At 44.1% G+C, this 126,827-nt stretch overlaps 4 protein-coding genes, 5 non-coding genes and 1 pseudogene across 18 annotated transcripts; 9 read left to right on the top strand and 1 right to left on the bottom strand.

Moving 5' to 3' along the window:
• Nucleotides 1-3,311: 3,311 nt before the first annotated feature.
• On the bottom strand, nucleotides 3,312-8,083 carry LOC146567720 (uncharacterized; annotated as a pseudogene).
• A 13,881-nt stretch (nucleotides 8,084-21,964) lies between these two features.
• Nucleotides 21,965-89,013, top strand: tnikb (TRAF2 and NCK interacting kinase b). Of its 10 annotated transcripts, XM_085287708.1 has the most exons (34): nucleotides 21,969-22,482; nucleotides 26,718-26,783; nucleotides 51,446-51,502; nucleotides 51,605-51,730; nucleotides 51,910-52,020; nucleotides 52,456-52,546; nucleotides 52,710-52,840; nucleotides 54,418-54,472; nucleotides 54,963-55,041; nucleotides 55,204-55,379; nucleotides 55,480-55,546; nucleotides 56,248-56,446; nucleotides 56,722-56,838; nucleotides 58,801-58,887; nucleotides 62,901-63,095; nucleotides 64,244-64,543; nucleotides 67,721-67,837; nucleotides 69,686-69,925; nucleotides 70,640-70,746; nucleotides 70,841-70,956; nucleotides 71,978-72,054; nucleotides 72,240-72,263; nucleotides 75,129-75,310; nucleotides 76,449-76,563; nucleotides 77,167-77,307; nucleotides 78,155-78,263; nucleotides 78,713-78,889; nucleotides 78,984-79,127; nucleotides 79,278-79,412; nucleotides 79,558-79,658; nucleotides 79,841-79,990; nucleotides 81,512-81,671; nucleotides 85,218-85,357; nucleotides 85,442-89,013. In XM_085287708.1, exons 1-34 carry the CDS (start codon nucleotides 22,375-22,377, stop codon nucleotides 85,523-85,525), a joined length of 4,284 nt encoding a protein of 1,427 aa, XP_085143834.1. In that variant the 5' UTR covers nucleotides 21,969-22,374; the 3' UTR covers nucleotides 85,526-89,013. The 10 variants fall into 10 exon arrangements, with proteins under 10 accessions (XP_085143840.1, XP_085143834.1, XP_085143836.1 ...); XM_085287714.1 differs by lacking the exon at nucleotides 81,512-81,671 and having other exon boundaries at nucleotides 21,965-22,482; XM_085287710.1 differs by lacking the exon at nucleotides 58,801-58,887 and having other exon boundaries at nucleotides 21,970-22,482.
• A 2,952-nt stretch (nucleotides 89,014-91,965) lies between these two features.
• eif5a (eukaryotic translation initiation factor 5A) lies at nucleotides 91,966-99,752 on the top strand. Its single transcript, XM_085287719.1, has 5 exons — nucleotides 91,966-91,985; nucleotides 93,963-94,150; nucleotides 96,098-96,202; nucleotides 97,966-98,097; nucleotides 98,567-99,752. The coding sequence occupies exons 2-5, from the start codon at nucleotides 93,983-93,985 to the stop codon at nucleotides 98,630-98,632; spliced, it is 471 nt and encodes a 156-aa protein (XP_085143845.1). The 5' UTR covers nucleotides 91,966-91,985; nucleotides 93,963-93,982; the 3' UTR covers nucleotides 98,633-99,752.
• Nucleotides 99,753-107,529: 7,777 nt separating this feature from the next.
• rpl22l1 (ribosomal protein L22-like 1) lies at nucleotides 107,530-109,574 on the top strand. Its single transcript, XM_085287707.1, has 4 exons — nucleotides 107,530-107,666; nucleotides 108,865-108,975; nucleotides 109,179-109,300; nucleotides 109,374-109,574. The coding sequence occupies exons 1-4, from the start codon at nucleotides 107,658-107,660 to the stop codon at nucleotides 109,516-109,518; spliced, it is 387 nt and encodes a 128-aa protein (XP_085143833.1). The 5' UTR covers nucleotides 107,530-107,657; the 3' UTR covers nucleotides 109,519-109,574.
• A 3,478-nt stretch (nucleotides 109,575-113,052) lies between these two features.
• On the top strand, nucleotides 113,053-113,124 carry trnaa-ugc (transfer RNA alanine (anticodon UGC)). Its single transcript has one exon. It is a non-coding gene; the product is annotated as a tRNA-Ala (tRNA).
• Nucleotides 113,125-116,376: 3,252 nt separating this feature from the next.
• trnaa-cgc (transfer RNA alanine (anticodon CGC)) lies at nucleotides 116,377-116,448 on the top strand. The gene has a single exon. It is a non-coding gene; the product is annotated as a tRNA-Ala (tRNA).
• Nucleotides 116,449-117,932: 1,484 nt separating this feature from the next.
• On the top strand, nucleotides 117,933-126,586 carry LOC146567711 (putative cationic amino acid transporter). Its single transcript, XM_085287704.1, has 7 exons — nucleotides 117,933-118,233; nucleotides 118,317-118,553; nucleotides 118,735-118,952; nucleotides 119,741-119,887; nucleotides 123,307-123,515; nucleotides 123,591-124,354; nucleotides 124,865-126,586. Exons 1-7 carry the CDS (start codon nucleotides 117,933-117,935, stop codon nucleotides 125,254-125,256), a joined length of 2,268 nt encoding a protein of 755 aa, XP_085143830.1. The 3' UTR covers nucleotides 125,257-126,586.
• Nucleotides 120,051-120,122, top strand: trnaa-cgc (transfer RNA alanine (anticodon CGC)). The gene has a single exon. It is a non-coding gene; the product is annotated as a tRNA-Ala (tRNA).
• On the top strand, nucleotides 120,370-120,441 carry trnaa-ugc (transfer RNA alanine (anticodon UGC)). The gene has a single exon. It is a non-coding gene; the product is annotated as a tRNA-Ala (tRNA).
• On the top strand, nucleotides 121,325-121,396 carry trnaa-ugc (transfer RNA alanine (anticodon UGC)). Its single transcript has one exon. It is a non-coding gene; the product is annotated as a tRNA-Ala (tRNA).
• Nucleotides 126,587-126,827: the final 241 nt, after the last annotated feature.

Raw genomic sequence — 126,827 nt, 5'->3', positions numbered from 1 at the left:
ATCACAGACGTTACATCCTCTGTAAAGCAATTTCAGAGAGAAAGAGCAACAACGACTCATTAAGATCAGCCAGAAATCTGCCCCTCTCTGGCAGCTGTGGCAACTCACAATAAGAAAGCTTGCATTCTTTGAACAATGCTGGGTCATGTATGATTTGTCCGAGACCATGTGTCATGAAAATGTCATGAAATTAAGATATTACATTTTGGATTTTCTGCACCTTCACTCTCAGTGAAGTGTTTTAAACTTTGATGAAATATGGCAACTTTGTGTTGTGCTGCAAGATAAACCCGCTGTCCTCATGAGCACAACTTTTTAAAAACACTCTCTGTTCAAAGGTAATTTTAGTTTTTATACTTATAGGGTCCAACTAACAGGAGAAAAAAAAAATGCAAACAACAAACCAGTTTATAATTGGTTAATGATGTATACTTTATTTATCCCCGTAGGGAAATTACTCGTAGGAAGGAGTGGCTGCCCACTGCTTCACTGTAGCCAAGCAGGGGGCAGCCAATCCAGTGCCCAAGCAGTGTGTAGGGACAGTACCTCAGGGTAGCCGTTCAGTGGATTCGACCCCCTGACCTTCCAGTCACTCATCCAAGTGATTTCTTCAGTCTCAGCTGACTGCAGGTTCTTTTACTACCGCGCTGGGTAGGAAACAGGAATTCTGTTGTACATGTACTGTTGGGTCACAAATTTTAGAGCCAATATGATAACCTTGGATACACACCATTGGTGGATAACCTCCACCAAGTACACCAGAGCCTATACATCGGTAAGTTGGCTGCCTTCTAGCACATTGATCTGGCCTCTGTGGCAGGTATATAAACATCTAATGTTCTTAACACTTTAATGTTAGCATTTGATGGCCACTAAAGCATGTCATGTTTTATAACATTTTCTTCTTAATCATTGGATCTGTATTTTATAGGTCACCTTCAATATCCCAAACATCTGATGTGCAAGTATATAATACTCTTTTGTATAACAATGTTGCATATTTAATTGTTCAGTTTCATTTGCATGCCATTACATTTGCAGTTGATATGGTATTGTGTTGTGTTTGTGTTTATGCTGAAGGTTCAGTGTGGTACAGAATCTCAAATGGCATCCACATCAGGAGAACATACTACAAGTTAGTCTTAAGTTATAAAATTACATGATTTCCCCCTAGGGATCAATGAAGTATTATGATTCTGATTCTAAAATTTAAAAAATATAAAATGATATACTTGAAAATAATTCTAAAGTAATAAGCTCAGTGAAACCGTTTTTTTCTTTTTGGGTTTTTTTTTTTTTTGGTAAATTATTGAGGCTCTCTATCTAATCCATAACTTGAGCAATTTCAGCCACGGTGAAGTACTTCAGACCCAACCCAGCCAAATGTAGAGCCAGAATTACTACTGCATAAAATGCATTTTAATCTTCTGTTTATACTCTTATTTCACAGTATGTGTAGTGGCAATTCCTTTACTTTTGAAAGATCAAACGTCCCACAACTTAAAGTCCACAAGCCACTGCTGCACTGAGGTAATATTTCGTACGCAGGCAAAAGAAGTCCATTGTCCAAACATTTTAGTTGAGAGTTTTGGTTTATTTATCCATCTTGGCAAGCAATAACAAGATCCTTCCTGCTGCTTCTCCTGCTCTGGTTAAAAAAAAACAAAAAAAAAAAAAAAAAAAAAAAAAAAAAAACACCATAGGCCCACCCCAATGCATGCTGGTCCTAAACCAGTCTCTTTATTTATAGAAAAAATGGCCCTACAGCTCTTACTAATTTAACAAAATAACAACAAACAAACAAATCATTTAAAACAAAATATTAACCGACAAATAAACCCCAAAATATAAGTAAACTAACAACAAACTTTAACTAATTTCAAAAATAAGAACAAAAACAAAAATAAAGAACAAATAGCTCCAACACTCCGGCCCCTAATTGTGCATACAATCACAATTACTTTAAAGTCCCAAAAGGAGGAGCTATTCCCTTAAACAAATCCTTAATTTTCATTGAGGATTTTCTTCACGATGAGGCTTCCAGTAGCAAAATAAGTTTTGTCACTGGCCTTTCCAAAACACTGGTCCTTGTTTGTAGTCTCACAGAACGCACCAAGCCTTTTGCATCCTGGTTTACATTTAAGACTTTCGCCATCATCCATGATCCTCTTGGAGCTGTAGCGTCTGCAATTAAAACAACATCTCCAGGTATAAGACATCTTTTAGTCCTCATCCATTTTTGTCTTTCTTGCATCAAAGGTAGGTACTCAGAAAGCCATCTCTTCCAGAACAACTCTGCCATGTACTGTACCTGTTTCCACCTTTTCCTGACATGCAAATCACTTGGATGAAACAGTCCTGGTGGAAAAACTGGTTTATTTTTCAGCAACAACAAGTGATTGGGTGTCAGTGCTTCAAGATCATTTGAGTCATCTGAAACTTTAGTAATGGGTCTGTCGTTCATTATAGCTTCAACCTCACAGAAAACTGTTTGGAGTCCTTCATCATCCAGAACTTGCTCCTTAAGAACTGAGGCTAAAATATTCTTTACTGAATGAATGAGACGCTCCCACACACCGCCTTGGTGAGAAGCTGCTGGGATGTTGAAGTTCCATTTCATGCCATCCTGAACAAAAGCCTTTTGAATTTTGGCATGGTCCAGCTCAGTCAAACTTTCTTTCAACTCTCGATTCGCCCCAACAAAATTTGTAGCATTATCAGATCTGATGGTCGAAACTGGGCCTCGTCTACAGATGAACCTCCTCACAGCATTTATACAAGAGTCTGTATCAAGTGTACATGCAATCTCCAGATGTACTGCACGACTGGTGAAACAAGTAAAAAGAACTCCATACCTTTTAAGGAGACTTCGTCCTCTTTAAACACTTATAGGTCCAAAATAGTCCACTCCAACATTTGTGAATGGAGCTATGTCTGGCAGGACTCTCTCTTCAGGCAGATCCGCCATCTTTTGTTCAACAAACTTTCCTCTGTTGTGTCTACACGTGACACAACGAGAGATGATTTTCCTGGCAGCAGAATTTGCATTTAGTATCCAGTAATTTTGTCTTAGTTTTGACAGCATGTGTGCTCTTCCTGCATGTCCCAACCTTTGATGGATATGGCGTAAAATCAGTGTTGACACATGCATATCTTTTGTCAAAATTACAGGATGCTTTAATTCCATAGGCATGGCTGCTTTATTCAATCGGCCACCCACTCTGAGGATTCCTGCATCCAACACTGGATCAAGTTTGTAGAGATAATTTCCCTTAGAAACTCCTTTGAGGCCATTGCGGATTAAAGCCATTTCAGTCGTAAATTTCTGTTGTTGTGCATATTGAAGAATAGCTTGTTCTGCCTTTATCAAGTCTTCTGGAGTCAGATTTCCTTTCTTCAAAGTGGTCTTAAATCTTTCCATTCTTATCTCCACTTCTTTCTGACCTTCCGGATCATTCTTATTCAAACCTGCAGCAAGCAACTCTTTCCTCTTCTGTGCCAACAACACCAAGACCTCTTTCATCTTTAAAAGCCAGGCTACAGAGATTTTAAGTTTTGCCCAAGACGAGAAGTAGAGGAAAAAATAGCTGGTAGGATTTTGTAATTCCCTCACAATGGCATTCATTGTCAGGTCCCTTTTGACCTCTGGGTCATCTGCAGAAATTACACCGTACTCCACATCCAGTTTAGGCCATTCCTTTTCTGACTTATAGAGAAATTCTGGCCCTTTTATCCATCTCCTACATTTGAGGAAATCCCCAGCTCTCATGCCTCTGGATGCATCATTTGCAGGATTCTCCTTGGAAGAAACGTATCTCCACTGCTTCACATCTGTTGCTTCTCGAATGAGAGCAATTCTGTTTGCAACAAAAGTATTGAATCTTCTGGTTTCATTGGAGATGTATTTCAGTACTGTTGTGCTATCAGTCCAAAAAACTGATTTTTCCAACCTGACCTGCAGCTCCTTTTGCAGAAGCCTATCCACCCGAACTGCAAGAACTGCAGCCGTCAATTCCAACCTGGGAATTGTAGTTTGCTTGAGAGGAGCAACTCTAGCCTTTCCCAGGATAAAAGCAACATGCGTGACGTTATTCTTTTCAAACTTTAAATATGACACCGTTCCATACCCATCTTGACTTGCATCAGAAAAATGATGAAGTTGTGCCCTATCTGGTCTTCCAAAGCAATTTGGTTTAATGCAACATTCCACTTTGAACTTTGAAATCAGCTGGAGATCCTCCAGCCAATCACGCCACCGCTGGGAAAGAGAGTGGGGAATAACTTCATCCCACTTCAAATTTTGTCAGCAAAGCTCTTGTAGCAACAGTTTAGCTGGCATACTGAAGGGAGACAAGATTCCCAAAGGATCATACAGTGAGCTGACCACAGACAAAATTCCCCTTCTGGTTGTTGGACGGTCCTGCAGGGAGGTTCTGAACTGGAACTTGTCTGTTGCTATGCACCACTGTAAACCCAGTGCTCTCTCAACTAGAAGTTGATCTGTGTCCAAATCCAGATCCTTAATTTCCTTTGCTCTTCTTTCCTCTGGGATTGACATGAGCACTGTGCGACTGTTGCTGATCCATTTTGAAAGCTTAAATCCTCCTTTAGCGCAGATATCTGTCAGCCTCTTCACCATGTGCACTGCCTCCTCTTCTGAAGCAACAGATTTCAAACAATCATCCACATAAAAGTTTCTTTCGACTGTATCAACCACTTCAGCTGGAAACTGTTGTGCATTATCATCTGCAGTTCTCTGTAGAGCATAATTTGCACAGCTTGGCGAAGATACAGCTCCAAACAAATGCACTTTCATCCTGCATTCCTGTGCAGACCTTGAAGTGTTGCCATGTTGCCACCACAGGAAACGGAGAAAGTTGACATGTTTTTCTGAGACGTGCACTTGGTGAAACATGGAATCAATGTCCGCCATTAATGCAACAGGCTCTTGTCTAAATCTGATCAGAACCCCAACCAGCGAGTTTGTGAGATCAGGTCCCTGTAGAAGCTGACTGTTCAATGATGCTCTTTTATAAGTTGTTCCACAGTCAAATACAACTCTTAATTTGCCCTTTGTGGGATGATACACTCCATGATGAGGGATGTACCACACCTTTCCATCATCTTTGTGCAACTCATCTACAGGCACAAACTCGGCATATCCTTGTTCAAGCATGTTGTTTACACATTCAGTGTATTCATCCTTATAATGAGCATCCTTTTCAAATCTCCGTCTGAGACTCTGGAGACGCTGCTCCGCGACACAGAGGTTATTTGGCAAACTGGAACCTTCTCTCCTGAAAGGCAAATCAATGTGATAATGATTTCCAATAAGCTTTATTGAACTACTAACAATATCCATGAAACACAGATCCTCTCTGGACTTCAGTCTGCTCCGCTGATGATCTTTCATTAAAATCATGATTGTACTGTTTAATCAACATGTCTTCAAGACGCTCAACAGAAATCCTATTGGCTGTTACAGCAGTGCAGTTGGTTTTATTTCCACTGTTACTTCCAGTGCGCAGGGGACCATTTATGACCCAGCCAACTTTTGTTTTTACAGCATAAGGTCCACCTCCCACACTGTTTATCACCTTCCATGGCTCCAAAACACTGGAAGCATCAGTGCCTATCAGTAGCTCCACCTCTGCATTAACGTTGTGAAGTTTAACAGGTTTAAGATGAGGCCACTGATCGATGTCGCTTTGCTGGGGAATATTAACTGTAGAAACTGGCATAGTCTTTTGAGTCAAAACATCTGGCAATGGCATGAAATCATTTGCTTCCAAACCAGACACTTCCAAACCAGACAGAACTTGTGTACTAACAATCCTATCTTGACTCATTGTTCTCAAAAAGATATTGGTCTTTTTACCTTTTACATTCAGCCTTTTTGCCAGAGTTTCTGTACAGAATGTACCTGAACTTCCAGGATCCAAAAACGCATAGGTTTGCACAATTTTATTGCTCTTTTGGCTCTTAACTTGAACTGGAACTATAGAAAAAATTGCATCAACTTCATGACCAGCCCCAATATACCCACATGTCTGAGTAGTTGCAGTTGAAAAGTTGACATTAGAGTTTGTCCTCTGTTGAGTTTGTTCCGAAGACGCACCTGGATCCTTTCGCTCTATATGAAGAACCCCTGGGTGCCTTTGGTGACACATGTCGCAATCCAAACGACTCCTACAGTCTTTGCTTGTGTGACCAACTTTTAAACAACCAAAACAAATTCCCCTTTCCTTGATAAAAGTCAACTTATCCTGATGCGTTTTAGCTTTAAACTGCTTACAATTCTCTAGTAAATGGTTGCTGTGTGAACAAAACAAACAACTATGCAGAACGGCGGAAGTTGTTCTGCTTCCAGTTGATTGAGCTTTGATTCCTGGCACTGTACTGACATTAGTGTCAAAACTACTTCCCTTTTTTCTTTGCTTGGTAGAACTTGAAGCTTTAAAGCTGCTTCCAGATTGTGAGTCTTGTATGTTGCCAAACACTGGATCTGATGCTACTTTTACCTGTTTTATTATAAAGGCAACCAGATCAGTGAACACTGCTCTGTAACCATTTTGTTCCTGCAGTTCATAGGCAACAACTCTCCATCTTTCCCTCAATTTGTATGGAAGCTTCATAACAACCATTCTCATATTTGAGGGCAAATCCAACTCCTTCATATAAACAACTTGCTGCATTAGATTCGAACATCCTTGAAGAAAAAGAGAGAATGACTGAAGACCTTTCACATCCTCACTTTTAATAGGTACCCAACTCACAATCCTCTCCATATATGCAGAGGCAATTTTATTTTCGTTCCCAAAATGTTCTTCAAGAAGATCTTTGGCTGTGGAATAGCCCTGCTCAGGAGGTAAGTGCTGACAACTATGCACCAAATCCCTAGGCTGCCCCCTAGTGAACTGCTCTAAAAAATGCAAACAGTCGCTCCAGTTATCAGTTTTAGCTTCCACTCCATTTTCAAAGGCATTCATAAATGATCTGTACTGTAAAGGGTCTCCATCAAACACAGGGATGTTTCTGGCGGGGAGGACAGAAGATAAGTTTTGTTTTACAAGCAAAGTAGTGATGTCATTTTGTTTTTGCATAATATTTACAATCTCCTTCGTGCAGTTCCCAGTCAAAGTAGGAGACTGAGGCTGTGTTTGCTGCGTCACTTGAGCTGAATCATCAACCTGATGTTGGGTTTGACTTTGTCTAGGTACGATTACTTGTGATTCAGATGCAGAATTTATACCAGAGTAATCTCTTGATGTTGGAACAAATGTATCGGCACAAGGAGTTAAACTAGGCGCTTCTTGTACGTGCCCTCTTTCAAAATAAGAGTTCATTCCATCAGAATGCTCAGAGCTACAAACTGAATTTATTTTTAAGACACGAAGCTTTGCATTAGTGGCTGCCAGCTCTGTTTCCAAGGATAATTTCTCCTTTTCTTTTCTCAGTTTTTCCTCTTGCGCTTCAATAGAATGTTTTTCTTTAATGCAGCGAGTCGCTCCATGAGCACTGCCTTGTCAGCCGCAGCTTTAATGCATGCGGAAGATGTTGATGAAATTCGACTTTGCTGTGACAAGGTTTTTGAAGGTGGTTTTACACTTGAGATATTAGAGACACTGTCTTCAGGTTTTATTTCATCCAAACTTTCAACAACTTTATCATTACGAACAGTATTGCTTTGTTCAGTGTACGGCTCGCCCGCCTCCTGCAACCAAACCTTTACTTTGTCCATAAAAACAGAGAATGCTGTCATCTTCGACTGAAAATGTGCAACTTGCCTTTTCACTTCATCTTCTGGCAGTGGCAAACTTAAAAAGGATTCTTGCAAAGCGTTTGCATCTTGATAGCATTTAATAAACTTCCCAAATTCAGAAGACACTTCCTTAACGTTCTCATATGAGGTCATTAAAGCGGAAGTTTTCCCCATGTACTTAGATGCTTGCTTACACATTGAACTGCACTTTTCTTGGCATGTCTTTATATACAAATCCAAACCTTTTGGCGTAAATTTAACGCTTCTTTTCTCTGCTTGCATCTCAGTGTCATCCTCTCGTTTACTCTTAATATCCGACATTTTTATTGTCCTCTTGGATTATTTCAAACTTTATAAAGATGCACAGCACACTGAGAATCCATAGCCTAAAGTACAAACATGACATCCATTTACCTGCCTTTTGCAGCGGACAAACATTTCCACAGAGGGCGTTGGCATGTTTCAATTAGCGATCCAATTTTGCACCAATTTAGTACGTCAAAACTCAGTTCATCAGTCTTTGTAGTGAAATTATGTCTTTAAACTCCAATAGCTTCACCGTTTTCCTTTACGGCTTAAACAATATTATCACTCACCAGCTTTGACGAACGAGTGACATGTTGATCCAGGCCTCAACATCAAATCCGTCTGGATTACTCACCAGACGATCCAATAACTTTTATTCGAGTTCGACGGTGATCCTTGAAATCCTTATATCCAATAATGAAGGATTATTCCTTTGTCCACGGGAAGGTTTTTTACTTTATGTAGTGGCAATTCCTTTACTTTTGAATGATCAAACGTCCCACAACTTAAAGTCCACAAGCCACTGCTGCATTGAGGTAATATTTCGTACGCAGGCAAAAGAAGTCCATTGTCCAAACATTTTAGTTGAGAGTTTTGGATTATTTATCCATCTTGGCAAGCAATAACAAGATCCTTCCTGCTGCTTCTCCTGCTCTGGTAAAAAACCATAGGCCCACCCCAATGCATGCTGGTCCTAAACCAGTCTCTTTATTTATAGAAAAAATGGCCCTACAGCTCTTACTAACTAATTTAACAAAATAACAACAAACAAACAAATCATTTAAAACAAAATATTAACCGACAAATAAACCCCAGAATATAAGTAAACTAACAACAAACTTTAACTAATTTCAAAAATAAGAACAAAAACAAAAATAAAGAACAAATAGCTCCAACAGTATGTATAACAATATCTATGCACCTGTCGTTATTGACAGCAGTTCTTCAGATGCAATACAACAAACCCATAGTGTGTGACTTGCAGTTAACTTATTTATCAAATATTTGTTTACTAAAAATAGTGCTGGGTACTGCTGCTATTTTTGATCCTAACCTTTTACAGGAGCAAACATAGCTGAACTGTTCCTGTGAAGTTATTCTGCTGATGTTTGTATTCAGAAAAAAAAAGATTCTTAAAATTATTTGGTTGCTGATGATTGTTCTTCAGATCACTATTTTGCTTTTTAAAATGAATTAACAGAAAAAGGCCAGTTGATAAAGCAAGAAAAAATAACTTACAAGATATTAAACAAAAAAAATTACATAAAGTGTAAATAGTGTAAATATTTAGTTGCTTTTCACTGACTGGTTCTACAGTGATGAACCTGATGGATTGACAGCTGCAGATGTCATCTCAAATCCGCCTCTGAAGATCAACAAAACCTCCTGTAGCAGATTCAACATTAACCGGGCCAATGTCTGGGATCGTGCCTACCGAGGCTTCAGAAGGTCTTCATAAAGTCCCAACTCTGGCATGATGGTGAAATTCTCTGATGACGTGGGGCTGGCTGAAGAGGCAATAGACACAGGTGGGCCTACTCAAGAATATCTCACCCTTTTGATGGAAGCCATAAGGACGAGAAGAATATTCGAAGGAAAAGACTATGCCAAATATCTCACATTTCATAGTAAAGGTGTTTATTTTTTTCACATTTTTTGCCATGGTCAAAATGACTTTATTATAATGTAATGTCTTTATCTTTAGCTGCAGGTGAAAATGAATATTTCTACATTGGAAGAATGATTGCAGTTTCCATTGTCCATGGTGGTTCAGGGCCATGTTGTTTATCTCCAAACTTCTTTATGTACCTTGTTGGAAAAGACAAGACATTTGAGGCTCCAATTGATAATGAAGAAATCAAGAAGGCTCTACTAGAGGTAAATATGTGATGTTATGATTATGACAAACACCAATAAATAAAAATCTACATTTAATATTAGTTATTTACTTAACATAATCTTGGCAACTAACTGATGCCTGAAATGATTACTGATTGTGTAATTCAAGACTGTGTTAAATTGCACATTAACAGACAGCATGCCAAGGATGTCACTTGACATGCAAATTGTGTATGGGCAGAAATCTGTGCCATCAGAAACTGAATTTGAATAAGTTAAATTTCAATTTGAATTGCTCGGATTGAATCTGAATTGTAACTTGAATAAATGCTTTTAAAAACTGAATAGCCTTATTTAAAATTCAATTTACTGGTTTGAAAATGATCATCACTTGTGTACACTCAAAACTTCTCTTTCTGACCAGTAGTGTTTTACTCGCTGCAGCTGGTTCCTGTCCGGCCAGCCCTCTGCACAGAACTTCATGACTTGGGAACAGACGCTGTCAGACTGTAGCTGCTCACGGAGATCTGCAAGGTATTTGCTGCTAGTAGGAAAGCCCTCCAGCACTGTGTCAACGTAAATATCAGTGTCCTCCATAAGATCATTGTCTCTGGGCATCACACTGTCTATCAGCGGTAACCGTGAGAACGTGTCAGCTGTGGTGAGGCTTTTGCCTGGAATGTGCCTTATAGTGTAAGAGTACCTCATTAGGCGCATGCTGAATCTCTGTATCCGCGGTGGAAGCAAATCCAAGGCTTGCCCTCCGAGTAGGCTCACGAGTGGCTTATGGTCGGTCTCAAGCTCAGTTCTTGTGTTAAACTGCCCCCAGTACCACATGTTTTTAGTTGAAAGCAAGTCTCTCAGTGGTTTGTCTTTTTCGGAGAGTTTTGGGGTGAATTTTGCCAGCTGATTCGCCATTCCTAAGAAGCTCCTAAGCTCACTCACGGTGCTTGGCTCTTTCATATTCTGTGCCGCACTGGTTTTGTCAGGGTCAGGACTCACACCTTCTGATGACACAATGAATCCTAAGAATTTCACTGGAAATTCCAAACTCACATTTTGACATCTTCAGGGTGACGTCTCTGCACGGTCGAGGACAGCGTGGAGTCTCATGTCGTGCTCCTCTCGTGGATCCCCAGACCAGGATGTCGTCCATGTGGCACACGACTCCCGCGAGGCCGGCTGTCACTTCCGTCACCATCATGTTTTGGAAATGCTCTGGTGCACTGGAAATACCAAATGGCAAACGATTGAAATGGTACCTACCAACTGACGTAATAAATGTGGTGAGGAGAGCAGATTCTTTGGACAGCGGTATTTGCCAAAAGCCCATGTTAACATCAAGCTTGGAGAAATACTGCGCACCTGTGAGCATGCCTAGTGTTTGGTCTACAGAGGGGAGGATATATCTTTCACGACACACTGACTCATTTAATAGTGTCATGTCCACACAGATGCGGACTTGCTCTTTGTCCTTTTTGGGGGCTACGACCATGCCGCAACACCAGTCTGTCTCCAGCTCTGTTTTGACTTTGCCCAGTAGTGGCAGTGGAACATGCCTGGGCACTTTCAGTGAATAAGGTTCAGCGTCAGGCTTCAGCTTAATCGTGTATGGTTTTTGAACAAGCCCGAGCCCATCACATAGTTTCGGGTACACTTTTCTTTACTGTCTCAAGGTCAATATTGTCCATTCGGGCAATTAGTTTCAGTCTCACGAAAGCGGTCATGCTTAAGAGAGCTACACAAAGATTTCTGACTACATAGATTGTCTCTGTAGTGCTCCTGTCACTGTAGGAAATGTCCTCCTTTGAATGTCTCTTCTGAGATAGCTGTGACATCTGCCCCCGAGTCTAATTTAAATGTCATGCTTTTGCCTCTCACCCAGATGTTAGCAAGCCATGGGTCTTCCCCTGAATCCAGTTCACCTAGGAAGAGTCCATCTGCGCTGTCTGCCACCTCATGCACAGTTGTAGACCTGCAAACTCTCCCGTAGTGTCCACGTTTCCAACAGTTGTAGCATTCTGCATTTTTAGCTCCACCCAGTGGAGTTGGAGTCTGCTGAGCCACAACAGCTACTGGTATAAAAAGAAGCAGATCTCCTCCTAAACCGAAGGCTCAATGTGACAGACTCTCGGCTTTGTTTGTCTGTTAAAATGCTTTTTAAAATTCCTGCTCGAATCAATGTCGTTACAGCTGCAGTCAAAGCAAGATGGAAATAATCAAGAAGGAAAGTTAAAATCCACCCAAACTAAATGCCTTAAGTGTGTCAGCCTCCAGTTAACATGTAGATATAGAATCATGTTTTCACAGGAGAACCCGAAGTGCTCATTAGCAACTTATCTTCATTTTGTCTGGCTGCTCATTCAACACAGTCCTTTTATGAAGCCCACAATAACATTATAAAGCATTACTGTTTGCACTGACTTGTCACAGGAATCTGGCAGGAATGCAGTTTAACACAGTTCACCCTCTGATGAGGGGGACCTCAGTCAGACACGAGTGGACCCTCGCACAGCTTGAACCTACAACTCTAGTGATAAACTGCACTTCTACAGCAACTGCATTTTGGTGCTCCATTTAAAATCACAAGATTTTATGCACAAACTGAAAGAAGCATCTCTGGTCTCTGATGAGCATCAGTGACAGATACAGACTCTCACCAGGGGGAACTGTATTGCATTGAATCATATCTGTTATTAATCTCTGTCTCTCTTCCACAGCATCTCTTTATCCTGTCTTCCTTCTCTCACCCCAACCGGTCGCAGCAGATGGCCCCGCCCCTCCCTGAGCCTGGTTCTGCCGGAGGTTTCTTCCTGTTAAAAGGGAGTTTTTCCTTCCCACTGTCACCAAAGTGCTGCTCATAGGGGGTCATATGATTGTTGGGTTTTTCTCTGTATCTATGAAGCGCCTTGAGGCGACTTATGTTGTGATTTGGCGCTATATAAATAAAATTGAATTGAATTGAATTGAATTGCTGGCAGTGAGTGACCTCAGGATTCACAAAAACAGAGCAGTAAAGACTTTTCTGCTCCAACTTTTTGTGAGCAAACACTCGACATCTTCCAACAAGCTCCAAATCAAGAAATAAAACATTCACATTTTCCTAAACTGGTCAAAATCAGTCATCACTAAAGGACGCTTTACGGAGAGCAATTTATCAAACTGAACAGGCAAAGCTGTTGAACTTATATTAAGAGATTTTTGTTTTGTTTCACAGAGCCCACAGTTTTAGAGTAAAGTGTTTATATGAATCGCACAAACATGTGAATTGCTTTGGAAAAATGCTGGAAAAAAACATGGTTAACATTGCATCTGATGTGGCTGCAAGCTGTGCTGTTAAGAGTTCATTTTTTCTGAATGAGAGGGTGAGGTGTTATCAGAGGAAGTGGTCATAGGCGCTGGTGGATGGCTCAAAGCTGTCACCACAGCATCGAAACCTTGGCCACGTCCTTGCAATCTTTACTGAGTCGTCAACCTGTTTGACTAAAGCCTGACATAATCCTGCTCGTAAGGAGGCACATTTTATTGTTCCATTATCGTGCTGATTTATCTCACTTAGTTAAAGGAGTGAAAAGAACAAACTAGGACGCGTCCAAAGGAGCAGAGCTGGAGATGAAGCTGCGCACACAGCTGGCTGATGTATGAGCACGTAGATTTAGCGACAATTAATCCCTCCACCCTGCACGTTCCCACGAACCTTCACGGTCGCACACTCCGATACTTTAGGGCGCACCTGTGCTGCTTACCTATGGATGAGCGAGGGCCTCGGTAAAGCTGGAACTTCTTCTTTCTTCTTTTTCTTTTATTGGCAGTTGGCAGACAACTGAATGGTGCATTACAGCCACCAACTGTTATGGAGTGTGGACTGAAACATTCATGTCTGTTTCTTTTAACAGGGATTCAGGGGTTAGTGAAGATTTGTGGGATGAAGCAAGACCCAGAAATTTTTTTTAAAGGAATCAAGGCAAGGAATCAAAAATCAAGGAAATGGTAAATGGATTGGTAGTTATATAACAACTTTCTACTCAAACAACAACAGCTGCATCTCTCATTCATTCAGTCCCACACACACTCATACAGCACTTGTATTTATGGTCAGTTGCTTTCTAACATTCCCACTCACACGGATGGATCCATCAGGGGTTCAGTGTCTTGCCAAAGGATCCTTCAGCACGAAGACAGGAGGAGTCTGGGATCAATTCACCGACCTTCCAATTGGTAAACAACCCACTCTACCACCTGAGAGTGTAAAGTAAACAGACTATGTGACAAAGGGAGACTGCACAGATGGCTAGCTAGGACTGAGTGAAGACACTTTGGACCTGGGAATGCAAAACTACAATGAGCTGCTGACATGTGATTATGTGAAAAACTATTTGTGTTCTTGAGCAGCTGAACAGGTGTACCTAATGAAATGACCAGTGAGTGTATATTAAATTGCAATATATAATTAGAACATTGTGGCTAAATGCCTCGATGCTCTCATCAGCTGGTGGTAGTTATCTGTAGTAGAGCTGAGAAGGAAACCAGAGGAGGAAGCAGAAAGATGCCAGAATATAGAGAAAACGCTCAGTGAGGATTAAAGCTGAGCTTCAGCTGTTTATTCAAAATCACTATATCAGCTTTCTCTTTCAGCTTTCAGCTGCTGCTGATGGGAGAACAGCTAAAAGATGCAGCTGAAGGTAAATGAAGTAATAATAGTAATAATAGTAATAGTAACAAAGGCGTTACTGAGAAATAAAAACGCACAGACCCGTGTTTCTATAGCGGAGCTTCTGAGACCTTATCACTGCTCTCTTATCCGCAAACCAGGGTCTCCTCTGACCCTCCCTCTGGTTTTAAAACCAGAGGCGATCATGTTTTTGAAGTCCTCAGGTCAGCTGTTTTAAGTGACACCTGAAAACTCGGTTTTGCAGGTTAGCTTTCCCCTGATTTTCCCCTTTTATTTTGGACCATGGAAGTGTGCATGTTGGAATGAATGTGTGACCACATGGTTGCTCAAACATGTATACATAACCTTAATATGTGGCTTTGATTCAACCTGTGATGCTGTACTATATAAATACATTTATTATTAATAATAATGTTATTAATTTTATTAATGGATAAAGAGGTTTTGCTTTAGTCAAAAAAGCATTCACATCTTTTAAAAATGAATTTCTGGGCTCGTTTTGAACTTTAAGTCCAAATAAACTGAACAATCTTTATATGGGAACCATTCTACCTCACTTTAGCCTTGCAGGTAGTTTCTTCTAAAGAAGCAACTCAACTGCACATGAGTGTGATAAAGAGAGCGCACAGAGACAAAAGATCTTCACGGGCCACACTAATGTAGTGTATTTGGAGCTCTGCAGCCATTAGAGAAGACTGAAATTAAACCAAACTGCATTTCTGTGTTTTACAAAGGCTTTGGATCCAGAATAGGGTAAAAGCCACCACATCTCATAACATCTGCCAGATGTGGCCGAGTAATGAAGCAGTGAACAGTCTCACTGTGTGTGCCTTCATCACACGTGAGCGCTCGGTTTTTATCAGGGCTATTTATTAGCATTACCTCAGAAAACCTTCCACTGTACCCAGATCTCTCTGCTTGTAGGTCTCACTTCTTCCACTTGATGGCGCCACACACCCATGCTTTTCATGCGGTGATGCCAAAGGTATGCTGTGTTTGACCCTTTTCATGTTTCAGCTCAACAAACAAATGTTTGTCCAAGTTTATGAGAAAAATCAGGATTTGAATCCCGACTTTAACTCTGGAGTAAAAACCTGCAGCAGGTTCAACTCTGGTTTTGTTGCCTGATCTCAGTTTTTGATTTGGTTCATTCAAGCATATTTACACTCTCAGGGAAGGCTGGGTGTATCAGTACAGCTCTGTGTAACGGTACTTATCTAGACTTTTTCTAGTTTTACTGAAAGCACGTGTTTTTTTTAAACATCAATCAATCTTTATTTATAAAGCACTTTTTATACAGCAATGTAGCACAAAGTGCTTTACATGGTTAAAAGCAGCCCACCCCACCCTCCAACTCACTCCCAACACTCTCATTAACATAAACAATCATGGATACATAAATTGGGCTGGACACACATGAGCCCGGTGAGGAAACACTATAACAGGGAGCCGTCTGCACCGGGAGCCGCTCACAGACCGCAGCCTCCAGGCTGGGCACACAGCAGGAGGGAGGCAAAGAAGCCCCCCAGCCAGGCTGAGAGGACCCCCAGAGACCCAGCAGCCACGGTCGATCACAGCCCCGGTGCAGAGAGCGCCCTCCGAGGAAACACTGGAGATATGACACAATAGGATATATACAGGATAAAAAGATATAATAAATAAGAACAGGATACAATATAAATATAAATATAAATAGAGTAAGAAGATTAAAAATGAATAAGAATAAAATCAATAAATATTAGGTAAAGCCTAAATTAATAATATCAATAGAATAACCGGATAGAATAAATAAGCATAAAATAAATAAACATTAAATAAAAGCTAAATTAAAAAGGTGGTCTTGAGCCTGTTCTTAAAAACATGTACGTTCTCTGCGGCCCTGAGCTCCTCCGGCAGGCTGTTCCACAGACGAGGACCATACCACTGAAACGCTGCCTCTCCGTGAGTATGTGTCCTGACTTTAGGAACAATCAAAAGGCCAGTACCAGAGGACCTCAGGGTCCGCGAGGGTTCGTATGGTAAAAGCAGATCTGAGAGATAAGAAGGCCCGAGACCATTAAGACATTTAAAAACCAGTAAAAGAACTTTACAATCGATCCTGAAACACACGGGGAGCCAGTGCAGCGATTCTAAAACCGGTGTAATGTGGGCCCGCCCTCTGGTCTTCGTCAGCACACATGTGGAGCATGTTATCTGCCTCTCACCTGTGATCAGCATGCATGTTTCTCCTGTTCTGTGGGAATACCCAGAGGGAACGCACACTAAAGACCAGCCCTTTGAGGGCAGGGCTCATACCAGGAACCTTTTGGCTGATAGGTGACCATGGTAACCACAGCACTGCAACCTGCCACCCATGTGAACCTCAGTAAAGCCAAATCCAGTCCATGAAAAATAAACACGACCACCATGAAACTTCAGAGCGTTGCCAGACAACGCGCTTTTGTGTGTATGGGAGTGTGCGGGAAATACCTGCCTTGATTGACATCACTGAATGAGGCGTGTCCTGGGAACATCAGCCCACTTACTTTATTACTAGTATTACTACAGTTATTATTTTTATTTTGTTCTCAATAATTGGTTGTCGATTTGTGACCATAAGCAGGCACGCTGCAGTGTTCCTGAGTCTGAGAGCAAGCCGGGGCAGATCTGTAAGTGTGAGAGGAAAGCTTAGTCCCATTAAGTCCAACTTAACGAGTTTAATATTTAAATATTCTTCAATAAAGAAAATGCTTTCTTACAAAATCACAAACATATTGTATCTTTTGGAAAGTATCTCACAAATCAGCAGCTGTCTCTGCGAAACAAACATCACAATGTGTAAAAGCTACAATTTTCAAAATAAAAGCTTTAAAACTGGTCGTTGTTTGTTCAGTTGACCTTTCTTAATATTATGCTCTTATCTGTTTTCCATTTAACTGGACTGCCAGGATGATCCTGCCCCAACTTGTCTCACCAGCGTAGTTCAGGTGCTGAATCTAGAACCGGTTCCACACATTTTCCCACAAAAACCGCTGGCATAGCACCACAAAACCTGCTATTCCCAAAGTTTGAATCACAACTGTCAGTGGCTATATGAGGGGGGAATGCAAAAAACTCACTAATCCAAACCTGCCTAGTAAAAAACTCCAACTTCTGTGAACTTTGGTTCTCAAAATTGTCACATTGTCACAGATGCAGTGGTGGAAATGAGGAAAAACTGGAGAAGAGACCTGTTGCAGGGTTTGGGAGGGAAATTAACATTTACTGTTGAAAAATCAGACGTATCAGAAAAATGAGACGCAAACCAACCACAACGAGACACAGACATCGTAAAAGAAAGACGAAAAATGACTACAGACAAAATGAAGAGCAGTATGGGAAGCAACCAAAAAGAGACAGAAAACAATTATAAAAGGCGCAAAATGGCAGAAGAGACACCAAAAAGAAAAAGAAACTGTGCAAAAAGAAGTGCCACGATGACTCAGACAAAGCAGCCACAAAGAGACACAAACTGTCTGCAAAGAACAACCACAGAAAGATCAGTCACAAGTTCCAATACTGAAGAAATCTGAACAGGTGGCAAAGTTTGCTAAATATGAGCAAAGACGCCAGACACAAAACAACAACAGAAATATTGCAACACAACCACAAAGCAAGACGATAGCAAGACTGCCACAAACTAAACATAAAGTAACAATGTCCACGGAGACACAAACTGACTGCAGAGAGCAGTTGCAAGAAGATGAGAGGCAATAAACATACAACAAGACCAAAAAGAAATGTGGAAAGATCATGAGACAAAAACCCCCCACAAAGAAACTGAAACACAAAGCAACCACAAAGAGAAAAAAGAACACAATCACAAAAAGCTCTAAAAAGTCAACCATGAAGAAACTGAAAGGACACTAACAACTAAAGGTGGCTCACAATGGCAACGAGCTTCAAAAAGGAAAATGACATGAAAGACACAACTGCAAAAACACACAGAAGCAGAGACAACAAACAAATTCCAACAGCCAATTGCCAAAAGTCCAACAAAAAGACTCAAATTGATCAAAAAGAAATGTTAAAGGACAACGAAGTCCACCAATCCAAGCAGATGACAAAGCCACAGCAAAAAAGTGGAAAACGGTAAAGAAAAGATGCTCAAAATGTCCAATAAATAAGTAAACTGGGAATAAAAACCCCTAAAACATGAAGTTGACGGTGCTGTGTAGAACAAAACTATAACAAAGAGACACAAAAACACATAAAATTAAAGGAAGGAAACATGAAGAGAACCAAAATGACTCCAGAGTGATGTCGAACAACACAAAGAGACTCTTCTTTACAGGAGGGGAAAGTGGCCCGTTACACACCCCCCCTTTTTGTTACCAATCCAAAACTCAAGCACTGCTCTCATGGACAGTTTAAAATGTTCTTAGACCAGGATATCTGTCTGTGGGTAACAGAATCACTGCTTTAGACTCCAGACAGGAAAAAGGGAGGAAATGCAACAAGAAGACAAAAGAGAAGTTGCACTAACAGAAAATGTTTGAGCAATAAACTCGCACATGATGAAGATTTTTTATCATGCATAGGAACATAAATTTGGTGCAAACTATTAAAGGACACAGCAGAAAACCTTGCAGTAGAGTGTTTCACTGCTTGCACAACAGCTCACTCATGGTTCAGAGGGCGTGTCCTGCAGAACTCTACCTGACAATCTGTCAGTGGCTGCAGAGAGTAGTGACAGCAGGGCATGTGAAATCACGGCTGAGCTTTTCAGGCATGCGTTTAAGCATTCGACCTGGAGACAGCTTCGGGGATGGGAGGGTGGGGTCACTGCAGCCTGGGGTTGGAGTGGGTGGGTGGAGTGGGTGGAGCTACACAGGCTGAAACACGAAAGATTCCCCGGAACCCGACAGGTCAAAGAACACCAGGAGTGAAAACGCAAGGAGGAGATTTGTGTTGTTGTTAGGAAAAGTCTCCGAGCCAGGCTTCAATAAAGTAAATACAACAACATCCTCAAAAAATTGTGGGTTTTAAAAATAGTTTAAAATCTTCCAAAATGAACTAAAACTATCAACAGAATGTGAAGAAGCAGCTGTTAAAGTGGAGTAAACCAGGGCGGGGCTGGTATAATACCAAGATGTCCCAAAAGATGGAGCAGTGGAATCTTTATTTAATCAGTTAAGTCGTTAAACAAATGTTTTTATTTGCAACTGTGGCAAAGGTGAAGGAAGTCGGGGTAAACAGAAACATCATGACACACCTGGGGGTGAAAACTGCTACTAAATTAGTTACAAAAATCTCCTTTGAAGTGACCTTCAGCTGGCGGCTGAATGAGATACCAGCAGCAGCCAAGATGGTGCTGGTGGAGTCAGTTCAGACATTTGGGTGAATGATTCAGACGCTGAGTGTTAGGTGTGGCTGTGTGCAGGCAGGAATAGGACCCAAGGTGCAGACTCCGGAGACAGACGTGAACTCAAAAAAAGGCTTTAATTTAATACTCAAAATATAACAAAACTAAAAAAACTCAAAACAAACTTAAACTAGAGAAATGACAGAACACACAGCTAAGAAACCAGTAGATCTCGACACAGAGAAACACAGGGCTTAAATACACAGAGGGAGCAATCAGGGAATGAGTAACAGGAGGGAAACACAGCTGGGGCAAATCAGAACTGACGAGGCCAAAGAAGCGTAACCTGAACACACTGAGAAAAGACAGAGACCTTCAAAGTAAAACAGGAAACACATAACACAGACTGAACAAAGACACAGCCTCACATGCAGGTACTACAGAGGGAACAGAGACGTGGGACCAGGGCAGACACAAACACTGACTGGACACGGGGATATAGGAACTAAGGATACACAGAGACGCGAACTAGACAAGGGGATGCAGGTGATAGGGGAGACAGAGCAACTAAAGAAGACAGAGACATAAACTATAAGACAGAACTCAAAGAAACCAAAAACTAGAAAATATAAATAATATCATAAACTCAAAAACCCTGGGTCATCCTAACACTGAGTGATACCGAGGACACGGTTAGAGAGTCAGCTGTGAGGAAACATGAGAGACAAGCGCTGGGGTTAGCCAGCAGGCAGTGAGTGCACTGAGTGAGGAGACAGTGACGGATGATTCTCTCCAAAATGAAGCAACAAAAATTCAGAAACGCTAAAATCTTAAATCACCTGAGCATCGGGCCAAAGCAAAACTATGGGAAGGAAACTGCAGCGAGGTGCGTCTGTGCAATGACCAGCTAGCTTAGCAGCTGATTATTTAGCACTCCAGTCTCTGGTGTGGAGATTTCTGGTGTCATCACTAACACTATTCAGGATCTGTGTGGGCACACAGGCACAGACTAAGATTCAGGACCCTTAGCATCAACATGTTCAGTTCCAGATGCACAGTAATCATATAATGTCATAGATTGTGTGTTTTGTGTGTGGTGTGTACTGAATGAGGCCAGTAAAGTCTACTCTGCTCTTTTTCTAGCCCCAGGCGATGGGGGCAGCCACAAAACGGGAATGGAGCTTCAAAATGGTTGATTATGAGCACCAGGGTGGCTCCATGTGCATCTTTTATATACAGTCTGTGGGAGTTATTGACGAGGCAGACGATTCTGCCACTCGAGGTAGCAAAAAGTAAAACGAAGGCAGACAGTTACCACACACCCTTTGTTTCTTCTACTGTTTTTGATAAATACACGCAGAACTGCTCCTTACTATTTCTTTCTGTATTCATTCCTTCAGTCTTTGTTTTTATGCTGAAAAATAAATAAAAAGTATTGAAGTTTTAACAATTTTTAAAACTGTTTTTAAAAATATAGATCAAGCGACACAACACGAAGCGTGATTTATGGAGTTTGTTGCGCGTGTTGTGCATTTTTCTACAAAATAAAGCAGTTTTATGCAAAAAAGAAATACTTTTCACCCAGATGGTTAGAGAGTCTTCAGGATATACCCTGAGAAGCTTCTGTTTGACATCTTCTGAACGATCTGAAGCTTTCCTCTGCTGCTGGTCCGGAGGCACAAACTGGGAGCAGCCTAAGCAGAGAGGCCGCTAATGTCCCCACTTAAGTGTCCCTTTGATGTGACATTAGGGCAGAAGTCCCATGTGGGCTCTATGAAAGCCGCTCTGGCAGCGGACACACAAAAGGGCAGGGCCCCTCCTGTGTGTGCTGACATTTAACGCTTGAGGGTTTTTCTTGTGTCTGAGCTGATTAGCGCTAAAATAATACAGGAACAGTCAGCTGTGTCAATGTGTCTTCTTTTCACCTTTGCACTGAAGGTGTGTGTGTGTGTGTGTGTGTGTGTGTGTGTGTGTGTGTGTGTGTGTGTGTGTGTGTGTGTGTGTGTGTGTGTGTGTGTGTCATTGTGGGCGTCTCTGTGAGTAGCGCAGCCTTCTCTCGTCAGGCCACTCCCGGGAAGCGCACTGCTGCTCCGCCTCGCACACGGACGCACGGACGCTGTCCTCGCGCGCCTCGGCTGCTGTGCGCTCTTCTCCGTCCGCGCGCGTCTTCTCCTCTTTCTACTGTCCGGATCTAGGGGGGGCGGGGGTGTCGAGGTGGAGGCATGTAGCAGAGGATCCACGGCGCAGAGCGAGCAGCATGTAGCAGCACCTGGAGCTCCGCGAACATCGCCCGCCTCCCTCCTCCTCCGGCTCCTCTGCCCTGCCGGAGCGCTCGTTGCTCCTCTCGGGCTGAAGCATCGCCTGCACCGGGATCTTTCCGAGGATTTTTTTTCTGTAGGGGTGGGTGGGGGGTTTGTTTACTGCACGGGAGTGTGAGCGTGTTCCTCCCCGCCGCTCTGCACCTCTCGGTCGATGGTCGTTGGGGAAGCTTCCATCTTGAGTCCCGTGTCTACCGAGAGAACCATGGCGAGCGACTCCCCGGCACGGAGTCTGGACGAGATAGACCTGTCTGCACTACGGGTAAATGTGTCCCTGCGTGTGTGATGAGCTGTCTGTGCCTGTGCGCGTGCGTGTGAGTTTGCCGAACACCTGTCCCCCCTCCTCCTTTTCTCCTTCTTCTCCTCTCCATCCTCACCGGTGATGGATGCGTCTCTGTGCCTTCCTCTCCTTTCTTGCTTCTGCCGTGCTTGCGCGTGCACACGAGTTACACTGTGCTGTATGCGGGGGGCTGTGCTGCTCGTGATTGAGGAAATCACATCGGATATCAGAGTGTGGGCTCAGGCAGCCTCCTGTTGTTGTTTGTTCCTTTTTTATTTATTCTAAACAATTGGGACGCGATGTAACGACGCTCCGAGCTGTGCGCGTGCACCAACCCCGTACGCACACACACCTGCGCGTGCGCACGGCAGCAAGTAGAGGCTGCTGTGTCTGTGGTATGTGGGGCAGATGTTAAGCTGCCTGCTCATTGACACTTTCACAGCACACACAGATACGGAGGCTTGTGGTGCACGCGCTCACTTGCCTCACTCGTGCACGCGCGTTTTGCTCTAGGTTTCTCACTCTAACACACACACACACACTCACACACACACCGTGAATAATAGCGACGATAACCGCAACAGGAGCGAGTTCCGCCATTTCGCGATGTTGTGGCGACAGCAGCAGCAGCAGCGTGCACTGTGTGCAAGGGGTTATGTGCGTGCACGTGCGCGCGCCCCCGCCAGGATGTGAGATGTGCAGAAGGAGACAGTGCAGGAATGTGAGAGTGTGTGTGTGAGAGGAAAACTAATGATAGAATCACATTTGTATAAACTTTCTTATTTTTTAATTCAGTGTGTGTGTGTGTGTGTGTGTGTGTGTGTGCGTGTGTGTGTGTGAGGCACAGCTCCCCTTTCTTTGACGCTTATGCAACACAGATGTACCTGCAGAGTAACGATCAAGTCTGGACATGATCGACCGGGTGGGACTGCAAGCCTGTGTGTCTTTGTATCTCTAAAAGGCGCACGCACAGACACACACAGACACACACATCGCTGGGATAAATAAAGACAGAGGAGTCTGTGTGTGTTTTCTTGTAAAAATCCTTTGCAGCCTCCATGAGTAGCTGAAATTAGGTCACCCAGGACGCAGCAGATAGAGCTGTGGGGGGGGGGGGGTTGCGTGACGCAAAGCCTGTCGCAAGCACACTCACACTAGCACACTTCCTGTTTCTGCAGAGTCCCAAATGATCTTGTGTGATCCCCTCCTCCTATAGGCAAACCTGCTTCCTCCTCCTGGATGCTCAGGCTGGGGTTAAGCTCCTCTGATAGCTCCGGTCAGATGTTGTATTAATAGCTGTTTGAGGCTCACATGGGGACGTAACCTTGGCGTCTGTCACATTCCATTATTTTACAGTCGCCTGCCTGAAATGGGGCTGAGTCAGGAGGGTGAGGTGGAGGGTGGCTTTGTAGATTTGACGCCGGCTGGCGGAAACAGGACAGGTGAGACGGTCGGGGACATTTGAATGAAAGGGGATCGTGTCAACCGAAAGGAGCGCGGTCAAAATCACAGCTGTGCATCGGCTGCAGGCAGCATCGTGGTGTTCATGAAACAGTGCAGTCGTGGATGTTTCAGAGACCACAGCCCCTGAGATCAGGCAGCAAAGGTCCAAAAATCATCCTGCAGATGGAAGGAGACACAAAACGCACAGCGCTGCTTTTTATCTCCATCGTCTCTGTGGGTCTCTGTGGCTATTTTGTGTTTCTTTGTGATCATTTTGAGTCTCCTCGTGGTTATTTTAAATTTCTTGGTGTTTTTTTTTATTCTTCTTGGTATTCTTGAGAAGCTTTGTGGTCGTTTTGTGTCTCTCTTTGGTTGTTTTTGTCTGTTTATGATCCCTTTGAGTCTCTTCCTGGTTGTTTTGTGTTTCTTTGTTGTACTGAGTGTGTTTGACATTTTGCAGCTGAAGCCCACAGGCCTCCTGACCCCTTGAGTCTTGAGCCCAGTTGAATCATTTAGTAATCCACTCATTCTTTATAAGACAGTCAGTGCCGTCTCCTCTGGTGTCTCAGCAGTATCCGCTTAGCCGCTCAGCTTTTGAGAAGAAGTCCCAAAGTTCAGTGGTTATGCCCAAAAGTAGACGTGGAACACTGACGCTGTTTAATCCAGTAGTTTGGATTAACCTGAGATCCCTAGAAATGTTCGTCAAAATGACTCGATTTATGCAGAAAAACCTGTAGCTTGAGGCTGAACCGGTTTGTCTTAGCTAGAGGTTTGTTTACACCCAGCGTGAGCGTCTATATGTTCCAAAGATGTTTTTCTCAGCCAATGAGTGAGCAGAGTGATGTCTTACAAAGGAATGAGAACAATGACAGCTTATTCACGTTGTTCTTTTGGGTTTCCACTGTGGTTTTGCTGCACTGTTGAATTTGCAGAAGTGGAGATGATACCTGTGGCAGACAATGGTCTCGGCCCTGCTGCATCGTTTTGCGTTCACAGAGCTGCAGCGGCACTCAGCTCGTGTACGCAGTGCTCCAGTGTAACAGGCTACAGTTTAAAGAAGGGGTTAGCGAAGGAAAACCTCGAATCCTGAGAGGATTAATTAGAGGTAAAAGGAATATTTCTGGTGCACAGCTCATGAGTTTCCTCAAATATGTGCAGGAGGTGTAGCGATGACTCTGTTGTGGAAAATGCTGGTCCCCAGCTGCAGACTGCTTGTGGATGCAAACTTGTGTTTTACATGTCAGTGTGAAATCTCATTAGCCGCCCCTCAGGTTAAATGCAGACCTTTGTTTCTGTAGCTTTTCCCCTCATTTGCCATCCAAATTTCTTCTTCACGTCAGGTGTTTGTCATACATGTGTGGTCTCACGGCTGGTAAAAGCTGTGCACAGGTGTGTGTGGATGCACGCTAGGCTCGTTCCTCCAGGATTAGATGTGCTTCTGTTTGACCTTGACTGAAAAGGAACACTGCTTTTTAAGCTAATCCCCTTCAGGAGGCTCTGCTGTAACAGTCCCAACGCTCTCCTGTGGCCTACTGTACACCAACACACACAGACACGCATGCACGCACACGCAGGTGTGCTAATACCAAACACGCACCACTCAGGTATGCTTAAAGATCGACGTGTGTGTTTTGGGAGGTTTGCTGAATTTGAATAAACCTGAATATAAGATTATCTTGTGTGTGTGTTTATATGTGGGTGGGATTTGACCTGTGTGGGTTGTACCTGTATGTGTACCATGTGTTAGTAGTTAGCGTTATAATAAGAAATAAACACATTTTTTTACATTTCAAGGGAAGATTTAAAACCAAATGCACGGTTTTCTCTGGGCTGATTTGACCCGTCTGCATTGATTTGGTGTGCCCAGTTTTGGAGACGCTCTCTGTCTCCTGACTGCAGTGGAAACGGCTCCTGTGGCACCCAAAGAATCTCTTTTTTCAAAATGTCCGCAGGAACTACTTTTTCTTCAGAACTCCACCTGACAGTCGGATCACTGTGCAGAAGGAAGTGGTGAGAGGTTTGTCTTGCCTTTGCCTGAACCATGGTGTTAGTCAGCTGTGTGCTTCTTTTAGTTCCATAGAAAGGAAATAGTTTTGAGTGAACAGCTCAGCTGGGGGTGCTCCCCTTAATGTTTCCATCACGAAGCTCTTTCAAACTATTACACTTCTAGGAGCAAGTCCTTCCACTTGGCTGCCATCTTGGTCAGGTATTTTGAAGTTCTTTATCAACGTACGTTTCCCATTAATGGTAGATTTAACCATCAGTGTGGTGTACTGAATGAATTGATTAAGGTGTTCAGTGGCAATGTTAGGTTTCCAGTATTCAGGAAGCAGTAAAACGTGACATTAACAGGAATAGATCTGAATAATGTGTGCTTTTTCCACACAGTCCACCCGAAACTATAATCTAACTTTTCTGTGGCAAGTTGAGAGATCGCAAAGTGAGATTCTGGTGAATAAGAGGCATATCTGGCTCTGCCGAATGAATCGAGTCTGTAAGAGTAATGCAGAGGTTATCTACTGAAGGACTAATAACAGTGTGGTGACAGTGGGAGGCTTTTTACAGGGTAATACCACAGGTATGCATTGCTCAGTCACCCTTTTAATGAGTGCATGCATGAAGGTCAGATTCCACTTTGAATGGCTTCATCCTTCTTCTGTCCTGCTCAGCTGTGAACCACAGTTAAGTTCTCCTGAATAACGTTGTGCTTTTTGTTCCTTCTCTTCCCTCTTTAACCTCTACCTCCCACTCTCTTGTCTCTCTTTCACACCCAGGACCCAGCTGGTATCTTTGAGCTGGTCGAACTGGTTGGGAATGGCACCTATGGGCAGGTCTACAAGGTAAGGCAGTGTGCAAAAACAGGCTTTTTCCTTTTCCTTGATTGTGTGGAATTAAATCCATGATGAGAGGCAGTAGCAATGGCATTTTTCATCAGTCACAGCTCTAAAAAGAAACCCTTAGTCTCAACTTGTACGGGCCCTTTGTGTTGCCCCTCAAGTCATCTCTAAAACTGAAAAGACTTTTTAGCTCCTTTCTTTTTAAGCAACCCCCGGGGAGGTTTTCTTCTGATTGGCCAGCTTCTGGAAACCTCCAGAGGGGCAGCACCCAGTGATTTCTGATCTGCTACCCTGCTCACGTTGACTACTATTGAAAAAGGAACTTAAAATCTTGAAGCTTTAGATTTGTTTACCCGTATATCTGAAATTACATCATCATGTATGCAATAAGGAAACAGATAATTGTTCGCTTTTAATGTAAATACCAATAGCAAGAATCGTTTTCCTGATATTAACAATTCTGCGGCTGTTTTGTATTCACAAGTCGACGAGGGCGGAAGGAGGGGTCAGTAAAAATTTGACTTTAAAAGCAGGAAGCTGCTGCTGTTTCCTACCAGTTTGTTTCCTCGTAATGGTCAACCACTAACCTCAGAGTGTTTCACAGAATATAATAAAATGTTTTCATGTGTCAGTGATTTGTTCTGCTGAACGTGGTGTTAGATTAATTACATTTTGTCCCGTAACTCTGAGAACCACTGAAGGCAAAAAGCTGCGCTACTTTTTTACTGTTGCTGCTGCTCGCCTTGTTTGTAAATGTTGTCTTTTTTTATTGTGATGTGAGCTTTGAGAGACTGAGTAAGAAGTCACGCCATTAGCTCCTCCGTTGTCTCTAAAACAAGCTCTCACAAATGTCATCCCGTCTCATTTTTGACTAAAACTGAAGTTACTACTGACTTTCTCTTAAGACGCCCACGCTGGCTGTAAAAGCAGAGAGGCTGTGTGTGTGCGTGTGTGTGTGTCTGCGTGCGTGTAGTCTCACTTTGAAAGCAATTAACACACTCAGACGACACGTCTGAGTGTGTTAATTGCACACAGAGCTGCAACAAACTCGTTCCGTCTGCTGGATGTTCTGTATTGATCGTTTCAACGAGGTGACGCCTCCTGTGTGGAAATGATTGATAGAACGAAATTAACCTGTGCTCGTTCTCAAGGCATCGTGGGTAAATTAAGACCTTGTGTAAAGCAGGAGACACCCTGCTTGTTTCAGCAGCGGCACAGAGCAGAGGTTACACTAAAAAAACATCTGAGCAAACTTTAATAATGGTTCAAAGATGAAGTTTTATGTTCTTATTACCCTTCATATATTTTAACTGGAGAAACCACACAACTGGAACACCAGTAGCAGCAAGGAGTCCAATGCATGCCATCCTACTGTTATAACAGCGTCTATTGCACATGCTGCACAGCTGTAGCATTCCTATTTGAAAACTTATAAAAGGTAATGAAGATCAGCCAAACGTGTGCAGGCAGCACGGTGCACAGCGGGGATTGGGAGCAGTGTTGCTCAGGTTTAAAAAGTAATTACTTACTACTTACTGATTACTTCTCCAAAAAAGTAATCCTGTTCCTTTACTGATTACGTATTTTAAAAAGTAATTAGTTACTTAGTTACTTTTGAAAAACAAAATGAATACGTAATAAAGCAATAGGCCTTTCAGCCCAATTCTATTTTTTCTGCATAATCCATCATATAAAATCTAAAAATCATTTTATTAGTTTTAATCTATTAAAATAGTACACATCGCATTAAGCAAAAATGAAATTATATGCAACAGTCTCTGACTTGAAGAAATTGTTTAGCATTTAAACGTATGTTCTGCATATTCCAGTATATAAAATTAATGCTTTGTGTTTACTCTCACTCTTTCAAATAGATGCAAGTAAAACACAGAGAAAAAAATAAAATTAAAAAAAGAAGCAAAGTCATGTGGTTGGAGTCATTTATTTGTGATGCGTTCAATGGCAGGAAATTAGTGCAGGAAATTACTCTGGGTTACAGTTAGCTACGTCATATGTGTTGGTGAGTGTGCGCTTGGTGTTCAGTAAAGGAACATCTGGGCTTTGGCGTCATATCTCTGTCATGCTGGAGTCATGCAAGCGAGGCTGCACTTCCTCCTCAATCCCACAGCCAAGTTTCTGTTGGAAAACCTTCAGACGTCTAATCACTGAGTCATAACTTTGCAGACGAACAGTGACAACAATGCTGAAGATGATGACAAATGCATATTTAAACATTCCCACCAGAAATAATGAAAGGAAAACTACTAGAAACTGTTTATACAAATACAGACAGGTAGGAATGACTACTTTAACAAGTGTTACGAGCTAAATAATCTGGGTAATTCATTGATGTATTGCACGCTGAATTTGATCACAGCCCAATGTCCTGTATTTGCCAATAAAACAAAAAAAAAAGCCTTTTCATATAAAAGAATAAGCCAAAAAATAAAATCAAAGACTCAGCAGCACTGACTCCGGTCGTTCTTAATTCTTTTTTCACCTGTTTAGCAGGAGTGGGGCGGGTGGAGGTTTGCCCGGTGCCACAGCGGTCATGTCCGTGGGGGGAGCCGGTGGTTTCTCTGTGAATGTCACATTCCCGTGGCAGCGTGCTCGGTGCTTGCTCAGATTTGAAGTTTAGGTGGAGTTTATTTTCGTTGTGCTTTTTACAGTCAGTTACAATAACTCGTACTGCGTGCTAGCTAGCATGACGGAGTTTCTATACAGCTGGGTGGTGCTATGATGTTACTGATAGTGAGCTTTATTTTATTAATAAGGTTCGTTAGTAGAGTTGCCAACGGCTCCTTAAAAAATGGAATGGTCCCTCATTCAGAGAAAATATTACACGTTTCGTTTTGAGCTGAAAAGGAAAACAGTTTGGAAAAAGACTGTACAAAAGGGTTAGGTTTGTGTATGGGATTTCCTATGCCCCCTGAATGCACCATCGGGGTGCATGTCCGCAACTTTAGTTCAGAGACAAACGGCAGCTGAACAACGGACAGTGTGTGCGTTCATAAGACCGTAAGTTAATGTTTTACTTCACTCAGTTATGTTGGTGTTCAGCCATGAGTGTATTTGATGACTTACCACCATCTCTCACATGATGATCAGGGCAAGCATTCTACTCATCCTGAAATTCTCCAATATATTCATCATATGAAAGAGGAACACAATCAACTCCGACTAGGTGTGCCACGCCTGACAGAATTGATCTCTAGCTCACCTGTACTAGCTCCACAGCATGCCACATCACGGTCTGAGGATGGGACGTCAACCACACCTGCCCACACTAGTAAGCTGGTGCCAATCAAAGGTCAGAAGAGCCCACATCAGCCTGAAAGTGCTCCACAGGTGCCATTTGGGGATGAGTCTCAACATCCAAAGGACAGCCAGCATGGCCTGATTGAGGAGCTCACCCACAGTCTAAATGACGCAGATCTTGACAGGGAGCGCAGCGCACAGTCACCATCACCTTCAGTCGACTCATGCCCTGAATCTCAAGATTTTCTTTCACCAATGACACCAGATGAGAGGCCCTCTCCACTTCAAGCGTCAGCAGCAAGGGGACGGTCACCGTATCATGCAGGCCAAAGAAGGGTTGACGAGGTGTATGCTCGTCGCCACAGGAACTGCAGTCAGCCTGCCACTCCTCCTAGATTGCCAAGGCTAGGGGCCTGCTATGAAGATGATCCATACTACAGACAAGATGACAGGCATCCTACCCCTGGTCACCCAAGCTGCCCTGACAGTCACTATCGTTCTCCTTATGGATATGGGTATCAGGATTCGAGTTATCCGTACAGGCGCTGTGGTAACTATCCAGATGACCGCCGACAGTGTCCAACCGATCGCCTGCAACCAGGTGGGTGCCCTCAGACACCACTCTCTCTCAGCAGAGCCCAACCGATAGAGACTTATCGTGGACCTCAACCAACGATCCCCGACCTTGTGCACGAGGACCCACGTGAGTTTGCAAGATTAAAGCTAGCTCTAGATAACATACTTCCACTTGATGCTCCTGAACACTTCAAGTTCCAAATCTTGACAGATCACCTTAAGTGTGAAGATGCACTACTTGTAGCTGACTCATACAGTAACAGTCCATTCCCATTTGCTGACACCATGAGAGCACTTACAGAAATGTATGGGCAACCTCAACATCTGGCCTTAAAAAGGATTACCAAACTGATGGATGGACCCAACATTAGGAGTGGTGACATCAGAGCCTTCAAGTCTTTTGCACTACGAGTCCGTGCGCTAGTCGGTATGTTACACCAGTTGGGAGAACAAGGTCGGACAGAGTTGAGGTGTGGCTCACACGTATCTCGCCTCTTAGCTAAGCTACCTTATGACCTAAGAGCAAATTTCCAGAGATTTGTCAATCCCATCAACACTCCTATACCAACACTGCTTCATCTTGCTGAATGGCTTGAGTATGAGGTGCGTGTCCAGGTAATTGGAGACCAATATTGTGGCCACTCTGACAGGGAGAGGCAAGTTTCACGAAAGGAAAGACGTCCTGAGCATAAGTTTCAGAAGGTTGCCACCATTCTCCATGGTAGTGAGCCCAGGAGAAAGATGGAAGGTGACATGTCAGCGGCACAAGAAAGGCCCAAGAAGTACTGTCCATTCTGTAATACAGTGCAGCATTACCTGAATCAGTGCAGTAACTTCAAACTCTTGTCGAAGGAGCAGAAGACAGAGTGGATCAAGGTGAATAAGAGGTGCTGGCGATGCGCCCGTGATCATCAAGCAGCTAAGTGTAACCTCAAAGCCAAGTGTAAACCATGTGGGCGCCGACATCTTGAAGTTCTTCATGATGTCAATACCAGCCCAGATGCTACAGCCTCTGATTCAACCAGTGCACCAGAGGAAAGCACATGCTTAGTAAGTTCCACCTCTGAGACACTGTACGTAGACCGGCAAACCAATAGCAGTCAGGTGTTACTCAAGCTAAGTCGTGTCATCATTAGGAGCAGTACAAAGATGGTTGAAACCTATGCTATACTGGATGATGGATCAGAGCGTACCATACTTCTGCACGAAGCGGCTGATTGCTTGGGGCTGCACGGGGAAGCTGAGGACCTAGCACTCCGCACTGTCCGTCAAGATAGCTGTACCATCCATGGTGCTGCTGTGTCATTCTCCATTTCTCCTGCCTCACAGCCGAACAAGTCCTTCCAGATCCACCGAGCCTTCACAGCAAAGGAACTTGGCCTAGCACGCCATAGTTACCCGATAAGAGAATTACAGGAGCGGTACCGTCACCTTAAGCACCTGCCACTGCCAGACATAAAGGAAGTACAGCCCCTTCTGCTTATTGGGTCAGATAATCCACATCTTCTCACTCCTGTGGAGCCAGTACGTCTAGGTCCTCCAGGTGGACCTGCAGCTGTGCACACCCGACTTGGATGGACTTTACAGGGTCCATCGAGATTCCTACGTCAGCGGCTAACCCCACAGCAGTGTCTCTTCACCTCTGGGGCCTCACCAGAAGCTGAGCTCTTCAGCCATGTGGAGAGACTCTGGAAGATGGATACCTTGCCATACCGGAGTGAGCGGCTCATTACTAGGTCCCGACAAGACGCTGAGGCCATTCAGAGACTTGAGGAAAGGACAATTCGAGTAACAATTGATGGAGTAAATCGCTACGCCACTCCACTACTGTGGAAGAAGAATCTTCCCCCTCTTCGTGCTACACCAGAGGCAGTTTTGGCCCAGCTTCGTGGTACAGAGAAACGACTTGCCAGAGAACCACAGAAGGCAGCTGCCTACTCTCGGGAAATCCAAAAACTGCTGCAGGCTGGCTTCGTCACAGCTGTTGCACCGGAAGAGGCCGCAGTGAGTAACTGTTCGTGGTTTATCCCCCATCACATGGTGCACCACAACGGGAAGGACAGGATAGTGTTCAACTGTTCCTTCACCTACAAGGGTCAGAGCCTGAACGACTGCCTTCTTCCAGGGCCTACACTGGGAGCTAGCCTGTTGGGAGTCCTTCTCAGGTTCAGGGAACACCCAGTCGCCTTCAGCAGTGACATAAAAGGGATGTTCCATCAGGTCCGTCTGCTAGATGAGGACAAACCCTTTCTCTGTTTCCTGTGGCGAGACATGAAGGTAGATGAAAAACCCACCATCTACCAATGGCAGGTGCTTCCCTTTGGGACTACATGCAGTCCGTGCTGCGCTACCTTTGCACTTCAAGATCATGTCCAGAAACACACTGAGCCAGGAGAGGAAGCTCGTCTGTCCATAGAACGTAATTTCTATGTTGACAACTGTTTGCAGAGCCTCCCATCAGAAGGCCAAGCCAAGGAGTTGGTGGATCGCCTGCAGTCTCTCCTCTTGGAGGGTGGATTTGAACTACGACAATGGGCTAGCAATGTCCACACGGTCATCAGCCACCTACCAGTTGAATCCCAGTCAGAGGGTAGCGTTCTCTGGCTCTCCCAGGAGTCAGCTGATCCGCAAGAGCGCACTCTAGGACTCGTATGGCACTGTAAGACTGATGCACTCCGGTACAAGCATCAGCAGAGCGTCAGTTCAGAGCCAACAATGCGCAACATTTATCGGCTGCTCGCCCAGCAGTATGATCCTCTCGGGTTTCTTATTCCATATACAACCAGGGCAAAGGTCATCGTGCAACACCTCTGGGACAAGAAAAGAGGATGGGATGATCCTCACTTACCTGAGAATCTGCTCCACGCCTGAGGTTTGTGGGAAAGTGAACTCAGCCAGCTCTCACAGATAACGCTGCCGAGATGCTACACTGACTCACGCTCGGATTGTAGTCACAGCCATCGAAGCCTTCATGTGTTCTGTGATGCCTCTGAGCGTGCCTATGGGTCTGTGGCATATCTACGGACCGACCAAGGAGAAGGAAAGGTCCAGGTGGCTTTCTTGGCTGCGAGGTCGAGAGTTGCACCCAAGAAGCAACTCTCAATTCCAAGGCTAGAGTTGTGTGGAGCCCTTACAGGAGCACAGCTGGCTTCTGTTCTGAAGAAAGAACTGACCCTTGACATCCAAGATGTGGTGTTCTGGACAGACTCGACCACAGTGCTTAACTGGCTCCATTCAGATTCATGCAGATATAAAGTCTTTGTGGGAACCAGAGTTGCAGAGGTACAAGAACTCTCTGCTGCAGCATCTTGGCGGTACGTGGACTCAGGAACCAATCCAGCAGACGATATCACAAGAGGGAAAACTGTGGCTCAGCTTGCTGGTGCGAATCGCTGGAGCCGGGGGCCACCATTTCTTCAGCTGCCACCCAGCCTTTGGCCACAAGCACCGGTGGGAGAAGCTAAGGAGGAAGTGGAGGAGCTGAAGAAGCCAGTGTTCTGTGGTCTGCTTACTGGATCCGCTAGTCCAGCGATACCTGACATCAAACAGTTCAGCACATATGAGGAACTCCTGAAAGCCACTGCTCGATTGATGCACGGGGCGGCTAATGACACCAGTCACCCTGATGCTGATGACTTTAAAAGGGCAGAGCTGGCCCTGCTTAGACATTCTCAGATGGAGAGCTTCCCGAGAGAATTCACATTACTTAAATCAGAGAAGCTGATTCCATCCAGTAGCAGGCTAATTACCCTCGCTCCTGAGTATGACAAGGCTTCTGACTTGATTAGAGTTGGAGGTCGACTCCGCAGATGCGAAGGCCTGAGCCCTGAGGTACTACACCCTGTACTTCTAGAGCCTTCTCACCCAGTTACGAAGCTTCTAATCCAGCGATGTGACAATAAGCTCAACCACCCGGGAGCTGAACGTGTTTTCGCTGAGTTGCGCTGGAAATACTGGATCTTAAGGGGGAGAGAAGCAGTCAGAAGACATCAGCATTACTGTCCCGAATGCAAGAAGTGGAGAGGTCAACCAGAGGTCCCGAAAATGGCAGATTTGCCACCCTCAAGTTTGAGGCTCTTCCGACCTGCTTTCTATTCGACTGGAATGGACTGCTTCGGCCCTATGCTCATTAAAGTGGGTCGGCGCACAGAAAAGAGGTGGGGCATCCTTTTCAAGTGTCTTACTACTCGAGCAGTTCACCTGGATCTGCTGGTAAACATGGATGTTGACTCCTTCTTGATGTCACTCAGACGGTTCATAGCCCGTAGAGGGAAGCCGTTTGAACTCCGTTCGGACCAGGGTACTAACTTTCGAGGTGCAAGTAAGGAACTACAAGAAGCATTCATCGCCCTAACGCCAGATCTTAGACAGCAACTGACAGCAGAACAGATCCGATTCTGTTTCAATCCCCCTAGTGCTCCACACTTTGGAGGGTCTTGCGAGAGAGAGGTGCGATCTGTGAAAACCGCTCTGCGCACCACGTTGGGAGCGCAGATAGTGTCAGAGGAAGTGCTGAGGACTGTCCTGCTTGAGGTGGAGAGTATACTCAACTCCAGGCCTTTGGGTTATGTTTCTTCAGACATCGCAGACCCAGATTCCATCACGCCCTACTCTTTGTTGATGGGGCGGCCAGATTGCTCTCTACCCCAAGTGTTCTATCCAGAATCCGAGCTGCTCAGTCGTAAGAGATGGAGACACACTCAAGTCCTGGCTGACCAATTCTGGAAGCACTTCATACGGCATTTTATTCCCACCTTGCAACCACGGCAGAAATGGCACAAGGACACAGACAACATTGCAGTTGGATCTGTGGTTCTCATTGTTGATCAGCAGACCCCACGAGCGCTCTGGCAAGTAGGAACCGTGAAAACTATCTTACCGGGGGCCGATGATCGTGTCAGAGCTGCAGTCGTTCAAGTAAAGGACCTAACTTACACTCGCCCGGTGGCACGGCTCATCAGGTTGCCTGTTCTACCCCAGGATTCTGCTTAGGTGCAGAGGACATTCCATCGAGGTCAAATTTGTACACCAAATTTGGGGGCGGCTGTACAAAAGGGTTAGGTTTGTGTATGGGATTTCCTATGCCCCCTGAATGCACCATCGGGGTGCATGTCCGCAACTTTAGTTCAGAGACAAACGGCAGCTGAACCACGGACAGTGTGTGCGTTCATAAGACTGTAAGTTAATGTTTTACTTCACTCAGTTATGTTGGTGTTCAGCCATGAGTGTATTTGATGACTTACCAGCAGTTTCTGCTTCTGTTTAAGTGACGTTATGTACAAGTGGCAGTTCGCTAGCATAACAGATTTGTTTGCTAATTAGCTTCTAGCAGAGAGATTCGTTGTTATCGTGTTGTTGATTCTGTGCTCTGTGTAACAGATGATAAACCGATGTAAAGTTGCCTTCAGTGCATAGTTGTATGCGGTGTGTTGATGCATAATGTCTGACTGTTACCATCATTGTCATGAGACACTCTCACAAACAAACTCATGACGGTTTAGTAACGCAGTAACGCAGCGTGCTTACGAGAAAGTAGCAGTAATCTAATTACTTTTTTGCAATAGTAATCCCTTACAGCGGTCCCCAACCTTTTTTGTGCCAAGGAGCTGTTTATGTCCGACAATGTTTTCAGGGGCCGGCCTTTAAGATGTCACAGATAAATACAACAAAATAAAACCAGTACCCAAAAAAAAAACCACACAGGAAAAGACCAGGGCTGGGTATCATCACCGATTTCTAGAATTGATTCGATCCACGATTCAATTTGAATCGGGGAAATTTTGCCTCAGACAGTCAGAAATATTATAATTCAGATCATGCATCAGTACATTTCCATATTTTTATAGATATAAAAAGAAAGCTGACACCTGCGAGACTTTATCAAAGCTGTGACCATCACAGCAGAGGCCTTTGTGTCAAAGTAGCTGAAGATAAAACAGAAAAACATGAAGGTTTTCCTGTTCTGGGATTTTATAAAAATATTCTGCAGTACATCAAAAACAAAAGAAAACCATTAATGAACACATGAACATTACCTGATGCTGCTGACGTGAAGCAGAGCAAAGTTACAGAGGTTTGATTACAGACACAGCTGAGCATTTTGCAATTTTGCATAATTTTAAAAAGTTTAAATTTGTTCAGAAGCCTGTTGAATGGCAGAAAAGATTTTTTTTTCCTTTTACTTACTTTTCGGAAGTAAGTAAAAGCATTATTCGCAAGCGAATAATGCAGCAAGCGAATAATGCAGAAAACAGATTTTTAGACTGGAAACTGTTCTTGAAGTACACAGAGAGAGAGCTGTGCATGAAGTGTGATTTTATTGTGGTGGAAACAAAACAGCAAAAGTCAGAGTGAATTCATGACGATGTTTATGTGAAGCGTAGTTTGGATCTTCTTTTGCTGCTGGTTCGCTCAATATTGTTTGGAGAGAGATAAAACCTGCTGAATCAGCGCAAAAAGGGCGTGAACACAAAGCGCGGACCCGCCGACGGATCAGAGTCGGCTTTCAGCCCCGACCGTGTCCGTGCCGTCGGGTGAGAAAGGCGACATCTCACTGATTCTGATCCGCGGGTCCGCGCTGTGTATAACGTTTTGGGCAAAATAAATTTATATTTAAAAATCGATTCAGGATTTTAATGAATCGATATCACGTTATCAAAGCCAGAATTGATTTTAATCGATAAATCGATAATCCAAACCCGCCCCTAGAACAGACCCAGCGAAACCGAGTTAATGATAAAAAATGATACAAAAATAAACATTTCACACACAAGCCTCAGCTCTCGTGGCCCGGCACCAAACGACTCACGGACCGGTACCGGTCGGTGGCCCAGGGGACCACTGCCTTACATTACTCGTTACTTGAAAAAAAGTAATAGGATTACAGTAACGTGTTACTTGTAATGAACCACCTTTAACGATACAGCACAGATGCCTCACATTCGACTCAAGGATACTTTGGTGTACAGAGGAGTTCACGGTCGACTCACCCCTGTCCTGACAGATGGGATGAGGTGTTTGTGCTGTTATGAACTTCAACATTTGACATATTAACGGAGGCCCACCGAGTCTGAGATGAAGCTCCTGGGTTTTTGCAGTTCCTCTGAGCATTGCACAGTCTGACCTTTGGGTGAATTTGCGGGGACGTCCCCTCTGGAAGGACTGGCAGCTGTCAGGAATGTTTTCCACTTGGGAATAATCTTTCTCTGTGCAGAATGATGGACTTCAAATGTTTTTGCTTCTCTAAGATTGTTGCTGATGTCTTCAACACACACCTGAATACTTCACAGTAGCAAACTGTCTGACGTTTGCTTTCATAGAGGTGCTCACATAAGGCTGTTCGCTACAACGATATGTATCACATGGCGACGTCTGTCGTTTCCTATCACGCTATCGTTTGTTTCGCAAACTGTTTACGGCAATATTTTTTCATGGTTTTGATGGTCACTGTAGTGGCTTTATTAATTCCTTAAAGTTCTCTCTTTCTCTTATATTTAAAATATCTACACTATGGACAGACAAGCGCCGACAACAACGACAGTAAACCTAGCATGTGGCTCCACCGTCCACTTGTTTATTTTCCACATTAATCTTTCGCAGTAAAGCTGAAGATCCTGAGATTTTTTCAAAATTAACTGAAATGGTGACAAACAGAAGGACGAGTCAAAACAAATCGAGGACCTTATTCCTAAACAAGGGGCCTCTGTACTCTCTATCTATACATGTAGCATGAACATGGTTTGGTTATTAAAAAGTCTGACACGGACCAGAAAACTGTACTAATGCAAATTATGCAGGAAACCTTTCCCCACCACAGACTAAACACGGCAAGCCTCTTGTACCGCCTACCCAAGAGTCATGTGAAAGAGTACGGAGAGAGTTTATGGATGAGGAGCAAAAGCAAGCCGTCAGGTGCTCAAAATAAACCTCAGACTCAAACGTTAGGACAGGCTTTACCCCGCAGTACGCCGTGTAATAAATACTCTCAAAGAAAATGGCGGCCATTACAACTCGTGCCTAAAAATGTATAGCTTCATGCATTTATCGTCCTGACATGCGTTGTCGGGGAGATGTCTTATATCGGGATTTGGTCACATCGCGCAGGCCTACGCTCACACATGCTGATGATCAGGTAATAAGAAGGGTTTGATCAGCAATACCGGACTGCTTCTTTCTGTGGAAGTAGTGAGGGTATACTTACTTACTTACTTATAAGATGGTATTGCGTGGTAGAGCTCTTTCTTTTCACATGACTGTAGGCTAAACGACTGCAGCCCTGACGTGATAGCTGTCACTTTGCAAAGTAAGATTTTATTTTTATACCGGAAGCAAATTGCTCAGTAGACTCTCTAGGCTATGCTGGAAATTAATTCAGATTAATTAATGTGACGCGTCTCAATTTCCACTATAATTAGCACCAAATTATCCTCTAAACTTCATAAGAAATTGCAATTACGTGGCTGATGCTTTGAAGGAAATTACAGTGAGGCATCAAACGTTAGATATGAGTGAAAACATTTGAAAGGGGAAGTCGAATGCTGTAATGAAAACACTTAGTTCCTGTCCAGTTTTGTGGCATTTATTGAACTAAAGCAGAATCCTTTTTTTCATTCATCCTCCTTGCCAACATTTTCAAGCAGCTTTCAAATCTTTTTTCCACCCTCAGGGCTGCTGACGCCTCCCCTCCCGGCTCCCGGTTTTTAGCAATCTTTCACAGTTACAGGCTGTGAGCGAGCAATGAAGGAGAAATATCTGAATGATGCTGAAAGGCTGCTCGTGGAGGGCGTTAAAGCATGAAAGATACGCTTTAAGTTTACATTTCACTGCGGGCGTTTCGCTGACATCGCCGAGACTGTTCAGCAGATTTGGTGTGTTGCTGACCTTTTGATTGCGCTTGTTGGGAGTTTTCAAAGCTCACACTGGAGGGTTTGACCACTGAGGAGGCCGCTTTGGTTTTTACTGGATTTGATTAATCAGTGAATGAGCTCTCGCAGAGTGGAGTTTATTCAATCTGTTGTATCGATTAAAGCACAGAGAGGCTCCTCCAGCCTTCAAGCTTTCTCTCTCTCGGAATATCTCCCTCTCATTTCGTCTCACTGTGCAGGCCTCACTGATAATAGAGTAGAGTCTTTATTCGCTTAGCAGGTTAAATAAGGAATCTCGCGCAGCCACATAGCTGAGATGCAGGAAACGTGCATGCTTTTCATGCACAGATATGCAACAATAACACACGTGTCTACAGAAGTGCAAAAGTAAAAGACTGGCTCTGGTGCTGGATCCGGTTTATAATATCTCCAGCAAAGCCTTCACACTCATTCATCTCCATCAGATTCCTGACAGCTGGAAAGCTTTATTCAGCTGCAGAGACGCGGCATAAATGGAAGTGTTTGATTTTAGCTCAGAAAGTGAAGTCGCTGTTCTATAAAAGGAGGTCTGAAGACAGGAGCTGCCTGTCGGAGGTGCTGATGTCACCGGCTTTTGTTTGCCATGTATTTTGGTTTCTTCCTCTGAATGCAGCATTCAGAAACACTTTATACAGCAGTCTGCAATTTACAGGAGATTTCATTGTATGAGGAAAGAACCAATAACAACACTGGCTGGCTCCTGCTGCGACTTAAATGAAGGCACAGCAGAAGAAAACAAGACTGTAGGGAACAAATGGGCATTTTGGAGGAAATAGAAGATTAATGAAAGCATATGCATACAAGAATAATTGTAACAGGTTGGCCTACGGTGTGGCTTCCTGTGGGTGTTGTTGCTACAGTGTCATAGTAATGTTGCTCTAGGACCATCAGTGCAACTTATTTTGTGAAGTCACAGCTTCTTAACTGTCTGAATCTGCAATAAATAAAATAAAATATTGGCCAAACGTCATAAAGTTTCTGCGGGACGCTGTTCAGACGCGTGCAAACCAAATGCATAGAAACCAAGATCTCTACAGACGCTCAGTCATGCTCAGAAGCTGCCCCACCATTAAGTAGCCTGGTTGGCAACAGAACTGCTCCCCCTACAGGTGGCGAGTTTTACTGGACAAAAACAGGATACGGCTTTACTTAACTGTTAAGCATACATTGAACGAGAATAGCAGTAAATGGTAGAAATAAGGTTAAAAGTTGCTTCTAATATCAAATATCAAATTTTTATTGTTTCTATTCTGGCACTTCTTTAATGTGTGACCGTCTTCAAAATGTGGAGCAAACAAAGTACTTGGTAAAGTAACGGTGACTCTTTATATTTTGTATACTGTCTGTAATCCCTTCTGTAGTGTAGAGGACTAAAGTCCACATAAAGATTAGACTATGTTGCCTTAAAAAGGATCAGACACAAGAGGTTTATGTTACATGTGGAGTTACTTGTTCATGTTAGTAAGGCTGCAGTAAAAACAATAGGATTAAATAGTATTTATTTGTTCATGTTTCTGCTAGCATAAACTGCTGGCAGAAAGCCTCGAAGGCAAACTTTTTCTGTTGCACACGTTGCAGCATTATGACATCACGTTAGTCACTTCATGTGACAGCCTGGGGAAACATACCAGCCTGCGTGGTTACCTTCCTCTTTTGTTGTTTCTTTTCTTTCTGCAAAGCGAAACTTGTTCAATGTTTGTCTGGTTTGCTGATGAGTGCCTGCATGCTTGTTGAGTAAGTTGGAGTTTCTGCATCTGACACTTCTTTGTAACTTCCTGAAACGGATTCGGAAACTCTTGTGCCCACTTCGCACAGCAGTTGGCCTCATGTGGAGCTGAGAAAGTAGCCACTCTGAACAAATGCAACACTGTGAGTGTCTTCCAGGAGTCTCTGTCTAAAAATGTGCTCTGTTGAGTCACATCTCTGTGTGACGGCAGGATTTTCAGCCTGACCTTGAGTCTGGCCGCTCTCTGCAGCTGGACACACTTTGGCCTTCAGACACCTTTTACACAGCAGTTTATTTCGAGCTCATCCGGACGTTAGCTGTCTAAGCTGCAAAGCGGCATTTTAGCATGAAAACTGCTGCATGTGCTTCAGCAGTCTTCAGTTTGCAGCAGGTTCCAGGTTATTCTGCATTTAGCTGGAAAGAAGAGCTCGTTCCATGAAGAGAGTTCCTGGGAACACTGGCATCTCACTTCCTGGCATCAAACCCCAGAGATTAGTGCAGACACTGGTACATGATTCATGCAGTGAAATAACAGTGTGCAGTACATCACAGGCTGCATTGTACGTGTAAGTGTTACTAATCGTTCCTTTTTTAGAAATGATCAGCAGAGATTAATCAGAAAATGACCTTTGTTATGGCAGATAAGTCATTTCAGTAGGAAACCAGAAGGTGAGTCATGACAGAAAAGCTGATATGTGTTGCCATAAATAATTGGCTTGGATTTGAAAGCAGACCTCCAAGAAAAGAATCATAAACGGACAATCTTTGTTTCAGCCGTGTCTCCAGGTTTACAAGCACACATACGTTTGAATTTCTGGGATAGTTCATCTGGAAAAGTGGAAGCAAAAGTCAGCTTTCCACAGGGTAGCCTCGGTCATGCCCTGTTTATCAGCTATTTTGCCCTAAATGGAACTGTAATTTACAAAATAAAGATTGTTGTGTTGTGTGAAATAAAACTTTTTTGGTGATTAAGACCATAAAGATTTAAGGTCAGTTTTTGTTGGCGTCGTAAAGTGAGAAGTCAGGTCATTTCCTCATAGACTTCCATATAGGAAGATATTCCAATCCTAGTTATATAATGGACATGGGTGTAATCTGTAGACTCTCAGCTTTCATTTGAGGGTATCCACATTCACACTGGATGAAGAGTTTCAGCCCCTTAACATGTGCCACATAGCAAGGTGCAAGCCGCTCGTAAGCCTCAACAATATTAAGGCTAGATTGGACTAAAACATCTCAAAATCCAGCACAAAATGGAAAAACATTCTTTGGACAGATGAAAGATCAACCTCTACCAGAATACTAGTGTTTACTGATGATGTGACACAGGACAGAAGAAGCTGAATGAATGCTGATGTGTTCAGAGACAGACTGTCTGCTCAAATCCAGCTAAATGCAGTCAAACCGATTGGGCGGCGTTCCATAATACAGATGGACAATGACCCAAAACATACAGCCAAAGCAATGTGTTGCAAAAATGTTGACTAAAATCACGACTCCTGCACTTTTCTCCTCCACAGGAGATCTGATTGAGGTAGTGCTAGCTCTTCGGGTCTACTGCTATCACTCGTCTTATAGCCACAGTCGTCCTGAGAACCCAAGCTAGTAGCATTAGCATCCAGGACTGTAACGCTGGCACAGCTGTCAACAGCCTTTCTCCCGCAGATTGTTTTGCTTCCTCCTGGCTGACTGACCTGACCCGTAGCGTACATCCTGCTAATTTGAAAGGCAAAAAGGTAAAACTCCAAGTGATCCACCCGGGCAAACCTGTTGGCTGTTAGAGAGAATGCAGGTTTAAGGCATTACCCCACTTCACTTGTGGGGTCTGCAATTATTTTTTATATACAGTCAGATAGCAAAGCTCAGATATGTTTCTGTACCAACCTCTCATTCTTTATTTTTAACACACAAGAGACTGTGAGAGCACAAGGTGAGGAGAGGGAGCTCCCACTGGCACAGAGAAGAAACCGGAGCTGAGATGTGCAAGCAGGGAGCCGGTAGAAATTAATGTAGTGTTTCAGGACTGGAAATAGGACAGTAATGACAGCAGTGCAGTTTGGGTGATGAATGTCAAACAGGAGTCTGCAATTGACTTGCTGCCTTCGTTAGTCGGCAACAGAAATACCCATTTAAATTAAACATTCATATTTCAGCCACGTTTGCAGTCAACTATGGGGTAACACTGTCTTATTTTGCCACTTACTTGTGTGCAGGATGTGGCTCTGAATGGTTGTATGGGACAGCTTTGCTCCAGGTGTCACAGCACACCTGGCGAATTTAAGGTGCAGCAGCGGCTTAGTTGTGGCAACCAGACAGCCTCAGTCAGGGCCAGATGTGGCCCAGGTGTGGGCCAAACATGCATTTGGGTGTCACGTTTAAGTTTAGGCGTTAGACATCTACAGCCTCTTTGACATTAAAACAAGGGTTGGCAACATTTCTGATGATGAGTGCCATCTAAAATTTCCTCAGAAATCAATGTGCCATATGACTGCATTAGCAATAAATTTAATAACACTCTACACGAACAGTTACACGCTTTATAAAACAACTTTACAGAATGATATTTGTTCGCAGATGTTGGCAGCTGTCTGCGAATAGTTATCAGCTATTTTGAAACAAAAAAACAAACACTTTTATCCATAAATCCAGCTTTGTGTCTTTTTCCATTGTAGCTGAAGTCCGGGACAAACTGTGTTCCTTTTCAGCTCAAAACGAAACGCGTAATATTTTCTCTGAATGAGGGACCATTCCATTTTTAAGGAGCCGTTGGCAACTCTACTAACGAACCTCATGAATAAAATAAAGTTCACCATCAGTAACATCATAGCAACCGAACAGCTGTATAGAAACTCCGTCATGCTAGCTAGCACGCAGTACGAAAAAGTCAGCATAACGAAAATAAACTCCACCTAAACTTGGTTTATATCTGACCCAGATGGACTGCAGGTCATAATTTCTTACCTGAAGTTCAGTTCACCTGATGCTCGGACCGGCGGCCGCCTCGGGTCTCTCCTCCTGCCTCCCCTTTCCCTCCTCCACCTGCTGGCCTCAGTGGGAGCTCCGCCACAGACACGACTAAACAATTGAGTTATTTTTACACATCTGCCAGCATCTGGCCAATCCACCACCTTTCATTGTTTATACCGTTACAAAAAACAAAACAACAAACAAACAAACGAATGAACAAAAATCATCGACCCATAAAAACGAAAAATCACATCGGGCATACCAATGGCCAGTTCAACTATAGTTGTGCCATCAGTTAACCCTTCGTGCCCAGGGTTGCCGACCCCTGCATTAAAAAATGGCAGTCAAGAGTCAGTATTGCTTTAAAGTGTGACCCCAAGGACTGCTGACATCCATACCTGTCGAGTTAGGAATGACATCATTTTCACTTTCGTTGCCGCTGATGCGCCGTGGCACCGACACAAAAGCAGATCTGAGTTTCTCTGAAACTAAATTGTCTTTGACAGCATGGCAGTATTTCATGCCTTGGGAATGATGATAAGCTAGTCTAGCTGCTGTCAGTATGGGGGTTTGAAAACAAAATAACAGCCTGCTGTTTGGTGTATTTTGGCCTCCAGTGTTTGCTTTTAAGCTCCTTTAAAACAGAGAATAATGCTTCTTTGAAACTGTGGTTTTCATATTTTCAGTTGTCCTTTTGCAGTCACTTCTAAAATGCCAAACGTGGTGAATTTGTGTATTTCTGCGACAATAGGACGCAGACAAAAGCCCACGCTGGTTGCACAAGCTCGCCGTTTCCAGAGGACGTGTTGTTACATTAGAGCGCAGAGAGAGAAACGCTAATTTGTGTCTGTCAGTCTGTTTCTGTCGTAATGTGTCGGGGCTTGTGTTCAGGTTAGGAATGCGAGGCTTGTCTGAACGCGGGACCTGAGGTGTGTTTTTACGCCTGAGGCAGCCTCAAAAGGATATTCTGCCCTTTTCTACCTCCAGTCATCCTTCTCCTCCGCCTCCTCCTCACCTGCCACCTCCCTCTGTTCTCCCTCTGCTGCTATCTTTATCTCTCTCCCTGCATATGTGCGGATTCGGGTGATATTTTAATGCAGCTTCCTCATGCCGCCCGGCCTCCATAATCTGGCTCGAGCACGCGCACACACGTGAACACACGCTGGGAGCTCTGTGTCACCTTTGGGAGATTCGTCTGGCCAGCCGTCGGTGTCGGAGGAAGAGAGATAGCAAAACAAAGAGCCTCTGTGAGATGCTATCTCTTCCTCTCATCTCGCCGCCGTTATCTGCCTCGCCTTTTATTGCCCCATCGTGCTGGATCGCTGCCGTTTGTCCTGCAGTCACAGCAGCACTTCACACACTTAACCCGAGGTCCAGGGAGCAGGTTTACTGACTTTTCGAATTATAACTTAGCTTCAGCTGCACAAAGCTGCTGCCTACTAGTGACTTAGCCGTGTACCATCAACAGGAAGAGTGAGACAGGCTGCTACTTTGTCAGACTGTAAAGGTGCTGTTATGTTTAAAATAATTAGTCAGAAAGTTGTTGATTGATTTGTATGAGAACTTGATCCAAGGTGGAGCTTGGTCCCGGCTGGGCATGAGTAACATCTGGAGATCTGGATCCAGGAATTTTTGAAAAGATTATTTTCCATTGCGAAACAGGCCAAGTCATACGTTTCAGCTTTATCTTGATCTTGATCTTCTCATGGTGCAGTGGTTAGCACTGTTGCCTCACAGCAAGAAGATTCTGTGTTTAAATCCACCATCTTCCTGTGTGGGGTCTGCATGTTCTTCCTCCCACGCTCTACAGACATGCAGTTATCGAGGTAGCTGGAAGAGGCTCCAGCCCCCCCGTGAACTTGAATTGGACCAGTGGAAGAGAATGTACTGAATCCTAAATATGACGAGTTCATGGCTGGTGTGGAGCGTTTCCATGGGCAGTATTTAAATCGCAGGGCTGGACAGTTCAGGCTTTAATGAACAAACCTTACATACAGAGAGAAGGATGATCACCATCGTTAGGCACTTCCTGTTTTATTTTATTATATTAGAGCATATTGTTTTATACTTCCTGCCTTCTTTGTGCTACACCTGTCAGTTAATCGCCTACGTCAGTGTATCATGTACCTCCTGCCTCACTTACACTCGGGCTTTCCAACATTCCTCGTATGTTGACGTTTGTTTATTTACTTATTTTCCCCCTTAAATGTTTGTTGCTTGCTGATCATTATTGCAGCAGTTCTCCAGATTTCTAAAGGATTTTCAAAACTTTTCTTTGAGCACTGGCAGTTTTTCAGTCCACTTTACACTGACCTATGAGTGTGACCTCATTAAAGCATAAAACAGGAACTAACTGAAGCAATAAATCAGTGTTGTGTCTACACAGCTTAGTAAATAACCTTGTATCACATTGATTGTTCACATTTCTTAGCTGAAACTATGAAAGATGCCAAAAATAATTGTCAGACATATAATAGTATTTTTGCGCCATCAAGGTGATTCCCAAAGAGCTATTAGTTAAAAACATGGCACATCTAAGCATGATGTAAAGTGTGTCCTTAAAAGCGTGAGGAAACCGGACACGTGTAGAACAGAGAAGGCCTGAAAATGATCTACAGTGAATAAACAAGCTGGAAGTCATTAAGAAATGGTTAAAAAATCCAGCAAAGATCTGACACAGAACCTGAGCGATGTATCTGGACATTCAGTGTTTGCACTGTTTACTGAGGCCTCATCAGGAGAGAGGTCCAACAGTTACAGTCCACAGCCATCTAGAAAACACAGTGGGGGTCTGTCATGGTCTCAGGCTGCATTTCATCCAATGGTGTTGCAGATCTTCTCCATATAAAAGTGCGATCGGATACAATACCATCTGGAAACAATGACCCCAAAGAGACAATGCACTAAAAACACACATGAATAGAAAAGCACAGAGCCTCATTATTGAAGCAGTGTGGGACGATGTTAACAGAACAAACTCCCAGAGAAGAACTTTGATGTCTGAGAATTATTCCTGATGACAAAAAGCTGAGTTCAGCCCGTGTTGAAGGGTAAAGGCGGTCATACCAAATGACTTTCCATGTTTCCATGCATTACTGCATCTTTTCCCATTCTCCTGCAGAATATAAAGGAATTAGTGGTGGCTCAAGACTTTTGCACAGTACTGTATGTTATTATGCAGCAGTTGTGGTGGTCTAGCCCACTTGTGATCAAATTGTTTGTTTGCGGCCCCCGAGCTAAAATGATTTAGACACCTGCTGTAAAAGATGCTTCGGTGTAATTAATCAGTTTTATTCTCGCCGCGTAAATAAACAGAGACAGCAGGAAAGGTCTGTGTGATTTGTGTTCATTCGTCAGGTTTTTCCCCGACTGTTAGGCCAGCTCAGAGTTTAGAGCTGTGCACATTTTCTCGTGCGGAGGTACGAACGCATTGTTTGTTATTGAGACCGATCAGAGCGAGCGTGAATCAAGCTTTACACCGACATTAATGGACAGTTTTGCTTTGTGGTTTCCACTCCTGCCTGTCTGTCATAGAACTGACTGGGAGACAGTGGAGACTAAACTAATTATCATATTTTAAAGGGAGGCTGGTGTACACTTGAGCTTTTAATGGCAGCTGGTGGGTGAAGGTTGGAGTCGGTTCACAGCACATCTACTAAAATGGCATCTGACTAGAAAGGTTTCGATTGGATCGTTAACGACAGATCCAAGGTCAGCTTTCGGTAAAATGTGACTGGCATTGTTAGCACGCTGTGAATCATCAGGCTGGTTTTTAGATCAGCTTTAAAGCAAAAAACTGACATTTTCCTAAAGTTATTGACGATTCCAAAGGCTGAATTATCGAACACTTGGCACAGGTGAAAGAAATCGAGGGAGTCGGCGCGATGAAACAGGAAACAAAAGATGTGAGACGCACAAGAGAGACGGGGAGAGAACAAGAGACTTTCAGCACTCCGAGGTGATTTCAGCCTGTCAGATATATTCAGTGTCTGATGCAACGCTGAGTAACCGAGACGCCGTCTGCGTGAGTGTGTGTGTGTGTGAGCTTGTCTATTTCAGCGTGTGTGTCTGAATCTGAGGGACTCACATGTGCAAGTGACCCAGTGTGTGAAATATCATGGCCTCTAACACACACACATGTACACACACACACAAACTGCCATCGCTTTGCCTCCTCCAACCCCACATTCATTCATTGCCCTCACTGCCAGGCCTGTTGCTAGGTTACCGTTAGGAAATGGTGTGTGTGTGTGTGTGTGTGTGTGTGTGTGTGTGTGTGGTGAGGTGGATGAATTTCCACTTTCTCGCTTTAACAGCTGCTGTGATACCGGCTTCGCTTTGAAGGAGGAGGAGGAGATGTTAGACTCAGTGTTGGATTTTAGTTCAGCTTCACTGTAAATTATTTAAACTCAAAGTCGTCACAGTGCTGAAAAAATGGGAGCTAACAGGCTGCGGCGATGTGCCCTGCAGTGAGCGCGGGGCCTTTACCTTTGGAGGTAAACTGAGTTGAACAGTTTCCTGTTATAGTTTATATTTTAAATGCAGAGTTGAACGCATGGTTATTCTGCGTTATATCTGCAGCGTCTGGGAGTATAAATATCAGCGAGTCCTTGGCGAGGGGCGCTGACCATGAATGAATTATTTTATTAATGGGACAGTTGTTTGCACTTTGTTAGGTACAGCCAGACTACATGATAGCATCCATAATGTAAATCTGGTGCTCTGCTGGATTAAGATGTGGTGACTGCTGAGGTCATGTGAGTACAGTGAACTCACTGAGGTGACTTAAACTGTGCGACATGTTGTGTTATGTTGCACAACATAAAGTTGGGTACGCTGGTTATAAAGAAATGGACATGGTCAGCAGCAATACTCAGATAGGTTGGTGTTTAAATGACGCTCAGCTGGTACTACACCATTACACCACCCGCAGCCTGAACTGCTGATTTCCCCAAAGTCTGGCCCTAGCATCGGAATGTTGCAGGAGAAGTAAACACAGACAAGACGACGTTTTGCAATCCTCTGCTGTCCAGTTTTGGTGAACCTGTGAATTGTAGCCTCAGTTTCGTCCTCTTAGCTAACAGGAAGGACACTTGTTGTGTTCTTCTGCTGCTGTGGAACATCAGTTTCAAGGTTCAACATCTTGTGTTGTGCACGTCTGTATTCCTTGTTTGTTACAAGTAGCTGTTTGAGTTACTGTTATCGTTCCAGCAGCCTATCAGCTATTCTGGTAAATGAACTAAATGGCCTGTATTTGTATAGCGCTTTACACATCCAGTCATCCACACATTCACACACTGGTGATGGCAGCTACATTGTAGCCACAGCCACCGAGGCAAGGCTGCCGGACACTGGCGCCACCGGGCCCTCCGACCACCACCAGTAGGCAACGGGTGAAGTGTCTTGCCCAAGGACACAACGACCGAGACTGTCGGAGCCGAGGCTCGAACCGGCAACCTTCCGATTACAAGGCGAACTAATCTAATCTATAACACCAATAAGGAATTTTGTTCCCAGAGAGCTGCTGCTCGATGCTCAATGTAACGTAAAGTATCGATTCTTACTTCTGTTTGGCTCTTTGTCGTTTTCATCTACCTGACAAGCTACACGTGGCTGAACTCTAGACCAGGCCAAACTTAAAGGTGAATTAATGAGCTTAAAATGAATAAATAGTACAGCATGAATATGTAAAAGCATCCCACTTGAATTCAAAAGCAGAGGAGCTCTCAGGTGTTTGCAAAGCACAGTGTTCTGCTACATGTGAAGGGTACTTTCTGGTGATTCATTTTTCACTTCTGTGACGATTATCTGGCTGCACACGTCTGTGAAGTGTAACAGCGACGATAAACAAGCAAGCGGCGTGCTTTTATCGCTGGAGGAAGCTGCAGACAGACACATCTCTCGTGGGCACACGATCTCTTGTGATCAGAACAGTGTGTTGTCAGACGGGATCACGTAGTAAGACATGTGGCAAAAAGTATGTAAAAGGAAAGAATGCAATCATAGTTAGTGTGAAGTCATCGGCTAGACAAACCAAAGAGGGATGCTGCACACTCATGTGGCAGTTATCCTTTTAGACTCTGTTGAGTGTTAATATTTAATAAATATAATATTGTATTTACAAAACCTTGAAACGAGCAACTGAGACTGTGAATAGATCAGGAAAGTGTTCACTAAGAGCGAACCAAACCTTTCCTCTCACAGAGTTCTCTACAGTCAGACTTGTTTTTGCCCCCTGCTGGCCATCAGAAGAAATACAGGTGTGCAGCACTTCCGGTGCTTTTCTACTCTAATTAATTCATTTTTACTAAAAGCTTCATTCACCCAATCACATACATGCGTTCATTTTCTCTGTACCCAACATTTATGCACACATTCACATAACTGTGAATGCACTGGGAGCAGCCCAGGGTTCAGTATCTCGCCCGAGGACACTTCAACATGCCGATTGGCGTAGCAGGTTAGTAGGAGACCCCATAATAATGAGGCATAATATGATGCTTCATATGGCAATGAGACATCGACTTCCCCAAGTCTCAAGCAGCCACAAAAACAGCTTGTCAGGTTTCGAACGCTGGTTCTCTGTCAGCTGTATAGTTTCCTCTCCAATCTCAGCCGGGCTCCTTACAGTCCAGTTAGCATGCACACAGGACCACAGTTTGGGTTTACATGCACACTTTCATACATTAAAGACATGTTAAAAATCAAACGTCTTCCATCTGGATCTACCGGCTTCTATTTTAGTCGTTGAGGAAGCCTATTGAAGGAGTTGACATTGGGTTAGATGGATTCTGTATCATCATCATCATCATCATTCTTTCTTTGAAGTTTCATGGTAAAGGTGTTTTTTTCCAGCTGAATATACTGAGAATAAGGGCTGTTGCTGTATTTTCGAACAGTATTTGGAACTTGGATCCATAATATGTCAACCTTTACTGAGACCATATTTGCAAAAGAGTCTCTGACTGTATATTGTACACTTTTGTTTGTCCACAAATTCTGGACAGATGGACAGTGCAAAACATAAATATGTCCCCAGAAACCTGCTCTGCAGAGGGCTAAGGCCTGCTCATCTGGATTCCCATCAGAAATCGCTCCAAAACAAGGAATTAGAGGAAGCAAACTGGGTTTGCTCTGTTCTTAAGAGATTAAGGGACGGAAATGTTGAGTAAATGTGTCCTAGATCCAAATCCGTGACTCATGTCTTTGATCGCCTCTCCACCTGTGTTCTTCAGGGTCGCCATGTCAAAACTGGCCAGCTCGCTGCCATCAAGGTCATGGATGTCACAGGCGTGAGTGACACACACCGTCTTTAATCCAGCCTTTCTGTTATACTGGGACCGTGTGTGTTATTGGCATTGTGCTGCATCTGTCTCTGCGTTTGTGTGCTTTAGGATGAGGAGGAGGAGATTAAAGCCGAGATCAACATGCTGAAGAAGTACAGCCACCACAGGAACATAGCAACCTATTATGGAGCCTTCATCAAGAAAAATCCTCCAGGAGTGGACGACCAGCTCTGGGTTAGTCACACGAACACGTTTTGTTAGCTGAGCTTAAATCAGTCTGACTGAAAGCTCCCCTGACCCACAACGACAACACGTCCTGTATATAGAGATCAAAGGATGAGATGACTGATAGAGGTTTGCAGTGAAGTGAACAGTTAATAATAAACCCAAAAACTGCACGTATGTTTGTGCAGCTGGTGATGGAGTTCTGCGGGGCCGGCTCGGTGACAGATCTGATCAAAAACACCAAAGGGAACTCCCTGAAGGAGGAGTGGATCGCCTACATCTGCAGAGAGATCCTCAGGGTAAGAACCAAAACGCTGTCGCCTATGTTTACATGTTTTCCCACAAAGAAGAAACACCCAGTTGTTTCCCAGAGGAACACCGTCAGAGTCTTTGCAAAAAAGAAAAAGTCTGCCACATGTGTGTGGACAAAACTGACAAGAAAGGAAATTTGTAAATGCATCTAAAATAAATGAAATCAAATTTATAACATTTATATAAATATAAATGACAGATTTGTAAGGAAAAATGCAGATTGGTTAATTATAAATGACAATCAACAATACAAATCTAACATGTACACCTGGTTTTGTGTATCTGCATATTTTGGCCTCAAAGAGCTGAACTGAAATAATGAAGCGATGAAGCTCACGGATTAGCGAGCCTCTCCTCTGCCTCCTGCTGTTCTGTTTTGGATCGTAAGACGACCTTTGCCACTTGTTTCCCCTTGTCTCCAGGGTCTGACCCACCTCCACCAGCACAAGGTCATCCACAGAGATATCAAAGGCCAGAACGTGCTGCTGACGGAGAACGCGGAGGTCAAACTCGGTGAGGAAGCAGCAGCATTTATTCTAAGTTTCATCCTAATTATGGTGACTTGTGTTATAGTTAGAAGGCTCCTGAGGGGCCGCTCTGGATGCGTGCTGTCAAAAACATAACATGTACAGCTCGGCACTGCACCGCAGCGCTATGAACAGTGTTTTGTGTGCAGTGGACTTTGGTGTGAGTGCTCAGCTGGACCGTACGGTGGGACGGAGGAACACGTTTATTGGGACCCCGTACTGGATGGCCCCGGAGGTCATCGCCTGTGACGAGAATCCTGATGCCACGTATGACTTCAAGGTAATTTATTCTAACTAACAGTCGCCTCAGGACTCGGTGAGCTAACTTTAGGCTTAACTTTGTACTAGGATACATCGTCATGGTAACCTATGCTGCACTAAACCACCACTGAGTTTCCTGAAAACAGAAGATCGTTCAGCCCTCGGTTTGTGGAACCCGAGAACATCGTCCACGGGCGCTTGTATTAGTGACGTGTGGAGCCATTTCACACAGTCGTGCTGGTTTTGTGTTGATCCTATCGTTGGTAATGGATTAGGGTTTAGTTCATATTGATTCTGTGAGGTTAAACAGCACAGCTGGTGTTGCACAGACGCCAGTTTACCTGATAAACGAAAGGAGACTCGGGTGAAGTCATTAGCACAGGATCATATAAGATAAGTGATGATTTATAGAGCTTGTTTTTCCTGCTAAAAGTGTCTCCTCTGTTGGGCCCCGAGCAAACAAAATGAACCAGTCATTCTCAGCCTCCCCAGCTTCATGTTAGCACCAGCTTTAAGCTTGAGCAGGAGTCGTATGGGATGACCTGAGACGCTCTCTCGTGTTGGTCGATTTTCGCTGTCTTCATCCTGCCATAGGACAGCATTTGTCTCTGAGGTTTTCCTATAACAGCTCTCATCCTCCATCTCTGTGCTAATGTGTCTGTATGTATCCCTTCAAATTGCTCATATTTAGTTTTGCGTCTTGTTTTAATTACAAAGTTACAGCAGTGCTGTACAGTTTATGGGCGGATTTCCAGCTCAGCTACGCTTCATAAATCGTGTTTTTGCCTGGATGCTAAACATTAGCGTAACAGCTGATCTGATCAGGCTGTTGGAGCTCAGTGATGTCTCCGTGTTTGTTTGATCTGAACTGAAGGAGCATTTAAATCTGCACTTAATAAGCTGGGATAAGATCTCACGAGTACAGATCCAGTTTAACAGTGCACGCGTGATTTTCCACACTGGTCAAACAAACCTAAATAAGTACACTTTAAAACGAAGGAAAAGGTAAAGTTTTTCCTGCTTTTCTTTTTTATTAAATTGCCCTCCTGTAGTTCAATTTCTCGTCCGAGTCAAACTGCTTGTAGCTGTGAACAAACAGCGCGCACTGACCTTTAAAAACAATCCCTCTCACATCATATCTGTTGTTTTTTGGAGTTGTGTAATCTCTGATTATTGCTACCCGAGCGCACCAACAGAAACGAGTATCGTTCCTTCAGAGAGCTGAAATCAGTGGGTCTGCAGCGGTTACTGTAAGAGGAGCGCGCTGTAATGGGGACAGGACGAACCCCTGTGGCGAGCTGGTGGAGGATGTGCGCCTACACCATTAACTCCAACCCTCCGGGGCTTTACGTGACGAGAAAGCCTGAGTCCGTCTGACAGCACGAACAGCTCAGATCTGCACCTAAAAACAGAAACATAATAATAATAATATGGTTGAAATGTTAAAGACGGGCATCTCCAGCACAGGCACAGATGGGGAGCTGACTGTATTTTTATCGCTTAACAAGTACACCGATTGGCGCGCCGATCTCCTGAAAGTGTTGAGTCGGTAACACGTTGGGAGGATGTGAACGTTTCGTGTTTCTCTCTCTGCAGAGTGATCTGTGGTCGCTCGGTATCACAGCCATAGAGATGGCAGAGGGAGCGCCACGTAAGTGTGATTACACCGTTATCAGCTGACACTCACAGCACAGTTTGTCTGCGAGCTAAACGACTAAATCGATGTCTTTTTCTTTTTTCTCTTTCTGCTTTGCACCTCTTCTTCTTCTTCCTGTCTCCTTCCCTCCCCTTCTTTTATCCTGCAACTTTAAATACTTCCTTTCCTTTCCTCTCCCTTCCTTTCCTTTCCTTTCCTTTGCTCTCCTTTCCTTTCCTATTCTCCTGTCTTCTTCTCCCATTTCATGTCTCATCATTTCTTGTCTCTTGTCCTTCCCTTTTGTCTTATTTCCTGCTCTTGCTCCACCTTTGCATCATTTCCTTTCTCTCATCTCCTCTCCTTTCCTTTATCCACATTTTGGCACCTTTCCTAATCTCATCTCCTCTCTCCCATTTTTCCTTTTTAATTTTTTTAATTCCTATCTTTTTGCTTTCTTGCTTTCTTTCCTTTCCTCTCTCTCCTTTCCTTCCTTTTGCCTCCTCAGCTCTGTGTGACATGCATCCAATGAGGGCGCTCTTCCTCATCCCCAGAAATCCTGCCCCGAGACTCAAATCAAAGAAGTGGTGAGTCACTTAAACGCACACACATGCTGTCAGACATCTCTACACAAACACGATGTGACAGTGGCCTGTAAGAGGGTAAAGCTGCAGCTCTCCCTTTAATGAAGCTGCTGTTTTAAGAGAGAGAGCTATCAGCGATTAACTGGTGTGTGTGCTCGCGGTCAGGTCGAAGAAGTTCCAGTCGTTCATAGAGAGCTGCCTGGTGAAGAGTCACAGCCAGAGGCCGAGCACCGAGCAGCTCCTCAAGCACCCCTTCATCAGAGACCTCCCCAACGAGCGGCAGGTCCGCATCCAGCTGAAGGACCACATCGACCGCACCAAGAAGAGGAGGGGCGAGCGAGGTGAGCAGGCACTAACTCACCTCAGCTCACAGCTGCCTGAAGCCTCCGCTGTCAACAGATGTAAACACTGACCTGAAATCTCTGTTTGTTTTCCCCTCAGATGAGACGGAGTACGAGTACAGTGGGAGTGAGGAAGAGGATGAAGAGAGGGACATAGGAGAGCCCAGGTATGTTTACTCATGCCGTAGCCTCCACTGTAGCTGCTGGTGTTAACAGGCAGAAATCTAGAATCCAAAACTGAAGCACCACAAATCCAGTTGCCGGAGTGGCAGCGACAGTGAGACACTCCCCATCGACTCCCACAGCTTTGCAACAGAAATGAACGGTTTACAGCCTGTTAAAACACAATGCTTTGGTCTTTGTAGATACCTTCCACCTTCACAAGTGTTTAAAACAAAATAACTCACGTGTTTAAATTTATTTAGGGCTTAAAGTTAGAGGTCTGGCTGCTCTATGCTACAGCTGTCTATTAAACATCCTTTCAGCTGACTCAACGCTGACACCAGCCTCAAGTGGCCACTACAGGAACTGCAGCTTCTTGGAACTTCAGCTGTAGCTTCACTTGCAGTCTCAGAATTTACCGCTTCATATAACAACCATGGACTTACTTACAGATGTGACACTTTAACAGTTTACGAATGCAGGCAGTTCACGTTCTGTAACTCCACCCTGTCATCTGGCGATGCTCACTCTTAGCTCCAAAAAACATGATGGGTGTTCAGAAAGAGAGTTCACAAACAAAAACATTATGGTGGCTAAACTTCTCTTTTATTTAGCAAAGACCTGCTATATGCTCCCATTATTACTGCTGCTCGTCCATAGGTTTGCAGATACGCTAAAACTCAAACAAGTCTTAATCCTGTTCCAGCTCCATCATCAATATTCCGGGCGAGTCCACGCTGAGGCGAGACTTCCTGCGTCTGCAGCTGGCCAATAAGGAGCGGTCGGAGCTGATCCGGCGTCAGCAGCTGGAGCAGCAGCAGAACGAGGAGCACAAGCGCCAGCTACTGGCCGAGAGACAAAAACGTATAGAAGAGCAGAAAGAGCAGCGGCGACGGCTGGAGGAGGTAGATTTAAGACCGCAGATAATAATAATAATGACAACGATAGATTGTTACGTTACACACAGGAAGTCGATTTGTCCTTCGGCTGTTTGAATCTGTGAGAAACAGATCAGAATGATTATAAAGTCACTTTTCCTGCATGTGAAACACATCACACCTGTTTGTTAGCACCTCAGCTCATCCAAATGCCAGGAAAACATGCCTGACGCGCACACACAGACACACACGGACATGCAGACAGCTGAGGTGTTGTTGTGTAAAACGGTTTCCACCTACAGCAACAGCGTCGCGAGCGAGAGCTGAGGAAGCAACAGGAGCGAGAGCAGAGGAGGAGGTATGAAGAGATGGAGCAGCTCCGCCGCGAGGAGGAGAGGAGGCACGCCGAGAGAGAGCAGGTACGGAAACACCTGACTGACAGGTGTCATACGGGGGGGTGTGGCTTCTCAGCACATCTCCTGTCAGTTACTCTGATGAGCGACTGAAACATGGAAATGTCAAATCAGAGAAGACGCTACAGAGATGATGTAAAAGGAGAATTTCACATATTGTAGATGCTGGCCTCCAGACACCAGGGGGCGCTGTAGAAAGAATTTATGGTAGTTAATTTGTACATTAATCATAAATAAATGAGCTTTACAACAACTAGAACAGGGAACAGGAACATAAACTTCTTACAGAGAATAAGAGACTTAAATAAGCTCTCACTAATCTTTGAGAATTATTATTAATGTCTTAGGAAACAACTCGCAGCTGTTACACGAGCAAATTTGAACCAATTGTTAAATAAACACAAATTAATTAGCTCTACTGTTGTAGCAACACATTCATAATAAACCAGATGGTTTGGTGTTCCGACCAAATCATTGATGACTGTGCGCTCCGTCCCTCACTCTGAGCTCAGCTCTGTGTTTTATTGCTTTACACACTCAGTTAGCTGAAAGCTAAAGGAGCATTTTTCCTCATTTTACTTCTGCTTCACAGCCTGTGAGAACTCTCGTGCTGCATCACTCCTGCATTATTCATGCAGGGTTTAAATGAGACCTGAATTAAAGAAATTTCCAAGCTGCATTATGGGAAATGAAGGTTTCTAATGTCTCTAGAGCTTATCCTACAGTGGAGATTAAAAGTCAGCATGACTCAGCTTAAAACTACATGACTGTAAAACTTCATTTTATCTCAAACATTTATGCAAAAATGTATTATTGTGCAGTAAAAGGCTGTGCTAATATTTTAAGCACCAACACAAATAATCCTCCTTTAATCCGTCTACAACCTTTGATGTGTGATGTGTGTAAAATGGTAAACAGATCACTTAAAACAGTCGTGGTCTAACTGTGTGACTACAGTTCATGACGTTTTCCACATTTAAAATATTCAGATTGTACGTTTTTCAAGTTTGTGGCTTTAATGCATTTTAAATTTGGCATTTAAATTGGATTTAATCAAAGAAGCTTGTAATTAGTTAGCTTTTTGTGTTTCTGGACCAAAATGGAAATTCAGTCATGTTGCTTCAGCCTAAAAATACATTTACTCAAACCTCTAATTTCAGAGGTTTATAATTAATGTCAAACAATTCTGCGATTATAGATTACTCTTTACTCTTTTTGTCCCAAAACTTTAAGCAACAGAAAGCAGCCGCTTGCAGATATAATCCCTCTGCAGCCTTTAACGTGGTATCGATCGTTTTATGGAGCCGGTCACTCGTGAAATGTGGCAACAGAACATTTTCTAGTCCAGAAAAATCTGTGATGTGACTGAGGGGAAACATGCTACATGATGAGGCTTTAAGGTTTCACCGGATGATGAGGAGCATGTCTGACAGACAGAGAAAACTCGTTTTAACGTGTAAACCTGCGCTACGTGAAGGTTTTACACACAGATGTGGGCCGTGTGCTCGTTGTGGTTCGGGTTGCTGATTTTCAGCTGCAGGGTCGCCACACCTCCAGCCTGATACTGTAACACACGAGACTTATAAATGACTCGTAGTTAACTTCTCAGCAGCGCTTCCTTAACGCTCTCTCAGACAGAGATTTCTTCCTCTTGCACAGCTGATTTCACACTGATCTTTAACACTGCCATCTTAATAATAAGCATGTTGTCTTTCTGTTCTACTAATTACGGCCTCCTGCTGTTCCTCTTTTTTCTCTCCTCGCCTGTTCCTGACTAAATCCCTACTTTCACACCTCTTCAACAAATCTCCTACTTTTGGCTGTCCTCCTCCTCTTTCCTTTTTCCTTTTCTTCTATTTCCTCCTCGGGTGATGTCACTGGTTGCCTGGGCTCCGATTCGCTTCCATTTCTCCTGGTCGCTCTCTGATTGGCTGCCTGTGGTGCTGGCTGGGGCTGCTGATTGGTTAGGAGTATATCCGTAGACAGCTGGAGGAGGAGCAGAGGCAGCTGGAGATCCTGCAGCAGCAGCTCCTGCAGGAGCAGGCCCTACTGCTGGTAACACAACACACAAACACACACAGACTGATGAAGGGCAGAGCCTAACGCCGGGCTCAAAGTACCCTGCTTTGATTTTTTATTCACATAAAACTCAAAGTGCCTTAAACTCTAAGATACACAATCTGAAATATTACAGTGAAAGCTTCAACAATCAGATGACTGTTTTTTGGCGACAGCGGGGAGGAAGAACTCCCTGTTAACAGGAAGGGACTTCCAACAGAACCAGACTCAGAGACGTGTTGACATCTGGTGTGATCGGTTGGGGGAAGACGAGAAAGAGAAGTGAAAGAACAGAAGCATGAACTAGAAGCAGATTTGTTAATCCTATTCCAACCCTGGATTCTACAAATGTAGCGAGCTTGGTCATTCAAACCACAGATGGGTGCAGCTGCCACGATAACTCGTTTGTTATTGAAGTCCTTTTTTCATGGACATTTATAGAACCACAAGTCTTTTTTGCTTTCAACCAGAGCAGTCGCCCCCTGCTGGCAGGTAGAAAAAGAAATCAGATTTCAGGCAGTAGCATGTTGGCTTAGACCCAGAGGTCACGTTGGTTTAAAAAAACAATATTTATTATTTGGGCATTTTTTAATGCAGCAGCCGTGACGACTAAACAGGAAGGAGAGAGCAGGGGAAAGCACAGCAGTCAAACCTGGGCTGCTGCATTTTGGCCTTGTCGTGGTCTCCGGTGAGCTAACCTGGAACTCGGGGAAGGCTTCACTGTGTGTTGTCACACAGTGGTGATCATTTGAATTTGTTTGTGTTAATTGTTAAAACGCTACATGATTCATTCACATAGGAAGGGCCTCAGGTCTCCAGGCCTGGGATTGATGCTCCCGGGTGAGTTCAGTGGGAGGCTGATGTGCAGGCTAGCTTGGGAGCAGCTTTAGGTTTGCTTGATTTCTAAGCTTCGTTATGTTCTGCAATAAGTTTTAGGAGGTTTTCCCACCCAGAAGCACCTGGAAATGCCTCGTTTGTCTGATAAGCGCTAAGGATGCTACATTATACCTGGTGAAGAATGCTAGCTCCAAGTTTGCTTCCTCTACCATCACCCAGTGCTTTACAGCCTCCTAATCTAAAGTCAGTTTGATGTGCATTAACAGTTAACAGTGTGGGGCTTTTTCTCCTGCTGAGTGGGCATCATGGTTGCCTTCTTTGTATCCTCTATCCAAGCAACTTCCTCAACTAAACCACAAAGAGTGTTTGCAGCACTTAAAGAATTCCTGAAACAACTATTTCCTGCTGAGCGCTTTGAGTCAGAAGAACAACTACAGAAAAAATAATCTCCTGAATCTGTCCGGAGTTCAAACAGCACGTTTCTGTTTCACACACTGATAAATCAGTTGATTTATAATAGCTCTGAATCAAGGGAGAAACAGATGGACTGATTACCTTTCAACCTAACAAGCAGCTACTAAACCCCAAAGTAAAGGAAGACCTCGTACTGAGCAGGGAGCATTCACCCATAAAGGAGTGGGCTGCGTTCCTAAAACTTCAGTTCAGTAAAAGCCACCACTGGCCCCAAAATGTAAGATGTCCGGGCACGATTGGTCAGGTTTCCCCAGGTACACGAGAGACTAGATGATAATCGTTCGAGGCTATGAGACCCCAGCTTTACGCTCATCTCTCAGAAAGCAACTGAAATAACACTCACTGAATATTTTATAATAATAATGGATTGCATTTATTTAGCGCTTTTCAAGGCACCCATAGCGCTTTACAATGCCACTATTCATTCACTCTCACATTCATACACTGGTGGAGGCAGCTACAGTTGCAGCCACAGCTGCCCTGGGGCAGACTGACAGAAGCCAGGCTGCCATATCGCGCCATCGGCCCCTCTGGCCAACACCAGTAGGCGGTAGGGTAAAGTGTCTTGCCCAAGGACACAACGACCAGGTCCACATTATAATTCTTATAATTACAATAACAGCTCATGACGCACACACTCTGTCCTCAGAAGTCAGTTTTAAAAGGTCCCAATCGAAACCAAATGTTCAGGTGCAAAGAGCGAGGTCCAGGTCTGCAGGAAGTCACTTCCAGAGTCGGCTCTCATTGGTTCCTAAAAATCAAAGCAGCACGGTTTCCAGGAAGTCTGCCTGTTTATTGTTTACTCAAATAAATAAAGTGTGACGCGAAGGTGAGGCCAGTCAATAATCGATCAATACCAACCAAGCCGAGATGACTCACGCGTCGGGCTTTTCTTTTTTTCACAGAAAAAGTTAACAAACATCAAATCAATCAGCACACGCAGCAGTGGGCGTGTCAGTCGATGGCCGCCGGCGCTGGGAAGACTTTATTCAGCTTCACTGTTTGTGATGATGTGTCTTCCTCAGTCAGTGACATCAGAACAGTCAGGGGTGCAAACTGATCAGTGCGCACGCACACACACACACACACACACACACACACACACACACACACACACACCGTGTTTCCATATCTTTGTGGGGACATCTAATTGACACAATGCTTCCCTAACCATCAAAATGAGTGCCTAATCCTAACCCTGACACTAAACCCACATTGTGACTCTGAAACGTCTTCAAACTCGTAGGAATTGGGATTTTGTCCCCAGAAGGGCCGTTGGTCCCCACAAAGATACGTAAACACAGTCACTCACACACACACACGCCTAAAAGGTCTGCTGCAGTCTTTCACACGTGGCTCAGATAAATGCCAGACCTCTAAAGGGACGTTACAGTGTGAGGAGAAATGTCAGCCGATGGCATTCAGCTCGTCACTTATGACCCTCGACGTAAGAACACACGCTTCTCTAAGATTTCTTTTTATATTTAAGAATTTTCCTCTTTCAGTCAATTAATAGAGAAACAAATGGGGAAAAAAGAAGTAAAGTATAAAGTGCGGGATGCGTTTCAAGAAGCTCATTTTACATTGATAGTGACTGTAATAGTTCTATAATCTGATGCTTTAAATGAATATTAAAATTGTGCAGCACCATCAAAGTTTGCCTTGAACCAAGATCTGCAGACGGCGTGCAGCTCTGCATGTTCCTGTGGCTGCAGCTCTGCTACACACTGACGTTCCTTTACGCAGACCAGTGTCATTCCCAGCATCTTTACCTTTAGTAGCCATTACTTTCATTTCATGTCACAGATCAGCTCAAAGACTGTGAGAAGAACTTGGGGGTAAGAAAAAGGTGGAGCTCATAGAACTAATTAGCACCTGCAGCAAAGCAAACAAAGACACCCAGAGCTCAGGTGGCTCGGAGGTCGTTATCAAGATACATCAAATTAAACGTGTTCGTGATATCATAAAACAACTCCTCCCCAGTGCAGTGTCGCTCCATGCTGCTTAGTTTTGGTGCATCATTCATTAAAATAACCAAAAAGCACCTCAAAGGTTCGACAGCGTCTGACGTGTCAGGCCTAACGTGCAGGATGGAAGCAGCAGAGACGGACCTCACGCTTATTCTACTCAGAGGCAGCAGCAGAGTTAGCCAGCATGGCAATTAGATTTTTGAGCCATCAAATGTTTTGTAATTGTGTTGCAGTCACTGGAGTGCTCTTGGATCATTTCTCCACCCACAAATGTCTACTCCTAACAGCCAGTGGCAGAGCTACTTCCTTCCAAACTACAGCTGATAGCTGGAATTAACAAGAGCTTCTGAGGAAGTCGTGCGATTCTTTCTGCATGTATCTAAAAGTTCAATCAAAGAGCTCCACTTTTTCAGCTCTCTCTCATCCTGATAGTCAGCAGTGTCAGCGGGGTTCGCAGTCTGTGGGAGAATCTCAGCGGGTGGGTTTTGCATTTGGTCTAAACACACCACAGGACCAGTGCTCTGGTGTCTACATGCAGATCAAATGCAAGCTGGTCTCAAGACGTGCAGGATAATTAAAGTAGCATAAAGGTTTCTCTTTGCACTCGTGCACACAGGCCATGTTGAGCTGAGCACACGAGCCTGTTTGTTTGAGGAAATGTGATCCTTGTTGTTTTTATCTCTGCAGCTCGACCTGCGCTCAGCTGACGTCTCTCTGTTCTGTGTGCAGGAGTACAAGAGGAAGCAGATCGAGGAGCAGCGGCAGGCCGAGCGGCTGCAGAGGCAGCTGCAGCAGGAGCGGGCGTACCTGGTGTCGCTGCAGCAGCAGCAGGAGCCGGCGCGACCGCCGCAGGACAAGAAGCAGCTGTACCACTACAAGGATCAGGCGCCCAGCAGCAACGACAAGCCCACCTGGGCCAAAGAGGTAGCCTGCAGGCACGCAGTTTCACACGACGAGCCTTACTTTCTTTCATTTTAGTGCCGGTGCATGCTTCTGGGGGGGCACAAGTCATTTAACCGGCAACATCATTTATGTTGATGAGTGTGGAAGAAGCTGTTTCAAGGCGGCTTTGCTCTGATTGGCTGCCCCTCGCAGCAGAGGTGGCCATATTAGTGACACCCTGTCCCCGCTGACATCACACAGAGCCTGAAACTGATTGTTGATTTTTTGATGCTTTTGATCGATTACTACAAACAAATCTTTGCATAAAATAAAGACAAAATGAAGAATACAGCTACATTTAAACAAGTTTTTTGCCACATGTTATGAGAAACATTCGATCGCACTAAAAGTCAGACTATTGTTTGTTTTCCCTTTGTGACTATTGGAAAAGTGGTTAAGCACCAACACCTTCCAACATGTTTCAAGAAAAGAGCTTTTACCGCTCTGAGGATGTGACGCTGCTGTGCAAACAGGTGCTGCTAGCATCCAAATGTGCACACATACACTCAGGTGAAGCTCTGCTGCAAAGACAAAAGGCTGGTTTATATGTGGGAGCAGGAACAAGACTCTACCCACTGAGCAGCTTGTGGTTCCACTCAGACTCACACAAACAGATGTTTCCATTTATAGCAGCACTAACTGAGCTGGAGTCGTGTGAATCAAAGGCCAGCGCGCTCTGTTTGTTCAGGACGCGCTTCGAGTTTCCCACCCTGCAGGTATCATCGGAGCTGATCTGCAGAAGAGTCTGCGATAAATAAAAGTGACAACTTTCTGATTTCTTTCATTTTCCAGGTGAAACAGCAGAGCGGCAACAAACAGGCGGAGAAACTACCAAAATAAGAGTTTCATTTTAAAAAGGCTTGATGTGTAGTGACTTGAGTCGTCCGTGTTCGTCACTAACAGGGTGATGAGCTCAGCGTGTTAAAGGTCAAACTGAGTCGTAGTGAGATGTTTTTCTGCCTTTTGGAGTGTTTCTGTAAAGAGGGCTTACGTTCCTCCCATCAAACAAATGTGAATGCAGATCACAGATCTCACTCTCTGGACACCAAAACCAGCGAGTGTCCTCCTCCTGTCCTCCTCCTGTCCTCATGTGCGTCTTCTCCTCGTTAAACACCCACCTTGCCTTCCAGGTGATGCATCGAGCTCAGAGCAACTCCCCCCGCATCGCCCCAAAGAACTATAACTCCTTCACAGAGAAGCAAGACATCAACTTTGAAGAGCTCCTCAAGCTCCCTGGGTACAAACCTCGGCCCCGTCCCCCCTCCTACCCTGTCCACGTCAGCCCCACCAGACATCACATTCACACACCTCGAATCCGCATCACCTGCGTCCCCGAGCCCGCCTACTCTGAGCCTGTGGGGTCCCGGAGGAGCCCTGACAGGAGTCCCGACAGGAGCGCTGACTCCAGGGGCCGCAGCCCCAGCCGCTTGGTTAGTCGGAGGAGGAACAGATGCTTCCTCATCTTGCCGTCTGTCCAGCTTCCTAATTAACCTCCTGCTGGGATGATTTCCCTTTAATCTCTAATAAGAGCTCCTCTAACCAGGTGAACTGTCTAACTGTAACTCTGGGATGATGTGGACTCCTCCCTTTCTCACCTCCTCTCACCACTTGGATCTGTTGGTTAAGCTCCTCTTTGATTGGCTACCTCTGCACTTTCAACCACTTTAGCTCAAAATGTTGAGTTTCCACGGACACCATGCTGTTTGCAGACACACTCATTTACAGGGCGCACAGTGATGTCACATATAGCATACTGATGTATTCTTATGGCATATCTACAGCATATATAGGTGTAGACGAAGGAATAACCTAGGTAACCTAGCCAAAATGTATGGCACGCCTACAGCGAGCCTACAGAGTAGCTCCTACACATCTATGCTGTAGCAAACCTGCAGCTTACCTGTGTACCTGCATGTCTATGATGTACCTCAGAGCTGCCCCACGATGGCCTTTACTGCACTAACATTCTCACGTTCAGCACAAACGTTTTGTGCAGAGACAAGTATTAAATCTCTCTAACAAAGAAAAGACGACGATACAGCTGCTGCAAAACAAGGACATTAGTTGATACCAGATGAGCCCAGAGTTTTACTAGTGTGTATTTCTTTAAAAAAAGCATATTTATCCTAAAATTTGAACCTGCAAATCTCATTTTTCCTTCTATTCCTGTTAATTATCTGGAATACTGAAGAGGTGTATGTCACTGAAACACAAGTAAACCCATGTTTTGCTCCGGGGCTCCAACTACATGGTGGTCAGTGACTCCAGCAGAGACCCTTCAAATGTTTTTTATGCAAGTTAAAATTTGGATTCCACAAACAGCATCGCTGACATGACATATTTTGTTGTTTTGGGGATGTATGTAAGAACACTTGGTCGCTGTAACACCTGCCCTCTTACTTTTCTTTCTAACTCTTAACTTTAACCATCGCTTTCCATTTTACAGGCTACTGACTGTGCTGGTGCTGCAGGGTGATCTCTACCCAGAGCAGCTCTCACTCTGGTGCTTCTCAAACCTATGCTGTGCATGCTGTTGTATAATATTTACAGGTCATTTGAGTTTATCTGGTGATTTAGAGCAATAAAGAGGATAAAAGCGGGTAAGAGTTTAAAGCCACCCAGACTGAGAGCTGCTCTGTTATTGCATGCTGTGATTTTATCTCTAACATGTACTTAATCAGATTTCCTCTTCGAGGCTTCATGTTAACTTCATGTTAAATTCCAGGTTGTTGAAGTCGTTATTTGTTCTGTAACATTGGTTTTATTTGCCTTTTACACTCTTACACAGAAGGTACGAGCTCATAAAATCTGTGTTTCATGTGTGAACTCTGCTGATTTTGTCCAAACCATAAATTAGGGCCACTTTAAACTCATGACAGACACACATTTAGGGCAGAGCTCCAGGTCTGCCCCCTGGTGGCAGCTGGTGGACAGATGTAGGACAGCTGCAGCTATATCGGTGTTTCTCCCTGCGGACGCTGAACATGGAAAGCACACTGTGTGCAGATAGGTCTACCCTCATCTCCCAGGATTTCCCTTCGAGCTTCAGAAGAGCAAATGTTTCCATCACAATGTTCCCCTCTAAAAACACATGACCGCCGTTTAGAGAGAACCGACCCTGTGGAGGTGCACCTCATCGGGGGCCGCAGGTGACGTGTGCAGCCAGCTCAAAACCATCAGACGTGATAGTTTGTTAAGCTGACAGTAGAGGAACGAAGAGCAGACTTACAGTGTTTTACAATTTAATGAGAAGCAGCTGAATTCACACAGAAAACAACTTCTTTTAAAAAGTCACTTTTGTCTGACCTGAAGACAAATAAGTTCTCCTGTAGACTTACAAGCTGAAATCATCAGCCACAGTAACCAGCAGCAGAATATGAAACTGAGGGAAAGAGATCAGATGTGAGCTCTTTATTTAACTAATGCAGGAGAAAAGGCCCTGAGACAGACTTCACTTTACTGCACTGTAAAACACATTTCAGGTCAAATTCATACAGGATTTGTATCTAATTATGTAAAGATAGCAAAGAAGGTAAAAGTAGACATACTTAATGTGTAATAATGCCCCAATCAGTGTTTCATGTTGTTAATAGTTAAGTATATAATAAATGTAATAAGTTCAGTAAAGGCCAACGTACTGATTTTCTAGATGAATCAATGTGTTTGTTTAAAAAATCCAAATACAAAGAGTCAATTTTCCATCTACACACTTCAGCTCCAACTAATAATTACATTTTTAAAACATTTCCACAAACATTTCCACAGAAGCTCAAATAAATCAAGTCATTGGGAGAATTAACGGCACCACCGCTGGCTGGAGATCAGACCTCCAGATGTTGGTTTAGCCACATGTGAGAACAGCCGTTATCTTTTAATGACGCCTGTTTTTATTTCGTATCCATCAAACGCTTCATTAAGTCCGATACTTCCAGTTTTCATTTACAGTTTGACATGAACTAAAACATCTTCCTGTTGGGAGCAGAACAACGTGATATCTATGTAAATATGAATAAGTGTGTATCACGTACTGCAGAAAAAGTCTTCACCGAAGTTCATCTAAATGTTTGTGTGCAGAGATGCACACAAACAATAAACAATATTGAGCTGTAAACAGTAACTCTGCTTCTTTAGCAGGTTAATAAACCTGTGCAGCAAAGAGATTCATTCACTGTCATGTGTCTGATGTGCTGCTTCTGCTGTTGCTCCTGTGTTATAGTTTTAAATTGTTGTGGTGAAGCCAGCTTCATTTTCTGCATCTTTCGAGCATTAAAAGCAGTAAATAGACGTCATTTTTAAACGAATCCATTTAGCTCTGCACAGAACGAGCTGTTTCCTCTGATTTCAGCAGAAGCACAGTTTAACCTCCCGAAACAATTATTCGTTTCTACCTGAGGAACAAAACTGGAACAAAATGTCTCAGACTTGGTAACGAGCTACAGGAAAACTCCCAGAAGAAGAAATCAGTCAAATCAGCTTTAAAACCAAAACATGTGAACAGACACACACAGCTTAGAGGACACTTTCATCATGGTGTGTGTGTGTGTGTGTGTGTGTGTGTGTGTGTGTGTGGGAACATTACAAGCTGAACCTCTTCTCCTGCATTGCAGCATAAAGTCTCCAACCGGATCTCAGACCCAACCCTGCCGCCTCGCTCCGAGTCCTTCAGCAGCGGGGGCATCCAGCAGGCCCGGACTCCGCCCATGCACCGCTCCATGGAGCCACAGGTGTGTGACCTGTGTTTGTGTGTTTGTCTGAGTGTGATATGTACGTTGGTACGGTGCAGTGGAATTCACTGGTTCTCTGGGACTCACCAACTGGCCCGTCTCTGAAACAGGAAGAGAGGATTAGACTCAGGACTGTGGATGTTGTGGTTATGAGGTTGTCCTCTCTGCTAGCTTCAGTATCGTGTCCACAGGATGTCAGTTTAGTTTAGTTTAACTCGCTTTAGCTTTTTCTTTTTTAATCAATCAGTGAGAAGAGCTCCTTTCGTGATCAGCGTTCAGGCCCCTCAATAATGTCTCTCAGTTATTGGACACAAAGAAATTTGTACATAAAATATTTGCAGAGAATGAAGCGTGTGCGTGTCCTGGACATGCACGCACATGCAGATACAAACCCTCCACACTTCTGTGGAACCGTCACAGATGCCCACGAGTGCATTTTAACGTGATGAATTCAAAGATCGGCGAGTGTTGGAGCCAGCGAGGTCGCTCCGTGTCGTCGATGCGTCCGATCGTCACGGACACACGTGGGTTTTGGTTTCATCAAAGGCGAAGCAGCTGAAATGAAACTCTGAGCTCTTTTGAACATCAGCAGAGTGGCCTCATTAGTGCAGGAGAGGCTTATGTGAATGGGATTAAGTGTCTGAGAGGAGCTAGAGTGAGACAAAGATTAATAAGGAGATTGTCGGGTTGATGGAGCGGTGTCGGCAGGCGGTGACGCAGCATTGTGCTAGAAAGTGCGCAAAGCTTTGTGACGGCTTTTGATCGTATAGATGAAGAGCAGGAGGAGGATCAGGATGAGCAGTTATTGCGAGTTTCTCCTTTGTGAGTATTTGAGTTGAAAGTTATGTATCTTTGCAGTATCACCAGCCATCCCTGCAGCGAGTCTCTCATGCTGTGGTGGAGGTCCAGCTGCACCGTCTGTAGTCTTTTCTGATCTGCAGCAGGAGTGAGCTCGGCGTAGCGGCTCTCCACCCTCTGGGCTCTGGTTGGACTGACCCTCCAGCTGGCAGCAGGTATCAAGATTAAAATAAGGGGCCCGGAGGAATGAGAGTGTTTGATCAGAAATAAATACAGTGAAGAAAACTGGTGCATGAAATGTTGTAATAATAAAAGCGTCGTGAAAGCCTGCACTGGAATCACTGTTTGAATTCAAATCCACTGTGATGGAGTATAGATGCAAAATGACAGGCATCCAGTCGGCAGGGTTACTTATCAGTAACAGTAAGTTTGGTTCTGGGTCTCAGCTTGTCTGAGGAGTTTTCAGCAGTTTATAGGTGTCACCCCCTCAAACTGGGTGGGGTCTGTTTATGTTATGGGAACAGTGGATGGTAATGGAAATAAGCAAGATGGAAACATGCCAGACTTTTCCTTGACATCTCTCCGTCTGTGCTCAAGTAAAGCTGGTCTGTGGGGAGTAGTTTCAGTAAAACTCTGGTAGGAGCTGAGTCCTGCAGGTGTGATGCACCTGTTTGTATGACATCAGGAGACACGGACAAACTCCTGGGCTTGGACAGAACGCTGCTGCACGTCACCAGCAGGAGGCGCTGTTTGTCTGCTGGGCTGTTGGAGAAAATACTCACACACACACACACTCTCACACACTCACACACTCTCACACACACACACACACACTCACACACACACTCACACACTCACACAGTGCACTGCGAGGAGTGTTTTCCCTCCTCCGTGACCTCATCTTCCTTCCTCTGCATCACTCCTCCTGTATTGTTTCCTCTTGACTTGCCTCCTAATCACTCTGTCCTGATCCTGCTCTCTCCCCTCCACTTTGCCTGTTTCCTGCCTGCGCGCATGTGTGTGTGTGTGTGTGTGTGTGTGTGTGTTCAGATGGCCCACCTGGTGCAGGTGAAGAGTCATGGCTTGTCAGGCTCCCAGTCCCTGTACGACCCCCACGGCGTGTCCTCCTCCTCGGCGTTGCCCTCCCCCTCCCGGCCTCCCATGCCCCGGCAGAACTCTGACCCCACCTCTGACACCCCTCCTCCCCCGCCCCTGTCCCGCCTGGCGCCCCCCCTCGACAAACTGGACCGCAGCTCCTGGCTGCGGCAGGACGACGACATGCCCCCTAAGGTCTCTGCATGCCACCGCCAGTGTGTTTTTATCCACGTGTGCTGAGTTTGCTTTTCTTTAAAGTCTGTTTTTACCTTTTTCTGTCTTTTTCTGAGTTTCTCTTTACTTTTTGATTTTTTGAGTGTTTTCTGATTGTATTTATCATTTAGTTTATCGTTAGTTAAACATGATCTATTTGAAAAAAGGACTTACTCTGGTAGAAATCACAAATTTCTACCAGAAATTTGTGATTTCTGGTAGAAATTTAAAATGATTGTGTTGTGTATTTAGCTTCACATTAATTGTGTTCAGATTAAATGCAAAGCTGGGTTTCAGAGCACTGCTCTTTAGTCTTGTGTTATGTGCTGCAAATATCCTTCATCCCAGTGAAATGAGCTTTAGTTAAAGCTGCTCAGCGAGGCATAATTCTGTCAAACGTTTTTCTTATATAAACACCCAAATGATGTCAGTAACTGCTCTAAAACTAAAAGACTAAGACAAACAGACTTTGTAATGGATAAAGGACAGTCTATCCCCATCACCCTGATTAAAATTGTAATGCACAGACTAAAATTCTGCTCATTTTTGCTTCCTTTTTGAGTTAATTTTGTGAATTAAAGAATGCCTTTGCAGCTCTCAGTTTTGTACTTAAACTCTCTGATGTTTTAAAATGTCAGCTTTTAACCTGTTGCTTCCGGACAGATGTTAAAACCTGCTGCTGTTTTGTGTTTCCAGGTTCCTCAGAGGACGACCTCCATCTCTCCGGCTTTGGTCAGGAAGAACTCTCCTGGAAACGGGCCAGGCCTCTGCCCGCGGGCCGGCGCTCACCTCATACGGGCCAGGTATGTGCAGCTCCGATGTCGACCGGTGGAAATGTGGGTGTGGGTATTTGTTCACAGTCATGTCTGAGGCAACGCTGTGTTTGTGTTACTGTAGCAACCCTGACCTGCGGAGGCCCGACATGTACTTGGACACTCCCCTGAAGAGAACAAGCAGCGGCAGCTCCTCCAGCTCCAGCACCCCCAGCTCTCAGGGAGGCTCCAACGAGCGCGGTGAGTCACCTGTTTGTCTGTGAACTCACAAAAACCTGACCTGAACCCACGAAACCCAGTCTGAGCGCCCAAGCAGGCCTTTGAAGGTCTCTCTCAGTGTAAAGGTACTGTTTGTAATTACCCTCTGAAACTTTTTTGCTTAAACTCTCACCACCACCAGGGGGCAGCGTTTTATTAGTTGAGATGTTTTTAGATATTTTGATGTCTCATTTTCGTTAATATTTCATGCTTGTTGAACTTGTTTCCTTAACAAGTTAAAATTTTTTCCATTAGTACTCGACATCGCTCAACGCGACTCAAGGTGGTACAGCTCGCCTCGCCTCATTTTCTCAGTGTGCGTGGTCCTGGTTATAGTACCGTGTCCGAGGTTGTGATAATTAGTATGTGACATGAACGCTAAAACAATGACATACCTGCTGCTCGGCCTGAAGCTTTTAGTCACACTCAAGGATCACGGCGTTGGTTTTTGTGGCCTTTTCACTCATTGCCAGGTTTCAGAAATGTCCGTTTTGATTTCGTGAGCGAGACGCTCTCATGACTCATCGAGTGACGCCACTGACCAGCAATCGGTGGCTTGCAGTCTTTTGACGTCACATTTTTGCCTTGGATCACTTGGAACCTCGACCGAGTAGGTACTAAAAAGTACCTGGTAACAGGTACTTTGTGTTCGTAATGGCCAACCTGATTAAATAAAGGTCACACTGACTTGCTGCACCACCTTGTGGTTCAAATTGGTATTGCGTTAAAGTCTAACCTCACCTTATATTTCCCTATGCACAGACGTTTTGGACGTAAAGTCATAGCAGTTGATTTTTTTACGCTCAGTTGATAATTTTGGATTTTGGAAGGCTCACCAAACCCACTGATGAAATGCTGCCCCCTAGTGGAGATATTTGTAAAGGGTAATTACAAAAAGTGCCTTTAAATTGCTTCTTAGAATTCTTTCTTAGCGTTCTGTCTTCCCCAATTTGTGCAAGCTCTGCTGTTTTATGAAAAACATCCTCTTGTGTTTGGGTTTTAGGTAATTCAGCCTCTAAGACTGAAGGCCACGACGCCAAAGACGACAACAGAGAGATAACCCGACCCAGCAGGCCTGCAGTGAGTACACACTGTGTATAACACAAACACACACACACTCCTGCAGCTCTCCTGTGTGTGGCAGTGCCACAAACCCCCGTAAGATTAAGAATACTCATTAAATAAACATGCGGTGAAAGCCTGACTGACTCTTCTCTCTGAACTAACCTCTTCCTGTCCTCCATCCCTCCTCCATCGTCCGTCAGAGCTATAAGAAAGCTGTAGACGAGGTTAGTGATGTTTCTCCTCCTTCATCACCTCACCGCACTGGCACCCTCACATACGTTCTGAATTAAACTCCCGATGTTACCCTGTGCGATTCTTTCAGAATAAAATCATGCTCGGCTTGTGATATTTTTTTCACTCACATTAACACAGGCTTCGGCCCAGATAATAATGAGAGCTGGAAAAGTTGAAAAGCCGTAAGTGCTCCTCGCTGAGAAGCCCTCCAGCAAAGCCTTTGATTTTTAGTTTCTTGCTGTGAATTTTCACTTTGAATGAATAAAAAACACAGTTTGGAAAACTGTCTCCAAATGCTTTGAAGTTTCTTAGAATAGACTTTAATTTTCACCAACTTTCCACTTGTTCTCATGTATGTATCATCGATTCATGCTGCTTTTTTAAATTCATTATCAGGTTTTCATACCGAATAAGTTATATTTGTATTTAAGGTCTTTGTTTTCAAAGAAAGTTCTCAAGAAATATCTTATTTTCCAAATTTCCTTCACTTCCTGAAACTTTAAAAGAAGAAAACGTCCCTCCTATTTCAAAAAAGATTTAAAGCTTTATCAAAATCATCCAAACTTCTCTTTCTGAAATTATTCTCAATCAGTTTCAAAATATAAGGTCTTAAAAAATCCTGATTTTAAACCAAAGTTACTGTTTTCCAATAAAAATCTTCTTACTTTTGGAAAATGTGTCTGAAAACATTCCCTTCTGTTTCCTGTCAAAGAGACTCGGTCTGGATTTAATAAGTTATAATTATGAATAATAATTATAACTTGTGTCATTTCCACATGTGCCCCCCCCCCTCCCCCCTTTTCTTCCTTGTTATCATTTCTCTCCAGGAGTTGGTAAGACCCCCCTCCCCCCCGTGCCCCACCAAAGCCCCACTTCCTACCCACTGCTCACGTGCACGTTTTCCTGCTGTGAACTGAAGATCTTTACATGTAGTTGTTTTGCTGAGTCTCTGATTCATTCGCAGGATCAGGATTGGACGATGATTCAAAGTTCAAATAATCACAACTCAAATCTTTCTTACTGACAGAGTGCAGAGTGAAATACTTTTGGTCTTTTAATCCTTTGAATTTAGTTCCTAGTAATTTAAATGAAATGTTTATATTCACCTTATTACATTTCTAATAATAGCCAAAGACATCCTATATTTATTATATTTGTATTGATGATGTCTGATATTTTAGTTTGTTTTGTCTGTTTTTACATTTTCTTCATTTCAGCATTTATTTATATTAATATTTTATATTTATAGTATTTTTTAGAATGCTGTTTATATTTTATAGTCCTTATTTTTATGTGTAAAATTACTTCAGATTTTTAGATTAATTGTATTTTTTGTTTACTGTATTTATATGATTACTTTATTACTTAATTTTTGTAGCAACTTTATTATTTTGTAGTAAATTATTATGGATTTTATAATCATCCTAATTTATAAAATTATTCATTATTTAATATATATTTAATATACAGATGATAAATATATTATCTGTATATTTATGAGTGTATTATTTTTTTGTGTTTTATGGGGTGTTTTAAATTTCCAATAATACATTTTCCTCCTTTACGCTGCGTACGTGGTTTGTGAGGCTCACAGTGAAACCACAGTGCTGCACAGAGTTCTCGTGTGAAGGTTTAATGCATTAAGGAGGTCTTACAGGAGAAGCTTTTGGTTATTCTTGTGATCCAGAGAGAAACATTTACTGTCGTATTAAACTTCACAACAGGAAAATGTTGCAAAGAGCATCTCAGCTGTAAAGACAGGATATCGGCTGCTTTTCAAACCATCGCCAAACATTTCTAACTTGTTTAAACTGGTGCTGCTGTGACGTGTTTGCAGCAGAGGCAGTGCACAGAAGCTGGATGAGGCGTCAGGGTGCATGTACCTGGCTGCTCGCTGTAAAATATCACAGAGGCTCAAGTCTGCTGAACTTTGACCTCCCACTTTGAGGCATGGTGCATCCTCCTTCTCTCACTTCACCGTCCTCCTCTCGACGGACTCGCTAACGGCTTGCATGGTGGCACAAAAACCAAAAACACATTTGCTTCCTGCTCTTTGCTTCTGAGCAGGAGAGCTGCGAGAGTCACTGAAGCGTTCCAGGATTGCAAAAATAAGGAATATCAGACATGCAGCTTTTTTTATTGTGGGGGGGGCATAATCCAGGATGATGAGAGATGTTTGTGATAGCATGTTTCACTTTGTTCCACCTCAAACTTTGCAGCACAGACTGTGAGATTTTTGTGTAAAAATGAATTTTCCTTAAATGATTGATTTAAGGAAACGTCGCCTCAGGTCAGCTTTGTTTCATCTCTTTGATCGCTGTGTTTTTATATTACTGTGATTTTCTTATTGTAAAAATGTTTCCTGCCTTGAATTTGTTGTGAATCTTTCTCTCAGACAACTTGTATAGTTCGTCTGGTCTCTGGTATCGAGCAAGTGAATTCTGAAATATCGTTTAAAATTAAAATTGCTTTTGCTGCCAAATTACTTTTCCATCATCAACGCTCTTACTCGGCTAATTAAACACTTTATTTTCAGTGTGATATTAATCTAAAATTTAATGAAATGCAAATCTGTCTTCACACCTGAGAGTTGTGCTTTTGTGGTGTTGGAACAGCTTAGCAGAGCTTTTTAGACGTGATAGTTAGGCTACAAAAGACTTTCATAGATGGACCGAATTCCTTTCAGTTATGATATTTAAACCTCCAAGAAGCCACACGCCGGATATATAAGAAGATAAACTTATTAAAGACAAAAATAGTTATTGCATGATCATTTTGGACCTGCACACTACTGACTTACAGAAATGAAGAAAATAAATAAGTGTTGAGTCACTTTTGAATTTGTCTTCCTGCAGGATCTGACGGCTCTGGCCAAAGAGCTTAGAGAGCTGCGGCAGGGCGAGGAAACCAGCCGCCCGCCGGTCAAAGTGACTGACTACTCGTCGTCCAGTGAGGAGTCCCACAGCAGCGAGGATGAGGAGGGAGAGGGCGGGGCTAACGATGGATCTGTGGCCGTCAGTGATATCCCACGCATCATGTGAGTGATGGTGATAATTCAGGAATAGCTTTGCATCCAAACCAACGAAGAGCACGACCACAGACCGTACCAGCTAACGTTTAGGTCTGAGCACGGAGACTGAAAGAAACACCTGTAAGAAATGTTTCTTAATCATTTTTTAATAAAATGGATTTTGTAAAGGATGGATGCAGCTCAGGCGCTGAGGATCCAACTGCAGGAAGCACAAAGGTTTAATCTTTGGGTGAGGTCAACGGCAATCAGTCAGTGTGCCATAAAATAAGGCGCAGACAAAAGGAGAAGTACATCAAGAATTCAAACACGCAGGAAAAATTGCAGCTAAAAAGGACAACGATGGAGCAAATGGTTAGAGGCAGGCTGTGATTGGCTAATAGGAAGCAGCTGTGAAACACAACAAAGATGATGCCAGTTAGGGCGAGGCTTTTAATCACAGAGGAGGGAACACTAACAGCAGTAAGATTTGTAAGATTTTACAAAATAAAACAGGAAACGACAGAAACCCAACAGGAAGTGCCTTAAGTCTGGATTCTTTCTAATATTGGCCACCAGGAGGCGACTCTTCTGAATGCAAAAAAAGAAAAACAACATTTTCCAGGTGTGCTTATGGGCTCAGTCCCATTTCAGGTCATATTGAGCAAACCATTAAGTCCATTTTGTAAATTTTGGTCATTATGAGGGTTATGCAGGAGGATGCACATCGGCTAATGATGCACAGCGCTATTAGTGCAGCTCGGAGGACGGTTTGCTTTCACAAACATTTGGCCGATACTTGTTTTGCAGTTAAGAGGCGACTTTTGTGTTTTTCCCTTGTTTTCCCAAAGTCTGCAGCTCTGTGCTACACTCATCATTCATCTGGCAAACCTTCCTTTTCTATGTTTCACTGTGAAACAACAGCTAAGGGCGTTAAGAAGAGGCTTCAAGCCCCTCTTGCACAAGATGATATATATGCAGTATTTATGCAGTACTGAGTGGGTTTTTTGTATCTCTTACTTGTTTCTCCACACGCCATTATCACATATATAACCCAGGAGATGGATCTGTTCAAATTGTTAAGCTCTTATTTTAAAGTCAGATGCGTCTGTTTAAAAAAAAACATTTTAAAAAAGTTATTAAAAGATGATAAAAATCTGTTTTTCAGGCCCGCTGCGAGTCAGAGCACCAACGAGTCCTTCGGCACAGCGGGAGAGCACAACGACACCAACGAGGACACGTATGCAAACAGCTCCCAGGACAGCACCCTGGTGATGCGTGAGGTGAGTCTCCGTTTTAACCTTTGACCTTGACTGCACAGAAACCGACACTCTTCATCTCTGCACCAGATTTGTTGCTTTTTTACTGAGTAGAGGGCAGTGATCGTGGTCTGTTTACACAGCTTGCCCTCAAATCTCAGATATGATTCAAAATCAGCTTTACAAAACAAACTGATTTAAACAGTTTGTTTAGAATATGCTTTGGGGCTTTTATTGTGAAAGGACAGTGTAAGGGGAAAACGCACAGAAAATGGCCCAAAGCGAAGCTGAACCTGTGCCTCTGCACTAGGCCAGTGAGCTGGAGCTGAAAGCATAGTTTAGAGGTAACAGAACTATTGCACATCCATTTCTGTTTATTATTCAAATAATCTTTGAACTCCGCTGAAGGTTTTGGAGAAAACAATCTAAGAGACTCACCACAGTGTAAGTGTGTGTTAAAGGCCAAGCGTGGTAGAAACACAGACCTGATAGCACATGTGCCCACCCTCCCCAGTTTAAAAATAACACTGAAACAAGCACACCTGCATGGGTCCCGCCTCCCTCCATCACCTGACCTGTCAAACAGCCTCGCTGCACAGTAGCCCGCACCTCTCTCTCTTTTTCCAGAAACACAGGGAACGGAGGCGGAGCTCAACCGCCAGCAACGGTTTCCCCGGCAAACTGTTCTATGGCAGCGCCAATCTCCCCGATTTGGTGCAGCAAAGCACCTCCCCCCTGGTCTCTCCAGGGGATGCCTCTGGGGTCCAAGTAGGTGGAGCAGCACCCAGATATCGGCCCTGAAATCCTCTCCACCCTAAACCTCCCCGTATCCTGACAAACCTCAACCCTGCTCGCCCCGACACCTGCCCACACTGCTGCTTTATCAGGGTGGGAAATTACCAGCAGCCACATTTAAGGCTGACATTATTGAAGCTTGTGGACTAAATGAATAAAAGGTGCATATGTAGTTTCAGAGGATTGGCCACAAAACCGAGCGCTTGTACAAGATCATCTTCTTGTGCACATCTGGAACGATTTCAACACTGCTCATATATTTAGGCCGCTCAGTTTTGTCTCCTTATACTTCCGATGAGCGGATCTCAGTGATCCTTTGCTTCGATCCTTTGCCAGTCACGCAGTAGGAAAGGGTCCTTAAGGTGGCCGTTGTTGTGAATTGGAGCTACAGGAAGGAAACTGAATTGATTTCAAAGAAGAGAAAACTCAATGTCAAATCTAACACGGTGAGATGCCCCCGAAAAGTTTTATATGTTAACAGATAAAAGTGGCACCTTTAATTTCCTGCCCTGTCCTGTTTGACTCAACCTGCCTTGCTCTACTCGTTTGATCCTTCTTCGTTTGTTCCTCCCTCGCTCAGTTTTCCAGCCTCTGATCCAGGAAGTAACCCCTTTCCTTTTTCTGAGCACCTGATACAGGTCTCTGACAAAATACAGGAAACACTGATGAGGACTGGTTTATATTTTGTGACACTACATAGAAAATCTTTGTGTTTCCTATATTTTGATCCCAGTTTTTTTATACAGATCTTTTGCTGTTCATGGTAAGTGTTTGACAAACACGTGTTGGACTGTAAAGTCTGTGTTTCTGTGGCTTGCAGTTTGGCATGGGAGGCAGCGGAGGCTCCAAGTCCTCCTTCACGCCATTTGTTGATCCGAGGGTGTACGGGACCTCCCCGACCGACGAAGATGATAAAACCTCAGCCTCAGGTAGGCTTCTCTTCTAATTTAAAGCATCAGTCACATGAGCAGGTGGCGTACAGTAAACGCAGCCTGGCAGCAAACTGTTTTTACCCTCTGAAAGGTCAAATATAGTGTTAGTGCTGCTGATGCTTCTAACCCGAAAATCTCAGGTTAAAGTTTCTTTAGCCCCCCCTATAGTAGCCATGCATCTGCAAGCTGCTTTGCAACCCACATCCTGACAGCCTGACTTAATCATGTTTGTATCTGTTGTTATTGATTGCCAGTATTTATATATATATATATATATATAGATAGGTAGATATATATGTAGTCTAATTTATAATTATGAAAATAATAGAATCCAATATATTAGTAGCGTAAAATGAAAAAATAGTGTAAAATATTGTATTATTGTCTCAGGGATGGGGCAGCTGCAGATGAGATGATGTTGCATTTTGTTGTACTTTGTGCTGCAGCGCTGTTTGCTGATGAGTTGCTGAAGCAGGAGCAGGAGCAGGCGAGGCTCAATGAGGCCCGCAAGATCTCCGTGGTCAACGTCAACCCCACTAACATCAGGCCGCACAGCGACACGCCCGAGATCCGTAAATACAAGAAACGCTTCAACTCGGAGATCCTCTGTGCGGCTCTCTGGGGTAAAACTGTCACGTCAGCAACAGCCTCGTGATAATTTGAATCCTGTGCAGATACAGAGGCGCTAAAAAGGAAGCGTGTGTGTGTTTTGGGCAGGAGTGAACCTGCTGGTGGGAACGGAGAACGGCCTGATGCTGCTGGATCGAAGCGGTCAAGGCAAAGTTTACAACCTGATCAATCGAAGGCGCTTCCAACAGATGGACGTCCTGGAGGGACTCAACGTCCTGGTCACCATCTCAGGTTGGCAGCTGATTTCACCAAATGCCACATCACAGATCCACAGTTGATGGGTTAAACTCACAAAGACGCAGACACCATTTAATTTATGTTTGTTCCATACAGGAAATGAATTATCATTTCATTTGAATTCTGAATTTTCCTCCAAAATAGGGAAGAAGAACAAGCTGCGGGTTTACTACCTGTCCTGGCTGAGGAACAGGATATTACACAATGACCCTGAAGTGGAGAAGAAACAGGGTTGGATTACAGTCGGGGACCTGGAGGGCTGCGTGCATTACAAAGTCGGTACGTTCAGATCGTTTATGGGAGACGTGCGGACCTGTTCACTAACAAACTAGAAATTAATATCTATCATATCTTATGTTGAATTAAAATCTTTTTTAGCTGAAATCCTGAGATTTCACATTAAAATGTGTCTTTATTTCTGCAGTGAAGTACGAGAGGATTAAATTCTTGGTGATTGCTCTGAAGAACTCAGTTGAGATCTATGCCTGGGCACCTAAACCTTACCACAAGTTTATGGCTTTCAAGGTAATCAAGCTAAGACTTGTGATATTTGGAAAAGTACATGATACTGATTTCTTTGTATGTCTTTATTTTATTTGTCTTCTGCAACTAGAGAGGAAATATCACACGCCTGATTCACAAAGTTATATCCAGCTGCTTTAGTGCATGACTGAACCTCAGTCAATCTTCTTTTCTCTGTCTGCCAGTCTTTCACTGACCTGCAGCATCGCCCCCAGCTGGTGGACCTGACTGTAGAGGAAGGGCAGAGGTTAAAGGTCATCTACGGCTCTAGTGTTGGCTTCCATGTAATTGATGTGGATTCTGGAAATCCCTACGACATCTACATCCCCTCACATGTAAGTGTGTGTGCGTGCGTGCGTGTGCGTGTGTGCGTGCGTGTGTGTGTGTGTGTGTGTGTGTGTTACTAGGACAGGTCTCCACAAAGTAAATCAGTAATTTCTAAAGTAAAGACTTGGTTTTAGCTCAGGGTAAAGTTAGGCTTGGGTTAGGTTTAGGCTGAGGCAGTGTGTGTGTGTGTGTGTGTGTGTGTGGTGTGTGTGTGTGTGTGTGTGTGTGCTGGTATTAATACACTGCTGCTTGTCTTCAGGGACAATTCTTCACAATGTGAATCACTTTGTAAGGCAGGGGTGTCCAACTCCAGGCCTCGAGGGCCGGTGTCCTGCAGGGTTTAGATCTCACCCTGGGTCAGCTCACCTGAATCACATGATTAGGTCATTACCAGCCTCTGGTGAGGAGGTAACTCAGCCATTTAAATCAGCTGTGATGGATCAAGGACACATCTAAAACCTGCAGGACATCGGCCCTGGAGTTGCCCACTCTTGGTGTAAATCTTTCCCACCACAAAAGCAATACTCCTACTATGGATGTACGTGGTTTCACAACAGTACGTCCTCTGAAAACAGCTGTGAACCTCTATTGTGCACGTACAGGGACCTGCCTTCCTTCGGGGAACATGTCCCCATAATATAATAAAGCCCAATGTAAAAGAATTAGGAGAGAGCCATAACTTCAATTTCAGTGGTTACAGGGAATTAAACTGGTAATTCCATAACAAATGTTTTAAAAGTTTTCTGACTTTACCCCAAAAAGTATTAAAAGTTTATTTTAGGTAACATTAAGGTTAAGTTTGGCTGTTGTTGTTGAAGCTGGTGCGAGGCTCTGTGGGGACACGCCCCCATAATTCATTCAGATGTTCCAGTTAGGCCGAGGTCAGACAGATAGCAGCTGTGGTTACAGTAGATCACACCGAATGAATCAATGTGCTGTAAACATGACTGCATATGTGTACTTTATATGTAACTGTGTTTGACTGCATGTTTAATATGAGTGTGATTTAAGGAGTGAACGTGTGAGGAAATGTGAGAGGATGAATGAGCTAATAGCAGAACAAATGAAATGGTGAATGTGTGACAGCCCCAGAACAGAAGTGATGAAGAGAACAAAGGAATGTGTGAGGAGGAGAGGCTGTAAGTCACAGATGGAAATGTTTCAGCGAGTGAGTGAATTAGCAGATGAATGAGTGAATGTTTGTTAGTGAATGAACTGGTGTTTGAATCCAGAGGCAGAGGGTGAATCGCTGTCCTCCTTTAACCCCGCTTTGGTTACAGTCAGAGATGGACGGGCCAAGGAGACGGTAACCACAGCAACCGCCTCTCATTGCTTTTGGCAGTCATGAATCACGCTGTGCTCGTGTCTGTTTCCATGGCAATTGCGTGGCTGAGGAGCGGGAGGCTTTATTGTTGCAGCAGTTTCTTCTCTCTCAGGGTGGGGAAGGGGGGATGTTAGAGGGGTCCAGCTCCTAACACCCCTGCCCCCACCCCATTCAACACCCCCCCTCCCGTCTGTCGTCCTGGCAGATTCAGGGTCAGGTGACCCCGCACGCCATCGTGGTTCTGCCCAAGACGGACGGCATGGAGATGCTGCTGTGCTACGAGGACGAGGGCGTCTACGTCAACACCTACGGACGCATCACCAAAGACGTGGTGCTGCAGTGGGGCGAGATGCCCACCTCCGTCGGTACGTCAACCAATCAGCTCGCTTTTCCCTGACCCCACTGACCTCTGACCTCTGATAAGCGGTCTCAGCAGATCATCTTTCACCCTCACTATCTACCACACCCCTTCTCCGCTCAGAGCAACACGCTTGCCTTTTCTTGCCTTTTGCTTTCGCCTGTAAACAAGAAGCCCAGACTGTCGTCTCACTCACCTGTTTCATTACCTGCTTAAAGGGATACAGCAGGTTTGGGCACTTGGTCAACTCAGAGCAGTGAGCTGATGAGAACAAACTGTCTCCATCGCCTCCGTTACCTCTTTCTACGTCTTTACCGTGTGAGAAAATTTAAGTCAGTTTATTTTAAAATCAGCACAAGATTTAGAAAAAGTAACCGTGCTGGCTCAGAGGGAGTGACTTTATTGATTTGAACTTTTACAAAAAGTAATCATGATTAAACTCTTTATATTACAAATATACTCTGCATACACTTTAGTCAACACATAGTGTGGCCACCCTGAAGCACACCTGGTTTATTTTCTTATGTAAGGTCCAAACTTCACTAAATGAACACCAGGTTTAATTCAGCAAGACATGAAACCAGGACTGAGATTAGGGGAGAGTGAGGGCCATTTTCTCAACGACTTCATTGCATTTTGACTTCTCTTTGCAACCCGAGCAACTGATCAGGACTAAAAGTAAAATGTTTAGTTAAATGTAGACAAAATGATTCATTCTCACACATCCAGCATTGACCTGGGGGGATTGCAACAAACTCGATGTGTCTGCAAATCCTTAAAACCAGGCAAGCTTTAGCAACACGCACACGCCAGGATCATGGAGAGTTTAGTGTCAGTGCTCTCATCACACGAGGGGTAAGTTGACCAAATGTATGACATCCCAAAACCTCGACGTATCCCTTTAACGTTAAGTGTTGAACATCCAGCGGCTGCATGAGCTGATAGCGGCGGATCTTTGCCTTCCTCACTCCCAGCTCTCACAAGTCGTTTACTGTCTGCTCGTTCTTCTTTGTGAGTTGAGTTTGTGTCGTGTGTCTGCTGTGTTAACTTCTGTCCTCTTGTTGTGTCTCGTTGTTGACCGTGAAACATTTCAAAAGGCACTTTCTCATCCGCTCTTCCTTTCATCCTTGATTGCTCGAGCTCTGCAGTAACCCGGTCCAGACAAAACGTTTGTGAGATCCAGCAGCAAAGCAACGAGATGAAAGCTCTGCACCAGATCAATGCAGGGGCAGCACATCTAAATTCATCTATTATTTAGAAGTAGCGTGAGTGCATCAGAGCGCAGCCGAGCATGAGGGGTGGATCTTGAATCTTACGATCCAAGTCAGTCAAAGCTGGTGTGTCTCCGCCCATCCTCACTCTTACAGATTTCTCTGTGCTTAACCCTGAATGACAAAAACACGTGTGTGACTGTGTCTCTGTCCTGGAGCACTGTTGCTGACGTGTCACATTTTCTGTGTGGGCATCGTCTCCTGTTAACATGTTTTTGTGTATTTAACTGTCAGACCAGATTGTCTCACAGCCAAGCCCGGCTTCGACCCCTCCCCCACCCCATAAAAACTTAAACGCCTGACTTATTTAACTCTCCGCTGCGCTTATAAACACCCAACCGATCCCGATCCTCCGTATGTGGGACCCTTTTTGTCTTTTCTCCCACATGAGAATAAAAAGAAGCACCAAGAAGCTGCACTGACCCTGGGTGACCAGGTGGACCGGCCTGAACACGGTTTTAATAACTTCTGATAAAAGAAAAGATATCAAAAAATCTATTAGTGCCACTTTTCCTGAGCTTGTAGTTTAGAGACTTTCCCTCCAGTATTCTGGTGACGCATTAATATAAATGAAATGGAAGCTTCTGGCACAACTTCACTGCACTGTGAAAGTGCATGAAAGAGAACAAAGATCTAAAGAGGTCAAAGCTCCAGCAACATTTATTAATTAACCTTCATCAGCCTGATCAAGAACTATACTGCACACAGCATGCAAGTAACATATGTAATAGAGTAGAGCAGGGGTCCCCAATCCCAGGCCTCGAGGGCCGGTGTCCTGCAGGTTTTAGATCTCACCCTGGGTCAACACACCTGTATCACATGATTAGCTCATTACCAGCCTCTGCAGAACTTCAGGACATGTTGAGGAGGTCATTTATCCATTCAAATCAGCTGTGATGGATCAAGGACACATCTAAGACCTGCAGGGACACCGGCCCTCGAGGCCTGGGACTGGGGACCCCTGGAGTAGAGAGAAAAAATTTACACCCAATCAGCTCCATCCTGTATATTTATACAGGTCATTTGGGGCGTGAACAGGAAGAGGATACATCTGAGTGATAATTTAAGTTTTTCCTCATACAGTGTTACACACATCCACTATGAGGGGGAAATAAATGTAAAACAAATAAACTGGTAAAAAGGTATATATAGATTTATAATTATGATCTTCTGGGGCGATCGTGGCTCAAGAGTTGGCAGTTCAGCTTGTAATCGGAAGGTTGCCGGTTCGAGCTCCGGCTCCGACAGTCTCGGTCGTTGTGTCCTTGGGCAAGACACTTCACCCGTTGCCTACTGGTGGTGGTCAGAGGGCCTGGTGGCGCCAGTGTCCGGCAGCCTCGCCTCTGTCAGTGCGCCCCAGGGTGGCTGTGGCTACAATGTAGCTGCCATCACCAGTGTGTGAATGTGTGGATGTGTAAAGCACTTTGGGGTCCTTAGGGACTGAGTAAAGTGCTATACAAATACAAATACAGGCCATTTACAATTTCTCACTTTTATCAGAAATTAAGCAACACAATAAAATGTATAAAATCAAACTTCTTCTTATGATTTAAAAAAGAAGCTGAAACTTCTGGGGCTTAAATATTTATCTCTTTATCTTTTTTAACCCTCATTCAACCAGCAAGTGAAACTCTTGAGATTAAGGTTCATTTCCTCTGAGAGCGCGCTGGTCTGAGAGAGGCAGCATTAACAGAATAAAGCAGAGAAACCTCACACAGCAGAAATAAGGAGATCCTGAACTTTCCCACTGTAGTGCACATCACAAACAAACATTTCCCGCTAAACCTTCTTGAGACTTCACCATCATTTTAGGGGAGTGTTCATTTTAAAAGGCCACGGCTGTGCACAGCTGGGCGAGCTGTCATCATTTACTGGCCTCCACCCTGCGGACTCACGTTTCACAGTGTTCCCTAATCCTGCAACTAGGTTAAACTGGGTTCTGCTCTTACAGTTTTCCGATTGGCTGACTTTGCCCTTAAACGCTGTAATGACACTGCTGCTGGACAGCCCGGTGCAATGTGGCAGCTCAGATAACTGCTTCACATCAAAGCGACGAGGTTTGCCAGACAGCAGGCCTGCGACGCGTCTCTCCCAACGCTGGTCGTTCACATCCGTCAGAAACTGCTGCAATAATCTCCCGGAAGTGAGGCGGAGGAGGCCTCGAGGTGTGACTGGCCTGGGTGTGAGACTGGTGCTGAGTCTTCTCCTGTCCAACCCCCTTCTGTGTGTGTGTGTGTGTGTGTTTGTGTGTGTGTGCGTGTGCACCCTTTCCTCCCCTGCAGCCTACATCCACTCCAATCAGATCATGGGCTGGGGAGAGAAGGCCATTGAGATCCGGTCCGTGGAGACGGGACACCTCGACGGAGTTTTCATGCACAAGCGAGCTCAGCGACTGAAGTTCCTGACGGAGAGGAACGACAAGGTGAGTCTGTGCACACACAGCGCACACGAGCGAAGGCGCCACACCTGAAACACACCTGTATGACGTGCTGCCCTCTCCCTGCAGGTCTTCTTCGCCTCGGTGCGTTCTGGAGGCAGCAGTCAAGTCTTCTTCATGACCCTCAACAGAAGCTCCATGATGAACTGGTAACCCTTCCACCTCTTGGACCCGCAACCCTTGTTTTCTTCACCCCGAACATTGGCCACTGAGGGATGGAGGGATGACAGGAGGACGGTGTATGTGTGTGTAAATGTGTGCGCGTGCGTGTGTTTGTGGATAAACGGACAATTGACCATCAGGAGAAAACTGCAGGAGTGTGCCCACCCCACACACACCCCCCCTCCAGCTGCAGGGGGCACTACAGGGCCCCCGCGGACGGTGCCACTGCCTGCTGAGCAAAGGCGACTCCTCGTGCTGTCGGCGGACGACGCCTCCTCCTCCCCTGCAGGCCAACGGCTGCTGTGGACATGCCGAGTAGCCTTCGACCTCCCCGTTCGATTGAGTGAGGAGCTGCAGAGTGTAGCACATCAGTGACTTTACATCACAGCAGTGTTCACACTGCGGGCACAGCGGCAGGTGGTTTGGCGTGTCACAGTGAAAGCTGGTACTGCTTCTTATACTGTGATTAAATTAGGTTAGAAGCATGAGCGTCCACACTAAGCCTGCTGGATCTGACAGTTTTGTGGATTTGAGCGCCACCAAATGAACGTTGACGATCGTGAGGATGTTTTGTCACCTGCACACAACGTGGTTTCTGGCTGCCTTTAAGTTTCTGCTGAGACAAACTAGTCCCTCGAAATAATCGCCTTCCTTTGTCTCGATGCACATTTGACTCAGTAAGAAGTGAGAGGGGTGCGCACAGATGGCTTTATTTAAGGTAGTGTTAAAAGAATAGAGATCATGGCAAAGACTTATTTATAGCCAAAAGCGACTCGCTTTGCAGAATCTTTCAAATAAAGAATTTCAGGCTTTAGAAGAAGTTAAAAAATCCTCAGAGAGAAATTGTTTTGTTAGTTTCTCAAAAGCAGAGGAAGAGATGTGAATGACGCAGTGGAAAGAGAGTTAGTGTGACCTTAACCTCCCAGGACCTGGCGTCCACAGATGTGGCTTATTTAGACCAAAATACTCAATTTTGCTCTACAAGGGCCTGATATCCACTTGTGAGGACGTTTTACTGCCACTGTTGTATCGAAATTTTAAACAAATATCCTCATATGTGGCTCTGATGTTTCTTAGAAACAAAAATCAGGTAAAAAAAAAAAAAATCTGGTAATTCTGTGTTTAAATAATCATCAGGCCCCAATCAGCCCAAATATCAAAGAGAAATTAAACATGCTGCCGTGGAAGAGTTCAGGTCTGAGGAGGTTAAATGACTAACACAGTCTCAAAGCTTTCTATTAATCAGTGACAAATCTAGCTACAGTTTTGTGGTGACAAGTCTAACCCCGTTTTTAACCCTTACTTTAATCAGTCTGGGCTCATAAAAATAACCTGACAGTTTGTGTCCATGAACATGACAAAAACAGTTTGCCTTGTCACGACTTTCATGTTTTGTTATGAGACTGTGCTGACATGAGAAATGATGGCCGAGTGCAAAATAGACGCTCACGCTGAGCTTATCAGTAATAATTTTTACTTTTTTAGTAATCCATACCCGTTCAGTACACGTTCTACGAACCAAAGAGAGCAAAGTCTGAGTCGAGCCCTGACGCTGTCCCCCTCGGATGCATGTTTTCTGTTATGTGAGCAGCTTCTGTCATATTTCAGGCCTGCGTCGAGAGCAAAACCACTGGGTGTGCATCACTGTGGCCTTACTAGAGCTGTATCGGCAGTATAGGCAGCTTCTGGGTTGAAAAGCAAAGAACCTTTTCAATGGTGATCAAACCACATGTTTATTGGTATTATTGAGGTGTCAGAACCCGTTAAGGATACGGGGGAGGACGTCAGATGTCATCTTTATGGAGGAAAGACTCAAACATGAAGGCTCTTCCTCACAGTGGCTAATACACGTTAGGAATTTAACACTGGAATCTATCTGCAGATATCCAAACCTGCAGAGCCAAAGCTGTGTCTTATATGTGAACTGGAAGAAGCTGAATCGGTGCTTCCAAAAACCAACAAATGTGTGTGTTGAAATTCTAAAACACCCAGGCTTAGTGTGGATAAGCTGCTTGTTGTCACGCCGATAACGATGGCGGTTAAATGTTTTGTCTCAGACCGATGTAGCTCTTTGTTCCAGCAGGAAACCACGAGGCCGTGCAGACGGCGTTTCTCACAGTGTGAACACTGATGCTGCTGCTGTTCTTCCCCGTCGGAGGCTACAACAGTTCAGACGAGCAGCGAGTGTCGCGGAGCTGCTGCACAGCCGGCTGCTTTGTCCCGGTTTGTTCCCAGCAGGGGGAGGGAGGTTGTAGATATTGTACCATTGCTGCAACAGCAACACAACAACAAAAGTATTCCCGTCATTTTCTCACAGGAAGAACTCAGCTGTAGAGTAGGCGCCACCTTCTGGAGGTTTTTACTCTCGTCTGTCCACGCTGCTGTGTGCACTCGTGTAAATACTCACTTTGATGTTAAGGACAGACAAAGAAAATAATGACAGTCTAGCTTTTTATCCTTTCTTTTCTGGTTCATCCCTTTGTGAATCTGTCGACGCTTTAGGGGGACTAAGCTCAAAAGTTTAGTTTGGATTTTTCTCTCCATAATTCATTTGCCTTTATTTCGTTTTTGCATGATGGCATTCATGTTTTTTTACGTTACTTGTTATGAGTTGTAAATTTGAGGCAATACGCGGTGGGGCGGGGGACGTCTGACTGTGTACCCTACATCTCTGAGCTGAAAACAACAGCTGGGCTTTTATCTGCTGAACTGCACACTGGAGGATCACACGTTTACCATTAAAGTTTTTATGTTCACGATCATTTCCAGAGTGCAGCTGGTAAAGAGCGAGCAGGAGCGTCTTCTTAAAGGCTGGAGCTGAGCCTTTGCTGACTGTACGCGTTTGTGTTTATAGAAGGAAGCTGCTCCATCCTTTACTTGATCTTCTTTTGCTGTTTTTAAAAGAGATGGTGGAGGGGGCGAGTGATGGCGCGTTAAGGCCAGCTGAAGCCTTTTACATGTGCAGGATGTTAGCAGCACCCTGTGAATAAAGGTCAGGAGGCAGGGTCAGCTTGAGAAACCATAGATTAAAAAAAGAGATATATACTGTAAGAATTTTCGTTATGATGATGATATCCTACTGATCATTTTAGAGAAAGACAAAAAAATAATGTTCACTTATTAAAGCATAGTTGTCTTTCTACAGAATAGAGAACATAGCTATAAGAATTTCTAAAAAAAAAATCAAACAGTACAATGTTTTTATTGTGGTATTATTTGTATTTGTATTTCAATTTTTGTACGTATCAAGACTGTGAACATATGTACGATTGTTAGCCTCTGAGTGTGCGTGAGTGTGCGTGAGTGTGTGTGTGTGCGCGTGCGTGGAGGTGAGCAGGTGTGTGCACAGGTGTGTGACATGCATGTGAATTTTCACCCCGTCTGAATCACTGGAATCAATCAAAAGACAACCTCGACCTGGTAACACGCATCTGTGGTGTTGGGAATTCTACAATAAATGTCCTCTCCTTGTACAGCAACCACACCTGACCCGCTCTCTTTATTCATACCCGAGTCACACGGCAGCTTCTGTGTTCTGAGTGAGATAAAGACCTAATAGGAAAAACACTCATTTGTTTTAGTCCCAGAGTTTCTACAGGCTGCAGCACAGATTCACAAACAGTCCCGGAAACACTCCTCAGAGATTTTGTTCCATATTGAGATGAAAGCATCGCACAGTTGCTGCAGGTTTGTTGGCTTCACATTCACAAATTCTGACGCCACAACCATGCCACATTCAAAGTCAGTTAAATTACCTTTCTTCCATCTGAATGTTGCAGACCAGGCAACATTTTTGCACTCTTCTGTGGCTAACTTTTAGTGAGCCTGTGTGGTCTGTAACCTCAGGAGGCTCAACGGGCGTGGTCTTCTGCTGCTGTTGCACATCTGCTGCAAGCTTTGTGCTCCTCTGCACACCCTGGTTGTAACAACTCGTTAATTAAGTTATTGTTGCCTTCCTATATATTCAAAGCGGTCTGGAAAAATTGACTTTATGTACAAAACATCCATGTATGTTGTTAAAAAGATAACTGAATGTGGCAAGGCTGTACTTTAGGGTAATACCAATTTGTACCAGATGGTGTTGTTATTCAGTGTAAGCTTTATTTAACAAGGCAAGTTATAAAGAACACGTTTTTATTTCCACTGACAAAAAAGTAAAGCATCTTGAAGAAATGGAAGTAGAGCTAAAAGGAACGTTTAAAGAACCAGAGCGTGTCATCTGAAAACATCGGAACACCTAGTTGGGAAAAAAGCTGCCAGACTTAAAGCTGACTGAGGTCCTTTGGGATGACCTTAAACATCCCATTCATCCTGGAATATCCTCCAGTGTGGCTGAATTAAAACATTTCTTCAAAGAAGAGTGGGCCAAAGTTCCTCCACAGTGATGTGAAACACTTGTTGTCCATTATCACAAACACTTGTTTGCAGTTTTTACTGGTGAGGGAGGCACAACTAGTTTAAGAGGCAACTGGGCAGCAGATCAGGAGGACTGCACCTCTCTGACTAACATTAAAATTTGTTTTATCAGAAATGTTTAAGTGTGACAAATGTGCAAAATAGATTCAAATAAATAAATCAGGAAGTAGCCAAATCCTTTTTAACTGTAGACACATGCATGTTCCTTTATCCATCAAACACTGAGCTGGTCACTGCATGGGCTTCAGGGAAACTACAGAGAACCACCAAGAGTGACCAAAGCTCAGTGCATCTGCACATTATGTTCACACTCTACCATGTAACGTCTTAATGCATGCTCGATCCAGGTAAGGAAATCCCAAAACGTTGATTCTGTTCATCAGGATGTAACGTTTTCAGCGGGAGAAACGTTCTGCCACTCATCCAAGTGACTACGAAAAACCAAAATAACAAGTTTCAGAAACGTACCGCACACAAAGAATTAAAGAGGACATCACACAGCCAGTACCCCTGATGGGATCAGGGGCATTAGTACACGTTTCTCGGCTAACATTAATGCTGAATGTGTTATGTTGAAGCAACATATGGTTAAAGCCAAACTAATGGATGGAGACCTTAAACTTCATAGCATCTACAGAGTAAAAGGATCTTTACATATTTATCAGTACTTTAAATTAGTATTAAATGTACTGAAGGAGTGAGGAGTGTCCTAAGAAGATGGAAGGAGTTTTGCCACTAGGAGGCGTTAGAGAAAATTCACTGATTCTATGTTATACATGAATACGAATGTCATGTATATGATCGCCTAATGGCGATTTATTCTTGCCACTAGGTCATGTAAATATCTAGGAGCAGTTTATTAAGGTTCAACAAAACACCTCACCAACGTTCTGCATGTCTTCCTCCACTACATCCATGAACCTTCTCTGAGGTGAGGTCTTCCTCCTTTCCGCTAGTTCCATCTTCATCATCCTTTGTCCATTATAACCCCAGTCCTTCCTCTGCACATGTCCAAACCATCACAGCCTTGCTTCTCAACCTGAACTGTTCCTCTGATGTTTTAATTAACATCTTCAGCTCTTCCTCCTGTTTTTGTTGTCAGTACCACCGTGTCCAATTCATACATCACAGCAGGCATCGCTACCATCTTGAAAACCTTCCCTTTCAGTCTTGCTGCTATCCTTCTGTCACAAATAAACATCTGCACCCACTCGACTCTGCCTGCACTCTCTTATTCACTGTCCATTGCTTTGGCTGGTTGACCTCAGGTATTTAAACTCATCTATCTTCACTACCTCTGCTCCTTGCAGCCTCACTGCTACACCGATCTCCCTGTCATTCATAAATGTCTTTTTTCTTCTGATTTTCATCCCTTTTCTCACCAGTGCATACCTCTACCTCTCTGCCACGTGCTCCCTGCTGTCACTACAGCTCACAATATCATCTGCAATACCATAGTCCACAGAGCATCCTGACAGACCTTATCTGTCAGTCTGTGCACCATCACTGCAAACATGTAGGGACTCAAACCAGGCCTGTCACTTCTACAGCACACCTCCCCACTGTCTCAGTGCCCTGCACCACCCTCAGACATGCATGAAGCTATTCTGCTGATCTGATCGTTACCTTTTTTCTTAACCTACCTTCAGTAACTCTCCCATATCGTCATGGTATGACTCATCAACTTTATCCCTCTGTACCTAGTAAAGCTCTGTACATCACATTTGTTGTAATAAAAAGACCTCATGCCCAATATTAAGTATTAGAAATAAATACCTCGTGTTTAACAAAATATTAGCCAACCTAAATCTAATCCATACCATTGTGTAAGTACATTACCAGGATTTTTTTTTTTAAAAAAGTAGTATTTTTGTATTCTCTTGGCCGGGTTGCCATGTTTCCCTCAGACTTGGCATCCCTTTCTGCCAGGCTGCTACCGGAACACATAAACGCCCCTCCCCTCCTTTCTTCCTCTACGGATGCTGCAGTCAAGTTGGCCGCGCATGCGCACTTTAGGTCCTCTTTTTCTTGGAAGGTAAGTGTGGCATGGCGCGTGTTGCTGCCTTGGGGGGGATAAACGGTGGACTTTAGCGGTTTTTAGGTGACCCATTAACGATTTCAGAGGTATTAAAGTAGTCATGTACTGGTTTGAGATGCCGAGGGAGTAGTTAGTCGGTTTCCCGGTGGATGTAGTCGGTGGCAGGGTAGGGTGTGGGTGTCCATGTTCCGACTAGCGCTAGCATGCTGAATCAAAGGGACATGCGGCCTTCGGCGGCGCGCTCCGTGGAAGCTGCTTGTCATTCTCCGCGCTAACGCTCTTGTCTTCGGTTCGCGGTTAAAATCCGCACTGTTAACCGACGACCCGGCGGGCCGATCAGGAAAAAACAGACTGATGGTTTGTACCCGGTCCGCTGTCGATCCGAGATTAATCCGCGCCTTTATTTGGACCGAGCTGAATGGACGGCTAGCTCGGTTAGCCGCCGCTAGCAGCGCGTTAGCTCGGATAACGGGACTTGGTGTTTGTGAAACAGCAGCGCACGTTGGCCAGCCGCAAATCTCGCGGCATCGAAATCCTGTCCCGATAGCGTTACAATAAATGGTTATAAACCAAAACATCCAGAATAAAACGTGCTAATTTTAGCGTTTGATGCACTATTCTCTGCTGTCTTCACAGCGCTATGTTACATTTGTAAACTCTGAGCCAGCTTAACTTCTGATCATTAAAAGATTAACCTTTAATTTATTTATGTGGCACCGATGGGGCGAAGAAGTGGCTGCGAGTGAATTTTGACTTTGAACTTCATGCGTCCACTGGGCTTGCTAACATTTGCGATAAAACTGCTGCGGCAGATTGAGAAGTGGCGCAGCCGTCCAGCCTCGTGTCGAGCCGGGGTGGCGACGTCCACGTTTCGGCGGAGCTTAGGGATTTGTTTTTTTCTTTTTCAAATTGGATATTCAAAATGTATAACTCGGATCACACTCAAATTAATTTCCCAGCAGATCAAGAGGACTGCACCTTTATTCATTTATTTATTTATTTTACAATAGAAATCTCGCGATATCTACCTAAAAGTAGCAGAGAGCTCTGTGGGGCCCAGGAAAAGGCTGCGGTAGTCTAAATCAAAGCAGGAAAGAAAACTATTAAAGTGGCTCAAAACTCAGCCGAGCATAGCAGATTTATTAAAGTAGAAACACTTTTTTTTTTTTTTTTTACATAATTTTTAAAAAATTGCAATGTTTACAGCAAAATCCCCTAATTTGCTTTTTCTTTGGTATTAATGTTAATATATTAAACAAGGCTGTATTGAATTGCTTTTTTTTAAATCAATGTATGCCCAAGGTAGTGTTTCAACCCTTTAAAAATGGGGAAGCAGTCGGGGGCTGTGGTTTACATTGGGTCAAAATCAAAGCCACAATCAGGCATGTTTAAATATCATGAAACTCCTTAAGCTTTAGCTGAGTTGGAGTAGAATCAATGTTTTTCCAGCAAGCATTAAACTCTGACAAACATTGCAAACATTTAATTCACAGGACTCTATCTACATCAGGCTGCTGTTGACAACTGTCATGAGATTCATGTTTTCCCTCATTAACTACTGTGAAAACACCAACGCCGACACTTTAAGTCCTCTGTTATGTACAGAACAACTATTATATTTGACCAGGGTCAGGGATGCCAAAACTGTTGTAATTTAACCACAATTTGGCAAATGTATGAAAGTGGAATATTTACTGGGTCATTTTACAGGGTTTTTCCCCGTAACACTTGACATCAGAAGCTTTGAAATCAGGATGCTATTGGACAGATGTAAGAGGTGTATTGAACGTGGTCATCTGTTTCAAGTGTACACTTGACTAGGTCAGGTTACCTTCTGATTTTTGCTCGCTGTCGTGTTAATGCCATGTCTTTCTCCACGAGAACCTAACCCTGTGACTGCTTAGTGTGGAAGTCTGTCGATATAAATTTCTGTGCTTGATTTCGGGGTTAGTGATGTGTAACTGTCTCCACCAGCGACCCAGACCCATCGCACCATGGCAGATCCCGATCTCGATTTCCAGACTGGTGAGTCTGGCGCCTCCGCCACCTACCCCATGCAGTGCTCTGCTCTGCGTAAGAACGGCTACGTGGTGCTGAAGGGTCGTCCCTGCAAAATTGTGGAGATGTCAACCTCCAAGACCGGCAAGCACGGACATGCTAAGGTAAACTCAGAAGCTGTTTAGTCCTCTTCTTTTATTTCAGATCATTTTGTACCGCATGGTAAAGAGCATTGGTCAGGACAGAAAAGGGGGACCATGAACATGAAACAGGACAACGCGCAGAGTAAAGACCAGACAGGCTGAGAGCTTTCAGGTGGAGGACTGCTGAAAGCTGCAAAGTTTAACATAAAGTTTTGGAGCAGTACCTGAGGCTCGGCCTGGATTCTCAGGTTTCAAACCTGTCTGATCCAAACTGCATGATGTGTGCCTTTACTAAAACAAGGCCTTCTTATCTTTACTCACAGTGTTCCTGTGTGTACTTTGCCCTCACATGGGACTCCGTCATGATAAAAATGGGGGGTTTTCAGTTTAGTGTTCCACGACCACAAAATGGGACAAATGTAGTCCTTAGATTTGAGTCCCATTGAAGATGCCTTCTGACCTTTTTATTGGTTGATTTATATTAACATGATGGTAATCTCCATCTTAGTACTAACAAAATGAAATCCAATAATTATCTGGGCTTTTCTGACTGAAGCGGCCTTCTGTGCAGCCAGGTTTCAGTTATAGCAAAGACTTACTACAGCCCAGCTTTGTAAACCTGGTTAAATACTTAAATCTGCCTGTCAGAAGCTTTAGGGAGAAATCCAAAATTTGAAACAAGTGTTGAGTAATTGAAAATGAATAGAGAGTAAAGCTGCAGTGGATGTTTGTCTGAATTTCCCAAGATTTTGTGGTTTACCAAACTCGGATATTTTAATGTGTGAAATTTTTATTTTTCATCACTTTGTGCCTTATAACAGCCGTCCCCAACCTTTTTTGCACCATGGACCGGCCTTTAAGGTGTCGCGGATAAATGCAACAAAATAAAACTAGTACCGGTACCGAAAAAAAGAAAATTTATTCATAACACACGTGAAAAGACCCAGAAAGACCGAGTTAACGATAAAAACGATGACAAAACAACGCTGAAAACCGATACATTTCACACCTGAGCCTCAACTCTCGCGGCCCGGTACCAAACGACTCACGGACCGGTCCGAGGCCCGGGGGTTGGGCCTCGGATGCTAGATTAAACTAAGCCTCACTCTTAAAAGTTCTGTTTTTAAATCAGTCTGTTCTTCTTTCAGACAATGACCTAAAATCTGTTTTTGTGCCAAAGTGTTTGCAGGGAAAATCCAGAGTTGACAAAATTGAACAACCTTTTTATGTCACGTTTTATTGAATGTTCCATTTCAGCTTGGAAAGATTCAGATCTTAAATCTAATTAAACGTTTACTTCCATCAGGATGATGTGACTCTAAAAGTCTAAAGATAGATGGCAGCACAGTCGATTGTTGCATAGAGCAGTGACACAGTGAAAATGCACAATAAGCATCACTCGACATGAAATGCACGTTAAAACTAAGCAGACCTGAAACAAAAGATCTCATTGAGCCAAATAAAGGCTGGTAGTGATGAAGCTGGGTACCTGTAGCCTGCACCGTATTTAATGTCACTTTGAATCAATTCAGTGAGGGCAAAAAAATCTGGAAAACTTCTGCTCATTCAATTTGGGTTTTAAAAAAAAGTTTGATTTTGCAGCTGATTGCAGGAGCAGCAGATTTAATTGCATTTTTTAGTTAAGTGCAAACTTTCAGACTGATGGAAGGAAGAACACTTGGGACCAAAGATGACTTTTCATGCAGATTTTGAATTGGTGTAACTTCAGAATCGAGCTTTAAGTAAACCAAAATAGCCCCTCATAAAAAAGAATATGTGGTTAAGCTGAAACCGTAACGCAGGCCGTCGGACAGTAGGCTAAGGTTTCTGTTTAGGCATTTATTGAAGTTTGACCCCGGGCTGGTGTGATGCATGACACTGGCAGGTTGATCAGTTGCTGTTGTGCTGCTTTCAGTGGCTCCTGTTTTCTTTGTTTAAACACTTGTGAATTCCTCATCTTCCCTTCAGGTTAACCTGGTTGGCATCGACATCTTCACCAACAAGAAGTATGAAGATATGTGCCCCTCCACCCACAACATGGATGTTCCCTCCATCAAGAGGATAGACTATCAGGTACTTCCTGTCAGCTGACTGTTTGAAAAGGCTACATGGTGGTTGAGCGGATACATCATCTGGTGTTTGGGTTCCCAGTCGTTGCCTCCCAACAGTGAGTCAGCAGGTGGAAATATTCACAGGGCGTCTTTCTGTTGTGTGAATCAGTCAGTCCAGAAACCTGAATTGAAGTTTGTTTTATAGTCGGAGAAATGTTTGGGATAAGAGCAGAACACGTGCTGCTGAAGCTCATCGTCCCTGTGGATGTTTTAATGTTAGAATGGAAGGAAACATTTCCACTCACTCATCCCACTCACGCTAAATAAGCCTGCAAATAATCCAGTCACTAACATTCATGTTGGAGAAAATGAGACGTAAGCTTTAAGAAATGGGCGTCTTTACATGAACGGCTCAGATATCTGCTAAAATAAAGATGTGACCACTCGGGTTTCAAAGGTCGGGTTCATCGGTGAAGCGGTGCAGCTGAGATGAACCCTGAGTAACCTCTGGCTGCTGCACGCAGCTGGTTCCAGGCCTTTACCACAGTGCAGATAGAATTTGAAATAAAGTGTAACTGGTTGTGGTCTTGTGTGTTTCTGAGCCAGTGAAAGTTTCTGTACTGTCCTTCTTTTGCTCACTACCTTTACATTTTTATCACGCTGTGGGATAGTCGGCCCAGCATCCAATACCTAAACATGCTGAGTTTGCAAATGAACACGTTTCTATGGAAACGGCACAAAGAGTCCGAATAATTAATGTACATTAGTGCACTTTGCATGGATACATTTCTCATGCAGAGCAAACAGCTAAACTGTCATGTTACAGATGTGCTACCACAGCTGCTTTAATCCGATGGTGTATAATTAGCATTTATGCTCCAGGTGACTGACTGCAGATGTGTGTACAGGTGTGTTTTCACTCTGTGTGTTAAAGTGTGAGAGGTGCTGAGGCTCAGCTGCAGTCTGCTCACGTAAAGTTCTGTCAGAAACAAACACGGGATCGTTTAAGTGTTCGTCGGCTTCATTCTACAGTTGTCTGTATCAGGATGGACTTTGTTTTATTTTTCAGTGAAGTGCCGGTCTTTACTTTGTGCTGTGGGCTTTTGCATATGACAGCAAAACCAAACTGAGCACAGCTGCTTAGGTGGTTAACCTAAATAAAAAGTAAAGGTTCTGTCTCCTGTACGCTTCACATTAATAACTTGCATCATTAAAGAAAATCTCTAGTTTAACTTTCCTTCATCTGTGGCTTGGAAATGGCCAAATCCTCTCAGTAAGGATTTTTGGGCACTGCTGGGGTTTCCTGGTCTCAGAGGTGATTACACGTGACCATCCACGACATTTAGTGTCAGAATGGAGGCTTGGTATAATTTGATTGTTAACAAAACTCGTTTTTCTTTTTTAAACAGGTCATATTTCCCACAGTCCTGGAAATTTGATGAGCACTTTACCCTTGAATAAATAAAAGGCTACTTGGAGTTGACAGATTTCTGAGATTCAGACATGGCTAGAAATTGACTTCGTATCATTTTCTGGCTGAAAAAAACCAAACTAACATTAAAGTTGTGCTGAAAGTCATTAAAATGTTTATTACGTTGTGGAAAGTTTTCCTTTGTGATACATGTGCAGGAGTGACTCTGGTGCTATACAGCTGGAATAGCTTCATTTGGGACTCAGAAACTTTGAACTGTGGCCAGACTGGAGAATGTGGATCGCATGTTTTTATTGTGACCAGCTTGAGGTCTGTGCAGATGTGATCAGTGAAGTCTTTTTGTTTTTCTGCAGTTGGTTAACATCAATGAGAACTATATGTCCCTGATGAGCGACAACGGCGACATCAGAGAGGACCTGCGCGTCCCCGACAATGAAGTCGGCAAGGAAATCGAGTCAAAGTTCGAGGCGGGTGAAGAATTCATGGTGAGTTTAGTCTTTTCATATAATTCATATTTGTCAGCCCGACCTGAAGCCCCGTTGTAGCTGTCACAGTGGTGAATCTGTCTAAAGCACAATGGTGTGGGCTAATTCCTGGGCTGTGAAACAGTTTGTCATCAGTATTAAAAAACAACCTTGTTTTTGGGTCATAAATTGATTAAACTTCCGTGTAGTCTTGGAAAGAAAAGCGTCTGGACTTTGAGTCGCTTGAAGACGTTCCACCTCTCATCCGAGAAGCTTCTTCAGTTCAGAACTGAAGAAGCTTCTAGACTAGGAGGACCTGGATGACTGAGAAGCTTCACAGACAAGCTTCCATGTAGCTGGAGGCTTCGGGGTTGGGAGTCCTGACCCGGGAGCAGAGGGTGGAGATGGCGAGGAGGGCGAGAGCTGCACGTGTAACGTTTCAGATGATTGACTTGAACACGTTGTTTGTGTGTCTGTGCGCTCTCCGCAGGTCACCGTGATTGCTGCCATGGGGGAGGAATGTGCTGTCGCTACCAAGGTCTTGGCCAGCAAATAAGGAGTTGATAGACTTTGCTGCCCGGACAACAAGCACCACCCACAACCAGTCTCTTGCATTCTCATTGGTTCTGTCACCAAAGCGTCGGCCTTCACAGACAACCTCAATCATTCTGTTGTGATCTCTCTCTCTCTCTCTCATCATTGATCTTTTATTTCTCCCCCCCCCCCTCTGCTCCTCCTCCTTTTGGTTTCTCCTTTCCATTTGCTGTTGGGATTGTTCCGCCGCAGCTCGCTGCGTGGTCCTCTGCCTGATCACTGAGGTTTTGTTTGGCAACTTTATATAAAACGACTTCAAAACAAAAACACGATCAGTCGCTCAATTCCTGCGTATTCTGTTTGCCTTCAGACGTGTTGGTTTTGCCACTCACATTCCTGAATGTTGAAATAACAGCGGGATTCAGCTTTTGTATGATTATTTTTTTATATTCTTTAGATTGAATACAGCAGGTTTAAAGCCTTTTAGAGGGAAGGGGATCAGGGGTCGGGGAGGGGCTGGTTTTGAGTTAAAGCCGTGGGAGGGAGGGAGGGTTGCCCCTGTAGATACTGAATTCTGGATTAGGTCGCCCCTCTAGCAGCCATACCGCTTTCCAGCATGGCCTTTGAGTGCGACTAGGTCCCTTTTATTTTTATTTCCCCTCCCCTGATCGGGGGATCGTGGTGGCCGGCACGTAAAGAGCACTCGAGGTCCCCCCCAGCATGTCAAAGCTCTAAAACCAAGATTTCTTTTCTCCCTTTCCCCCCCTCCCTTAAAGAGAAAAAAGAAAAAGAACAGAAACTTCAGTGATTAACCCTCGTGATGCCAGTCTCTTGTCTGTGTAGAAGTTTGAGGGGGCGTGAGGGTCCCGTGCACTCGCACCTCTCGTCCATCGGGGCCATCCCCCAAATACAAAAAAAGAGGAGTGTTGTTTCGTTTTTAAGAGGGCGTGAGTGTGTGGCAGTGTGGGCCTCCGAAATGTGGGAGGCGGTTTGCAGTGAGGTGTGTGTTTCTTTTTTTGAGGGGCTCGATCGGGTTGGGGAGGGTGGTAGAGTTGCAAACGTTTTTTGTTCACTCGAGGCCTTTGTCACCTGACTGGAGATGGCAAAATAAAAACGATGAAACAAATGGAGAAAAACTGCAACCGATGTGTGGTTTTCTGTCTCAAGTATTTTATGGTCTCAAAGGTGGGTGAGCGGGCTGCTGTATCATGTATTTCAAAGTCCTTATTTTGTCATTTATATGCTTAAAAATACTAAACACTGCTCACGGCTCAATTCCAGCTCCTTGTTTTTATTTCTGGACCCTGCTAGAGTCGCCTTTATCACTGCTGTCAATCTAAATGATCACCTCGCACAGATATGAAAATAAGTGTTCTCACTGACTCGTCCTCTGTTGGTGCCGTTTTACTCTTCTGTGGAACTACAAACTCCCTCGTGGGTTTAGTTAATGCTGAGCTAAGACGAAGCTCTGTTTGATTTAATCAGAAAAATTAGTTCAACTGCGGAGAAATGCTTTGGGAACTTTTAGCTCTGTGACTTGACCTCATTGAGGCAGCTTTATTCTATGATGATCCCAGTAGTACTTTTCATACAGCGCTCCACAAAATCCACCTTTCAAACGGCTTCACAGGAGCAGCAGAATCAAACTATAGTGAGAAATGTTGCAGAAAAACTCTGAAAAGTCCTAAGAATTTAAAGATGCGACTTGAAGGAAACGAGCGCCTCCATCCTCCTTCCATCCAGCAGGCTGTTCCAGACCCTCGAGGTCCAGCTGGGTCCCTGAAGCCAACTGAAGACTGCTTCCTGAGGCTCTTGGGTAGGTATTTCTGAGCGGGGGTGTGGTCCTGAAGGCCTCTAGGAGTAAACAAATATGAATTGATTCCTGATTGGCTGCCCATTGTAAGCAGAACTGACTGAGCAGGAGGTGGGTGGGGCTTCTTTTTAAGGCTTGTCTGTAAGATTCAGTGAGTTGACCATATTTACAATGGAGCACTGTTGTTCTTTTTGAACTTGGACAAATGTGCATCAGCAGAATCCTTTCTCTCCACCAGCTGATTCGTTCAGTCTGAAACATCGCAGCTGTCTCCCTATAACGATGTTTGGGAAAGAGTTGAAGTGAAAACAGTAGCAGGGATGTTCATGAAGCCTGCAGATCCTCGGCAGTAAATCCCATGACCCTACTGAAGTTGGAGGAAGATACTTTCCTGCAGGGTGTAGTGTAGCTGCGCCGTATCAGGGAGCAGCAAAGCACCACAAAATGGTCGTTTTCGAACATCCTGGATGTTCTGCTTCACGGCTCCTGTTATACATGTGACGAGTGATCGGAAGCAACAGTAGTTTGAAATACCGGAGTTATCTTTTGTTGTCTGGCTTTTCTTACCCCAAACTCCTCAATAAGCTACCCCAGAGTTACTCAGACTGATAAGCACATTAGATTAGATGAAACTTTATTAACCCCTCGGGTGGGTTCCTCCAGGAAATTCAGTTTCCAGTAGCAAAGCACCGAAGAAGTTGCATGTTGCAGATACGATAAGGGAAATGAGAGTCAGGATATAAGCATAAATACACCATACACATATATAGATATATAGATATAGAGATAGATAGGCCTATAGAGATATAGATATATAGAGATATAGATACAGAATATACAAAATGGATTAATAGGATTGCTCATTTGAGTGAGTTTATTGCACAGTGATTATTGCACAGTGATTATTGCTGTGCTGCTCCCCCAGCACACCACAGCATAGAAAAGTACTCCAGCAACCACCGACTGGTAAAACATCCTCAGGAGCTTCCTGCAGATGTTAAAAGACCTCAGCCTCCTGAGGAAGTACAGTCGGCTTTGTGCTTTTTTATACAGGTGCTCTGTGTTGCATGACCAGTCCAGTTTATTGTCCACCCACAGCCCGAGGTACTTGTACTTGTTGACCACCTCCACCTCCTCCCCCTCTATCTGAACCGGCAGTGGACCTTCTCTGGACCTCCCGAAGTCCACAACCAGTTCCTTAGTCTTTGAGGTGTTGAGTTGCAGGTGGTTTGTGTGACTCCATGCGACAAAGTTCCTCACCAGACTTCTGTACTCCTCTTCCTGATCATCCCAGATACACCCCATGATGGCCGTGTCATCTGCAAACTTCTGAATATGGCATAATTCAGAGTTGTAGCAGAAGTCAGAGGTGTACAGGGTGAAGAGAAGAGGGGACAGCACAGTTCCCTGTGGTGCTCCTGTGCTGCTGACCACAGTGTCAGACGTGATGTCCTTCAGCCTGACGTACTGTGGTCTGTCGGTGAGGTAGTCGGAGATCCAAGCGACCAGGCAGGAGTCCACCTCCATCCTGTTCAGTTTCTCCTGAAGCAGACCGGGCATGAAACATGAAAGAGACTTTGCTGCATCTGATCAGTGCTGACTGAATATGAAGTTTAGTCATAGCCAGCGTTCCCTCTAAGCTGCCCGTGCGCAATTGCGCACTGCTGGCACGATCTCTGCGCACAAAAAAATCTAACCTGGATTGAAATTAAAGTAAATATGTTAACAATTCTGTTCTGCAGTGTGAGTCAGTGACTGGCTTCTCCTGTATGGGATCAGAACGATGCCACATTATCCCATAGTCCAGCCAATGATGCGATTCACATTCGTATATACGCAGCTAATCAACGTCGCTGACAGGCTGTGACAGCGTCCTTATGTGCCGACACCGGTGTTTTAGCAAAGCGGCTGATGTGGAGTGAAGCCACGTTAATGACAACGTGTACAATCATTGGAGACGTGAGCAGGACAGACGGAGCAACTGACGGACAAAGTGTGGACTTTATACCAGTTTTTAAATTGTGTTGATCGGCCACGAAAACCAGAGTTATGATAAAAATATCTGCAATGTTTGGTTTTTATATTTATTACAGGAAGAAACTGTAAAAACGTCGTTTTATAAGGAAAACGCTGGAAAGCCTGCGAGCAAAAAGAAAACCAAAACCCCGCCCTTTCCTATTGGTGAAAAAATGTACCATGTTGACCAATCAAAAAAATGATATGGCAACATGGCATTTAAATGTTTAGGGAGGGGGAAGTTTTAGGGGTGATGGGGGTTTTGAGATGTGAGAGATTTGTGACGTTTAGCACAAATCTTGTGTAGTTAGTGTGTAGTTAGTGTGTAGTTAGTGTGTAGTTAGTGTGTAGTGTAGTCAACAGTGTTGTTGTGTGTGTCAGAACAATGAGGCGACTGCTGAGTGTTACAGGTGTTACAGCAGTGACACATCTGCTGCTGTCAGGCCTGCAGGTATCAGGCTGTTGTTCTCCTTCATCTCATAGTTGACAGAAATTATTTTTGGAGCGGCACAAATAATTTGTGTGGCATCAGATTTGATGCAGAACAGCTGATTGTTCTGTAAATAGTTTGAAATGTTTATTTTAAAAACACCTTGGCTGCATTTTTAGGTAAACAGCTGCAAAACACTTTGTTTGCAAAACTCAGTAACTTTTTTGAAGAAGTAACTATGTAATTAATTGCCCAACATTGGTCATTATTTACTGTATTTTGCAGACAGTTACAGACTCTCTCCCAGACCACAGACTCATAATACAAGTCAGAGCTTTATAAAAAAGAAAAAAGAAAGAAAGAAAGTTGTGTTTTCAAAATTGGTTTAAGTTATTTTTCCTTCCAACAGTGTTAACATGCTACACAGGTCATGAACAAGATTTCTTCTCATTGTAAGTGGGCTAAAGTAGTTAATTAAAAGTAGTCTAACATAAATGCTGTAATTCGATTATTTTAATAAACATGTAACTTGGATGATTGGATGCTGGCGTGACCACAGTGCACACGTCTGATGTTGCTCACAGTGGTCCAGGGGACGCTCAGGGAGTTTGTGTGTTCAGACACATGAAACATTAGAGGGAACATTGGTTACAGCTGCTGCAGATAAAACTGTGTGTGTGTGTTAAGAGTTTTGGTTAGTAAGACTTAACAACTGGTTGTAGGTGATGCCGTCGTACTGGTTAATCTCTATTGTGGTGCATAACCTGTTCCAGACCAGGTTAGGTCTGCAGCATTAGTTACCATAGTGATGCATCCTGGTACAAAGTGAGCAGTCGAGGTTAACCGTTGGTTTACCTCGACGAGCCCAAACCCTGCTTCCTAGCAGTGGCGTCTATGACGAGCTTGCGCGACTGTTAAAACTCCCGCCTGACAGGATGGAGACACGTTTTTAAAGCTGCGGTTGATACAAACTCAAACATGTTGAGCAGTGTGAAGAATTCAGACACAAAATACGAACTTCTTCATTTTATCTTCCCTTCTGGCTGCATTTTAATCAGGCATGTGAGTGAGCAGTGTTACAACGGTTTCCATTTGTTGCACCTTTACAGGGAAGCAGCAGTTTAACTCCCTGAAATCTGTCTCTGTGCAGACACTCAGCTGTACTTATGTTACTGACCTCAAATTGCAAACTTCCCTGAATGTGCTTTCTTCTGATTGGCTGCCACACCCAACAGGTAGAACAGCAGCAAGAACTATACCATTACCTTTGAGTAATGCTGATCCTGGTGTTCTGTAGTGATGCTGCTTCTGGGTGGAAGGATGTGCAACTGCTGTTCACTGATGCATGAATACACAACTCTTACTGAGTTTAACAGAAAACTCCAGGTGGTTTCATTCTCTTACAGCTGAAGTACAGCTTATCTTATCTTAGATCAGAAGCTGCACACTGACCTCTGCGACCACTGAAAATATGAATCTTGTTTTCCTTTTAGTATAAAGACGATCTGTTCTGAAAGTGTTCACATGTACGAGTTGGAATGTGTGTCCTCGGTTTTTCCTTGCTGCAGTTCATAGATAAACTCTTCAGATCAAAGACATCCGAGTCATCCATTTCCTGACCCGTCTGGCTCTGGGTTCCTCTCCACCTCCTCCTGCTCTTCTAGTGGGTCGCTGAGGTGTTCCCGAGCCAGCTGAGACCCCAGTGTGTCCTGGTCCTGTCCTGGAGTCTCTTTGAAGTTGGACATGCACAAAACATCGGACCTAGCAGGCGAATAATGGTGCGATCTGCCCTAAAGGAGTTATAGATTTAAGACTGTATGTGAAGGATGGATGCATCCACCTACACGCGTTTTCTGGTCTCGGGATCCATTATTTCAACAATGTAATTACTATTTTTAAGAAAATATATTTTCCAGTACCTGCTTAGACCCACAGCATATTACTTCTTATATATCAGCATTAAAAATGCTCTAAAACGGTGAAAACAGTTGAGAAGTTTAGTTATGATTAGCTGAGGTGAGGCCTTGCAGACCACGCCCCCTACCATCACGGCTTTACAGCATCCAGATGGGTGAGTTATTAAAAGAAGATCAACACCTGCATTGTTTTAATGAATGTATCCACGCAGACCAAAACAGTGTTTCTAACAGGCTGTAAACATATTCAGAGTCCAGTGAAATAATTAGAAAACGAATATAAATTGATTAAAATGTTGCACATTTGCAGTTAACGAACTTTCAGGGTTTAGGGTTGGGTTTGGTGATGGCACATGTTAAATGAGCAGGTTGTCATAAACTAGAAGACGCTGCCTTTCACATGGAAGATTTTCCTGTGAGTTGAAACCAACTCCTGTAGTCCTAACTCGACCATCGATGGGCTGTTCATGATCTCCTGGCTCACAGCTGAGGTGATCCTGTCAGGCGTGCTCTGGTAAAATGGGTGCAGGGAAAGTAGTTTTTATGGTTCAGTTTAGTAATACTCGTGTTGGGTGATGGAACCATATGTATGCAACCTGCAGCACATTGTTTAAGCAGATAAGAACCTGCATGAGCGGCTGAGAGCGGGTCTGAACAGAGAGAGCTGGAAGAAATGGATGAATGTCTGCAGCTTCTGCCTGCAAACACACAAACCCGCACAGTGCAAACACTGCACTGCACAAGCAGCAGTCACGGGGGCTCAAGTCCATCAGATGGGCTGTAAGTAGGTAACGTTTATTTATAAAACAGCTTTATAGGTCAGCCGTGGCAAAAAGACGACTCAGATGTAAGAAGACCTGCAGACACGAGGTGGGAGGAGCCAAAAACACAGGCAGGAAGCCTGACTTTGCAGACGTGCACAGATTTAAAAACAAGAATTTAAATTTGAAATGAAAAGCACTGCAGATCTTTCATATGTAGGCCACCGCTGCCCAGGTCCTAATCTGTGGAGCTGAAGTTCACTGAGGAGAAAATGCTCATCAAAGATGATCACATAAGCAAAGAGGCCGTTTGCTCCGAGGTCAGCGTGTGGATCAATCAGTTTATGAGTAATACTGAAGAACACCATCATGTACACCACCTTTCTTTTTCAAATCTACGTCTGTTTCCTGCTCACACGGCTAAACACGGTTCTCCTGGCCACCACACGGCGCTTCCTCCATGTGGGGATCCTGACTGTTGGCTCACTTTCAGAGTAGACGGTTTCCTTCCCAGCAGGAGAGGATCTAATGTTTCTGGCTCTTTCACGTTTTCTAAAGACATTTCTACTTCCTATCAGACAGTGTTGTGGTTTACATATTATCTCTTCCTCACTTCCAGGAGGAGACACAGATGCCCTGGGATTGTGTCATGAAGGGCATCCGACATGAAAACCTGACAAAACAAACATGTGGCGCTACCTGCTGCGGTGGCCCGTCGTGGATAAGAGAGCGTCTGAAAGTCTCTTATGCTGGAACGTGACTAAAATGCATCAGGAGAGACGAGCACAGCAGTGAGGACTAATGCCCTTCACTGGTTTTCTTTTACTGGAAATTACAACCAAAAAGAGGTTGTGTGTGTGAGAGATCCCCCCCTGAAACACACACACACACTTTTTGACCACTAGAACTGCTAAAAATATCTCTGGGGTGCAATCGGTTTACATCATCGACCCAGAATGCATTTCACACAGAGTAACGTGTACCAAGCGTTTGGGACGTGTAAACGAATCAGAGTGTTTGTAACAGAGTGCTTTAGTGGGGGAGGACATTTGGAGCATGTTAAGGAATGTAATGGGAAATATGTATCTTTCTAATGTTACAGGCTTTGATTTCAGGTATATGTGGAGGGTTTGATTGTAATGTCACATTTCTAACCAGCACATCATGAACTGTGAGATTTGCTGCAGACGCCTGCTCCTCTGTAACACGCCTCAGAGCCTGGGCTGCACACCCACTGTAAAATGTAACGTTTCTCATATTTCCTACTGTTACTGAAATACAGAGAAGTTGAAATGTAGGAATGAACAGATGAGGATTGTAAAAGAAAAAGCTTTAACAACTTTGTTTCGCATGTAAATGATTATAAACCACAAATCACATTTTAGTTGGTGGCATGACGGAGCACACATGACTGTAGCTGCACGGTGGGGATTTAAATACTATTTAATGAATCAAAACACCTGATCACGCCCCGTCCTGTGGAACGCTGCAGCTTCTACTTTAGTGCTGAGCATCTTTTGTTGTGCTGAAGTGGCAGCAGCGGCGGGCACGCCCTGCCTCAGTGCCTCATGTGAAGATGAATCACTCACTTGCCTGCATATCTGCACAGTGAGCCAGACTTCAAACCACAAAGGCTGAAAAAATGGGACCCATCGAACCAGTTATGGGTTCTCTGACTCATCGGGAGGAAGTTTTTCCCTGTGTGTGTGTGTGTGTGTGGTGGAAATGTGGCCGAGTGTGTGAAGAGGCAGTGAATGATTGACCGGACTCAGCAGGTTTATTATCAGGGTGTTTTTGGGCTGCGGTTGACCTTTGGACTTGCATCCTCGCTCACAGACAGCAACAACAGCTGTCAAAAAGTGTGAAACTGTTTGTTTTCAGGGTAAACGCGGGTAACACTTGAATGTAACTGTTGCTGTTTCATCTTACAAACGTAAACCAAACGCAGATTAAACGGTTTTCACTCCAGCTGGAGCTCTGCGCTCGTTAAGTCGACCCATTTTCCTGATCCATGTGCTTTTACAGCCCGTTCACCATATTTGGTAGGGCGCCGCGCATGACGTCACAGCTGCGTCACCTCCGCTGCCTTCTTTCTCGTCCGAGCTCTCAACATGGCGCCGGTAAGTCCTGGCAGCTCGTCCGGTTTTTGCTTAATTTGTTCTGAGTTTCTTCGCCTTTTTGTTTCTCTGGCACTTTGATCAAGTCCCATAAAAGCACCCATCGTTAATGACGGGTGGCTCTACCGAGAAAACTTTATTTACATCCAGAAAACTAACAAGTTAGCCGCGTTAGCATTAGCTCGTAGCACTTGGTCACACGTGTCTCATTCTGATTGCAGACCAGACTCCACAGAGAAAAACGCGTATTTGTTTCTTTAAACAGTTTTAATACCTGGAAGTCTACCGGGTTTGGGTTTGTGAACAGTATCTGTGTATTTTAGGATACACAGGTGAATTCGGCATAACTTAAAGTCATGTTCCCTGGTCTATTGTCACTAAATAAGGAACATTGTCTATCATATTAACTATTTTGTTCTTGAGCTTTGGTGCTATTACTGGTGTTTGGGATCACTAATCATGGAACTAAAATAGACGCCAAATCTCATGAGTAAAATAATGATAACTTAAAAAAAACCTCCTGCCAATCCAAAGGAAAAATACTTGTCTTAATTGAAAGCACACATATTACATCCATTGTACATGACAGGCTTTAAATAAAATGTCAGTCCCATACCTGCAAAACTGGTTTCTACAAGACTGAATCTGGCAGAGATTGAATGTCCCTTTTTTTTCTTCCAGGACTTGAGTCCATATCCAGACAGACATAATATCAGATATTTAACGCAAGACATTCGTTTTGAGAAAATAAATGACAGTAGGGACTTGTTCAAAGCCTCACTGGAAACACAACAGAGCACGAGCCAATAAACAGAGCCTGATGCGTCTTTTAAAACGAGTGACCTCAAATTTTTTATTATTTTTTTTTATGACTGTATTCAAACATCAACCAAAAGCATCAGGAAACTCCTCACACACTGAAACTAAACATTAGCACTGAAGGGTTTATGTTTGACCGAGCGGCTCCGACTCTGGCTTATTTTTAGCTTTAGGTCTCCTCGTCATCTTTTTTCTTTAACCATCCGGTACCCGGAGATTTATCTAATGTCATTTGAAGAAACAGACTTTGCATAACTCAAGAACCATGTGGCGACGTCGCTTCACCACTGTTACCTTGGAAACCAGCTATAGCAATAAGCTTTGCTCACTATGTTAGTTTACGCGTGTTCTAGTAAAGTTAACATGTGAAACATGATCACAGATCAGAATGAAGAGGCCAGCTGGTAAGAAGTCCAAGAAGGGGGCTGCATGGAAGTTCACCCTGGACCTGACCCACCCTGTGGAGGATGGGATCCTGGACTCTGCAAGCTTTGTAAGTCTTCTTGCAGTCGTCACTACTTTAGCAGAAATCCAGTTCAAATCTTGTCCCCCAAAAGCGACAAATTAATTTATTAAAGGGTAAATTTGGTGGTTTTTGCAAGCAGCTGACCCAATCTGTGGACTAGGGCGCCCTTCCCTAGCTCCAGATTTACTAGGGTTCTCTTCCCTAGTGCATTACTATGCTCTATCCAATAGGAGACCTTCCTTAAAGAGAAGATCAAGGTGAACGGGAAGACGGGGAATCTGGGTGACATCGTCCAGGTCGGCCGCATGAAGAACAAGATCAACGTGACGTCTGAGAAGCAGTTCTCCAAAAGGTAAAACGAGAAGTGTCACAAGAACCAGAGAACCTTCCTGGAAACGGTTCTGATGGTCAATGTTCTTCCACAGGTATCTGAAGTACCTGACAAAGAAGTACCTGAAGAAGAACAACCTCCGCGACTGGCTGAGGGTGGTGGCCTCTGACAAGGAGACGTACGAGCTGCGATACTTCCAGATCAGCCAGGACGACGAGGAGTCCGAGGCAGACGAGTAAACAGCTGCAGCCACATCTGTGTGTGCGTCAGCGGGAGAATAAATGTGGGAAAGAAATCTCGTCTGTGTCGTGTTTTTGTCTGACAAAGTCAGTCCTGCAGCGTCCTGCTTAGCTGGTGTATGAAATCATGTTTATCAGTTTTATGGAGCGAGTAGATTTTATCAAACATTCCCAAAAAAATGTGAGAAATTTTAAAATTGGTGAGGAAGAAGCAGAAAACATGTCAGCATACATTATGTAATGTGTACTCTATTATCAGTTGTCAAAGGAGTAAAGAAGTGAAAATATGAATAAAATAACATTTTATTAGGATCAGAAAACAGAAGCAAATAAAATGAGAAGCCAAAGACATTTCCAGTATTTACACAGAACCAGTTTAGTCTGTTATTCCAGTTAACTGCTGTTAAAGTGACAAACTGGTTAACTGTAATAATCTTCCAGGTGTAGCTAGTTCTACTTCATGCATCAGCAGAGTAAACACACAGCAGGGCTGCACTGTTCATATACTCCTAGTTTCGGGGTTCTTAAAGCACAGCCTGCATGTAGGTACAGGAAGTGATGCACTGCTGTTTTCATTCATCCAGAGATGGGCTCAGTTTTCAGTTCCTGCTCTGCTGTCCTCACACTGCTTGGCTTCCCTCACAATGATAAATACAGGTGACGTCAGATGTAGCAGGCACCTCTGTAAGGATTATAAACCATCATCCTCTGAATGAATATAAGATTGTCAAATTTGGAAAGCTGTATTAAAAACAAAGAAAGGGGAGACTCAGCTCAAAGGATACTGTGGATGGAGCTGCAGTGCAGGAGGAGAAGATGGAAACCACAGGAAGTTCATGGATGCAGTCGAGAGTGTTGGTGTGACAGCGATAGGTTGAGATCTGGGCAGATGACCCGCTCTGTGCACCCCTGGAGGGAGCAGCTGGAAAAACAGGACAGGCTGGTGTATAGGAGGTGGCCAAGCAACCACCAGGTGGTGCACTGGCATGTTTAGTTTATGAGCAGCATCAGTGTGATATAACGGGATACAGCTTAATGATATTGCTTGAGCGCAAAAAAGTGTCGCACAAATTCTCAAAATGATTTGAGGCCCAGAGTTCCCACAGAGACACAAACACCTGCAAAACGAGACATAAAACTTGACACAAAAAACTGAAGATGCACCAAAAGATGTAAAATTGCTTTAAGAAATGATGCCCTATATTACTCAAAGTATTCACTCAGCCATGCAAGTCACTGAAATCAAGCATCAGCATGCAGATTGTTTCCACAAACATTTGTGTGTCGCTCTCAGGAGCTCAGGGAATTCCAGCGTGGTACCGTGATAGGATGCAACCTGTGCAACAAGTCCAGTCTTAAAGATTCCTCACTACTAAATATTCCACAGTCGTGTGTCAGTGGTGTTATCGTCAAGTGGAAATGATTGGGAACGACAGAAACTCAGCCGTGAACCAGTAGGCCATGTAAAAATCACAGAGCGGGGTCGGTGGACGCTCAGGCACGTGGTAAACAGAGGTCACCAACTTTCTACAGTGGACACTTGTTCTCTTAGAGGATAAATCTCACTTCTCTGTCTGATCTCTGTCTCAATCTGATGGGTGAGTCTGCGTTTGGTGGGTGCCAGGAAGAATGGTACATGTCTGACTACACTGTGCTAACTGTAAAGTTTGGTGCAAGACATTTTAGATCATTTCATGCTGCCAACTCTTCATACATGAATGTGCACCAGTGAACAAAGGAAGGTCCACAAAGACAAAGATAAGCGAGTTTAGTGTGGAAGAACTTGACAGGCCTGCACAGACTCCTGACCTTAACCTGACAGAACACCTTTGGGATGAATTAGAAGCCTCTGACCCAGGCCTACTCATCCAACACCTGCGCTTGGCCTCACAAATGCACTTCTGGAAGGAAGGTCAAAAATTGCCATAAACACACCCCTGAAAAGTCTTTCCAGAAGAGTTGAGGCTGTTATGGCTGCAAAGACTGGGTCAAAATCCAATTGCACCCTATAGATTAAGTCAGGATGTCCCTCAGGTTCACATGCATGTGATAGCAGAAACAAAAGCCAAGAGCGATGAAAGAGACAGAACAAGATTTTTAAAAACGGTAACATACATATTTAAGGTACCGTACTGCATGAAGATTCAAAAAGAACGACAGCCATAACAAATATAAGCTTTACCAAAAAGGAAAGTCTGAAACTCTTGAAACAACATTAACACGGGAGTCTATGAGGAGTGAAGCGTTTTGGAGGCTCAAGTGGACACTAGAGGAACTGCAGCAGAAGCAGAAAGGAGCTGCAAAGGTCAGTAAAAATGCCTCCAGGATTATGAAAAAGTTACAATAGAGAGATGTTTAGACTCTTTTTCAATTCCGATATCTTCTCATAAAGTCTCAGTAAAACAAGGGCAAAAAAGTAAATTACACTGAAACAAAGCCTCACGGGAGCTGTAGTTGTCCTAATCAGGCACTATTGTTTTCTTTCACCTTGAGCAGCAGTGAATAAATTTGCACTCTGGCTTCAGGGGGACGTGCCAGCAGAGTCCATCCCCTCGGGTCAGCTCTGTGCTCCTGTAAGAAGCGCCTGGGATAACTGCTTTATTCCCGTAAACAGAAAAGGATGTTTTATTTTGCTGCTGCTTTCTCTGGCAGCGTGTCTGGATTCACTCCCATCTGCTCATCTGTTGCATATAAAGCGTGAACCTCAGGAATCCACCTCATCTGCTCTGCAGTCAGCGGCTGGTGTCATCTCACATTTATACGATGGGTGTTTATTACAGAAACAGTTCTCTGGAAAAACAGTTTACAGTAAATTTGAATCTGCATAGAAACTAGTAATTGACACTGGCAATAACTCAAATATTTGCCTCAAAATAGTACGGGGAGCAGCAGAAAATGAAAACGCTGATAAATGTCGGTTCAGTGGTTGGCAGCTTGTCAGTAAATCCTGAAATTGAGACTTGAGCCTATGTTCTTGATAAATAAAGCATTAAAATTATGCATAAAATTTTGTTTGTTTTTAACTGAACGAGTCTCTTGATTGGGCTCAGTTTCGCTCCTGAAGGTGTGAACATCTCTGAGCTCAGCCGTGTTTCCCACAGACTGTCCTGTGCCGACAGTGGTGGAGTGTCCTGTTTCGGCTGCTTTATACCATCATGCAACTGTGTATGCAGGTAACGCTGTAATCGGACTCTGTGGATCAGGTGACGAGCAACAGCACATATATACAGCTGCACAGACAGAGTGTAGACTGATGGTTTTATTTCAGAGGGCCAGCTGGGTGCTGCTCCTGGTGGGAGGGGGAATCCCTGACTGCTTCTTCGGTCCCTTTCCTCAGTGCCTGTGTGTCAGTCTGTACAGGGTTTCCAAACAGATTATTTCTTCAGCAGATGCAGCAGTTTGAAAACCACCTCCGGGTTCTGATACATGTTCTCAAAGTTACATTTCAGTTTAAGAAGTCCTGGTAAGTTTTAAGCCTGGTGTTAGTGTACTGCAGCACCAAACAGACCACACAGACTCACACTGACTCGCAGTGGGGATGTAGCTCAGTGGTAGAGCACATGCTTTGCATGTATGAGGTCCTGGGTTCGATCCCCAGCATCTCCAGGTTTTATACCATCGAGCTTCTGCACTTACTCAAAGACATCCACACAAAACAAATAAAACTGAGGTCAAAATGTCACGTGAAACAACTACAGGTTACAAAAGGTATACCCTGGTTTTAAAGCACAATACTGCAGAACGCACACACCAAAATGCATCATTTATGATGCATGTTATCATAGATAAGCTATAGTTGAAGCAAATAGTCAGGATGGCCGAGCGGTCTAAGGTGCTGAGTTTAGGCTGCCGTCTCCCCTGGAGGTGTGGGTTCAAATCCCACTTCCGACAGTTGCTTTTGTCCAAGTAAATGTTCAGAGGAGCATGTTACTAAACCTCCTGAATTCCTACATAATTTCCATCAATAAAGTATTCTGAAACTGAAATCTCACAGGCTGCTAGCGCTGCAGCAGCGTTGGGTCCGGGACTCTGTAACCAGCAGACTCCAAACACAGCACCCTCAGGCCCTTTTCCTGATCTTTAATCACATCTCCCTGTCCTCCAGTCTCCCCACCTTCACCCAGTATGTCACCTGCCACACCAGAGACAATAAAACATTGGACTTATTGTATGCTAACACCAAGGAGGCAGCTCATCACCTCTCCCTCCCCTGGGGGGCTCAGATCACAACCTGGTTCGTCTCCAGCCTGTGTATAAACCTCTGGTACACAGAGAACCAGTTGTTAAACGCACAGTGAGGAAATGGTCGGCAGAGACTGAAGAGGCCCTGAGGGACTGTTTCCGTTCCACTGTGTGGGAAACCTCTGCACCAGGCTGCAGGAGACTTGGGGTGGGTGAATGACCTCAATAAATATTTTAATAGGTTTGATCAACCACCCACCCCTCCCCCCAGGATCGTCCCCCCTGCTGCAATCTCCCTCATCTTCAGGCGCTGCCTGTCTTTCATATCAGGACTTCACAACCCAGCTCCCAGCCATCACACCCACCCCCGGCTTCTGTGGACTCCAACATACACCGCCCTCCCCCGAAACCCCCTCTCTCCATCTCAGCACTTCAAGTGAGGAATGAGCTTCGCAAGATCAAGGTGCAGAAGGCTGCAGGTCCAGATGGCGTCAGCTCCAGGCTCCTGAGATGCTGCGCAGATGAACTGTGTGGCATCTTAGGATGCCTGTGAGGTCACAGGGCTGTGTCGCTGGTCTGCTGTGCTAGCACCGTTCCTCTTCACCCTCTACACTGCAGACTTCTCCATCAACTCCCCACGCTGCCACCTACAGAAGTTCTCTGACGACTCTGCCATAGTCGGCTTCATCACAGGTGAAGACGACTCAGAGTACAGACAGTGGACTCTGGACTTTGTGGACTGGTGCCGGAAAAACCAAGGAGTTGGTGGTGGACTTCCAGAGACGCAGACCCACCACACTAACAGCGGTGAACATCCAGGGAGTGGACATTGAGATAGTGGACTCTTATAGGTACCTGGGTGTTCACCTGAATAAACTGGACTGGAGCCACAACACTGATGCTCTGTACAGGAAGGGTCAGCGCAGACGCTACCTGCTGAGGCAGCTGAGGTCATTTGGAGTCCAGGGAGCGCTTTTAAAGACCTTCTATGACTCTGTGGTGGCATCTGTCATTTTTTACAGTGTTGCATGTTGGAGCAGCAGTTTATCGGCAGATGAGAGGAAGAGGCTGGATAAACTCATCAGGAAGGCCAGCTCTGTTCTGGGATGCACTCTGGACCCAGTGCAGGTGGTGGGAGACAGAAGGACTCTGGCCAAAATAACATCTCTGATGGACAGAGTCTCCCAGCCCATGCATGTAAATGTTGCTGAACTGCAGAGCTGCTTCAGTGACAGACTGCTGCATCCTCGATGCATGAAGGAGTGTTTCTGCAGGTCCTTCCTCCCTGCAGTGTCAGACTGTACAATCAACACTGCTCCCAACAAACAGATGTTTACATCAGCGCTGTAACTGCACTATTTTATCAACTGATTCGCACTACAACCTGGGTTTGCCTCTTATCTGTATTTAATTTTAGTAACGGTACAGTACTCTGTTTTTGGTAACTATTGTCCTTGATGTAAATATGTAAAAATTGTGTGTTTCTGTTCTGTGTCTTGTGTACTGTTTGTTTGTATATGTATCTTTCTTGCTGCTGTTACACCCAAATTTCCCCTTGTGGGACAATTAAAGGATTATTCTATTCTATTCTATTCTATCGATTCTTCAGTGGTAGAGCGCGTGCTTCGCATGTATGAGGTCCTGGGTTCAATCCCCAGCATCTCCAGGTTTTATACCATCAGGAGTTGATCAAAGTTCAGAGATGATCATACTGAACAAACAACCATGAGGTCAAAAACTAAAAAAAACACATCTCCTTAAATTACCACAGAAACCCGCCAGGCCGAAAACCTTTGATGGTCTATAAAAATGTGGGGAAAGAATCTGCATAGCACTATAATCACAAGAAAAGTCTAACAGACTCAGACGGCAATAAATCAACACAAAATGTCCACAAGACCCAAGAAGAGCAGCCAGCAGCTCCAGGTTTTATGCTTCTGAAGTTGATCGACGTTTTGACCTGAGGTTAAAATGACATGTGACAAGGTTTATAGCACTAAACATGATAAGTCCTAAATCTTTCTGGCTTTCAGGAAACTATTAGGAAAAGTAAGACAAAAAATGTCCACAAGACTCAAGGACCATCACGTCTACGCTGTGCGTTTGTCAGGTGATTCATGAAGTTTGGTTACTATTAGCAAATTGCGTTTGTGTGCTGAGAGACACTTTCAAAGATATCTACACTGTACAAATAACCACGCAGTCAAAATGTCCGTCACATAAATGTCAACAACATACATGTGACAATTACAAAGAGACTCCTGATGTCAGCAAGACATTTGTTCGGCAACCTCACACACGGCCTCGCACGACAGGTTGAGGTTAGGTCTCAGAGTGATTTCACTCATAACCTTTGGTGATGACCAACTCCTGTTTCCACACCTTGGCTCCTGCGATAATGCACATGATTAATTGTGGGTCAACGACCTCCTTCAGGAACAACCCTCACCAGGACTCTTTACCAAATTGTTTTAAGACTGAAAAAGCCTCCTAAGAAGTGAAACATCTTTACAAAACTTCATGAAGTCCAGTTACTTTCCCCCCCAAAGCTGCTGAGAGTTGCCTTGAACTTGGTTGCCTGACCAAGTTTTTTCCATCAAGCTTCTGGAGCTTCTTGATTTTTCTTGATCAAAGTTCAGAGATATCAATACTAAACAAATACCCCAGCTGTGTAAAGGGGATGTAGCTCAGTGGTAGAGCGCGTGCTTCGCATGTATGATGTCCTGGGTTCAATCCCCAGCATCTCCAGGTTTTATACCATCAACTTCCAATATATTGAACCTTTGTAAAGCTGCCATCAGTTTGCTCCTGCAAGCTTTGAAAACAGATGCTTTTCCACACACACACACACACCTGTTGAGTTCCCAGCCCTGCACACTAACAGAAACAAACATCAGCTCAACTCAAACACACTCTCACAGCACCTCTTTCGTCCCTTCTTTGAGTGACCAATGACAGCTACATGCACACGCCCATGCTCAGCCTCAGATGTTGAATATTTTATCAAAATGGTCACATGGTTTCAGCTCTGAATGATTAAACACGGCCATCTCCTCTCGTCACATATCCACCAGCTCTGCGTTGGACGGAGGAATCTGCCTCAGGAGGGAAACTGAACAGCAAGTGAGTGTGTTGCCTGTGTGCTCTGGTGTGCACGTTCAGACTGCGTGATTTGTGTTTTTATCAGTTTTTAAGCCTCAGACTGTCTCTTTGCTCTTTTGAACCTAGGCTGTTTTTGTAGGGCTGATTTCAGTTTAGGTGTTGACTGAACTTGTATGTTTGAGTATGAAGCTCTAAAACAGATGAGAGCTTTGGACGTGTAGGTGTAGAAGTTCGCCTGTGCGTGATTAAGTTTTAGACTCCACGTCCGAACCTTTCCATCATGAAACAGGATCCTCCTTGGACATCATTAAAGTTTCAGAGAGGGAGTCTCGCCCTAGTGAGTGAGGAGAACTGCTGATGGTATCCCAGCTTCATTAGCATGGAACGATTTTAAAACACACCAGCAGGACCAGAGGCTTCAAAGTTTCAAATGGCTGTGAACGTTTCTTTTGGAAAGCTTGAATACAGAAATGATTAGACACTAAGTGACTACTATGATACTCAAAGTAAGAGATTTAAAGTAACTGCTAAGAGATTCGAAACAACAACAACAAATACCATCCGAGGAACTTCCTAACCACAAAGAGACTCCACGCAATCACAAAAACAAACAAATGACCAGAAATGCACTCAGAATCACTGCACAGAGACTTGTTTAAACTACTTTCGTCTACCCCCTTGTCATAACAGGGCACTGTAGTGGCTAACTCTGTGTCTTTGTTTTGGCAGAGTTTATATGCAGATGCCCTTCCTTATGTTACCCTACAGGGGGTAGAATCAAACAAGCAATCTTTTGCTTCGTCAAATGACCACAGATAGACTAAAAAATGACTCAAAGAATCAAAAAAGATTCAAACTGCTGTCAACAGACTTAAATGATCGTAAAGAGCCTCAAAGAAAACTGAAATGAACACAATCAAGAGATCCAATCATGTTATCTATCAAACCCTCCACTGTAATCCATGAAGTGCTGCAGTCTGTTCCTTTTCTTTTCACAGAGTTTCTGCGCCCTCTTTAGACTTCTGTTTCATGGAGACTGATGATGATGTGAAAGTATGAGACAGTGACAGGAGGAAGCTGGAAGGAGTGCACAACTCACCAACATTAACAGGTATTAACCAGGGTTAGCGATGGCGGCGTGGCTGGGTCGGGTATCACTGGGGGATGCCTGGTACAACATGTACTCTCGCTTGCTGAGGACCAAACCTGTGGGCTCCATGGCCCACAGCTCAGACGACCTCACCGAGCTCGCGGAGGGGTCGGCGGTCGGGCTGGCCAAAGTCCTCACCACTGTGGACCTGGTCTCCCTCGGTGTGGGAAGCTGTGTTGGCACAGGGATGTATGTCGTTGCGGGGCTGGTTGCTAACGCGATGGCTGGGCCTGGGGTCATTCTGTCCTTCATAATTGCAGCGGTGGCGTCCATACTGTCAGGTAAGCAAAAGTCTTTAAGCATTCTAACCAACCAAACAAAAGATTTAGAACAATCTGGCCACATGTGTGTCTTTTGCGTGAAGGTGTGTGCTACGCAGAGTTCGGTGTGCGGGTCCCCAAAACGACCGGTTCGGCGTACACCTACAGTTATGTGACTGTTGGAGAATTTGTGGCGTTCTTCATTGGCTGGAACCTGATCCTGGAGTACCTGATCGGCACAGCGGCAGGGGCTTCAGCTCTCAGCAACATGTTCGACTCGCTGGCCAATCACAGCATCAGTGACTTCATGATAACACACCTGGGCACGGTCAGAGGCCTCGGTCAGTGCCTCCAAAACTGCTTTTGTGATTTGTTTACCATTTACAGTTTATTTACTTATCTGTTAGAGAGGATAAACAGTTATGTCAAAGAAGATTTACCTCTAAGCTCATTTATGTTATGTTGAATAATAAAAACAATAGTTAATACCTGATGCTTAAACTCTTTGTCCTTCTGTCTCAGGTAAAGGCGAGGACACGTATCTTGACGTTCTGGCTTTGTTCATTGCCCTGGTGGTCACTGCTGTAATCGCTCTTGGAGTGCGTAACACTGTGGGCTTCAACAATGTCCTGAATGTGGTCAACCTGGTGGTCTGGGTCTTCATGATTATCGCCGGACTCTTCTTCATCTCTAGCAGCAACTGGGAGGGTGGCAAGTTCCTCCCGTATGGCTGGTCGGGGGTGAGAAACTGTTTTGCTAAAGGGGCTCTATCAACTAATTTCCAGCTTCCAATCAAGAGGTTACATTCTTTTTTGGAAGATGGGTGCCTTTCTCTGAATGTGCTTCTGTACCTGTCAAAATGGAGTTCTTTCTCCCCAGTGTCACCAATTGCTTGGTCACAGGAAACTGTATGATTGCTGGGATTCCCTGCAAAATATTCTTTCCTATATAAAGCATCTTGAGATGACTGTGTTGTGAATTCAGGCAAATTTAAATTGAATTTTATAAATAGATTGAAAAGTGAAAGTTAAAGAGTCAACTTTTGTGCAATTACAAAGGCTTAAAGTCATCTTGCATGAGTTAGCTTAGCGTTAGCTTTACCCACTGAGCAAATATCTGTTGATCTGAGGTCTGAGGCATTTTTAAACTGCTCAGATCTAAAGTTTGGGTTTAGAGATCACCTAGTCAGAAAAGCAAAAGCATCAAAGCAAACAAACGAGCAGTTCAAGACTTTACATTTTGATCAGTTGTAAAGGGGACATGCACTTCCCAAAAAGCTAACCCACAGACGCTATAACATCAGAAAGATAAAAGAAAGGAAAAAAAACCGTCAGAAGCCTGAACTGACTAGAATTTTTTGTGAATGCATTGACTTCATTATTTTAAACAATTATCCATGTTTAACATGGGAATCTAGCATTAGAACAGCATAATCTTTATATTACAGAGACCAAACAAAAGCAGAATAGGTGCACTTTTTTAAGATGTAAACTGTGAGATCTGTTAGTAACCCGTTCTTTCTGTTCAGGTGATGCAAGGTGCAGCGACCTGTTTTTACGCCTTCATTGGCTTCGACATCATTGCAACGACAGGAGAGGAGGCCAAAAACCCCAACACCTCCATCCCTTACGCCATCACTGTCTCGCTGGTCACCTGCCTCACTGCCTATGTGTCGGTCTGTACAGAGTCCAGCATGTTTGTTTTTAACTCAGCCAAATTAATTTCCCCATCAGATTATTTCTTCTGCCTTTTTAGTCCTGATATGTTCAAGCCTGATGTCAGTTGTGAGAAAACTACACAGTGTAATGCAGCACATATGCGCTTGGAGAAGCTCTGATGGGGATGTAGCTCAGTGGTAGAGCGTGTTCTTCGCATGTATGAGGTCCTGGGTTCAATCCCCAGCATCTCCAGTTTTTACCTCTGTCTCTAGGCAATCAAGCTTCTGGACTTGACTACAGCAGACATGTGTCAAGGCTTTATGGCACCAAATGTGTGAGAAGTCCTGAATCTTTGGGTGCTTCATCATCAAAAAACTATTAGGATAACTAAGATACAAATAAATACTAAATCACAGAGGGCTCTTAAATTACTACAAACCAAAACCTTCTGATGAGGCATAAAAATGTGTGAAACAGATGAAGTCTGTTTTCCCAACAAGGGGATGTAGCTCAGTGGTAGAGCGTGTGCTTTGCATGTACGAGGTCCTGGGTTCAATCCCCAGCATCTCCAGATTTTATGCCATCAAGCTTTTGAGCTCTCACGTCTTGCACATCCATAGGGAAGTTTTTCATTTCATTAAGGTCAGTCTATAATTTGCTTTTGTGAGGTGAGCTCTAAGGATCACAAATACACTTAATATAGGTAGAAGAGATTAGGACAACAAAATAAGACTCAAAACACAGGGACGTAAGTGGCCACAAAGAGGCTCAAAATCACTACAAGATGCATATCAGAACTATAAGACAGTCAAACATCAGTAAATAAATAAGTCCCAAATGTTTCGGTGGTTAGGAAATATAAGGTAACTAAAAAAAACCCCAATATACTTAGAAAATGATCTTGATGCATGCGCAAAAATCCAGGTAAAGAAATCCAGAAAGTGTATTCTGTTCATCTGGACGTTGAGTTTTCAGCGGGAGAAACATTTCATCCAAGTGACTTCTTCAGTCTCTGCTGACTGCAGATTTCCCCAACTTATAAACAGCATATCTGCATAATGACCAAAACTAGCACCACTGACTAACAATGGGGCCTGAGGTCAGTTTCATTAACATTAAAATGCAAATTATCATGACCACTGATGAATGGCCATGAGTACCATCCAGAGAGAGCTGGGGAATGGCTCAGTCACAGCATTGTAAGATGGTGAAAAAAGTGTCCTAAGAACCCCTCCTTGATTCAGACATTCAAAATGTCCACGAGATAAAATGGTCAAAAATACACTTAATATGACTACAAGCGACTTATGACAACAAAGAGACTCAAAGAACAAAACAAAACGCAGAGACACAAGTGGCCACAAAGAGACTCAGATGTGCATTAGATAACCACCGAAAACCTACCAGACCAGAGCTTCTGATGGGCTATAAAATTGTTAGCAACACATCCACAGGGGGATGTAGCTCAGTGGTAGAGTGCATGCTTTGCATGTATGAGGTCCTGGGTTCAATCCCCAGCATCTCCAGAGTTTTTCTCGATGTCCAGGCCATCAAGCTTACATTGATTCGGTTAATGAAAAGAACCAGCCTTTTGGGATTTTCCTCATCATCCCAGAAGGTTGATCATAGGTCAGTCTATACATCGCATGCATCAAGACGACCACATAAAGATTCCAAATCACCACAAAACCTTCAAATAACCACTGACATCCTCAAAAGAGTGACTTCTATCTTTTGGATGTAGAAATTATGTTTTGGGTGGCCTCAGTCGGTGACATGATACGGTGAGGCAATGTTTCAGGGGTGAGGTTGTTCTTAGTGAAAAGTTGAGTGGAGAATCTGATTAAGGCTACGTCCACACTAATGCGTTTTTGTTTGAAAGCGCATCGTTTTCTCTCCGTTTGGCCTCCCGCCCACACCGAGAGAAAACGCTCTCGAAAACGCATACATGTGAAAAAGGTGCTTTTGCGTCACAGTGTGGACAGGACTTTTTGAAAAAAATGACACATTTTAGTAATGTGATGCAGTCATGTGACCAATTAAACAAAGATAGTGGAGGGCATTATGCAGCAGTTGTTTTGTTTGACAGCCCTATCAAAGATTCATATCAGTCTGCAGATGCTCCAGATTGCTTTTCTTCAAATTCTTTCATTCTCACTCGCTTTTGCATCTTTGTACATTTGTGTTACTCGCAGCAACAACTCCACCTCATTGTTAGTCCATTTAAAAAAACTCGGTGCTTTTCCTCGACATTCTGCCGCGACGTTTCAAAGAGCTGGAAAGTAAATACACGGCACACAGAAATGAGGCAGGCCGAATGTTCTTGCGTTTCATGTGTGCGCAGTACTGGAACGTGAGCGTTTTCATCCGTTTCCATGTGGACGCACATCTCTGTGAAAACGACTGAAAACGATAGTGTGGACGCGGAGCGCTTTCAGACGAAAACGCCGTTTTCAAATCTATCCGGGCTAGTGTGGACGTAGCCTAAGTCCTTGAAAAAGTGGTTTCACCCTAAACCTCTGATGATGACCCACGCCTTTTCCACACCTTGGCTCATGTGATGAGGCACATGATTAATAGTGGGTCAACGACCTCCTTAAGGGACAATCTCACTAGGGTTTAAATACCCAGGACTCTTCACCATTTTGTTTTAGAACTGAGAAAGCTTCTTGGATGAGAAGTGACGCATCTTTACAAAACTTCATGAAGTACAGTGGTTTTATTTCCCCCCCAGCTCCTTATACTAAAATGATCTAGATGACTGACCTATGACCTACACTGATAGTGTCATGTAGCAACACTTAGGAAACACACACTTAAGGGGATGTAGCTCAGTGGTAGAGCGCAAGCTTTGCATTTGTGATGTCCTGGGTTCAATCCCCACCATGACCGCTTTTATACCATCAAGCTTCTGAACTTCAACGTATTGATGCGTTCTCAATCATCCAGGTAAGTAAATCTCCGAAAGATGACTCTGTTCATCTGGACGTAATGTTTTCAGTGGGACAAACGTTTTGTCACTCATCCAAGTGACCAGCCCACCGAAGGAACAATGGGCTGGGAGGTCATGGGTTTCAGTCATTATGCAAATTGTAAAAAAAGTACTGCTGGTATTTACAATAAGAGTGCAATGACAAGATTCAGAGATCTGACCCCGTGGCATGTGTATTTCCACGAGTTTGTATTTGTGAAATGATTCGATTGCAAATGTTCCAAATGTCACAGACACTGTTGAGAGCGTTGGTGCAGTGACTCTAACAGCCACATCTCCTGATGTAAGACAGTATCAGCCAGTTGAAAGATATACTGTAAGAATATCTGCATCACATGTGACCTCTTAATCACCTTTATCTAAGTGTCCTGATAAAACGGTGATTGTAATAATAGATATATGATAATAGAGTCTCTCACACCTCTGCATTTTTTTATTTCACAGGTGAGTGTGATCCTAACTCTCATGGTTCCCTATAACCTGATCGACGTCTCGGCTCCTCTCATGGAGATGTTTGCTGTGCATGGCTTCATGTGGGGGAAGTACACTGTGGCTGTGGGCTCTATAGCTGGACTCACCGTCTCTCTGCTTGGCTCCCTGTTTCCGATGCCCAGGGTCATCTATGCTATGGCACGGGACGGACTGCTGTTCAGGTGAGGAGGTACATGAAAACACACAGCCAGCTTAAGGAGTTTTAATAAGAAATGTTTCTGTGTCTGTGTTTTAAGGTTTCTGTCTCACGTGACTGCACTCACACACACTCCCACGGTGGCGTGTGTGGTGTCGGGGAGCCTGGCGGCCGTCCTCGCTCTGCTGGTGAGCCTCAGGGACCTGATTGAGATGATGTCCATTGGCACCCTGCTGGCTTACACTCTGGTCAGCGTGTGCGTGCTGCTACTTCGCTATCAGCCTGACGAACAGACCGACACACATCAGTTTGAGTCTGAAGTTCAGGACATGGACGGCCTGAAGCACGAAGATGCCAAAGACGATCAGATCTTGAGCGAGAATGACGGGTCATCTTCTTACCACACCGGCAGGACGGAGGGGGAGGGAGATGACTCTGATTTTCATACAGGCCACCCCTCACTGCTGAAAAGGCTTCTGGGAGGTCATTACTACACCCTGCGGCTGCGTTTGGGAATGCCTGATGCGTCAGTTCGACCAACCCCAGCCACCGGCCGCATAGTGACCAGATGCACTCTCTCCCTCTTCTTCATGTCCTTCCTCCTCTGGTCTACCATCATATTTGGGGTTGAGCAGGGCACGGGTGCTGGGGCAGTGATTTCTGGACTGATGGCAACAATGATGGCAGGGTCATTAGCAAAGCTTTTGATTATGATCATACAGCAACCAGAGAGCACCAGGAGCCTGCCCTACATGGCACCATGTGTCCCCTTTGTCCCTGCAGCAGCCATATTGGTCAACAGTTACCTCATGCTTAAACTGTCTCCACTCACCTGGGCAAGGTTCACCATCTGGTGCCTCATAGGTGAGCTGAAACAATCTTGATAATAGAGTGTTGTAGATTTGAAATGGAGCATTAATCAGTAATTCAATGACAATCAGTTTATTTAAATATCGAGTTATATATTAAAAGGAGAAAACACCAGTTCTGCAGTTGCCTGCTCGGTCAGATAGGTGATAAAGCAGTCGTTTTGTTATCTGGTTGCTTGGTTGGCTGGTTAGTTGCATGACCTGTTGACTGATAGGTAAGTTGTTTGGTTGGCTGCTTGACTACTTGCTTGGTTTATTCGTTGCTTGGTTGGCTAGCTTTTTGATTCGCTGGTTGGGTACTTTGGTTGCTCTGATGCTTGGTACAAACGTTTTTAAGATGCAATAAGCCCGACAAAGGAGAGAGAAAATGCTTTACATGTGAGGTATCCAGGATTTTGTAAGAGCTTTGTAATTCTCTTCATATGGAATTCATAAAGGTTGACAATCCTACACAAACTGATCTCTGTACCTACTGACCCACCCTCTACTGCATATCCATCCTCAGGTCTGTTGATCTACATTTGTTATGGAGTGTGGCACAGCACGCTGGAGCTGAATGCTCGGGAGCAGCAGGCACATGCCAGTTCCTACCAGCGCTATGACGACCACTTGGATGACACCGTCTCCCCCGGTGACGACCTTTACACCCAGGAGCAGGACGAGAGACCGTATCAGGGGTGGTCTGCACCCGAGGAGAGAGGATACCACTACCAGCAGGGAAATCAACACGAGATCCAATACGAGGACCAAGAGAGCGGAGAGCAGGAGCAGAGCCAGTATGAAGATAATGGGGACCAGTGTGGATACCAGTCTGGAGCAGGAGGCCAGTATATGGAGACAGGCAGTAGGTCCAAGGGAAGGACCAATTATGGGTTTAATGATGAAGAGGAGAACTGAGTAATATGAAAGAGTGAATAAAACGTACGTATGAGGCAATATTTTAATGTTTGTGGAAGCTTTTATGAAAACTGGGATCAGATATCAGCAGAGGAAGGAGGGCACTGAGAGAAGCCAACAGCAGATGCAGAAGCTTCAAAACAGTCTAACCTGTTTGGGTCGAAAGCAACTGGACTTCTTTACTCCAGCTTCTGCAACCTTTTGGACGAGAAGTGAAATGTGTTTGAGAACTTAAAAGAAGTCCAGCTGCCTTTGAAGATCTACCTGTATGAGCACGAATGTACACAAACACCCACCTGCCTCTGACAACCTGACAGTGACAGCAACCGTTAATGAAACAAGTTGGACTTGTGTGAGAAGAAGTGTTGTTACAAAACAAACCTGCCTTAATCTTACTTTATTCTTTTTCTATTCTTTAAATAAATAAAATGGTAAATGGCCTGTATTTATATAGCGCTTTACTAGTCCCTAAGGACCCCAAAGCGCTTTACACATCCAGTCATCCACCCATTCACACACTGGTGATGGCAAGCTACTAAAGTAGTGCTCAGCCGAGGTTCAAAAGAATCCAGACTGTGTAGACGCCCATCTGTTGTTTAAATCAAGACGAACTGAGCATGCTTGAGTGAGATGCTTATCTTTTTAAAGTTAATTTCCTGTTATTTTTAACAGGCACAAGCACCGATACTATATAAAGCATTTTTATTAGCACTACTCATGTGCTGCATGTCTTCAGGCTAACGTTTTAGACACCAAAAGGCTTATGACCTTAAGATCAGGACCTTTCCATAGTGACTAATCCCAACCATACCCAAACATGTTAATGACTAACCTCGTGTGATGATGGATCATCTTAGATGTTCTCTTAACTGAAGTTTGGTCTTTTTTTTAGCATCTTCTTCGAGCTGTATGAAGGCATTTTCTCTGCCAATCAGGCCAACATGAACTTTTACTGAGAACAGTTTAACCCTTATTGTCCATCTTCCCAGTGCTGATGTGTTTATATTAACCTAACCATAGCTTTGTAGACAGCCACCAGTTAATACATCATCATGTCTCAATTAGTCCCAAAGAATTTGGACTAATTACCATACAGCATTTGCTCTGAACCAAGCTCATATTAAATGTTTATACTTTTTGTGCCTAAAGGTCACTCAGGCCACTTGCACGTGGTTCTTTGCAGACTCAGTATCACTGCTTCCTTTTGCACATTCAGGTCTTCGTTGTCTTCTTTTCTGCTTCCCATAGCCGTTCACACAAGTCTGTTCAGAGACAGTGAACAGCACACGCTGGTTTAGCTTTTCCTCTGGTTTTGTTTGAGTTCTTTGTTTACGCTCTTTAATTGTTTTGGGGTGAATGGTGTTATTCAGTGTCTGTTGTGGAAAGTGCAGAAATAAAGAGAATTTGAAGCAGCAGTTTGTCTAATCGGGGTTTTATTGCGGCTTCTCTCACAGATAGAAGACGCTGAAGTGTTATCATTCCAAATTTAAAGGAGCTGTGTGAGCCGTCAATGGCAACTGCGGTAATTATTGTGTTCCTAGCATCAGCCAAAGGCTAGGATAAGTAGAGGT

This window comes from Mchenga conophoros, linkage group LG9, assembly GCF_057382185.1.
Source record: "Mchenga conophoros isolate Kocher_MC1m ecotype Shallow Benthic linkage group LG9, M_conophoros_male_GT1.1, whole genome shotgun sequence".
Classification (NCBI taxonomy): Eukaryota; Metazoa; Chordata; class Actinopteri; order Cichliformes; family Cichlidae; genus Mchenga; species Mchenga conophoros.
Note: the sequence above shows the minus strand (reverse complement) of the source record. Positions and strands in the feature narration are given on the sequence as shown.

Bases quoted from the DNA above. Each gene is read 5' to 3' on its own strand.
- tnikb (XM_085287708.1), top strand. From the start codon at position 22,375: ATGGTCGTTGGGGAAGCTTCCATCTTGAGTCCCGTGTCTACCGAGAGA. The intron at 51,503-51,604 runs GTGAGTGACACA...TGTGTGCTTTAG, and splicing joins AGGTCATGGATGTCACAGGC to GATGAGGAGGAGGAGATTAA. The intron at 55,042-55,203 runs GTGAGTCACTTA...GCTCGCGGTCAG, and splicing joins AGACTCAAATCAAAGAAGTG to GTCGAAGAAGTTCCAGTCGT.
- eif5a (XM_085287719.1), top strand. From the start codon at position 93,983: ATGGCAGATCCCGATCTCGATTTCCAGACTGGTGAGTCTGGCGCCTCC. The intron at 96,203-97,965 runs GTACTTCCTGTC...GTTTTTCTGCAG, and splicing joins TCAAGAGGATAGACTATCAG to TTGGTTAACATCAATGAGAA. The intron at 98,098-98,566 runs GTGAGTTTAGTC...CGCTCTCCGCAG, and splicing joins AGGCGGGTGAAGAATTCATG to GTCACCGTGATTGCTGCCAT.
- rpl22l1 (XM_085287707.1), top strand. The intron at 108,976-109,178 runs GTAAGTCTTCTT...TCTATCCAATAG, and splicing joins TCCTGGACTCTGCAAGCTTT to GAGACCTTCCTTAAAGAGAA. The intron at 109,301-109,373 runs GTAAAACGAGAA...GTTCTTCCACAG, and splicing joins GAGAAGCAGTTCTCCAAAAG to GTATCTGAAGTACCTGACAA.
- LOC146567711 (XM_085287704.1), top strand. From the start codon at position 117,933: ATGGCGGCGTGGCTGGGTCGGGTATCACTGGGGGATGCCTGGTACAAC. The intron at 118,953-119,740 runs GTGAGAAACTGT...CTTTCTGTTCAG, and splicing joins TCCCGTATGGCTGGTCGGGG to GTGATGCAAGGTGCAGCGAC. The intron at 119,888-123,306 runs GTCTGTACAGAG...TTTATTTCACAG, and splicing joins GCCTCACTGCCTATGTGTCG to GTGAGTGTGATCCTAACTCT.